General features: G+C 40.6%; 3 protein-coding genes across 4 annotated transcripts; 2 read left to right on the forward strand and 1 right to left on the reverse strand.

The window, feature by feature from the left end:
- Positions 1-8,217: 8,217 nt before the first annotated feature.
- On the reverse strand, positions 8,218-14,944 carry rnaset2 (ribonuclease T2). Of its 2 annotated transcripts, XR_013198273.1 has the most exons (11): positions 14,690-14,933; positions 14,400-14,497; positions 13,453-13,507; positions 13,300-13,349; positions 12,705-12,762; positions 12,554-12,618; positions 12,338-12,451; positions 11,666-11,711; positions 11,088-11,162; positions 9,239-9,838; positions 8,218-9,161 (listed from the first exon to the last, which is right to left on the reverse strand). XR_013198273.1 is itself a non-coding variant. In XM_077218128.1 (10 exons), exons 2-10 carry the CDS (start codon positions 14,495-14,497, stop codon positions 9,647-9,649), a joined length of 753 nt encoding a protein of 250 aa, XP_077074243.1. In that variant the 5' UTR covers positions 14,690-14,944; the 3' UTR covers positions 8,218-9,646. The 2 variants fall into 2 exon arrangements, 1 of the variants encoding a protein (XP_077074243.1); XM_077218128.1 differs by having other exon boundaries at positions 8,218-9,838; positions 14,690-14,944.
- Positions 14,945-23,958: 9,014 nt separating this feature from the next.
- Positions 23,959-108,305, forward strand: myom2b (myomesin 2b). Its single transcript, XM_077218022.1, has 36 exons — positions 23,959-24,093; positions 25,130-25,233; positions 26,419-26,476; positions 26,726-26,880; positions 27,150-27,236; positions 29,063-29,151; positions 38,580-38,630; positions 38,725-38,889; positions 39,982-40,143; positions 40,329-40,470; positions 47,274-47,473; positions 47,562-47,615; positions 48,344-48,471; positions 49,272-49,455; positions 49,724-49,898; positions 54,911-55,032; positions 58,471-58,658; positions 58,786-58,912; positions 60,644-60,822; positions 60,959-61,073; positions 67,163-67,325; positions 67,488-67,594; positions 67,914-67,958; positions 78,621-78,757; positions 79,947-80,091; positions 80,207-80,269; positions 84,605-84,672; positions 84,769-84,882; positions 85,993-86,080; positions 86,184-86,222; positions 87,498-87,603; positions 88,359-88,522; positions 89,428-89,464; positions 89,615-89,637; positions 89,732-89,787; positions 106,192-108,305. Exons 2-36 carry the CDS (start codon positions 25,148-25,150, stop codon positions 106,621-106,623), a joined length of 4,254 nt encoding a protein of 1,417 aa, XP_077074137.1. The 5' UTR covers positions 23,959-24,093; positions 25,130-25,147; the 3' UTR covers positions 106,624-108,305.
- Positions 108,306-137,512: 29,207 nt separating this feature from the next.
- On the forward strand, positions 137,513-138,709 carry LOC143714427 (uncharacterized). Its single transcript, XM_077205613.1, has 4 exons — positions 137,513-137,924; positions 138,044-138,182; positions 138,316-138,390; positions 138,499-138,709. Exons 1-4 carry the CDS (start codon positions 137,642-137,644, stop codon positions 138,707-138,709), a joined length of 708 nt encoding a protein of 235 aa, XP_077061728.1. The 5' UTR covers positions 137,513-137,641.
- Positions 138,710-144,179: the final 5,470 nt, after the last annotated feature.

Here is a 144,179-nt window from a genome sequence, read left to right on the forward strand (position 1 = left end):
GCTCAATCTGCATATCAGACTGATCTTGTTCACTCTCATGGGAAACACCAGGATTCACAACGGACTCAACCAAATTTTCCTCAGTACCATTTTTATGTTTCCGACTCATGTGTGATGTGAATGTTGATAAAACTGTAAAGCTCTTGCTACAGTGTCTATAAGGACAAGTGACTGTTTTCCCCTCTCTAATGTGTGTTTTCAAATGAGAGTAAAATGCAGTCAAAGTCTCACACCTTGCACTGCAGATATTAACATGACATGTTAGTTCAACACCAGACAAAGTAGGCCTAACTACACGTTTGTTATGTCTGTAAGTGTGACACTTAAACGTTGAAAAGTTTTTAAAATTCTGACTGCATTCTGGCAAAACACACTTAAAAGTTAAATTAGGTGTATTTTTATGAATTCTCATGTGCCTTACGTATGTCACTATTGTGGCACAGTTATGACAACAGATCTGACAGGGGAACATTTTGTTACTGCCTGATTAGTCTTGATTACGGCTGGCTGCTTTTTAGTGACACCGTATCAGTCTTCACGGAGAAATGTTTAATCTTAACCGAGTTGCAATGTTAAGACTGTGAAAGAAAAGCCACAGATGATGCAAAACGGTTTGACAAAGCTAAAACAGTTGGGAGATGTAGTCTGTGTGGAGACACGCAGCAACAGATAAACAAAATGCATTCACAAAGAGTCCAGAAAGGCAATATTTTCACATTAATTTTCCGTTTAAACAGAAAAATGCAAAGCCTTGAGGATTCAAGTGTCTCTCTTTAACCGATCTACAATTGGCTTAATTTTCTTGTTAGATGTTTGTAAAACACACTAACGTTACATTAAAAGTCGACACAAAATAAATCTCACCAAAACCATCTCGGTTATAGCCGATGTTCCAATAATCGTATGGTCTGGTTGAAATAAATCCTTAATCACCGGGCATCAATGTAGGCTAATTATTCCAGTACAATGATATTTTCCTGCTGCCTCCATCTGCCGATTGCCTCTCTTACCGATTAACAAGTGTTGTTCCTCGGATGCAAACGTTCGGCTAATGTTACCAAAATTAAACAAAACAAAAAAAAACACCCAAAAGTATGGTCATTCAAATCTAGCCCTCACTGATAAATGACATGTTCAAATCCCTAGCTAGACAAGCTCCTGAGCATCAGTTTGATATCAAACATTCGTGGCAATATGAATACGATTTTAATTACCGTTTAATTTGTAGATCCAAGACCCGATGGATGTTGTTGATGAAGAACTCTCGAGGATGTGTTGCATGCACGTCATCTAAATTGTGCGTCCTCTTCTGGAAATGATGGTTCCTGAAGTCCCGCAGGAGTTGATGGCAAATTATTTCTGTATTTTATAAAGAAAATTTACCAAAACAAAAGTAGTAGCCTCAATGTAAAAGACTGACGTTGTATCAAACTTCTGACCGTGCTCCAAATTCCCCAGTCACTCAGTTTCTAAAAAAATACTGTAGTTTCCTGTAATTTAAAACTTCAGCATACTGTTTAGGACCTCTGTCCTGTTGCTCCAAGTTAAGCAGCCCACAATGCATTGCTAACTACAGTACTAAACTGTTTAACATGAAAACAGTATTTTAGTGTTGAAAATTGGCTGTAAATTTACAGCAATTGCTTACAGTGTATGGTATGTATCCTGGTATACAACCAACTAACGATCAATGTAACCTCACCTGTATAATGCCTCCTACCTAAATAATCCTCATTTAATGACTCACACTTTGATGTACATCACCTTCTTCTAGAATGCAGTGTGGATGTGTTATAGCTATTTTAGCATTAATGAAGGTATAATCATATTATGGGACAAAGATCCGTAAATCAACTAAGAGCCACTTTCCCTCTCAGACATGTCCCCTTTCTGATTGGTCGAGTTCAACCCTTAGGGGAGGATCTTCTCCAGGCCTTATTAGAGACAGTCCACATGTGACCTCCCTCTCTTAGTTCTTTCATCCAGCCGGAACACTGTTCTGGTGTTACTGGGGAACCCCCTTCCCCCTCCACGGGGGCCCCAGGGCCCAGCAGGCCTCAATCCAACCAGATATGGGCTCAGGCAGGAGAGAGGTGACTCTCTCACAAAGAACCAAGGACAATCTCAAGAGTTTTGGAACAAAGACTCCAACCAACAACGACTCCAATCACCCATCCTTCTGACTTCCTCACTTCTCCTGGGTGCTCGGCGTGGCCTCAACAGAGTCCCAGGCCTTGCCCAAACCAGCCATGCGGTCCTGGAGAAAGAGAACGCTCAACCAACTTCCACTTGACACTGCCGGAACCATCAACGACTTCAATTTTCAACAACTTCAAGAATTGTTCCCATTACAAATGCAAGTATTCAATTCAATGAAATGTGAAAATGAAATTCTGATGGTTCTTCTCATAGACCCTCTTCCGGTTTCCAATTTCATCCTATCACTAACCTATTTATGTATTCATGTGTGTATGTTGTTTAGTTTATTTATATTCATATAAATATCTATATTTAGTTAATAAAACTTGTACATAATATGTATTTGGTTCTGTTTTGCTTGCAATACAAGTCACTTTACGATCACGGTTTTTGCTACTGGCTCAAAGTACAAGTACAGGCGAAGAAATAATTATTCTTCGGTGGCCATGGAAGATACCCTTTTCTTAGAATAAATTAATAATCAAAAGAGTTCGTTGGAAGAACTGATTAATTGATTGTAATATTAATTCAGCCACATCAAGTTAATCCAATTAACTGACCCAAATATTTATAATTAATAATAACAAGATATTATTGATTATTAATATTTCCAAAAAGCTGAGTTCCTTACAATACTATACAGTTAAAATTACAAAAAGACCCATGTTTGCTTGACAAAAATAAGTAACTAAATAAACAAACAAACAGTGAATTTATTTATAAATAAATACTGTGAACATGTAAGTGATGGTTGTAGAGCATCAGAAACTGGTATCTAGTTACCTTACAATTCTATTTTATGTCATTTTTCTAGTTCAAGGATTTGTCTGAAAATCTTGAAAGCTCTTCGACGTTGTCTATGATTTAACGTTAAGGGATTAAGGGAGGTTAACTAGATTTCATGGAATTTGAGTGTTTAAAGGGTTTGTGGTTTTACAACAGGACAGAAACAGTGAAATCTGGAGCAAAAAGACATTGTCTATAGTGTTAATTCATAACCTAAAGTCATCCCACACAGTCAATAATACAGAGCTTTTTATGAACCCAGTTGATTTTGCAAGTAATCTGCCTAACAAAAAAAAAGAGAGACACTGAATCGGCAGGAACTCTGTGTAATGAACTTGAAGTTTTTTTATTAAAGAAATTGCCTTAATTTGGGTTCGAAGTAAATGCACTATTTATTTCACTTGTAGATCTGCTCCCATGGGTCAGAGAAATCGTATTTGTTACTAGTTAAACCAATCATTATTAATCATCTTAATTCATCAACATTTTACTCCAATGAATATTTCAGGGTGGGTTTATTGTTAAGTCAGTTTCTGTATAGGCACATAGGCACATGTCTTGACAACAGAAAAGCTATTGGGAATTTATACCAATGGTAGACTACCATTGTAAACATAGCTAAAGAGAAGTGTTTTATAAAATGTATTATTGCTATTTAACAACTAAAAAGTGTATTTCTGTACAGAGTAAAACAATTAGGAACTACAGAACAATTCATGCAACAACCCTGGTGGCATATTCGGCAGGAGGTCAGGCCGCGGCATGCTTACACACTATGTTGATATTACAAGCATATCAAGCTGACTTGCTAAGGGACCTGGATGAGAGTGAGGAAGTGTGTCACGCTACAGATCTGACTCTTCGGGCCACCAAGGAGACGGCTAAATCAGTTGGCCGAACTATGGAAGCTCTGGTGGCCAGGGAGAGACACCTTTGGTTAAATCTATCTGACCTAAAAGATATAGACAGATCTGTTCTTATGGACGCTCCTCTCTCGCCTTCTGGCCTCTTCGGGCGACTCTGTCAATTCTGTCGTTGAGAGGTTTCAGGAGGTGAAAAAACAAGCAGCGGTGTTTCAGAAGTTTCTTCCTCTACGATCTATGGTCCCCAAGACTGCTGGGCGGGAGCAGTCACGGCCGTCTATGAGCTCCTAACAGCACAGAGTGCAACAAAAACAAAGCGTCGCCACTCGGGCTCCTCCACATTCAGAGGGGTCTGGGTGGCGGAAGCCATCTAAAGATAGACAAGATCTGAGGACTGTCATTATCTCCAAGAAGGCTTCGACTAAGAAGAAGTCCTGACGCCGAGGCCGTCAGACTTCTGAGGGCAGTCCCCTCCGAGGAGAAACTGCTTCCACCTCAAAACACAGTGCCCGTTTCTCCTCGACGACTTCTGGGGGGCGACACTCTGAGGAGGGTCACAGCGCTGCCATTTCGCTGCCATGCTTCAGGGCACCGAGGTGTCAGTGTCCCCAAATGATCTTCCGAGGAGGGTTGTATAACAGTATGTTCAGTTGTTCCCAGCCGGTTTCGCCGTTACAGGGCACCGACTAATTCGACTAGCTGTTCGACTAATACCAAGTCAAGTCAAGTCACATTTATTTATATAGCGCTTTTTACAAAACAGATTGTTTCAAAGCAGCATTACAGATATAACAGGAAATGCAACAAAGTTTTTTTCCAGAAGAAAAAAGCGTCACAATCCAGCTTAAGTAAGTTCAGTGATGTTTCATTTTGTTGTGAAAAAGTTTATTAATTTAGTTAATTTATATACACTCACCTAAAGGATTATTAGGAACACCATACTAATACTGTGTTTGACGCCCTTTCACCTTCAGAACTGCCTTAATTCTACGTGGCATTGATTCAACAAGGTGCTGAAAGCATTCTTTAGAAATGTTGACCCATATTGATAGGATAGCATCTTGCAGTTGATGGAGATTTGTCGGATGCACATCCAGGGCACGAAGCTCCCGTTCCACCACATCCCAAAGATGCTCTATTGGGCTGAGATCTGGTGTTGGGGTCTGGGGTTGAGGCTGAACGCTAAAAAGAGTGTGCTCCTTCCATCTCAGAGGACCACTTTTCTAGGCGTAGTTTGGGATTTGGCGACGATGCAGGCACAACTGTCCTCTGCTCGTATAATATCAATTCTTAGCCGTGAATAAGGATAAAACTAGGCCAGTAACTCGCTGTGAAACAGTTCCAGAGACTGTTGGGTATTATGGCAGCTGCGTCCAACGTAATAACTTTTGGCCTTCTGTACATGAGACCCCTGCAATGGTGGCTCAGAACCAAGGGGTTTTCCCTGCGTCACGCTAACGACGGATGCTTCCCTCACAAGTTGGGGGGCGATCATGAGTGGTCGCTTGGCGAAAGGTCTGAGGGAGGACCCTCTACTTTCTTGGCACATAAATCGGCTAGAAATGATGGCGGTGTTTCGGGCTCTCAAACACTTTCTCCCAGACCTGAGGGGCCATCATGTGCTAGTCCGCACGGACAACACATTGGTGGTCACTTATACCAACCATTAGGGGGGTCTGAGGTCACGTCACCTATGCAAGCTGGCCACTCTGATCCTCCTCTGGGCCTAGGGGAAATTACTGTCTCTCAGGGGGGTATATATTCCGTGTTACCAAAACCAGGGAGTGGATATCCTGTTGAGACAGGGGCTAAGGCCCGGGGAATGGAGACTTCACCCTGAGGTGTTGAAGCTCCTACAGGAGAAATTCGGTCAAGCATAACTCGATCTTTTTGCGTCTTCAGAGACAACTCACTGTCCCATGTGGTTCTCCCTCACGCATCCAGCTCCACTGGGGTTGGATGCGATGGTTCAGGAATGGCCGAGGCTAAACCTCGACGCATTTCCCCCGATATGTTTGCTCCCGGGAGTTCTGGAGAGGGTTCGCTGGGACGGGGCCCGTCTGTTGTTAGTAGCCCTGTTCTGGCCAGGCCCGAGTCTGGTTCTCGGACCTGGTGTCCCTTCTAGAAGGCTCTCTAATGTAGATTCCGATCAGGAGGGACCTATTGTCCCAAGCAGGGGGCACGATTTATCACCCTCGCCCGGAGTTATGGAAACTGTGGGCTTGGCATGGGATATGGCCATTGCACTGGAAGCCCTGACTTTAGCTCCTTTTGAGCCTATTGAAGAGGTTTCAGAAAAATTCATCACTCTAAAAACTTTATTTCTCCTTGCTATTTCTTACATAAAGAGAATTGGAGATTTGCAAGCTCTGTCGGTCGCTCCTTCGTGCCTGGACTTTGCACCTGGATTGCCTTTCTTCACCCTAGGCCGGGTTATGTCCCTAAGGTCCCTACTGCTGTTGCAGGTCCCATTATTCTGCAGGCCCTTCTGTTCTCCACCGTCCTCCACCTTGTCCTGTGGCGAAAGTCAGATCAACTATTTGTCTGTTTTGGGTCACCCAGAAAAGGATACCCTAAATCTAAGCAGAGAATGAGCAAGGGGGTGGTTGAGGCAATCTCACTTGCTTATGAAGCGGCTGGTCAGCCTTCACCTATGGCTGTTCGGAACCATTCTACTAGGAGTATGGCTGCCTCTAAAGCTCTGTTATCGGGGGTGTCCCTTCTTGACATTTGTGATGTTGGTCCTCACCACACATATTTGTGAGATTTTATAACCTAGATCTAGGCTCCACTCCAGGGTCTATGGTGCTTGTATCTTAGTGTGCGCTATGATTTCACACAGACAGGCATTAGTTATTATGGCGTTGTGGGTATAGTGTTCCCACCGTGTCTAACTTCTGATTTATGGAGTGATAAAAAGAGATATCCAAAATCCCCTCAATAAACCTTTGACTCAAATAAATAAAATAAATAAACAAGAATTTTGAACCTGGCTTTATCCAATGTTCAGATTTTTGTTCAAGAAGTGCATGCAAAATAGTGCATATTTAATTAGATAATGGCTAATTTGTCAATTTAAACATACTGCAACATTTCAGGAAAATTGTAATACAAAAAATGTTTGCCATTCTTATTGTAATCAATCAACTGGAAAAGTATGTTGATTTTTTTTTTACTCTATTCACCTGTCTTTCCTTAATTTAAGCATTCTTAAAAATCAATTGTGGATCTTTGATGAACAAAAAAAGGGATGGCTAATCGAACTTCGAAATCATTCTAGTTTTGTTTTGCTGTCTATTGCCTATATTGACAATATCCTGTCGGAACCTAATGAAGCTTATTTGGAACTCTATAGGCCAGGAATAGGCAACGTCGATCCTGGAGGGCCGCTGTCCTGCAGAGTTTAGCTCCAACCCTGATATAAACTCACCTGCCTTTAGCCTTAGTGATCCTGAAGACATTGATTAGCTTGTTCAGGTGTGTTTGATTAGGGTTGGAGCTAAACTCTGCAGGACAGCGGCACTCCAGGATCGACATTGCCTATCCCTGCTATAGGCAAATCACACAGCACTCCACATATAAAACATGGGGGACTCCACTCAATACATTTCAATACAGTTTGACATCAGCATGAAAAAAAAAACCCTTTCAATTCTAAGTGCCTTTCTTTGATGGATTTATTTAAATGAACATGTCACAATGTATCATGGGATTGTCTTCTATGTAAAAATACATGCAATGCCTCCTAAATAGTTGGCCAAAAAAGTGCCTTTTAAACCCACTATGGTTTAAAATGCTAAATTTTTCATAGGCAGCTCATTAATGACAGAGTTGGGTTTATTTCTCTGCACCATGGATCTGTGCAAATAAACTACAGAACCACACATATTGTCATGATTGGTTCTCAGGCTGATTGGAAGGGTTTATGTCAACGGCTTATATAATTTAAACCTCTTAATCGCATATTCCACGTGTATTCTTCTTTTTGCAGTTCTGTCAAAATATTTCCTCTTTTCCCTTTGCTCCTTCATGTGGGAAAATAGTTAGGGTAATGTAGAATCATCTGGTTATTTACACATACCAACTGAGAGAAAATCATTAGTTAACATAGCAAGCAAACAAGTTAGTATCATCTTAAGAACCTTGCATTGCAAAAACAAGATATGGCTATGAGGAGTCATGCACAGGTTATTGAAGAAGTCCTTCTCATCACATTCCCTAATGGACTGGGCAAAGCAGCCACAACCACCAAAATGGTATTTTAAAAAGTCTACATTGTTCTTTCTATCAAGATAAGGACATAGCAGTGAGACAAACACACTGCCATCATTTGACACCATGAATTGACCTGTAAGTAATGTCATATGAAGACAGTTCAGCAGGGACATTTATTTATTTGACACTGCATTACAAAAAGCTTCAATTACTTACATGTTTATGTAAATAAGGCATGTATTGCGTACTGTAAAAGTTACAAACCTGTAAAAAGTTTTTCACCAGCAGTATATATGTCACTCTCAACAGTATAAAATCAAACTATGAACGATCAGACATATTTTACATGCCGTGTTGCAAACCAAGCAATGTATCAAAAATGCCCACATCTGATATGGCTCTTTTGAAAAGTAAACATCTGATGGATTAAAGCAGCATCTGACAAAAATCCTCTGATAATTGTTAAAAAACACTGTTTATTTACCTGAACATTTTGTGCAAATGGTAACTTAGTTAAATGCCATCGCCCATTCATTAAATGTTGTTCATTAAAAGTGAACTACATATGTAAACAACATCAATGTGCTTTATTTTTTCTTTGCCAGAATGCATGTGCTGCCCTCCAGTGGCAGGAGCTTAGGTGTGCATTATCTGCAACTGCATGCTGCCATTAGGCACAAAGCTCCGAAACAACCACACATTTTACACATTAGCATAGCATTGAAAGAGGCCATTTAGCCCTAAATTTGCAAAGCAAAGCTAATATCTGATTAAAAATATAGTGGGAAGAATGTTACAGATAACACAGAGCATATTTCAACACATTCATCTTCAACAAAGAAGATTTTTTTTTTTTTTTTTTTATCTGGTGTATTTTTTTATAAAGATGGGGTGAATATCACAAAACCTGTCAAAAACAATTTCAAAAGAAAAAAAATAAAGACTTACATTGTTTCAGAAAATATAGAAGATTTGGCTTACTTTTAGGAACAAATGTGATTCATATTTTTTGAAAAAAATAGTAATATATTATCTATATTGTCAAGTAATTTATATCATTGTAGTATTGTTGCATTGCCTTTAATACTATAATAATATCTAGTTATGTAATGAGAATATAATGAAAATGATTGAGAATAACGTGTTTAATTGTCATGAAAATAATGTTAAAATACCAAAAAAGCACTTTATTTTCTTATAACATGCTTCATTTATAATCATTCTTTTCTTGTATTTTTTCCTGACTTATTTTTCTGATATTCACCTAAAAATAAAAACATGACAACAGTTTGGCTGAGCAAACTGTAAAACCAATCAATTGTAAATATGAACCCAGCAATCATAGAATACAGCATGCAGTCTGTGATTTTGACACCTTTAAATGTTCTCTACTGTTCCAGCATCACCATTTAAAATAAAGGAATTTAATGTGCAATTAATTAAAAAGATAGTGTAAATAGAAAACCATTACATATGTTTCCAGTGTTTCAAATGCTAGACAGGAACTCTCAAATTGATTATTGAATTCTCGTCTCTTTCTCAGTGATTCCACATTCCCAAAAGAGGTCTGAATTTGCCCACCTCTATGATCTGCTCGGCACTGGAGGGTAATCGATCGGCATGGAGTGATCACATACACTGAGGTCTGATTTACCACTGACCACTACGTGTATGTCATTGCTCCAGATTTCTTCTGTTGACTTTTCGCAATTGATCAGCTGGAAATCCCGATCAACACAGATCTCTATTTGGCCCAAAGTCTGAACTTGGCCCCCCTGAGAAATACAGTAAGAAATTAGATCTCACCTCAGCAAAACTGATGGCAAATTGTGGTCCGAGTGAATTTAACTGTTGCCCAGAGCAGAAGAGGAAATCAAAATGTGCAACATTTACTTTCTTAAAGGAATATTTTGGGTTCAATAAAAGTTAGGCTCATTCCACAGCATATTTAAAAAACACTAATTAATTCTTCCTTTGAAACGTATGTATCATTTGAGCCGTAAAGTTTAATTTAATAATTTATGTTATCATGGCAACAAAGTTTAGATTTTAAACTGTTTTAAAGAAAAGGAGGGACGAGTCTTAATACATTTTTGTGGTAATCACCATTATGCCAGTCATGAGGGGCCTTCGCACTGGGTAGTTCTAGGAACTATCCACCAGGGTGGTTCCCCGAGAACTAATGGTTGCCTTAGGAACATTTTCCTGGTTGCATTCGCACTGCCAGTAGGAACTCTGAAGTGACGTAAAATTAGCTTTTTGTTGTGACTTATTTTGACGGCGCTGAGAATGCCAGAGCCTAAGCACACGATGCTAACATTCTCCGTATTCATTAGTTTAAACACATTATTAGATAGAACTGTTATACAAATAAAGTAGACAGTAATGAAAAGGTATTAGCATATGCCGTGTGGTTGATGTCCAGTTTTGCTAGCTGAGCAGAAATACATAATCATGTTTCGCTTGGTCCCCTCAAAGTTGTGTTGGATTTTCTCCTCAGCATAAAGGTTGAGAGACCCATCTATCACTGTTTTCCATGTTCGTAGAGTTAGTTTCTGGCGTAAATATATAGGCTGAAATCTGTGTGATTACCATAGACTGTTAAAAAATGTGGACGTAGTGTGCGTAGAGCATTTTTGAAGGCGAAAGTGGGCGGAGCCGAAGCCGTTCAGCCAATCAGCGTACACAAATGTCACTGGTAGTTCCTATGGTCCTGGTTTAGACCTACTTTGAATTAGGAGATAAATTAGTTCCTCCAAAAGGAGTTTCTAGAACTAAAGTCATTCCTAGTTGCAGTGGTGTGAACACGCCAACATCCGGGTACTTCTGCCAATAGTTCTAGGAACTATGAAAAGGTTCCTCTGGTGCGAAAGCCCCTATGCTGTCGACTGAGCCAGGAATATTTAACACACAGTCTTAAAGGAATATACACAATACGACAAAATAAAAAAATGCTTCAAAGACAACTTTTCTTGTCTGCTGATGGAAGGGTGGTTAGAATATTCTGCCATTCTTCATTCATACCTTTCCTGGGTGGACACACTGAATCTTTGGCTTCACTTTATAGAAGTTGATAAGGGCTGTCTCCACATCATCAAGCTAAAACAAACAGGAAATATGACACATTTACGCACGTGACCATAATCACAAGATTCTTTTTACTCTAGGCCAAAAATGTAGAAGTAGAAATGAATACAATAGAACATTGCAAGAAGTCAGGCTCTGTGTGTTGAAATGCTGATCTTGCAGCTATCACAGTGTACACTGGGCAAATTATACACGCTGCGGTTTAGGATAATGCTTTGAGGCATCTTATTAGATGGATGATACTTTCGTGAAACTTAAACCTGATCGTTATTTCCATTAAATCTTTCATGTGAGCCATTGTTGTGGTATCAGTGATAGGAAGAGAAAACACAGCAAGCTGTACATTAGAGTAAATACACTCCAACGCAACCACAGCTTCCGGATTATTAATCACAGACCACCTCTCAGGTCAAAGGTCATAGTAAAATATTTACTTGATCATCTACAGAGTACCACAGATAGTTTAGTGTCTCATAAATGATAATTACAGCAGTGAGAACTGTTCAACTACTTACAGTGTAATGCTCCTTAGAGGGCACGATGTTGTTGTTCCTTAAAACACTGAAAACACAAAAGACTCATTAGGAAATCAATGTCAACTATGGATGGGAGGCATGATGGTAGCGGCTAACATATCTGAGATAACAGAAGTCTTTTAAGCGATAGTGTTCATACAGTACCATTGTAGCTATAATTGTGAAGCCATTATGGGCAGGATTGCTTTAATATACTTTAATATAACATAACGGGACGTGCCCCAAACTTGTTATGTTAATATATATATATATACACACACATTCTCAATTGTAATACTTTTCAAAAACACACTAAAGGTTATATTATGCCATATCCTTTACAGGGTTAATTTAGAATTTAAATTTAAGTGTCATGAATTGTATATATCACCTATTTTACAAAAGCTTTGCATGAGGCTCCAATCAGAATTTTGAGTCAGAACTATAAGTTTTATAATATTAGCTTTACTGTATTGAGTATTTTAATTTAGCTGAAGTGTTACATAATGCCTGTTTATGGTGGTGACAGTTATCAATCATTTACTTTATAGATAAACATATCTTTTGCTTTGAATTCACCAACTTTACTGCTATCTCACGACTTCCTAATTTACCGAAAGCCACAAAATCAGAGTATACAGTGAGAAGAACCCCTGAAAAACAAGAACTAACCTATTAAGGTCAAACTTGTGGTACAGCTCAAGAGCTTTGCTGAAGTATTTATGCTCACTGTTCAGAGACTCTGCTTTTGCAGCACATGTTCCATGTTTCTGCCATTCATATTTCCTAAGCAAATAAATAAATATATTAATAAAATCATAGTAATGCTTAAATGTATTTTTCAAGTTTTTGACATACCATTTCAACATTTTCAAGTTTTTGACATACCAAAATTCTGGGGAAGAAGGTACTAGCAGATCTGGCCAGAATTTCTCCATTTCTGGTAATATGTCCTGCAAGACATTCACACACAACATGTCAAGGACATGGTCGTTGAATTAAAATATATGACATGCAACAGGGCAAGAGGGCAAATTACCTCAATCAAACTGGCATTAAAATGCCAGGATGCGTTGCACCTTATGCCAGTGTTGGGCCTGTAATAACAAAAATATTCTTCAAATACTTCTACTGCCATAAACCATAATCATCCAACTGTCATTGCCATCATTACTGGATGATTTTTTTGAGATCACATGACAACCATTGTTGCACTAATATAACATTTTTATCATAACTACATTTGCAGGACACAATGTCAGGTATTAAGTTTATGTTACACAAGATGGAGCAGAAGTGAAATGCAGAAAATACTTTTTTTTATTATTATTTAAATAAGAGGTGTTATATTAGCAAATGTATTTTTTTTATGCTTGGGGGTTAGTTAAAAGTTTGAGGAAAAGGCGTCTTCAGTTAATACCAAAAGCATATATTTATTACAGCTGATTAACAGCATGATGGCTGCATTTACAAACCTATACACTTTTATGTTTTTCACCTTCTTTTTTAACAGTATGTCTTCCATAAAAACAAGAAACTAATATAGTCACTGATCACGCATGTGCACCTCAAAAAAGGAAATATCTGTGAGACTTTGACAAACATTACGATGCATTTTGTCTTGATAAACCTACCATAATCCATGCAGAGTCCAATAGCTCAAATTTGTTTTGCATTGTTCCATCTATAAATGAAAAACAGCATAATTTATCCACCTGATACCCAGTGGAGGAGCAATAGATGGTGTGTCAACAATAAAATAATGTCAAGCAAAGGAAATACATTACACTGCAAAATGTCTGTGGCCAGTGTTGGGTCAGGATGAGTTTTGTCCATTCTCCCCTAAAAGAAGCAGTCAATTCACAATGTATGATTTCAGTGTGACAATTACCATCTGACATACATTTTGTAAAAAGTGGTCACAGTATCAAATACATATTAAAATAATTAATTTTTATCAACTTTTATATTAAAATCATTGTCCATGCAAATGGTTGAAACTCATGAACCAAATTTGTATTGCTGTAATGCACCTGGATATTGTTTTGTAATTTTCATTGTTCTGCGCGAGAACACATTCTTTTTCATTTCTTTAAAATGTGATTCTTATTATGAGATGTTTCATTAGTAAAACACAAACCTTTCGACCAGTGTAGACGGTTCTTTTTAGTTGATCAAAAACAACTGAATTAATCTGACTCTCTAAGTTATTAATATGATGTTCAATATTAATTAACCAAGAACTGTTAGTGTGTTTTGTTTTCATTGCTGTGAAAATTCACAGGACATCCTGTCTGAGATGTCAACAGGACAGATAACAAAATGTGAAATAAATGTAATTAATCTAGCCTAATTCTTACTAAAGTTGTTTTCACGCAAGCTTTGTAATGCCTGTGTAAAAACAACTTTAGTAAGAATTAGGCTAGATTTATTACATTTATTTGACATTTTTTATCTGTCCTGTTGACGTCTGCAAAAAAGAAAAAAAAACTCATCTGTTGGCAACAGTCTGATACGGACAGTACAGTAAGTTCAGTTGAACTATCCTTTTAAAGGTCTTAGTGGAGATGTAGTGTTTACTGTGTACTCTATGCATCTTGTTCAATAAATTCTGGAAAATACAAACAAGGCGCTTTACAGAAAGTTTTGATTTTCTGGCTGCTAATGCACCCCAACTTCAAACAGGGATCAATATGTATAAATACATTTATCTAAATGTATTTGAATGACATACCGAGGATGGGCAAAGGCCGTTGAACAGAAATATCCAGCACAAAGTACGACAGCAACTGCAATGAATCTCATTCTTCCAGATGGAGCAAGCCCGTTCATCTAAGAACAAAAGAAGGATTTATTTCCAAAGTACATTGTAAAAGGCATCTACAAGACAGTCAAAACACAGAGCATAACGCAAAGTGGCGTCCAAAAGTAACTACCGAATGTGAGATAGAAAACAAAAACAAAAACAAGCAACACCACCAAAAAAAAACACTGACCATAAACTTGCGTTAAGAAGTCAATTACCTTTTATTGTCTGATATATCGTTACCGCTTTGATTTTTTTGTGTGAAGTTTTTACGTCCTATTAGTATCAGAGAGCAGCAGCGTTTAAAAGGTTGTTATTCAGTCAACAGTATGTGATATCGGACTGCCCCAACCACTGTTTCAGAAACTGTGCGGTGGAGTCACTTCCTTTCCTGTCAGACACTCACTGCGGCCTCTCTGTGCCTTGATCATGTTTACATTGGTATGTCGTCACTGCGCGTGCGCTGTCAGGTCATGTGATAAACGGTAATGGATGTCATGTGTAGTTGGATTATGCAGATTAGGCTATATGTTTCAACCAGGGAGTTTTCTAATGTCATTGTACAGTTCCTTTAGGTTAGGCTATTTGTTTTAGGCGCGACACTACAGGCAAAAACACTGTTTTTTCATGCATCTGTCAATTTCGAGAATATGGGCTTTTTAGCTTTTGGAAAGAAAACATACAAAATACACTTTTTTAGTGTATAAATAGAAATTCATCTATTTACGTCTTTAGATTTCAAGTACAGTACATATCTTTAAAGGCTATGTTCTCAAAGATTTTTTCTCATGTCCTGAGTCAGAATCTCCACTTCAGCAGCACTTACATCACACCTGTTGTATTGCTATTCCGATCTTTCTGGTTTTACAGAGGGGTATGTCCATTTATAATTTGCCTGATTTTATAGGCTACAACATTTTGTTCCAAAATTTTTTATGGTAAATGTTGGCCTATTTTTTTCCAGGCTGTTGACAGTATTTTCTGATTTATACAAAGTGATATCAAAAATCACCAATGTAAAAACCTAGTCTATGATGAGTAGTTCATCAAAAGTCTAGTAAGTCTTTAAAAAAAAAAAAAATTAACAAGAATTTTTAACCTGGCTTTATCCAATGTTTAGATGTTTGTTCTAGGCATGTATGCAAATTAGTGGATATTTAATTAGATAATGCTGCATTTGCACATTTAAACAAAATAAAAATGTCTCCGTTCCCTAAGGGAACGGAGATGTTACGTCAGTGACTAACGAAATGGGGGTTTCACTTAGAAGCCTATCTCTCTCTCTTGAATTTATTTTAAGTTGTTGTTACCCCTGGCTCAATTTTATGTTTTTATTTTTATCTATTTATTTTTATTGCTTTTATTTTACTTCCCTTTACTGTCTTTTTGTCTTCTGAATTATTGTTGTTTATTTTTGCTCTTGATTGTGACACTGTACTTGATGTTATATTTGTTCAATAATAATAAAAAACAAAAAAAACAAAAAACTTAGAAGCCTATCATCTTCGAGTTCTACAAAACGAGCTGTAGGTTCAATATGTAGGGAAGGAAGAGGACAGGGTCGGCTTGGGAGACTGTGTATGCAATGCCAAAGCTGATTTAATTAAAAATAAATAAATAGATAAATAAATATACGAATAAATGTAAAAAAGCAAAAATACATAAATAAATACATAAAGAAATATACAAAGAAATGTAAAAAACTAAAAATAAATGAGCATTTATACTTTTATTTCCTTATTTATGTATAATTGTATTTTTTCACACATTTTTTTTATAATATAGGCCTGATAAGAGCTTGCGTTTATTGCACACCAGCGCAGAACGCGGAGAGAAACCAGCGCACATTTCAATGACTCCTACGCAAGCATATTGATAAATGAGTTTTGAAACGCGACTCAATACACGGTTTACATTCGCGTTTCATAATTTCTTATGCATAACAGGTTCAAATGCTTAAAACACAACCCATATTTCATAGATGAATAATGAATGTGATTAATCACAAGTCATCAATTTGGAATTATTCTTAAATCAAACAAAAGGGGCTCATGTAAACGCAGCTATAGTGAGCCACGCATCTCACCCCATGCAGTGGAGGACAGAAGCATCATCATGCACATTCAAACAGCACCTGTCTTGCCCATGGTCGTGGTGATATTTCCCCCTATAAATTGATTTTATATCTACCCAAAACTTATTAAATAGGTAGAAAGTAAAAGTCGTTATGAGATTAATGTCAGAAATAAATGAATATAGAAATATGAAATGATGGAATCAATTAAATTGTATGTTTAAATATGAAACTAAAACAGCCAGTAGGTGGCGGTAAGTCACTGTCGGTAATTTGTTAGTGAGAAAAATATTAGACTACCTTATTCAAAATATTAAGTTAACAGACCTGTGTGTGTGTGTGTGTGTGTGTGTGTGTGTGTGTGTGTGTGTGTGTGTGTGTGTGTGTGTGTGTGTGTGTGTGTGTGTGTGTGTCATATCATTAATCTCATAACGACTTTTAAGCAATTGTAATTGCAGTGTAAGCATTCTCCTCTGTATTAAGATTTTGACTTTTAATGACTTATAACTTTTGTTAATTTTATTTTACTGATAACAGCATAGTGCCTTATTATAATTATAACTGAGTAGTTTATCGATTAATATGAAGAACTTGACATATATGATGATGTATTGCCTACCTATTTAATAAGGTTTGGGTAGATATAAAATCAATTTATAGGGGGAAATATCATCACGACCATGGGCACGACAGGTGCTGTTTGAATGGGCATGATGATGCTTCTGTCCTCCACTGCATGGGGTGAGATGCGTGGCTCACTATAGCTGCGTTTAAATGAGCCCAATTTGTTTGATTTAAGAATAATTCCAAATTGACGACTTGTGATTAATCAGTATCTTAGAACAGCATCTCTGAAATATGGCTTGTGTTTTAAGCATTTGAATTGTCACCTGTTATGCATACGAAATTATGAAACGCATACAAAAACATATACATAAATGAATGTGGAAATAAATAAAAGTGGAAATAAATAAATGAATACATTTATAAATAAAAAAATAAATAAATGTGTGAAAAAATACAATTATACATACATAAGTAAATAAAAATATAAATACTCATTTATTTGTACTTTTTTACATTTCTTTGTATATTTATTTATGTATTTATTTATTTATTTATTTTTGCTTTTTTACATTTATTCGTATATTTATGTATTTATTTATTTTTAATTGAGTCAGCTTTGGCATTCCATAACTGTGGGGTTTATTCCAAAAACAAAATAAAAGTACAAAGAAAAGGTGCGCACACAACACTGCAACAAACAACTCAGTCCATAAAGGTTTAATTTCCTCAAGCTGTCTTCTGCTCCCGCACTCGGCACGCTCTCTCTCTCTCTCTCTCTCTCTCTCTCTTCACAGTCATTTCCCTGTGCTGCTTCACACGTGTTCGCTCACCCACAGGTCTTCCAGTTGTCTCTCTCTCGAACAATGTTTCCCCATCGCTTATATGCGGTCTCTCCACGCCAATCATTGAAACAAGACACAGGTGTTTGTCATTTGCACTTGACCAACTTACGCCGCACCTGTCTCCCGATCCTCTCTCCTGTCACAGACTTCGCTAGACCAAGCCCCCCTTGCCACACGAGCCAATGGCAAAACAATGCAATGGGTCTGCGGAATTTGCATAGTGCAACTCTGTCCCATCGCATGGGTATAAAAGTTGGAGTGCGGCGATCTCGCATTATGTGATGCTGAGGAGCCGACACTGAACTCCAGGCGGTTCCAGCGGTACATCGGTGGTGGCAGGGGGACGTAACGTCTCCGTTCCCTCCTTAGGGAGTGAGGGTTACATATACATACATACATAACCAAGACGTTCCCTTTCGTTCAGTCACTCCGAGTTACGTCAGTGACTGACGAAATGGGTCCCAATTTAATCATGCCACAGCAGCTGTCTACCCGTAGGAAGGACTTAGAATACACATATGACCCAAGTACGGGATGCATATGGAGAACTCAGAGGTATCCAGCCCGCAGGGTGGAAAGTTTCAACCTCGAAGCAAGGGAAAGACACGTGCTCGGAGGAGACTTACCGTGGAAATACACACATGGGGGTTGCCCAACGGGGGAACCATGCACATGGAGGCACCTAGCCAATCACGAGGGCTGACCGAGCGGGCATGCGCTCTGGTGACGGTTTTAACAGTGCAGGAGGTACTCAGGGTTTAAGAAGAACTCTGAGTGAAATAGTGAACGTATCCAGTCCGTGAAAGTGAAATGGCGCAGCAAGCAATGACATCAAGCAGGTCCTACCTACTGGCTGGTGGAAGCGAGTACATGAGAGGACACTGGCTCTACCCGGAGATTATAGAACCTCGCTAATGTGTTGGGTGTCACCCAGCCTGCAGCTCTGCATATGTCTGTTAACAAAGCGCTATGCGCAAAAGCCCAGGAGGAAGCCACACACAGGAGGCATTGGTTGACCCTGCGTCTGGTAAGACCACGTTTGCTTGGAGAGAGCCTTTCTCTTGAGCTGGTCTGAGGTCCTGAAACACTGCGTTCTGTCTACGTAAGCACGGAGGGCACATACTGGACAGAGCAGTGCCAAGAATGGGTCTGCCTCCTCCAAGGGCAGCGCTTGCAGATTCACCACCTGGTCCCTGAAAGGAGTGGTGGGAATCTTGGGGACGTATCCAGGCCGGGGTCTCAGGATCACGTGAGAGTTAGCCGCTCGAATTCCAGGCACGCTTTGTCAACCGAAAATGCCTGCAAGTGCCCTACCCTCTTGATGGAGGCCAAAGCAACCAGGAGCGCTGTCTTCATAGACAGGAACTTAAGCTCCACTGATTGCAAAAGCTCTCTGCAGGGAAGATAAGACCACTGCAAGGTCCTAATAGGGTATAAGAGGAGAGCGAGGAAGATTTAGTCTCCTCGCCCCCCTAAGGAACCTGACGACCAGGTCATGCTGTCCCACAGTTTTCGACTCCACAAGGTCGTGGTACGTGGAGATCACAGCCACGTAAACCTTCAGGGTGGAAGGAGACAGCCTTCGTTCCAACCCTTCTAAGAGGAAGGAGAGCACCGACCTGATCGGCATTTTCTGGGGTCTTCTCGGCAACAAGAACACCAGGTGACAAACAGGTTCCACTTTAGAGCATAGGCGTGTCTCGTGGACAAGGCCCTAGCAGAAGTGATGGTAGCCATCACCTGAGGTGGTAGGGTATTCAAACCTGCCGCGTCCCGTCCAGAACCCACACATGCAGGTTCCACAGATCGGGATGTGGGTGCCAGAGGGTGCCCCATCTCTGAGAAAGGAGGTCCTTCCTCGGTTCACGCATGCAAACAAAGTCCTTCCTCTCCTTCCCGCTGAACAACAGTGATTAGAAATGCGTGAAATGCACTCACGGTGATTGAGCACGGTAAAGTTAGTTTTAGGTTTAATATTCGCCGGACATTTGTTTTCCCTTGCCACTGTTCTATAAGGGTCAGTCTTACAAAGATATCAATAGCAGTATTAGTTTTAACATTATTTAACCATGCCGACATGAAATATTAATTCAAAATCACCTACTAGCGTTAATGCTGCATATTTATACCTGAGAATGCTTTGACACTGCAAAATGATAGGGAATGTCTGCCAATTCCACCAACTGCGGTAAACGTAGCCTATAATTTGTATTATGTAATATTATTAACATTTAAAAACAGACGCCTTCAAATTCCAAACCTTGTAGAAGGTTCCTATTGGCAATACTGATAGGCTACAGCTTTCCTGGTAGCCTAGAGTAAATTAAATGTTCTCAGAAAATGATTTATAAAACATATAAATATCAATTGAGCCTATGTTTACTTTCTTCACTGACACAGATGAAAATATCAGTCAAAATTCAGCTTTAGGAGAGGAAGAAATAGGGCAGGATAAGGAGACTGAGAGAAAAAGAAAGATGGAGATGAGTTGACAAATAATCTAATGCCCACTTACATGGTTTTAAAGCTACTTGTCCATTTTTTTTGGCCTTCAAAAGTCTTAAAATGCACATATGTAGGTCAGAGAAATCGACATTTTCAATTTTTGGAATTTACATTGTGAAAAACATGCTTGTGTTTCATATTGTGGTGTTCAGCAATGTTAACATAGTATCGTCATCATATGACCAGATAATGGACCAAAATAAAACCATTACAAAATCAAGTGAATAAGTATTGTGATACTTGGTGCAACAGTGACATTTCTTATCCCAAAACGTATTGCTATACCACGATACTCAATATGTTGTCCTATGGTGAGTCATTGTTCCATGTTGCACCTACACAAAGTTTAAGTGTTCCCCCACCTGCCAAATCCCGCTTTAACCACTGCTTGCAGAGAGTGAAGAAGCTCTTGGCTCCGAAGCAAAAACATAATGCGACTGCGAGATTGCGCGCTCCTCCTTTTATACCCACGCGGTGGGGCGGAGTTGCGCTATGCAAATTTCGCAGACCCACGGCATTGTTTTGCCATTGGCTCGTTTTGTACAACTCGAAGGTGATAGGCTTTTAAGCGAAACCCCCATTTAAGGCGGGCATACACTGTGCGATGTCTGTGCGATTTCAGCAAGGTACCTACTCACACTGAACGAGTAAATCGCATGCGATGTAAAGCCAAAGCTCAGGATTTATGTGCTCACACTATACGGTCCGAACGTCGAGCTGCGACTTGACTGCTCACACTATACGTGTGAAATATGTGCGATAACCCCCCGTGTTGGGTTGGTAGACGATATCATATAGCCTATCCAGAGATATTGTCAAAACAAGTATCAGCTATCAAGATGATTTAGCACTTCCAATTTATGTATTAAATTGTTATTAGTATTATTGTATTAGGGAAGGCTAATTTTATTATTAAATTGATCTGCTATTATAATTAATTTGCCACGCAATAATTTCACAGCACATCACCGCAATGCGCGCTGAGGATAATAAAATATTAAATAGAAGCCTACTCCTCGAGGAATAATAAAATAATAATAATATAATTATATGCCTATAATTCATTGTAATCTACCTAAATGTTTTAGACAATTTTCAATGAGGATCCTAATTGAAAATTGTCTTAACATTTAGGCCGATTACAATGAATTATAGGCATATCATTATGTTAACAGTCTATAATATGTCCGAACACTGGAATAATTAGTCATCAATGAAAATTAAAAACAGGTTTATTTCAAAAACATTTTTTGACAAATTAATAAAAGAGGCACGGTGCTACATCGCAGCTTGGAAGACGTGGGTAATAACTGGACAAACTGTAGATAAGCAACAGTAATTTGTAGCTAGTTTGAACTACAGAACTTAAAGACTTCCCTCTGTTCGTTTTTTTTTTTTTTTCAGATTGAAATGCTTAAACTTCTGTTTTCGCGCAGGCGCAGTGAGGGAAAAAACACTGAGTTTAGGGCGATCGGTTCGTAGCTCTGCTTCAACTGTGCAATATAGTCACGAGGAGCGACCAAAATTTCTGACATGCCAGAAATTCATCCGACCATCCGATTGCCGATCGGGAGAGGTTAATCGCCTCTCGTTTCCCCTTGTACACTGCACGAACACTGCACGACAAACGACGCACGACAAAGCTGAAAATCGTCCCGACCCGAAAAAGAGTCGCACGAGTCAGAATTCGGCTCAAAATCGGACGAAATTCGCACAGTGTATGCCCGCCTTTAATCAGTCACTGGGACGATTTTCAGCTTTGTCGTGCGTCGTTTGTTGTGCAGTGTTCGTGCAGTATACAAGGGGAAACGAGAGGCGATTAACCTCTCCCGATCGGCAATCGGATGGTCGGATGAATTTCTGGCATGTCAGAAATTTTGGTCGCTCCTCGTGACTATATCGCACAGTTGAAGCAGAGCTACGAACCGATTACCCTAAACTCAGTGTTTTATCCCTCACTGCGCCTGCGCGAAAACAGATTTCAACCCTTTCAATCTGCAGAAAAAAAAACGAAAAGAGGGAACTCTTTAAGTTCTGTAGTTCAAACTAGCTACAAATTACTGTTGCTTACCTCCAGTTTGTCAGTTATTACCCACGTCTTTCAAGCTGCGATGTAGCACCGTGCCTCTTTTATTAATTTGTTAAACAATGTTTTTGAAATAAACCTGTTTTTAATTTTCATTGATGACTAATTATTGCAGGTTTCGGACAAATTATAGACTGTTAATATAATTATATGCCTATAATTCATTGTAGCCTAATTGATCTAAATGATCAATTGATCTAAAAAGAGGATCCTCATTGAAAATTGTCTAAAACATTTAGGTCGATTATAATGAATTATAGGCATATAATTATATTATTATTATTCCTCGAGGAGTAAGCTTCTATGTAATATTTTATTATCCTCACAGCGCATTGCAGCGATGTGCTGTGAAATTATTGCGTGGCAAATAATAGCAGATCAATTTAATAATACAATTAGCCTTCCCTAATACAATAATACTAATAATAATTTAATACATTAATTGGAAGTGCTAAATCATGTTGATATTGATAACTGATGCTTGTTTTGACAATATCTCTGGATACATGATATCGTCTACCAACCCAGCACGGGGGTTTATCGCACATATTTCACACGTATAGTGTGAGCAGTAGGCTAAAGTCGCAGCTCGATGATCAGACCGTATAGTGTGAGCACATAAATCCTGAGCTTTGGCTTTATATCGCATGCGATCTACTCGTTCAGTGTGAGTAGATACCTTGCTGAAATCGCACAGACATCGCACAGTGTAGGCTGCCCGCCTTAAACTCGGAGTGACTGAACGAAAGGGAACTTGTAATCATTTTTTTATTGTTGCAATACTTAATATAATCAATCAACTGGGGGAAGTATGGGGATATCATTTTTTTTAACCCTATTCACCTGGGGGCATCTTACCTTAAAAGGTATTCTGAATCCCCCCTTTTGATTAACTTACAAATTAAATAGATCAAATTTGACATTAGGACTTTAGGAGGCATATGTTTGCCGTACAACAAAGTATTTATGTAAATTGCACTATTTATGTATCTTATTTTGTGTTTTTCATTTTGAGCTCCATTTCATTAATATTAAAAACTTGGGCCTATATTTGTGTAATACCGTTTGATGCCGCTAGTAGATTAGTAGGCCTACTAGGTAGGCTATTATGCAGCATGCTAGATTTAGATCACACATCATCATACAGACAAAATTGTTGCTGAGCAATCAAAAACACATAAATTAAGAAGCTTTAAAATTATGGCTTCGAGTACATTTCGTCTTTTTAGCAATTGTGCTAATTCAGAGCAATTTTGTGTCTACTTTAATATATTATGATTTTTGTTCGACTCACCTTTAACTGAACTCTTGTTTTTTAAAACCCATTCAGTAGTGTCAATTTAAAACGTCTGTCTGGTATCTTAATATCTGAACGAAATTATGTGGGAAGTTTGAGTAAATGCTATATATAGTCTATTGCCTACCCATAAATGGGACGAGGGAGAGGCAACATTCCGCATGGGTAATATTTTGCTTTTCATCAGCTGCTTTCATACAGGCGGGTAGAGGCTCATCTACCTCCGCGTCGCGCTCTTGTATTCTCCTGGGGTGAGTATGTCTGCCCCCATTATTTACACACTTATTAAATTATAAAGCAAAATTTACAGAAACAGAAACATGTACAAAAACGCTGAGGCTGGAGAAGACGTTTGAACTTTACCTTGGTTGGATATTGATCTATCGCATGATGTTGCTTGAGTGATAACTGCACTTGACTTTGAAATGATTCATAAAACGTTGCCAGTTAAAACATTTTCAGTGCTTTGTGAATATGGGTGAACTAATAGCTGGTCAAACTTTGACATTGTTTTGTTTGTTTTTTGAAACAGTGTGTTGGTTGAAATTACCTTTAGAATTGACCCCCTCCCCATGAATAATTGTAGATTAATCATGATCCATAAATTTTAACGCTCCAAATATAGCTATATTATTGAAAATTATGCATATATATTTTTTTAATGTTTGATATGCACAGTAGATGCTATTGTATGTGGGGTTTATTTGTGAATGTGAGGATGTAATGCTGCATTTGAGTATGCATGATTGTTTGTTTATTTGTTTAATTATTTTTCTAAAGAAGTGTGAGGAATTTGTTCTTGTTCTTTTTGGTTTTCTTGTTGAGATTGTCTTGCAGTGTCGTTTATTTGTCCTTGTTAGAAGATAAACGTTTATGAGAAGTGGTTATCTTTCCATATTTCAGTACATGTATGCAACAATAGCATGTGTCTTCAGTATACACTATACAGTAGAAACTACCCTGAAATACTGTACCCATCTCCTTGGACTGTCCGATATCCCAACCCCCAAACTCTAATTTTAAACTGCCATGAAGTTTGTCTTCCCAGTGGCCCAAAGCTCCAGAACCCCCTCCTCATCATCTCCACAAACAGTTACACTTTCCTAACACCTAAGTCTAATCAGGAGTGTGACACAATTTGTGTTTACTACTGCAACGCCGTGTCCCAAATAACTTTAAACACTGAAATCGGAAATTGAGGATAGGAATTTGTGCATATATAAATGCATTTTGTTTTGTCTTGTGTGCAAAGATGGTGCATGTTTTTGTTCCCGTTTTGATTCATAGGTCCTTTGAGGTTGCAATATGGCTGCAGTTGTAACCAGACACAAGCATTTCAGTCAAGAATACCTCAATACTGAGTCTAAATGTGTTGTTCGAGAATACTCCAGGTAAGGTGAAAAATTACAACAGCTGAATCTTTCTTAGGACATATATTTTGCCACACATTGGCTAGACTTTTTATGATCCAACAGGCCATGGAATTGTTTCAAGCAAGTCACAGCTAATCATGATGCTCACAGCAATACTAAAACTAATTGTAATAAAATAGCAACATCATTTATAACATATTATTAAATTTTCTGTTGAAGCTTTTCTAATAAACCATATTACCAACAGTAGCTGAGCTATAGGCTAATTGATACCGTCATGTCACTTATTTCCTCTGGGTAGTTCACACGATATTTTTTCGGGAAGTTGACATGGCCTGCAGTGTGACATGCTATACTCCATGTAAAACTATTTTCTAATTATGCGTGCAGCTTTTATGACCTCATATTGGTGAGAGGGACTACAGTCTACATTTGTCACACTGCAGGACCATGTAATATTAACTAAAAAATGAAAGCAGATTAAAATGAAGGTGATTAAAACTAGTGAAGTACTGAAAAGAGAGGAGGATTATAGGGCCTGATGTATGTACTTTCACTTGACCGCTCATATCAGTTTCAGAACATGCACTAAATACCCTGTACTGTCTGGAAACTCTTTGCTTTCAATAGTACATTTTATAGAGACATGTTTTAAGTTTGGCAAGCTTTCCATTTTGTCGTTAAAATCTGATGTTTTAGGATAAGAAAAAAAATCTTTAATTAAATTATCAAAATTATTTATCAAAATTATTTATATTTTAATATATCAGGACAAAAGCAAATGCTGGTTTAAAGAACATTTTATGTTATAGAGAAGAGAATTGTGATGATGGCTTGCTTGCCCCTTTTGACCCCCTCTGATGGGTCAAAAGGTCAGTATTCAGTTTCAAAACCATCGTGTAAACCATGGGTAAAGATAATAAATGTCACATTTTGTATTTTATCAGATTTAACACAATTCTGAAACTTTTTTTTTTTTAAGCGCATGTTTATTTCCACTGTAGACTGCCCTAAAATGTCTCGGTTGAAATGCATGAAATATGTATGTTTGAATGCATATCAAGATCAGTAAACTGATTAACCTAGGATGACATGAAGCATTACTGACCCACAGTGATATAATGAATTCTCTGATGAATCTTCTGTTTCTTTCATGCTGTTTGTACCGTTAACTTTTTAATATACGAAAATGTGTGTTTTTAGCTCTGCAGCTGAAGAGGTGAAATATCAATACCAAACACAGAAGAGAATCCAGGGAGTGGTAAAGCCCTTTAAATAATCATTCCTTTCCTTTAAACAAACTTTTTTTTTTTTTTACACGCAGCTGTTATAATACTTTCATTAGTCAATATGCATTGTAATGTGTGTTAAAGACATTTGCTGTTAGCTTTAGTCGGCCGAGTAAATCAGAGGTTAAATAGAACTGAATCTTTCTTAGGACATACATTTTGTCACACATAGACTTTTTATGATCCAACAGGCCGTGGAACTTTTTGTCTCTTTTCAATAGGTGGATAGGAAGATGCCTGAAAAATACATCCGTGAAGAGTCCATGATCAGGGGCCCCAAGTTTTTGGTTAGACTGAGGTCCCACACAGTGTTTGAAAACAGTGCCATTAAACTTTTCTGCTCAGTGGAGGGATATCCCACCCCACACATCAAATGGTGAGTTTTCTTTTCACAAACAGGCCTGCCGTGCTTCCTGGACTAGGGTTCAGTGCGTTTGCTCTCACATATCGTCTGTGGTCATGTAACTTTGAGTTACAGGTCTGGCATTATATGTGGCCAGCCACAAGAAAGCATTTCTTTAAAAAATTAAAATCTAATTTTAATTGCATCAAACACTTAATCATATTTTCATCATATATAAAAACAGGCCAAAAAAAAAACCGCTAAGTACATTCGTTGTTTTTAAATCATAAACATTCTTACAGGTTCAAGGATGATGTCATCTTGGACATTTCCTCTGGAAAATACTTTGTGGAGAACAACTCTGGATTTCATGCCCTCACCATCCTGAAGTAATTAAAACTCTACTGTGTTCTTTTTTGGATAGGGATGCAAAGACAGAATGTGTTTTACTGATGATCTCTATTGAACAGAATAAGTGACAAACTTGGGGGACAAACTGAGTGACAAGACTAAGGTTGAGTGCTCATTACATTCTCACTTCTTAGTTATTGGATGGCCACAGAAAGCAGGAAACTTTTAAGAGATTTCCAAGTTATTAAACTTTCAAAAAACTTTTGTATGAATCTCAGGAAAAACATGTCCAGGTTGCATTTCTCCCGAAATAAATAAATGAATTTGCATAGAAGATTTTAAATCCAGTAGGATGTTGCATTGTGACATTACTATCATGACCATTAAGTAAAATAAAAAAAAAGTCGTAACACTTTACAATAAGGTTCATTAGTTAACATTAGTTAATGTATTAACTAACATGAACTAACAATGAGCAATACATTTGTTACAGAATCTATTAATCTTTGTAAATGTTAAATGTAATGTTAAAAAATACAAATGTTCATTGTCTGTTCATGTTAGTTCACAGTGCATTAACTAATGTTAACAAATACAACCTTTGATTTTAATAATTTATTAGTAAATGTTGAAATTTATATTACCTACTATTAATAAATGCTGAAGAAGGATTGTTCATTCTTAGTTCATGTTAACCAATGTATTTAACTAATGAACCTTATTGTAAAGTGTTACCAAAAAAGTAAATTCCACACAAATTTGCAATGTGATATAGTATTTATTTTGTGCAATTCCCAGTGGTTTATTCAAATTTATTTTGCCTTTGTGTAAATAATTATTGTAATAACAGTTTATAATAATTAAATTAACGGTGGTACAAGAAATACATAAATAATTTGAAAATAATTAATAATTTTTTACAATAATAAAATATGTGAAATATGCATAATTTTCCTAATATTCAAAAACATTTGAATAATTCTGAAATATTCCAATTTTTTTAAGTTCAAATAAATATTTCTTTATAAAATATTTTGTGGTGCAATTTGACCTGAAAGGATATGCTCTTAGATAGTTCATGAGATTCACCGACATTTAAATGTTACTAACAAGTGAATTTCCACAAAAGGAAGTCATGTCAATGGGATTGCATGTGAACTTTTCCAATTTAGTCCAGGGCTGGTCGCCCACGTCTTGAGCTGCTGTCAGCTGTTCATGTCAAAGTGCTGAGTCTGGTGTCATCTGACACTCCAGCGCCTTACAGAGAGATGACTTTCACTGCTGTCACCCTGTCAGTCCCACAAAAACTCACCCTGTCCCTTATGTCACTTTCCTGATGGCTTCTTGCATTCAGAGGCCAAATCTCACAGGTTAATCTTGGTGTTCCGCATTTCCTCTAAAATGACCAAACCTTTCACTTTTTGACAAACAGCCATGCTTCTCAAGACCACAGGGGCTAAGAGAACGTCTCTAATATAGTACGGTCACGACGAAGGTCACATTACAGTCCTCTCATTTTCCTTTCCCTTGCGTCTCGTGTTTGCCATTCAAGCCTTAGAGGCTCCCGTGTTGAACATTTTTCGAAAGCAGGCGCTAGTCTACATTAGTATTTAGTTTGGAGCAATTATCCTCTTGACATTAGAGCATTAGTTAACTGCCAATTTATCCATCATGATGGGGAAGCACTTTATGTGCTTTCCAAATGTCAATTAGGAAATGACTGTGGCATATATCCAATCAAATAGCAATCATGTTGATTATTTATTGACTGATTAATTAGTGGAGTGAAGACAGTATTGCGGTCCAGTCGTGTATTGACTGAAGTTGTTGACACCTGTGAATGAGTTATACATGTTTTCTGTAGGTGTGCAACTGATGACACTGCAATGTACACGGCTGTAGCCTCAAACTTGCATGGACAGGCTTCCTCCCAGGCCTCCGTCATTGTGAAGAGTAAGCTTTTTTCTCCTGTTTTCTGATATCTAAGCACCCTTACAATAAGATAAAATTGGCAGCAGAACCAAAAAGTCTACAAAGTACAAATGTATTTTTTACCCAGATGTAGACTATGATCTCTTTCTTTAAAAAGTCAATATATATTCTGGTAATACTTTACTGTTCCTTCATTAATGTATAACTAAGCAGGAACAAATGAGTAACATGCTATTAACACTCTAGTAACTACTATAATCTAACAATAAACTCTGATTAATGAATTAGTAAGTAATAGCGCTCAGTCGAATGTGGTAGTTCACTATTAGCTAATCAGTAACAAATTTTTTTCATACCTCCCAGTGAACTACTATATACAGGTTCATAATTAACATGAATAATGCATAATTTATAATAAAAGGTAATGGTAACCCAATAGTAATGACTCAAGTGTTACTACATCCTTCTTAAGAAACTACTAATTATTTGGTCAGTATTCTAAAGTGAAAAAATTGATAACTACCTTATATTAACTGAAGTCATTGTAAGCTTTTGAATTTTTTGTAAGATTTTGAATAGTAATTCCTTCCGATGTGTTCCCATGATCTTCACTTTAGAATACTGCTCCAAATAATCAGTAGTTCCTTTAGAAAGATGTAGGAACAGTTGAGTCATTACTATCCAAAACCTTACAAAAACCTATTTGATAGTTCCTTTAGAAGATTGTAGTAACACTTGATTCCTTACTGGTCACCATTACCTTATTTTATATATTATGCATTATTAATATTAATTATGAACCTGTTAATAGTAGTTCCCTTTCGTTGTCACTACGAGTTCCGTCGTGACGACGAATGGGGTTTCGCTTAGAAAGCCTATCAACTTCGAGTATACAAAACGAGCCAGTGGCAAAGAAATGCCATGGGTCTGCGGAATTTACATGGCGCAACTCCGGAGAGGACGGATATGTTTTCAGATATGAGATATGTGCAGATATGTTTTCGCTTCAGAGCATCTCTTCAGTCCACAAGCCATCTTTGATCAACTGTCAGCTACGAGACGAGCGACTCTCCGGTGTTGGTGTGACGGCGATCTCCAGCGAGTGCACACTGCCTGCTGATCTGTGCAGTGGTCTGCCAGTGAGTGTGTTTCTCCCTGGGCGCTTCAACATCCGTGGAGTTTTCCTCTCACAAAAGAGCTTTGCACGCAGCACGTCTTTTTAAAGATGCCTCGCCCGTGCACTTCTGGTTGCGGTAGACTCATGTCTGACTCTGATGGGCACGATCACTTTTCTGCGTGTTTGGGCATTGATCACGCTAGAGCAGCGCTCGGATGACTCTCTGTGGAAACATGACCATTGCGTCATTACAGTCGAGACTCAGTGATCTTGCAAGAGTGAGAGTCCCTTCATCCACACCCCGATCTACTCCCTCCACAAGGGATAGTACTTCGGCTGGTGGCCAGGGTGACCTGAGGTTGACGGTGTGGAACAAGGTGCCGACTATCTGACCGCGGCCCACACCCCCCGCTTCAGTGACACAACCCGCGAGTGTTCAGGGGATTCCCGCCGGTCTATCTAAGGATGCCCCACGGGTTTTCTTTTGCGTTCCAGAGAAAGATGCAATGTCTATCTCAGCATCACAGGGCGGGCCAGATTCGTCAGGAAGTGAAGACTCGTCAGTGCTGCCACCTTCGGGTGTGCATACGGCATTGGTTGAGTCGGATCCTGAGATGATGGCCATGCTTTCCTGGGCCACCGCCAGCATTGGGTTAGAGTGGAACCCTCCACCCTGTCCCGAGCACTCGTGGCTGGATGATTGGTTTTTGAGTGCGGTCGCCGACCCCCGTCGGCATCCAACCCCAATACCTTTCTTCCTGGACGTGCATGAGGAGATCTCTAAATCCTGGAAGACCCCCATGTCTTCCCACAATTGCTCGCTGATCTCCTCCGCCTTTTCTCCCCTTGATGGGGCCGCTGCCCATGGGTACACTGGGGTCCCCCCGGTTGAATGCTCCTTTGCGATGCAACTGTGTCCTCAGAGTGTTTCTTCTCACAGTGATCCTAAGCAGCCGTCCAAAGCCTGTAAGTTTCCGTCTACACTTGTGGCGAAATCCTATGGAGCCGCAGGACAGGCAGCCGCCTCTCTGCATGCCATGGCCATTCTGCAGGTGTACCAGGCCCAGATGCTCAAAGACATGCACGAGGGTAGGACAGACCCAGGGCTCTTTAATGAGCTGCGCGCCGCCCCCGACCTCACTCTCCGAGTGAATAAGGTGACCGCACGCTCCCTGGGTCTGGTGATGTCCAATGCTTTGGTCCAGGAGCGACAACTTTGGCTTAACCTGGCCGATATGCGGGACACCCCTATATCCCAGGCCGGCCTCTTTGGCGCTCGGTTGAGGACTTCGCCCAACCGTTCTCAACTGCTCAGAAACAGACTGAGGCTATTAAGCTTATTTTGCCCTGACGAACTGCTGCTGCCTCCACCCAGCCGCCGGCACAGAATCCTCAATCTGTTTGCCACCGAGGGCGCCCTGCTGCGGCTCCCGGCCCTTCCGCTCGGCCCAAGAAGCAGCCTTCACCCAGTCGTGGAGGAAGCCGCAGGAAGGCGCCACCGCCCTCTCCAGCCCCCGGGTGGGCAGCAACCTACTGTGGTTAAAGAAAGAACTGACTGCCCCATCCCTGAGCACACAGAGTTCTCTGATGAAAGTGCACGCCGCCCACGGGCCTCGCCACTCTCGTCCCCCTCTGTCTCAGTGTTCTCGGATGACAGTGTGTGCTATCCCCGGCTGCACCACTCTCATCCCCCTTATGTCGCCAAACCCCTGGCAGAGCAGGCCCCCGTGGAACGCTGGCCCTTCCCTGACCTCCTGGTCAGGTCGCGTTTGATGACCGTGCCCCCACACCGGGCCGCTATTCCAATCCTGGACCTGCGCATCCTCAACCACTCCCTTCACTGGCTGCCGTTCAAAATGCTCATGGCCAAACGCATCTACGAGTGTGTGCGGCCGCAGGATTGGTTTGCAGCGAACGACCTGAAGGAGGCCTACTTCCATGTCTCCATTCTCCCTCGGCACAGACCGTTCCTGCGGTTTGCTTTCGAGGGGCAGGCATACCAGTACGCGGTTCTCCCATTCGGGCTAGCCCTGTCTCCTTGCGTCTTCACGAAGGTCGTCGAGGCAGCCCTTGTTCCTCAATGGGAACACGGGGTTCGAATCCTGAACTATAACGACGACTAGCTGATACTAGCTCACTCTCGAGACCAGGTTTGCGAACACAGGGACCTAGTGCTTTGGCACCTAGCTCACCTGGGCCTTCGGGTCAACTGGGAGAAGAGCAAACTCTGCCCCGTGCAGAGGATCTCTTTTCTCGGTATGGAAATCGACTCGGGCGCCATGTCCGCGCAGCTTACGAGCGCGCGCGCGCAGTCACTGCTGACTTTCCTGAAACAATTCGAGGGCAAGAGTGCGGCTCCACTGAAGATATTTCAGAGGCTCCTGGGGCATATGGCATCTGGAGCCACGGCAACGCCGCTCGGATTGCTTCATATGAGACCGCTTCAGCTCTGGCTTCGTGACCGAGTCCCGAGGTGGGCATGGCAACACGACACGCTCCGAGTACCAGTTACTCCGACCTGCCGTCAGACCTTCACCCCGTGGTCGAACCTCATCTTTCTACGGGCCGGAATGCCCTTGGAACGAGTTTCCAGACATGTTGTTGTTTACATTTACATTTAGTCATTTAGCAGACGCTTTTATCCAAAGCGACTTACATCTGAGGACTAAAGCAAGCGAGTCATCGTGAAGAGGGAAGAACGACGCAAGAAGTGCTCAAAATACAAAGTTCAAGCATTGCTCAGAGTAGCAAAAGCCAGACAAGGGAATATTTAAAAGGGAACGAAAGATTTAAAAGAGAAGAATTATTATTATTTTTTTATTTTTTATTTATGTTAAGTACTCACGGAAGAGATGAGTTTTCAGTTGTCTTTTGAATGCTGTCAGGGATTCTGCATTACGGACGAGGGTGGGGAGATCATTCCACCAGCATGGAACCGTGAATGAGAATGTTCTGGAGAGTGATTTAGTGCCTCGGTGTGATGGCACCATGAGCCGTCGCTCCTTGGCCGATCGTAGGCTTCTGGTAAGGACGTAGACTTGTAGTAGGGAGTGAAAGTAGGACGGAGCTGAGTCTGTGGTAGATCTGTAAGCAAGCGTCAAAGCTTTGAATTTGATGCGAGCAGCGAGTGGTAGCCAATGCAGTGAGATGAACAGAGGAGTGACGTGAGCCCTTTTGGGCTCGTTGAAGACAAGGCGGGCTGCAGCATTCTGGATCATTTGTAGAGGTTTAGTTACACATGATGGAAGTCCAGCTAGAAGAGCATTGCAGTAATCAAGCCTAGAAATAACCAGGGCCTGGACGAGAAGTTGTTTTGCATGCTCAGTTAGGAAAGGGCTGATCTTCCTGATGTTATACATTGCAAACCTGCATGATCGACCTGTCTTTGTAATGTGGTCTGTGAAGGTCAGCTGGTCATCAAATATTACTCCAAGATTTCTGACCGACCTTGATGGGGTGATTGAGGATGATTCTAGCTGGATAGTGAAGTCGTGCTGCAGAGACGGCTTGGCAGGGAGGACGAGAAGCTCAGTCTTTGCCAGGTAGAGCTGCAGGTGATGTTCCTTCATCCATGCCGAGATGTCCGCCAGACAGCTTGAGATACGTGCAGCTACTGTGGGATCATCTGGTTGAAATGAGAGGTAGAGCTGGGTGTCATCAGCATAGCAATGGTAAGAGAAACCATGTGCCTGTATGATGGGTCCAAATGATGTGGTGTAGATGGAGAAGAGGAGCGGTCCAAGAACTGAACCCTGAGGAACCCCTGTGTTCAGTTGATGTGCTTTGTATACCTCGCCTCTCCACGCGACCCTGAAGGACCTACCTGTGAGATTGGACTCAAACCAGTGGAGGGAAGTTCCTTTGATGCCCAGTGATGAGAGGGTGGACAGAAGGATCTGATGATTCACAGTGTCGAAGGCAGCAGAAAGATCCAGCAGAATGAGAACTGAAGATTTGGAAGCAGCTTTTGCGATCCGCAGGGCTTCTGTGACCGACAGTAGTGCAGTCTCGGTTGAATGGCCTTTCTTGAAGCCAGATTGGTTGACATCTAGCTGGTTGGTCAGAGACAGGAAAGATGACACTTGGTTGAAAGCAACTCGTTCAAGTGTTTTCGCAATGAATGGTAGTAGAAAGACAGGTCTGTCATTCTCTAAAAGTGATGTGTCTAACGTTGTTTTTTTAAACAGTGGAGTTACCCGAGCCTGCTTGAATGATGTAGGGAAAATGCCAGTGTGAGGATGAGTTGATGATGTGTGTGAGTGCTGGTAGAAGTGTGGGAGAGATGGCTTGTAGAAGGTGTGAGGGGATGGGGTCTAGAGGGCAGGTGGTAGGATGACAGGAGAGGAGAAGTTTAGATACTTCTTCCTCGATTAGCGGAGAGAAGGTAAAGAGAAGGTTTCTGGTAGTGGGAGAGGATGGTTTGGGCTCCTGTGTGTGTGGAGTTGAGAACTGACTGCTGATAGAGGTTGTTTTGTTGGTGAAGAAGTTAGCAAAGTCATCATCAGTTAAAGAGGAGGTGGGTGATGGTGGAGGTGGACAGAGGAGAGAGTTAAATGTCTTGAAAAGTGTTCGTGTGTTAGAGGCGCTGTTGATCTTGCTGTGGAAATATGCAGATTTTGCAGCGTGAACATCAACAGAAAAGGAAGAGAGCAGAGATTGTCTCTGCTCTGTTGTCTCAACAGATGCCTCCACCACGGGGTGTCATGCGCAATGGACATTCTTCCGCAGGCTCCTGGACAGGACCCCAGCGCCTTTGGCATGTCAGTTGCCTCGAGTTGCTGGCAGTACACCTTGCTCTGCACCGCTTTCTTGCGCTGCTCAACACGTATTAGTCCGATCAGACAATACCGCAACAGTAGTGTACATCAACCGTCAAGGTGGTCTACGCTCCCGCCGTATGTCGCAACTCGCCTGCCACCTCCTCCTATGGAGTCGGAAGCATCTCAGGTCGCTTAGAGTCATTTATATCCCCGGAGCTCTGAACTGTGCAGCCGACAAGCTCTCACGGCTTCAGCCCCTCCCTGGAGAATGGCGACTCCATCCCCAGTCTGTTCAGCTGATTTGGGACCAGTTCGGGGACACACAGGTAGATCTGTTTGCCTCCCACGACAAGACCCATTGCACCCTGTTATACTTCCTGACCGAGGGCACGCTTGGCACGGACGCACTGGTGCACAGCTGGCTGCGGGGCCTCTGCAAATATGCGATTCCCCCAGTAAGCCTTCTTGCGCAGACCCTGTGCAAGATCCGGGAGGACGAGTATGGCTGGTGGCTACCATCACTTCTGCTAGAGCATCTTCCACGAGACATGCCTACGCGTTGAAGTGGAACTCTTCGTCAACTGGTGCTCTTCTTACCGAGAAGATCCCCGGAGATGCACCGATTAGTGTCGTGCTTTCCTTCCTCCAAGATGGGTTGGAGCAAATACTGTCTCCTTTCACCCTGCAAGTATATGTTGCCACTATCGCCACACATCATGACACAGTCGAGGGTAAGTCCGTAGGAAAGCACAACCTGATCGTTAGGTTCCGGGGAGCGAGGAGACTGAATGTTCCTTGCCCTCCTCTCGTTTCCTCTTGGGACCTCTCAGTGGTTCTAACTGCCCTGCAGAGTGCTCCCTTCGAGCCTTTGCAATCAGTGGAGCTTAAGTTCCTGTCAATGAAGACAGCGCTCCTGGTTGCATTGGCCTCCATCAAGAAGGTAGGAGACCTGCACGCATTTTCCGTTGACGAAGCGTGCCTGGAGTTCGGGTCGGCCTAGTCTCATGTGACCCTGAGACCCCTACCTGAATATGTGCCCAAGGTTCCCACCACACCCTTTCCTGATAAGGTGGTGAACCTGCAAGCGCTGCCCCTGGAGGCTGACCCAGCCTTGGCACTGCTCTGTCCAGTACGCTCTCTCCACGCCTATGTAGACAGAACGCAGTGTTTCAGGACCTCAGACCAGCTCTTTGTCTGTTATGGTGGGAAGCTGAAGGTAAAGGCTCTCTCCAAGCAAAGGTTGTCTATCTCACTGGATAGTGGACGCCATTGCTTTGGCATACCAGCATAAGGTCGACCATGCCCCGTTGGTGTGACAGCCCCCTCCAACCCGAGTGTGGCTTACTCTTGGGCTCTAGCGCATGGCGCCTCGCTAACAGACATCTGCAGAGCTGCAGGCTGGGGGATACCCAACACATTCGCCAGATTCTACTATCTCCGAGTGGAGCCAGTGTCCTCTCATGTACTTGTTTCAACCAGCCATGACTAGGATCCGCTCAGGTTTCTTCGCTTGCTCGCCATTCCACTCCACCGACTGGATACGTGCGATATTTCCTCAGGTGAGCTTCCCCGACAAGCCCTGAGTTCCTCCGGCATTGCTGATGTTGACGCCAGTGTCTATTGCCTGCACGTTAGCTAGGTGCCTCCTTGTGCATGGTCCCCCCTCTGGGCGACCCCAACATGTGTATTTCCACTGTAAGCCTCTCTGAGCATGTGTCTTTCCCTTGGTAAGCCACCTTGCCACCCCTGGGGTGGAAATATTCCACCCTGCAGGCTGGAGACACCAGTGTTCTCCATATGCATCCCCCTCCGGGTCATATGTGTATTCTGAAAGTCCCCCCCCCCAACCGACCCCCCCCCCCCCCCCATCCCCCCCCCCCCCCCCTTTGGGTTGGCTTTATTTGCATATTTCCTTTGAGATATGAGATATGCTTCCCAGTGTACCTTGGTATTCCTGTGTTAAGTAGGAGTCCTTCGTCCGTGCCTGTCTCACGATAGGGAGCTCAGACTTACGCAGGGCACTGGAAGACAGCTGTGGAGGTGGCGCGATTAGACTGGAACCCCATTCGTCGTCACGACGGAACTCGTAGTGACAATGAAAGGGAACGCCTCGGTTACGTATGTAACCCTCGTTCCCTGAGTAGGGAACGGAGACGTTCCGTCTTTCTGCCACTTCCGCTGTACCGCTGGAATCGCCTGAGTTCAGTCTCGGCTCCTCAGCGAAAGAACATATCTGCATGTTGTCGGCGTCCTCCTTTTATACCCACGAGGTGGGGCGGAGTTGCGCCATGCAAATTACGCAGACCCATGGCATTTCTTTGCCATGGGCTCGTTTTGTATAGTCAAGTCACCTTTATTTATATAGCGCTTTTAAAATACAGGTTGTTTCAAAGCAGCTTTACAGAGATAACAGGAAAGTAATGTTGTAATAGTAGTGTTAGATACAAAATGAAATGTCCCCAACTAAGCAAGCCAAAAGCCAATGGCGACAAAGGCGAAGAAAGGCGAAAAGGCAACAGTGGCAAGGAACCAAAACTCCATCAGGTGACAGAATGGAGAAAAAAACCTTGGGAGAACCCAGGCTCATTCAGGGGGCCAGTTCTTCTCTGGCCAACGAACGAACAGTGTATGATTATGATTCAGGCAGCATTATAGGTCAGAAGTCAAATGGGATCAGAACTATTACAATATTTATCCAGTTCCATCTGGTTGGGGGTCGGAGTTATCACGCCGGCATGGAGACGAGTTTGTTGAGGTGTCCATGAGGCATCCACAGTGTTGATGAGCACTTCAGAGATGCGTTGTCGTCGTGTCCATGCAAGGGTCCTTCATCAGATCTGGATATGGCCTGGATCCGGCGGTTTGCGGTAAACGTTGGGATAAACAGAGAGACTAATATTAGCGTAGACGCCATCCTTCTTATGATGTACAAAGTACATCAGGATTTATGGGATGTGTTCCCTGTTCCGGCTGATCTAAACTATGCAGCCTAACATTTAATTATAAAGTCTATGATGTGTTATGTGTATGCTAAGCCAAAGAGATGTGTTTTTAGTCTAGATTTAAACTGAAAGACTGTGTCTGCTTCAAGGACCATGTTAGGAAGATTGTTCCAAAGTTTTGGTGCTAAATAGGAAAAGGATCTACCGCCAGTAGTTGATTTAGATATTCTAGGTATCATCAACTGGCCAGAATTTTGAGATTGCAATAGACGTGAAGGACTATAATTCGTTAAGAGCTCGCTCAAGTTGATATAGTCGAAGTTGATAGGCTTTCTAAGCGAAACCCCATTCGTCGTCACAACGGAACGTCTCCGTTCCCTACTCAGGGAACGAGGGTTACATACATAACCAAGACAGTGAGGTATGAAAAATAGTAGTTACTGATTAGCTAATAGGCAACTACCACATTCGACTGAGCGCTATTACTTACTAATTCGTTAATCAGTTTCTTGTTAGTTAATAGCAGAATGTTAATGGTATGTTACTAATTTGTTCCTGTGTAGATATTCATTAATGAAAGAACAGTATTCTGAAGTGTTACCTATACTTCTTGTTGTGTCTGCTTTATAGGGTGCAAGGAGGAAGAGAAGTCCAGTCCTTATTCCTGGATGCCTTACCAGTGTAAGTGGGAAAGCCTCCTTTCAATAAAGAGCAAATAACTGGGATGATTTAAAAACAGGTCTTGAAAGAAAATAACTGTTTTGTTGTTTCTCAGATGCCATTTTACCTGAAATCAAGTACACAAAGATTAACATCACCTTCACTGAAACGTTTGACGTGACTTTTGGAAAAGAAGGTGAAAAGGCCACCTTGACCTGCAAGATGACCATTAACCCCAACCTTGCTAACCTGCAACCTGAGGCACTGTGGTACAGAGATGGTAGGAAGTGGCCACCAAAGTCACACCAGTTTTTTAACATATCTACGCAGTTATTGTTAAGAATAATTCATAGGTCCCTTTTTAAGCATGCAATTTTTGTGCTCTGCAAAAATAATGACTTTTTAATCCCCTATTGTTTACTGACTGACAAACACATGCCATTGGTTGAGCCCATCTTTTATGTTGGGCTGCTTAAACAATTACGTTTTTTGTGCTGCTAGTGGCACAGAAATTACACACATCGCCTATGGGCAACAGTGTGAATATTACAATAAAGTTAACATGCTTTTTATTTGGACATAATGTTTCCTATAAAGAAACAGAATTTTTCATGCATTAACATTTTTTAATGATAGTAAAAAGCATGAAAGCCTTCACATAATGTCTTTAGTCTGTGTATTCAGGAGCCAATAGAATACGGAAGTGTTCAGTGCATTCCAAAACTGTTCACAGTTGGATTGTGCACTTTTTGGTTTGCAAAAAAATTAAAATAAAAAGGATTTGTATTTTTATGATTTAACGTTTTGGACCTAAGCAACAGAGAAATGTGAGAGCATACTGTACATCTCACATTTCTGGTGCGGTTGTTGACATGGCTTTTAAAATATTATAATAAAATGTGTATTATATAAAAGTAATTATTGCTATTTATTGTTATACTGATGCATATTCATTCCTGCTTTTAATTATAGTTTTTTAATGATAGTTGATGATAGTGAAAACTATTTTTTATTTATTTTTTATTCTAGATACTATGTTACTTTTTCAAATGCATAAATAATTAGATATATATTTTGTTGAAAGGCTAAAACATTTTTCTTTTTTTTTGCTGAATTTTATATAGCTATTTAACTGTTCTAATGACAACTGCAACTGGTTCGTTTTTGTGTCATTCACCCCTAGACAGATATTCATTTTCAAGTTGTTGTGTAGGTATTTGTTTTGCAGTTGAGTCATGTACTGAAGAAATAGCTTTTTATGCCTAGTTGTAGTTTATGACTCATTTCACTCCAATCTCATTATATTCTACAAAAGTAATAGTTTCATTTTCTCTCCTCTGATACCCCATGTTGTTGTTTTTTGGCCCTACAGAGCATCTCCTGAAAGAGTCGAAGTGGGTGAAAATGGAGTCTGGGGGAGGTGTTGCCAAGCTCACGCTTACTCAACTCGCTAAGGATGATGAGGGTCTTTACACCCTCCGCATGGTGACAAAGGGAGGTGATGCGGTCCACAGGGCTTACGTCTACGTTGATGGTAAAGAGTTGTGAACTTTTACAAGGCCTGATGGAAAATCTTATGTGATTCTTTTGATGGCCTTTAAAGGTCCAGATTAGCATAATTCATCTCTGACAATCTCATATAGAACATACATCTGTTTCAGAGTGATTCCCCTTAGTGCATCAGTGATGTGTAGGAGTCATCATGTTTTGCCTTGACAGATTGTCCACCTCCAGTTCCTCAAGCTCCTGGAGCCCCAATGGACATTAAGATCCATGACGCTAATAGAGATTATGTCATCGTGTCCTGGAAACCTCCTAACACCACCACTGAAGGACCCATCATTGGATACTTTGTTGACAGGTAACTGCGCTGACTAAGGTGTCTGCCCAATGGGAGTTATTTTATGGAATACATTTATTTAAATAGTCTTGAACAGCACAACATGGATCCACTAAACACTAGCTCAGTCAATGCAAAACTACTCCCTGAGAAGGGAACGAGACGCTGTATCTGACAATGTTAGTTTCTGATTGTCTGAAGTAAGTCGCTCACAGGCATGGAGGAGGAATGGCAAGGGGACACATTGTCTCATTCCCTTCTCAGGGGTTACAGTCGTAATCGTGACGTTTCCTTTAGAGGCAATTCTACGCTGCGTCTGAGGATGATGCTATTGGAATGTTAATACCCACTACACCATACTGACAAGTAGGGTTGGGTATCGTTTGAATATTAACGATTCGGATTTTGATTTTGATTCTGCTTATCGATTCCGATTCTTATCGATTCCTAATTTTGTTTCCAATAAGGTAAAAAAAACATTGCAAAACATTTAATTGTAGCTGACAATCATAAACAAAATTTAACAGGCTGAAGAACGCTGACACAAGGAACTTTTGAATACTATAGAAAAAACAACTAGCCTAACTAATATAAATTTCAAGCATTATTAAAGACAAATAAACACTCAGTAATTGAAAAAGAACAAATAAAAAATTAGCAATCGCAACAAATAGATATAACTGAACAAAGATACGATTGAAATAAACAGTGTTTTAAGATTTTCGGGTATTCAGGTACAGAAACTGTAATCAAATATAAAATAACACTGCACTTAATAAATAAATTATACATTACAAATGTAATTACAAAAGTTATTCAGTCAAGAAAGAGTGAATTTTCTCTTTGTCTTTTGTTGTTTGATTAGTGTTATTATAGAGACGGCAGCTGCTGTCACTTTAAGAGTTGCCCAATATAGTTACACATGCCTGCAGCACAGAAAAGGCTTGAATTGTTTAAAGTTATATTAAAATGCTCACGAAGGAATCGAGGAATCGATTTTAATTCTATAACAAGTATCCGATTCCTGACCTCAAATATTCGATTCCAGAATTGAGAATCCAGAATCCTACTAACAAGTGCCTGTCCTAGTGTGAATCATGGCGAGCACAAGCTTAGCACATCAGCACTTGAGAACCCGGTGTGGAGTCCAAGTCTAGTCAAGTTAAGTCAAGTCACGTCACTTTCATTTATATAGCGCTTTATCCAATGCAGATTGTTTCAAAGCAACTTTACAGTGATAATAGGAATTAATGCAAAAAGATTGTTTTGGCTGTACAGCAGCTCTAGAAGAGAGTCACTGTCCAGCTTAACCCTCCTGTTGCCCTTAACCTGTTACCAACTTTTTTCCCCCACTGGTGTCAATTTGACCCCAGCAATTTAAACCCCAGAATATGATTTCTTTTTCAAAGGTTTGAGTCAGGTACTTTGTTTCTTTGTTGACCACTTAAATAGCCTTTTGAATACCCTTATACATCCAGAATACCTATTGTAAGACTATGGACAAATTAGCAAATCTCCATACAATCTCACAAATTGACAAAAAAAAAGAAAAAAAAAGAAATATATATATATATATATATATATTTTTTTTTTTTTGTGTGTTTTATAGCTTATGTTTGGGGTAAATTTGACACTCCCATGGATGGTCTCAGGATGCCTCACTGTTGGCACGACACCAGACTTATGGTAGCGTTCACCTTTTCTACTCTGGACAATCGATTTTCCATCATAAGGGTGCTTCATCAGATACAATAACTTTGCGCCAGCCTTCTGCTGTCCAATCCTTCTACTTCCTTCAGAATTTCAGTCCATTTTTCATGTTTTTATTGGAGAGAAGTGGCTTCTTTGCTTCTTGAAAACAGGTCGTTGTTCAAAAGTCTTGGCCTCGCTGAGTGTGCAGATGCACTTACCCACCTGCTGCCAATATCGAGCAGTTCTGCACTGGTGGTGACACAATTCTGTAGCTGATTCCTCAGGAAGAGATGGTCCTGGTGCTTACGGAACACATCCTAAAGCCTTCTTTACTGCAGCTGAACCTCTCTCCTTGAAGTTCTTGATGATTTTGTAAATGGTTCTTTCAGGTGCAAAATTCTTTGCAGCTATTTCCTTACATGTGAGGCCATTTTGATGCAAATATAATGGCAGCAGATCTTTCTTTGGAGGAAACCATCGCTAACACAAGAACAAAATGATTGGAAGCATTTCTTCCCTCCTTCTATAGCAATCATTTGATGACGATATGATTAGTAAAATGATGTTATCTGGTAATTTTGTGCCAGGGCCAAAAACAGTGAAATTTGGGTTTTTGTGATAAAGTTTATTGGCCAATAAAACTTTTTGCAAATATGTAAAATGCATCTGAACATAATAACGTTCCATTTTTGGAAGTTAATTTGTCTGTTTGTGGTTTAGAGACAACATGAGGGTCAACACTAGGAGTCTCATGCTCATCTGATGAGGATGCCTCATAATCAGGGTCCTCCTCAACATTATCTGTCTCACACATCACTGTCACTGTCAAAGAACTGAGACAAAATCTAAAAGACAGAAAACCTTTGCTTAGAGGTCATTTTCAATTGAGAGAGTGCATGAAGAGAGAGAGAGATCAAAGAGCACAAAGAGAAATGGTTCAGAAGGCTTCTGTGGAAGCTTTCATATGTTTGCTCCTCCCCTACGTTTGCTCCTCCCTATTGTTATGTTTTCCCTTCCCCCATGGCACAAAATATCACAGTTCTTGCAAGAATTATGTTTTTCCGTCCCTGGAAATATATAATTGGCACTGGAAATATCTAATTTCTTGTGAGAATTATGATACCCCACTCCACCATGTTGTGTGAACTATCAGTGGTCCTCGAAATACTACAGGTAGGCCTATGGTTATGTTAAGTCATAAGCGTTCTGCGACAAGAATCAAGGCTTCCACATAACATAGGTACAAAGATATCTGCACATAACCCTGCTGATGCAAAATGGGTAGCCCCTCGGGGAATACCCCTTGGTCTTGAGCCACTACTGAAATGGTTAAATGTACAGAAGGCCAAAAGGAATCACGTTGGACGCAGCTGCCATGAGTCCCAATGGTCTCTGAAACTGATTCACAATGATACTTTGGCCTAGCTTGATCCTGCCTATGAATGAAAGGATCAATTCTATACTAGCAGGAGACAGATGTGCCTGTATCATAGTCATATCCCACACAACCCCTAGAAAAGTGGTTCTCTGTAATGGAGAAAGCACATTTTTGCACACATAAGCACAAATTTGTTTAAGGTGCATTGACAACGCGCAACACGTGCATGCATAATATTGCATATTTGGCTACATGTGGCTGGCAGCGCAACGATGGAAGACGTTAAAAAGAAGTTGGCCTCAGGAGATTTTAAAACCACCGAAAATGAAGGAAAGTCTACTGTGTGGAAGTTTTTCTAAATAGTTGTCAAGGCCGATAGCAATGAACATGTTGGTTATGTTCAATGTAAGGGTTGTGGATTTCTCATTAAATATGACAGCAAGAGGACCGGGAATTCCGCCCTGCAGCATCATGTGGATATAGTTTGTAAGTCACCTGGGCTACTGGAGGCGAGCATCACTGCTTTTGCTAGTTCCTCAAGAAAAATTCCTCAGCGGGCCAAACAAAAACTGACTGAAAAATGCGTTGAGTAATGCTGTAAAGACATAAGGCCATTTCGTTCCATTGAAGGAGGGGGTTTCATTGAGCTGGCCCAGCAGCTTATTAACATCGATGGTACATATGGTTCAGTGGCAGCGCAGGATGTACTGCCTGATCCCACCGCTGTGTCAAAACGGTGCCGTGAGCTGGCAATAGAGAAACGCACAAAGCTGGTTGAGCAGCTAAATTACACTATGACTGAGGTGAATTCGATCGGAATGACAACGGATATCTGGACGGAGGACTACCACAAATTAAGCTACTTGAACATCACTTGCCATTTCGTGACACGATCATTTAAAATGATAAGCACCGTATTGACAACAGTCGCATTCCCACTGGAAGAGGCTAAGACAGGGGAGAATATAAGGAAATCATCAGACTTCTAACGGAGTATGGCCTGGATATGAGTCTGCTGAACAAAGTGGTGTGGGTGACAGACCAAGGCTCAAACATCATCAGTGCCCTCAGACCATATTGAAGACTTGACTGCCAAGATCATGTTTATAATACGGTGATGAGACACTCCCTAGACCTCACACAACTGGCCCAAGATGCTCCAACTGTTGCAGACACTCTGCAAGCTACCAAGGCACTTGTCAAATATGTCAAAAAGTCGGGCATGGCAGCTTTGCTGTCAAAAACAGTCATCCAAATGGCAGACACAAGGATTAGCACGGTATATCTGACCTTAAATTCTGTCCGCTTGGTTTATCAAGAACTACGCGAAAAACTAAATGATTGCACAGAGGGCTGGCGGATCGATGCCATATCTCCAGATGTCCTTGACTTTCTTGTCGAGTTCCTGCAACCATTTTATGATGCCCTGCGTGAACTTGAAGGGGACCAGTACCCAACCATAAACCTGGTGTTTCTGTGGTTTGAGCGACTGAAGCGTGACTGCAACAAAAAAAACGACTGACAGCCCCTATCAAGCCATCATCCGCGAGCGGCATCTCAGTTGGATTTTGCGTTAAGTGGAGATCCAGGAACTCCAAAAAATTGCAACTTTCCTTTGGGCTAAATATAGCCAGCTCCGAATGTTTCCTCCTCAGAGAGAGACAACCTTCTCCAGGATGTTCAGAGACAGCTCAGTGACCTCTGCACCCAGGAGACCGCCACTGAAGGACCTTCGCCCAAGAAAGCCGCAGTTGACTTTGAGGAGTGGGAAAATGTACCTGTGGCAGATGCCACAGACGAAGTCAAGATGTACTCGACTCAAAATCATACAATGCAGGATGACAGAGATGTTTTGGGCTGGTGGATCATCAACTCAACTACCCAAAGCTTAGTGTCCTTGCCCGCGGCATCCTTGCTATTCCAGCCAGCAGCAGTAGCAGTGAGCGCAACTTCAGCGCTGCTGGCAGGAGCCTTGAAGCCTTAAAGCCATCCACCGTTGATGCAATCCTTTTTCTGCATAAGAACCTGGATTAGCCTAAACATTAATGGATGGATTATGTGAATAGATCCCAGTTTTATTAGCCACACAGTTTTCGAGAAAAATGGTAAGAGTGATTTTCAGAGAAAATTGAGAGAAATTCAGAGAAATTGAGAAACAAAACAATTTTCAAGTGTGTTGGAGTTTAGACGATTCCTCTTCTTGGACAAAACCTCTCCAGCCTTGGAAAATATCCTTTCACAAGGAACAGAGGATGCGGGAACATAAAAATGCCAGTGCCAGCTGGTATAAATGAGGATACTGATGCTTCTATTGAGGCCAGACGGGGAGGATCTCCTCTTTCTTGCTGGCTCCATTACCAGGAAAAAGTAAGAGTCGCAAAAAGCAAACAAATCCAAAAGGGCAATCCAAAACAAAACGCAGTCCAGTCCAGATCCAAAAATCCGAAGCAATCAAAATAATCTTATCTAATTAAGATAACAAGATTATAATATAGCTACTATAATTAATAATAACAATATACTATAAGTATTCTAACTTGATATAATGTAATAATATACAGCCCTAACAAGACATATGACACAATAACGACAACGACAATGAGAGTTCTCTAACTCTCTGACTCTGACACTACTACAACTGTGTCTACTACTCCTGACAACACCCACAAGGTGGCGCGAGTTTCGAACCCCCTTTATCCGGAAGCGACACTCAAACCGAACCGATGACGTTTCCACACAAACCGAGGCCTCGTTTGTCATTAGTCACGTGATTTTCACGATTAACAACACAAGGCTCGAATCGCGGTTTTACGTCCTCGGCCTTAGTGGTCAGACCGGGCTCCCACAGAATGGCCATGAAGGCCGATCCGCCATGGGCGCCCGAAGGGTCGTCTCCGCCCTTCTGTTCAGTCAGTCTTTGTCCATTCTAAGTTGTATGTTGTATCTAGTGTGTGTGTACCTTGCCCGTCTGTTCCTGTGTGAGTTATATTATTGTTAGTAAACGCAACTGTTTCGGAACTTATGACTCCTCTTCTACTTCTGCCTGCACCACACTCGTGACAAAAACAGATTAGATGAATAAAATGGACTAAAATGACAAAGACAACATATAAACCTATTAAAACTCTAACATACATAAACTCATTATAATATATACGTAGAGTGGTTAAAACATGTCATATGACACAGTGTCACAAGGGAGACATCAACATCATTCTGGGACGTGGGTCCTAGTTAAGAAACACTGTCAGTGTGCTCATAGTTTCTTTCAAATACATTTACCTTGGTTTGATATTCTGTTGTCTAAGACAAAGACATTAATACATTTTAAAGTGTGCTTTAAGTGTTATATTGAATTGAAGTAGCTTATTTGTAGGTTCTCTGTGTAATACAAAAGACAGTCCCTTCCAATAAAGGCTACTTTCAAAGTTGCTTATACAAACACATATTTTTGCCTGGAACATAGGTTACTTTGCCTATGCTATTACAGACTGTGATTAGGTTGTTCCCTATCACTTTGAGCTAAACTAGTATCGAGCTGAAATTTACTCTTGTCGGACGGTAATCAGACTAAGTGATGCATGGATCGGCAATTATGTATGAATGCTCTTCAGCTCAAATCATCTACTCAGAACGTAAAATTATGCTGTAATTTTCAGTCTTTCAAAGTAATGTGGAAGTAATGATAGGAAAATCTTGTTTACTGTCCATATTTGTTGTTTTTTATGTTTTTCCTTTCACTCTTGTTGGGCAGATGTGAAGTTGGAACAGAGAACTGGGTGCAGTGTAACGACTCCCCTATTAAGATCTGCAAATATCCAGTGCAGGGCCTGTTTGAGGGACACTCTTATTACTTTCGTGTGCGTGCCATCAACTCGCGTGGCATTGGCAGACCCTCCAGAGTATCTGAGCCCATTGCCGCTCTGGACCCCACAGAGTTTGAGAGACTTCATAGTAAGCAAAAAAGTCCTCATGCGGTTATGTTTATTTACTCGATTTTGTGTTAATAATGTTCCTTATGTACTGGTGTTTGTTTCAACAGCCACAAAACTTGGTGGGAGACTTGACGTTGTGACTTACTATGATGACCTTGAAGGTACTGTATAATTCTGGTTTATTTACTGAGAAATTTATAAAATTTAAAAGCGTGATTATTACGCCTATTAAAGTCATGGAAATGTTTTTTTTTTTAATTAATGGAAACAACATGGAAATTTCAATAATATTTCAATAAAAGTCCATTCTTTCATTTGCAACGACCTAACTAAGAAAATGTCTCTGTACCTTAGTGTCCTTCAAGTGCTTATAATTGACATCCATACTGCATCCTTAAATATTGTGTGACGGAACTGCCTTAAGATATCGTTCCGTTTGTTCACTCAGTCACTCTGCCTTTGCATATGTAATCTGTAATAGATGACAACAGCTGTCACTTTGTGCTTTTCCCCCTTATTCTTTTCATGGTTTTCGCTTTCAAAATTAGCAATAATTATCCAGCCCATAATTGGTTCTCTTCTGAGAGATACTGATTAGTTTTTGATGAGAATTCCATCAGGAAGGGAACGCACAAACATCTGTGGTTCTTTTTCAAGTTGAAATGAACACATCAACCAGTGTTACCCATGTGCATAGATAAGTGTAGTTTGTACAGATAACAGTGGCAGCAGCAGCAAAAAAGATATTCATATCAGTCCATAATATTAAAGTTGCTTTTAAAGCTAGTGAAAATGGTGGGATATTTCCTAGTGTGTGTGTGTGTGTATTGGTGTGTGTCTATGTGTTCAGGGTAGAACAGTAATTCTGTTTGATGTGGTTTCCCTGCAGCTGAGGGAAAAGCTCCAGGACCTCCCTCTAAAGTCTGCACTTCAGAGACGGACCGAACATATGTTGTGCTCAGTTGGGTCCCTCCAGTCTACCATAGCAAAGCCCCCATGTGGTATTACATTGAGAAGGTTAGTTTCAGCTCACTGCCAGACGTTAACCCAGCCGAATAGTCACAAACTTTATTGCAGCAGTTTGGTTGGTTTTCTTCTTACATCACATTTAATCAATTAAGAAATATCTAACCAATTAAAATAAGAATATGGAGTTCTCAGTTATCCTAGTTCTCAGTTTACATTCTCTTCCTTCAAAAAATAAAAACAAAAAATAAATGAGTCAATTTATTGAGCTCAACTCTAAGAGCAGAGTGTCACTGTCATGGACTATTATTGTGATATTCCTTCAGTTCATGTTTCCCCACTCTGTTTAGTTTCAGTTTTCTTGGTTACTGATTATGTCTTCATTTGTTCCTATGGTTATGTTTGTTTTTCTCCTGTCTGTCATTATGTTTGTCTGGTATTTATACTTCCTGTAATGTTCAGTTCAGTGTCGGCTCTCGTTGATCATTTAAGTGGTTTGCGTTTATTCCTTGCGTTTATTTAGGTCCTGTGTTTGTTGGTTTAAACTTGTATCTTCGTGTGTGCTTACCATAACACATAACACACAAATCTACAAAAATGACTCGATGAGAAATGTTGAGTTCATATTGGGACCTCTGACTTGTGGTTGTAGACTTAGATATCATGGCAAGTCCATTGTCAATCATTTGCTCTATTGCTCTATTTAATCTCATTACTGTCTAGGAGTATTTGTGATTTTAAAAAAATGCTTAAAACTTTCACAGTAAGGAACACAGCAGTCATTTTGCCATCTCATTTTACAATACCTATTCGTATAATAGTGTGTTTTTATTGGCTGTGGTCTCATACAGCTTCAAGTTGGAGCAGGATCGTGGCAGAGAGTGAACACTAAAGTACCCATCAGATCACCTCGCTATGCCGTCTTCGACCTGTCTGAGGGAAAGGACTATCTCTTCCGTGTGCTATCCGCTAATATGTACGGCATCAGCGATGCTTCCGAGCCTACCGATACCATAACAACACTTCAACTGAAGGGTAAATGCTCTAAATCCAGCATGTCAAAGGCCACCACATCACTGATGTATTTAGTAAAGATATTGTAATGTTGAAACTGTTGCATATGAAATGGAATATAGATCTTTGAAGTTTGGTCAGGCTGTGACTTTGATGTTGGTTTTAAGGCAGTAATGAACTTTTATCTGCCTTTCTGTAGTGGAACTAATTCATGCATGATAGGTCATTAAGGGATTGATTAGGCTGGTTGGTGAAGTCACCCCTGAAATGAAGCTCTGTGTTCATACAGGTGTGCCCTCAGCTCCTGGACAAGTCGTTGCAACCAGGGAGACAGACACCTCTGTTCTAATTCAGTGGGCACCTCCAAAGGATCCCAATAACCTGATTGGATATTACATTGATTCTTGCGTGAAAGGATCTAAGGACTGGACCTCAGCCAATCACAAGCCCCATAAGCAGACCAGGTGTGTGCTCAGTCAAGGTGAAATTATTTGAGGCAAATTAGCCTCAAAAGGGTAGAGACAAGAGGGTCTGAAACTCAGGTCAGAAAAACTCAGAAAAAATGTTTAACATTTAATGAACGTAAATAAAATACAACAAAATATAAAAGAAAATTAGGCTGGGTAAACCCGATCTGCTGGTGATTTGATTTTGCTGTGCAGCTCAAAACTAACTATCGTTAGTTGGAACGATAGTTTCGGGAAACACCGACTCGTTGAACTATGCTGATAACGACGGAACTTGCGAACACAGTTGGATAACAATGCTTTCGGGAAACGCACCCCTGATTGGTTGAAGGTCTATCCAATTGCGTAAAGAGTCATTTGAACTATGCCCGTTGATCACGCCTCTTGTGCTGTAGAAAATACAGAGCAGACTCCCCAGACAATCTTAAAAGACTAAAAGAAAATATTAAAATAAATTAAATTAGGGAAAACACTTTATACGTTCACTATAGTCCACTTTAGACATTCTACTAACTATAAGTAACTTTGCAACTACATTTCAACTAACTGTCATTAGATTATTAGTAGACTGTCTGCTTAATATCTGCTAACATTTTATTTTGTTGGTCCTCCAACAGACATTCTACTGACTATAAGTAACTTGGCAACTACAAGTCAGCTTATTCTACAAACCCGAACCCTCTAACACATAACCATAACATAACAGTCTAATGACAGTCTTCTACACTCTACTAATACTCTTATAGTTAGTTGACATGTAGTTGCAAAGTTACTTAGAATGTCTAAAGTGGACTATCGAAATAAAGTGGAACCCTAAATTAGTTACCTTAAGTTATATAATCTCATTACCTCAGCCTATCACAAGGCATGACAAATAAAGCATATACTGGTCAAACACTTGATGAACTAGGAACTTCATTGGTTTTAATAACTTGCTTTAGTGGAATGTTTGTCAGAATGTCCAAATAATGTTTCTCTTATATGGTCATTCAGCAAACTTGAATTGAAACAAAAAACATTGAGCCGTTCAAATATTTAAAGTGCAACATTTACTATTTAGCTCACAGGAACATTCATCTCTGTGACGGTAACTTTCAATATTATCCTATAACCTTTTTTACATACATATTTAATTAATTAATGCATATATTACACAAAACAGAAATTTAAACATGATTATATTTATGAATGACAATTAAAAACATCCCAAAAGAGCAGCCAAACCTTGTATAGACCTACCTTGTTAAATATTAAAATACAACAGCTAATAGCAAGTCTCCAGCAGCAGACCTTTCAATATGTATATATTTGTGTTAGAGAAGTAGTTATGTTTATTAGATATGCAATGTGCAATTTGGGTATAGCATGATGAATAGAATATAAATCATACAAGGCATGCGGTAAGCAAAAAGTGTGTCCATGAAAGCAAAATGCCCTCCCATTTCTAAAATGTTTTCACCATGTCTTGGTGATGGTCCTGGGCAGGGGTCAGGTTGGGTGCTCAAAATTTAAACAGTGTAATGTAACTAAAATTATTATCGTTCTTCAAATTTAAATTCATACCAAAAAATACATGTCATAATAATACAATTATACCCTAACATAATTTCATGACAACAACATTCCCATTCCTTATCTGCGTTTTTATACCAAATATTTATTTTTTAAAGCAATGGAGTTCCTAGTTTGTCAATATATCAATGCCTAGTGTAGGGTTGTAATCAACCGAAGAAAATCTTGGTCGACTGAAGTCCTGAAATTTCGAATAATTAGTCGACTTGGGGGAGGGGGGAGATAAAAAAAACCGTTAGATTAATTAGCTGCGCAGTACTTGGTAGCCTTGTCCGCCTAAATTAATTATAAATAAACATAAAAAACTAGTAGGCTATTTGCAGTACGTATATTAAATTGGTTTTTGACCTAATCATTTTACACTGAAAGGACATACTCGAGTCTGTCGACTCTGACAGCGTTGCATCACGTGCACCTGCTCAATATAGCCTATGATTTCCGAAAATAGTACTATGTCAACTAGTGATATCAGCACAAGATCTCTTGAGGAATATGCAACATAATTTAGACAACTGTTTTTGTCATATGTTATAATAACTGACAGACACTATCATTTCAGCCGTTCTGTTCATATCCTCGCACAGAGCGAGGCTGAACATAGGAGCTCAGCTTCGCGGCTGAAACACGAATAGACTATTCATTTGAAGCTTTTACTCTTAAACACACAGTGCACGTCCACTTTAGTAAAAAAATAATATTTATTACACAAACCAGATAACGACGAGAGAAGAAACGAAATAAAGTGCATAACTGAAAAATAAAGCATAGGCTCAAAACAAACACAAACGGTGGGCACAGCGCAATTGCGCATTAGGCTCCACAAAAAATAAAAAATAATAAAGTGCCCAAATCCAATAAATAATACTAGAAATAAATGGTCTCAATAATAAAAGTGAACCATAACATGTTTCCAGCGTGGTCTGGGTGTGTCTGGGGGATGCTACCGTCGTTGCGTGCGGGTGCGCCTGCAGTTATAATACGATTACTAATTGCCATATTTCAATGTTGTATGCCAATTCTGATATGTTCATTCATATAGCCTACTCAAAACAGACGGGGCAACTAAACGCAGACAAGTTAGCTTACCGTTTTTAGGTGATATGCCATGTTTGATGACGAGCTGTGATATGCAAACTGTTGTTTGGTAGATTACTCTGGCAGTGAATTAAACACTAAATTCAGCAAACCACCATGGATTATGCAGACCAATACCTTAGTTCTTTCTTCAATCTGTCTCCAGTGGGTTGGGCTAATCCAAAAAAGTGAAAACAAGTTTTTTTTTTTTGAAGACAGACTGTTACCTGTGAAACAGAGGTGCTCTGAAAACACCCCCATTAGCAATTAGTGATGAAATTAATGTAATGAAATTAACGCGGCAAAAAGTCGACCAATATGAATTTTAGTCGAGCCAGAATGTATCGACCAATAAATCGACTAGTCTATTGGGAAATTACAGCCCTAGCCTAGGGATAGCTTTAGCATATTAATAGTTATGGGCCTGGTGTCCGATCATCCTCCAGTTTTTGAGATAGGATTGTGATGAAATTATTTGAGGCTCTTCACACAAATACAGTACAAAAGCATCTGAAACCCAGGTCGGAAAAAACTCTCAAAACAATTTTTAGCTTTTCATAATTAACGTAACCAAGCAGCTCTGGAAAAAACAGACCACTTTGAACATTTTTGTTTTATTCTTTAAACTACTAACAACAGTTCTTCCAAATTTCATTAGAGCATTTATTTGCAGAAAATGACAACTGGTCAAAATAACAAAACAGATGCAATGTTTTCAAACCTTGAATAATGCAAAGAAAACAAGTTTACAGTATATTCATTTAAAAAAAAACACGATACAGTTGTTTTAACTTCAGAAGTTCAAAAATCAATATTTGGTGTAATAACCCTCGTTTCCTATCACAGATTTCATGTGTCTTGGCATGCTCTCTACCAATAAGACACATTCCTGTTTAGTGAGTTTATGCCACTCCTGGCACAGTTCACTTTGATACTATTTCATTACATTCTTTTGTGTTTTTAAGAAGAAAGCGCACCTATCCTTACCCTGGAGTTGGTTCACCTTCTGTCTATGATTGTGTTGTTTAACAATGAATATATAATTGTTTTCTTTGCATTATTCGAGGTCGAAAACATGGCATCTGTTTTGTTATTTCGAACAGTTGTTTTTAGTTCAAATTTGGAAGACATATACATAAATATAAAAAGTAAATCCAGAGAAACTGCTAATATTGCAGTGATCTCTTATTTTTTCCAGCTATTTGCTTAAATTGACAGAGTACATAAAAACAAGCTATATCATATGCAATCATATGCACATGTAAAATAATGTGTTCATCAACATTAAACTCTATAAATCAAAACTGCCTAATGATATTGAATGAAATGTCGACTGAGGATGAGCTATAGGACTGTGAAGCTTTGGGGGTGTTGATGCTATCTACTCCATCAATGTTTTGATCATCATTCTGAATATGATCCAGAAGTAGTCTTTTACAAAACCATGATTTTCTCAGCTTTTTCCTTAAAATGTTGCTTTTTTATGAGGTTTATCAAGTGTTAATAAAAAAAGAATGTTAATTTCAACATTTACTAATACATTATTAAAATCAAATGTTGTATCTGTTAACATTAGTTAATGCACTGTGAACTAACATGAACAAACAATGAACAGCTGGATTTTTATTAACTAACATTAACAAAGTTGATACATACTCTAACAAATGTATTGCTAATTGTCTACAAATGAGACCTTATTGTAAAGTGTTACCAATTAGTTTAGTTTATTCTGTCCTTTTCATTTTTAGGAAATTTTAATTATCATGAAATGTTGAAATTTGTTTTGAGAGTACGAATTGGATTTCAGATGTATTTGTACCCTATTTGTGTGAAGAGCTTCAGATTTAATCACAATCCTTTCAATTCCTGATCGGACAACATGTCCACCACTAATAAGCTGAAGGTATCCCTAGGAATTGCTAAATTGTCAAACTATGAACTCTATATCCAAAGGTTCTGAGATCAGCACAAAATGTGCCACACAGATACAAAATTTAACGTTGATATTTATTAAAATATACTTTTATATTTTACATGCATTTTATTTTTTGCTTTTACTAACATTTGTAGAGTTTTAACTAACTTAACATTTGTACCTCTTATGCTTTTAAATAAGTCATGGGACACCAGGGAAAATCCGATTCATGGAAAGTGCTCTAAAGTGCATGACTGTGTATATGGTAATTTAAACCAAATCAAAATGTGATTGCACATTACAACATAAAAACAAGTGAAATGCCTGAAAGCTTGTATCAGGATTTTGTGTTGCTGACATTTTTCCTTTGATGATTTTGTTCCCTGCAAAGGATAAATAACGGAATAGAAACTTCCTCTTTCACTACCTCATTACTGTGCTCTTGCAGGTTTGTTGTGCATGGACTGACCACCGGTGAGACGTATGTCTTCCGTGTACAAGCCATCAACGAGCTGGGCCTCAGCGATGAATCGCAGGAATCGGCTCCTCTTTCTGTGAGAGCTGCTCTCAGTAAGTTTGGCTCTCATGACCCAATCTCCTTTACATTCCATCAAGAAGCCAACTACAATTTATTTTGAACCTTTTCCAAACACACTCAAAAGCTGTTTCTCAGCAGTAGGTGTTTGTTATTGATAGCCCATGGTGTAGTAAATTACAAAAGGTACATAAGGTACCCACCAGAAATGGCCCACCAGACTTAATGACTACATGAGGTTTGGAAAGGTGTATATTTATCTTTATTCATAGGCAGTGCTTAGGAAAGTTTCCACACATTAACAAAAGAAAACATTAATTTTACACGTCAAATGTTTTTTAATATACAGTAGAGTTCAGCGGTGAAATGTATCAGCCAGTAGATTCTGCTACAGTGTTTGTTAAAGCAATAAACCATAAGAGAATGTGTTACAGTGATTTTCACCATGATTAATGCACTGTAGACAACATTGTTAATTATAATGGAAGTGATTTAGTTTTTACAAATCACATCATGTGTAAACAAAGTGTAACTGTAGATTGCTTATTATTGCCGGCTATTTTACAATTTGAGACTTATGATTCATTAGTTATGCATAATCTTTTCTTTTGGGTTGGATCCGTCAAGTTACAAATAAAAATAAAATAATCAGATGAATTATTTAATCAAGTCATACCTTTCCTTTGTAAATTATGCTTGATTTGCTAAATAAGATATGGAAAAGCATTTTATATTACTATATACAGTATTAGTACATATATTATGTGTGTTATATACAGTCTCCGTGATATACAATTGTTCATAATGTGAAATATATAGCCATCACACTATAAATAGTACACCCAGTACACAGTTGTATGCAAAAGGTTTTACAAATATTTTTATTCCCCTCAAACCTCGCACCATTTTCTAAATTGGTTTAATAATTTATACCAAATAAGTCAGAATGTGTTTTTTTTCCCTTCTCTATCTCTGTGGGACATTTAGTCAACAAGTAGAAATGATTACAGCCAGCAGACCATAAAATTTTTACAGATCTGGATGATTTGTTGAGCTGTTTGCTTTGTAACTCTTTAGCTTTAGCTAACAGAAATCCTCTGTTTGGACTCAGGGGGACCCATCCACACTCTGAGACTTCAAAAGATGAAAATAAAGATAAAACTTTTTGTCCTAAGAGTGCAGGCCTCTCTGTAGTAAACAGCCAGTCAAAACAGTGGTTCAAAAATTAAAATAGAGTTCTTTTGATGAAATTATTAGATGAAAGTATTTCTCAAAGTGTTTCAAACAAGCATCTATGAAGTAGTATATCTTGTCTCATACCATTTTTGTTATGGACAATATTGATAACTTGAGGAGAGTATATCATCTATCTGGCGGTTAAAAAAAAAAAAAAAACAGGCGAAACAACCCACCTAGTGTCACGATCAGGTTCAGATGAAGACGATGAAAAAGGTTCAAACTAGTTTCCACAAACAAAATAACCCACCTAGTGTCACGATCAGGTTCAGATGAAGACGATGAAAAAGGTTCAAACTAGTTTCCACAAACAAAATGTTAATAAAAAATGTAATCCAATAGCAAGAAAGCAACATAACAACATGTGATGCACAAACAATACCAGACAACAACTGATTGTAAAGGAGGAACTTAAATACACAGGGTGATGGAACCCAAAAGTTGAACAGGTGTACTTTAATTAGGAATACTGCATCACCATGACAACTGATTAATGACGTGCAAACAGGAACATGGGCAGACGGCAACAAAGAGGAACATAATAAGAGTCCATGAAAATGAAACTAAAGCTAAACAGAACATAATGGTGACAACTAGCAACAACTCAGAACATCATAGCAAACCACACAAAGTGCTGAAATCCTCTCAGAACTCCCTTCTGTAGCATTTTGATAGCACACAATTATTTTCAAAAAGTGTAAAGGCTCTGTTCTAAAGCCTAGTGAGCTTACTTTATAGAAAACATTTTAAAGCATCCCATGTTGATTATGATTATTCTGCTTTCAAAGTTATGTTGGTCAGTTGTAAGGCAGCATGGAATCTTTTGTGTAGAATGCAATCCCATAATGCTTTGAGATAAATCAATTTGATGGTGGACAAAAAATAGAAATAATCATTAAATTATCAAAAACAATACTGATAAAAATACTTCAGTCTAATAAAAATAAAACATTTTTTAATTAATATACTCTCTATTTGCACCATTGTTCAAGTTTGTGGTCGGTAAGATTTAAAAAATGTTTTTGAAAGAAGACCACAGTTTACAACTGTGGTTTTTCTGTGCACACAGAAACAGAAGCACAGAAACTAGTTGACAATGCTGCTTCGCGACGTAGGCAGAAAATGTAGGGTAGGGCGAAAAACTCATCTCATTTTCTCCTCCAACTTCAGAAACGTCCAACATCGTTGTTTTACCTTTTATTTTATTTTTAATTTTTTTTTACTTAGTCTTTGCACGCTCGCTTTCACCTACGTCACGCTTGACCTTTCAACGTGATTACATAATGTGTGGTGCATTACAGCTAGAGCAAGACGAGCATTTGTGGTTAAAAAGTACACAAATATATATATATATATGCCTTGGCTGGGATTGTGTAGAACCTTTTGAAGCTGCATTGAAACTGCAACCCGTTGGTTCTCGTTAAAGTTTAGGAATGTTTTCCTAAAAAACCTTAATTTCTTTTCGACTGAAGAAATAAAGAAATTAAAATCTTTGATGACGTGGAGGTGAGTAAATTATCAGGAAATTTTAATTCTGAAGCGAACTAATCCTTTTAAGCTTCTTGTTGTGCCATTCTTTGCCTCCACGTCGTGCATTAAAATTGTTTTAAGCACAGCTAGCGGTGGATTATCCCTTACTTATTATCAACAGTTGGGCTGCTGAATATTTTTGTGGACTCTTTCAGAATATATATATATATATACAGTATATATATATATATATATATATATATATATATATATATATACATATATATATATATATATATATATATATATATATACAGTATATATTATTATTATTATTATTATTATTTATATATATATATATATTTTTTTTTTTTTGAAGTAGATATCACTTTACATCAAAAAGCAATAAAAGTATTAATTTCTTAAAAAAAAAACCTTACTGTCCCCAAACTTTTGAATGGTTCACATTTTGATGCCTTTGAACGTTGTTCTTGTGTTCCAAATCGAATATAACTGAAATGCTGTTTGTTTTAGATGGACAAAGCCCGACATTATCTTATGGAAACGCATTTCCATAGTTTGATGCTAACACTAATGTTTAACAAAATGCATTTCACCATTTTATATTACATCTCCGGACACATCTTTTCCTCTGAAATTTGCATATTACAAGCCAGAGATGCGGCCTGCACGTCAGCGCATGTTCCTCTTTGTTGAAGACACTGAGTAATGTGAACGTCGGCTACAGCAATCTGTCTTCTCCACAGAGTTGCCCTCTTCCCCTTACGACATCTCTCTTCTGTATTGTGACGGGGAATCCATGGTTCTCAACTGGAAGCAGCCCATCCATTCTGGAGGAGCAGAGGTCACTGATTATTACATTGACAAATTCAATGTGGCCAAGAAGACTTGGAAGGAGGTCAACATCCCACCCATTAAGGAAAGCCTGCACAAGGTGTCTATTTATTGCAGCATCCTGTGCATGTTGTTACATCAGCTTATACTGATGGATTTCTAATAATATTATGTAATATAATATTACCTTGTAAAATAATTACTAAGATTAACTGTTTCTTCTGAAGGTTGGAGGTCTGACAGCTGGGTCAGTGTATCAGTTTAGGATCTATGGAGCTAATTTGGTTGGATTGGGTGGTGCCTCAACCCCAAGCAGGTCCTTCAAATGTGAGGCTTGGACCATGCCTGAGCCAGGTAATGTGAAGTGTGTACATAGTTTTGAATTGTACTGTTCAAATTTTGTCATTATTTATTCACCCTCATGTCGTTCAAAACCTGTATGCTGCTATTTGTTCTGTGCAACACAAAAGGAGAAATTAACAAATATTTTAGAATTTTCATGATCTAATATCAGAAAATATGAATAAATACTGTAACAAATATTTTGCTAATTATTAGTTAATGTTAGTTAGAGCATTAAGTAAGGTCAACTAATGAGACCTTATTGTAAAATGTTACCGCAGAATCAGCTGAATTTGAAACTTTGAAACCAAGGCATAACAAAGGCTGTACAAGATCAATAAATTGACCAAAAAAGCAATTGACAGTTCTGCAAAGTGGTCCGAAACTCTCTCACATTGGTTCTGGACCAGCGGGTCATCCTTTTTGTTGAGTTCTGTCCCTGAAAATCTTTCCTCCACTGCAACTCTGGAATCTTATTGTCCATTCACCATATTTTAAGTAGCACACTCAAGAATTAATGCCCTTTTGACAACACACTGATGCACCAAATAGAATCTGAATGCAAATATGATCAGTGGACAACAATTATTTGGTCTGTTCTTCACACAAACTGTCGTATGGCAGTCAAAGTCACATGGCCTTTTTATAGGGATTTTTTTTTTTTTTTTTGCCATCTTTGGAGTTTGAGAGTCATGGTAACGTTGAACAGATGGTGGTCTGTGTATGTGAAGATTCTCCAAAAGTCTTGTTTTCCACAGAAGAAAGAAAGTCATACATGTTTGGAACATTATGAATATGGTGAATTAATTATGGCAATTTTTATCTTTGTGTGAACTGTTCCTTTAACAAACTAAAACAAATCTCCATTAAGCTCATTTTGTTTTATGTGTTGCCCTAAGACACTTTAGAGGAAGTAAAAGTCTTATGTGTGCAAAACACTCATTCTTGAGACCAAGCCACAAATCTTGGCAAACATTACTTGAGTCCTTTTTTTTTTTCAGAAGATTTACAGTATTTTTATTGGAGATATAGATCCTCTAGAGTAAGATGTCTTGTTTAGGTGGTTAAAAACCATTGTTTAAGGCTACACAGGGAATAGGAGGTCTCTATAGCTCTCTGTTTGTTTCTGCCTGTCACCTCTAGACTACATCACCATCATTAAAAATGAAGGATTAATAGTATTAATAGTACATGTCTCAATCCTTGTTACTGTGTTTCAAGTGAACCAAGTAAGGTGATTAATAGCTGTTTTCACACAAAAAAGCTGTTTTTATCAAAGTGACACATGTTCAAATCCAGCCTGCATTATGTAATGCTCCAATTCCGACATTAGTGTATTGGACAGTCAAGACCAGCAAGAAACTCAAAAGACGTGTGCAATCGTCACATAAGCTTTTTGAGAACATAATCAAAATATAACATGTTATATTTTACCCTAAGAATATAATTTTTTTATAGTATTTATACATCACACTATTTTAATGTACTGTATAAAATGAGAATCAGTGTACAAAAATACATAATAATAATAACCTCAGAAGAAAATCGCCCATTATTTACTACAGTGATTAGAATTTGGTAGACAGATTTGCATGAAAATTTACATAATTAATTTCACATTCCACAGTTTTGTTGGATTTTAAGGTGAAATGTCATGTGCACATGTTTTCATGAGATTCACCCAAACATGTTTGAAAGCATGAAAAATCTGAGCTTTAATTGCCTTGTGTTTGGCTTTGGTAGGTCCAGCCTATGACCTGACCTTCACTGAAGTAAGGGATGATTCTTTGGTGTTGGAGTGGAAGGCTCCTGTCTACAATGGGGTCAGTACCATCACTGGATACTTCATTGAGAAATCCAGGAAAGGCTCTGATACCTGGAGCAAAGTCAACGAAAGTTCAGTCAACCACTGCTATCTCAAGGTATTGATTTTTGAGTGCCGACAAGCTCATATTCTCATATTTTCTGTACTATTCTTTTAGAATGCCAGACATAGAAATATGAAAATCTGTGCACTTCTCTGTTCCTTGATCAAATGTACGGTTTCAATGTTTACAGGTCAAGGGTCTAGAGACAGGCGAATCTTATGTGTTCCGCGTACTGGCCGAGAATATCAAGGGCATCGGCATGGCTTCAACCCCCTCTGACCCTGTGTGTGTCAAGGCACTGCCAGGTAAACATGTAATGTAGAGCAGACACTGTTTAAGGCATAGACATACATATCTGAATGGGGGGAAAAAAATCAATGTGGTTCTGCCTTACAGAGCCAGTTGCTTCTTTGATTGATGCATTGTGATGCTGTATGTGTCTGCTGAAAGAATAAATGTCCCATTTTCAATTTAAAGGGACAAATCATTTAGTTTGTTTACTCTAGAACTTGTATGCGAAAAAAAAACTAGCATGCATTTTTTTTGCAGTTATTCTGAGCTTAAGAATCACAATATATGAGACAATAAATGTAATTTGTAAATTAAATATAATTTCGAAAAACAATTACATAAATTGTTTGTCAAAATAGTAGATAGGAAATCCTGGATTTATGCTGGATTTAGCTGCCCATTACGCAAACGGACACTGAAAAATGTCTTGCCTTTTTAATTTTGGTTAATTCACCCAAAAATAAAAATTCTTTCATCATTTACTTACCTTCATGGGATTCCAAAGTCTTAAATTGCTCAATTCTTAACGAATTGTTTAATGACTCCTTTATTACTATTGTTAATAGTCTTCTAATTTTTGGTTACATGCAGTTTGTAACTTTTGGCGCTCTATAGTGGTTAAAAAACAGAACTGCACTCGTCTTGTTGAAGAACATTGTAGACAGAGCTACTTCTCTCTGTTTATGTCCATGACGACTCACGCAGGTACTGGGCTACTCCGCAGTGGTACGACCCGAACCAGTCTAAAATAGTACAAGTATAAAGACGTATTATAGGTGTACTGTATTGATTCAGGATAAGACAAAAACACGGCTTGGAAAATGGATTCATGTTGTACTCACTTATTATATAAATTTTGTACATTTTGAACACAAAAAAAGTTACGACCCCTACGACTGCAGCTTTAACCAAAGTCTTATGTCTAAATAATATCAGGGTGAGTAAATTATGACATAATTAGAATTGTTGGGTGAACTGTCCCTTTAAGGCAGCATTTCTCAATGAGAGAACATTTTGGGTGCTGGAAGCAATATTTGTGAAAGGGGTTTTGTTTAAGGCGAGTGACCGTTTACAGTGACTACTTGCAAAAGAATGTGGTCTGCAACATTCTAAAACCTACCAATTTACACCAGTGCGACTAGACGAGAGGAGGTATTGTTGCCATAGCAACTACTCTTTTCCTTCAGTTTTTCTGTCATCTTTCTTTAGCACAGCTGTTGGACCTGTGAAAGCAACTTAGTGTTTAGCATCCAAAAACACTCTTAACAGACGTAATAATAATATTAATAACAATAATGATTCTTGTTTGATGATTGGCTACTGTTTGTGATAAGCTACCTAAATAAAGTTGGAATATTTTAATATATTTGTTCAACACTCATTTTTTTTATTCTATTCACGTGGCTCACATCACATTTCCCTGGGAAACTAATGAAAATGATATTCCAGCTGTTAAATAGGGTGAACCACTGCCTTAAGGGGACTTTGTCAACATGAAATGCTTGCAACCCATTTTACTTCCATAATGTGATGAATTTACATATGAAACAGGATCTTTAACAAGAAAAAAATATAGATTGGTTGTGATTTATTGATATCACCGGGTGGTTGGAAGGGGTCAAGATTTTAACTGCATGGCCCAACAAGTTTTTCTACTGTTTTTCTCCATTGACGGCTTTTGAAAAGTTAAAAGTGTATTCTGACAAAATTATAGTAGTAACAAAACGTCTCAGGTTACGTATGTAACCCTGGTTCCCTGATAGGGAACGAGACGCTGCGTTTGAGACGCGATGGGAACGCGTCTCAAACGCAGCTCGAGTTCCCTTGAAAGGGAACGTCTCAGTTTACGTATGTAACCCTGGATCCCTGATAGTGAACGAGACGCTGCGTTTGAGACGCGTTCCCATCGCGTCTCAAACGCAGCTCGAGTTCCCTTGAAAGGGAACTTATATATTATATATTTTTTATTTTATTTATTTATATTTTTTTCAGGATTCATTGATGAATAAAAAGTTAAAAAAAGAACAGCATTTATTCAAAATAGAAATCTTTTCTAACAATATAATTTTTTATAATCACTTTTTATCAGTTTAATACATCCTTGCAAGTTGGTGAATAAAAGTATTAATTTCTTTCAAAAACAGAAAGAAAAAAATGACCCCAAACTTTTGAACTGTAGTGTATATTGTTACAAAGGATTTCTATTTTAAATAAATTATGTTCTTTTTTAAAAACTTTTTATTCATCAAAGAATCCTGAAAAAAGTATCACAGGTATAAAAAAATATCAAACAGCACAACTTTTTCCAACCTTGATAATAAATCAGTATATTAGAATGATTTTTAAAGGATCATGTGACACTGAAGACTGGAGTGATGGCTGATAAAAAAAAAAAATCAGCTTTGCATCACAGAAATAAATTGAAATATAAATATATATTAAAATAGTTCAATACAATACAATAATAATAATAATACCCTGTACAATACTTTTATTCATTAAAACTCATCTTTGATCACCAAAATGACATTTTTAAGCATTTTTCCATGAAAGAAAAACATTTATTCATGCCTTAAGATAGCTTGAATGTAACTCTACAACCTTGACCATTTAGTATTTGCGGTGCTATGAATATGCAAATTAGCCCCGCCTCCACTCCCTCGCACCAGCTCAGAGATCCACTTGTTGACGATCACACGTTGACGTGATTGGTTACAAGGAAGTTTGTGACTTCAGAAACACCAGCGATTTCAAACCGCGTTTTTGAGACTGTCTTAAATTCACTGGAGTTTTAAAGAGAAAATAGTCAGCAATGGTGTTGACTTAGAAATGTACACATGGTTTGTCTTAAAGCATATTAAAAACACCACATCGACATTTAAACAACATTAAAAGGGGACTTTAAATTGTAATAATATTTAACAATATTGCTGTTTTTTCCTGTATTTTTGATCAAATAAATGCAGGCTTGATGATCATAAGAGATTTCTTTCAAAAATATTAAAAATAGTTATGTAGTTATAGTTATAGTAATAGTTATGCTTCACACACACACACACACACACAGACACACACACACACACACACACACACACACACACACACACACACACACACACACACACACACACACACACTGAATAGGACATTAATTTATGTTATCAGAGTTATCAGGGATTAGTTATGATGACTCAGGTGATTGGCTCAGAATGTCTATTTCCCAGAACTAAGTGTCTATGAGAAAAGATGGCAGATTTCAGTTCACACACTTCTGAGGGTTTTGCGTCAGTTGATGAACGGATAGCCTTCCTCAGAAACTCTATAGACCTCATTGGCTTGGCGACATCAGAAAAAAAAGAGGAAAGTCATTTTTAGAGGAGGTCATCCATCCAGGGTGTTTTGCTGCCTTTGGCCCGAGATGCTGAGATAAGCTCCAGCATCCCTGCTATCCTACATAAGACAAGCAGTTTCGAGGATGGATGGATGGATTTGAGAAGTTGTTATTACAGTGATGGTATTGGTATTTATTTTCATGATTTTTGTTTTATTTTGTGCACTGATGAATTGTGCACAGTAAGACCAGGAAGTCGCATTCAGTTGTCAGTTTGACATTTTAAACCTAAACAACTTACACAGCCATCCAGAATAGCAGACTATCTGTGAATTCTAAAGAAGATTTATTTTTTATTTTTGAAGAAATGGGAGGAGTTCACAGTGGGGCTGAGAGAGAGCTGTTCAGGGCAGTGTGGATTGCACCATGGGAGGTGTTCTCGAGTGTCTTGGGGAGCAGCTGCCTGCACATTCACAGATAAGCAGAAAGCTGCCACGGGATGATCCAAGATGATTCATTCAGAGTAGCCCGAAAGGTTTGTGGCTGATAAAAATGGCATCAGCCAGTAGAGGGCACTGTGGATTCGTGTGTCTATAGAAAGTATGTGTGTGATGTTGTGTGAGATGTTCTACAGTACAACTAAGAAGGAAAGCCCTGCTTGGGCTGATTGGTCATAATCAATCTCCACAGATTTCTGCACTTGAACACCCATCATTGACAAACTTCTGCACACCTGTTACATGTTCATTAATTACTATTATTATTTTTTACAAATTTTATTATGCTTTTAGATACCACTACACTGAGAAAAATGATAAAATGATACCTAAAAATGGTAGCATCTAAAGGAACTGCTTTTGTTCGAGTCAAAAATATAATTTTACTTCACTGAATCCACATAAGGGATCTGAATCAACACTAAACTGACTTTAGCTGAACAACAGCCGAAATGCATCATTTTCTAGTTACCACTGTAAAGCTGCTTTGAAACAATCTGTAATAAAATAAATAAAGGTGACTTGATGACCTAAATACATTTATTTAGACAAAGAAAAAAAAAACGATTTTTTGATGCAATAAATTAGGTATAAATAGCTATTTAAGGTAATATTAATTAACTTTTTTGGGTTAAAAATTATCCAAAATATATTTTTTTAGCAAGTACATAACCAGCCAGTGTTCAAAACTATCTGCTTGCCTAAGATCGAATCAAAATGGTAAGCTTGTAATAATGTTTTTTGGTACTGTTGGATTTCCGCGGGAAATTCGAGCATGTCTTTGCATCATTACGTCACATCTGTACACATAAAGAAGGTGTCTCGGCTAGTAGGCTATATTGCGTGTGATGGTGTTGGAGGTGGAGATTTATAGCCTTTTCTCACAGCACTTGATATAATTAATCTTATTAATTTGATGGCGGATCCAGAAAGGTTCAAACGACAATCACTAGTGACAACTGTAGATTCACCTGTTGTAAAACGCAAAAGACTTCGGACTCCTGAGTGGCTACAGAAAAAAAGAGACTGCGACCGGGCCCATGCCAAAACAAGGATAAATATTGCAAGGGCATTAAATGTAGTCACTCAATGCTGATGTTGTTAACATTAACAATTTGAGAACAAAGTATAATTTGCACGGTTTGACGTGATATGATAAGAGATCATTAGATTTAATCAGCGCGATTTCTTGCAATGCCTTTTTCCTCTTAGTTGGTCAGAACAAAAGTGGATGTTACTTGTTCAGATGACATTTTCTATTGAAAATTCTTATGTTGGTCATACTTCCAAAAGTATCCTCACCGGCGCGGTGACTGACAGCCTCACATTCTCCTCAAAACATTGGATTCATCCGCGCTGTGCCGTGCCGAGGCACAACCCACGTAAAGTTGATAATTCCATGAATAACGGCAATTGCAGATTTCGAACAGAGATGGCGAAAAAGAGGAAAAATACAGACTGCAACTTTAAACTTATTCTTTAAAAAAAAAAAAATTTTAATGTGGAAAATTTTAAATTCCCTGAATATGAATGAAAGTGAATTAGAACTGGTTTGTAAAACCACAAAATGACAAAAACACCAGTAACATATCATTAAAATGTTACATACGACCTGTGCACAATATTTTATATATATATATATATATATATATGAGGCTTTGTGTACTTGAGTACACAAAGTCTCATATATACATAAAATATTTTGCTGTAAATATTGTGCTGTCATAAGTACCATTTTAATGATACTGTACATTGTATATATATATATATATATATATATATATATATCTTCTTCTGAATCCACACTATACCTCTGTGTGACAAACAGACCAAAATGTAAGCTGGTTTTTACTGAAAATCAAATATATGGTGCTGCATCAGGTTTAACATTTGGTTTCGAGACACATTGGAGCAAATGGCATTTGACGTCAGTGATGTGAAATGCCATCAGCGGATGTGTTTTATATGTGACATTTGTTGTCCATTTTAAAGCTTCAGAGGAGCAAAATAGCATTAAATTACGTTTAGATTATATTATTATTATTAATACATAAATATATTAATAAATGTATTAATTTAATATCAAAGTTTACTTATTATTAGAAAACTGATCAATTTAATATTGTGTCCTCGACGTTTCAAATCATTCCTATGGAACAGCATTGATAATAATCACACTGTGTTCCAACCATAACTTCAGCATATCCTACGGTATTTGTTTAGTAGTACTTGTCTACTTGTGTGCAAATTCTTCTGTGCTTTTGTTATTTTGAAGGCACCCAGGAAATCAAGTGTGGCGTCGATGAGGAATCAGGTGACATTTATCTCTCTTTTGAGAGCTGCCAAATGACAGAGACATCAAAGTTTGTATGGAAGAAGTCCTACCAAGAAATAACTGACTTCTCTAAGGGCATCATCATCAAGACATCAGGCAGCAAGTAAGCACAACACACGCTCAATGTGTCCTAACTTGATCTGGTCTAGATACATATTAGCTCAAAGCATATGCAATGCCACAGTCTGTGCATATTTAATTCTATTTTGTTTTCCTTGTGTTGTCCCAATGAACAGACACTAATGTTTCCTCATTGTTTCTTTAGCTCAACTTTGTTTTTTAAGAACCCAGACAAAGAGGATTTGGGCACATTCTCTGTTTCTGTTACACATACTGATGGTGCCTCGGCCAGCTACAAGATCTCAGCAGAAGGTGAGGCTTCTTAATATATAATGACCATGAGCTTCATTATTAATACCCTCCCTCAAAGGTATATAGAGTACAAGACACTATCAAAACATTCCATTGACAGATTTGAATCATATTTGATTCAGATGTCGCCGGTATACTATATATGTTGGTGTGTGACATGGATGTTACATCATCTGCAGTAAAATAGTTACCATGATATTAGATATTTCAAAGATATTTAATTAAATAATAATAATTTTAATAATAATACATATTTGTGTTTTCTGTAATGTACTTGAAAAGTTTTAAATGATAAATGATAGTTACCTCTATCCTTTAGAGCTGGAGAAGATGTTGGCCCTCAGCTATGACATACGCAACCCAGGTAAGTGGCCCCAGATTGAAGAGTAGAGTATGGAGCCCCTAAAGGGACATGGTGAAGAAGAAAAAAATGAGATGGGACGAAAAATTATTTGGCAATGCCTTTGCGTTCTCTCACAAAAAGTTTGCGTTCCACTGATAAACTTTGCGTTCGCCTGCAAAATGTTTTGCGTTCCCCTGAACGCAAAGTTTCTCAGGGGAACACAAAATATTTGCGAGAGAACCCAAAAGCATTGATATTATTTTTCAATTTGGCTTGTTAAAAATTTATGAATCTTAGCTTTTGAAAAACTAAAACTTCAGGTCGTGTTTCCGAAATATCTGTAGTGCATATTTGTTTTCTAGTTATGCTTTGCTCTAACATATTTAATTGTCTAAAATAACTCTTTGTGAGTGCAAAAATTTAATCTCTGATCTATGATTTTAGCCCCCTGTTTCACACACAAGACTTAAGCCTAGTCCCGGACTAAAATGCAGTTTGAGCTGTTTAATTGAAAGCAATTTGCACTGACATATCTTAAAATATGTCACCGCCATTGTTTTGTCTGAAAATACACACCAGTTATGTTTACATTTATAGAAATACATTTATAGAAGCTACTTAAATATGCTAATTGAACTAAGGCCTAATACTAATCCTGTTTGTGAAACCAGGCCTAGGAGACCTTATCTAGAAAAGCCATAGATGGGAATATTCAGGTATGGGATTGTCCTGGTTGCGTATGAAACCCACCATTCCCTGAAGGAGGGAACGGAGGATGTAGTCGACGTCGACTGAAATGGGCTCGCGTCAGAGAGCCAATGTTCTTCGAGTACTACTAAATGAGGCAATGGAATTGGCGTGTGTGATTCGCATGACACACACTCTGCCCTCGCGGTGCAGGTATAAATACGGAAGTGGATGCACGCACTAGTTGCTTTTTCGCTGAGGAGCCGAGCGTAACCCGGAGTCAGTGGTGGTGGCAAGGGGACTACGTTGCATACGCAACCAGGACGTTCCCTTTCAGTCGATAACGTCAGACGTAGTCGACATTGACTGAAATGGGATCCAATCTTTGAAAACGCCACTAAAGCTGCCAACTTCCAGTGCCTAGACAAAAGCCTCCTGATACCCCCGCAATTTTAAGGCGGGGAAGGACAGGGCTTAGGCCAGGGAAGTCACTGCTGTTCCTAGAGGACCACTGGGAAAGCGTTCCCCATACATTGGAAGGAAGGGACACTGCGGAAGCCACATCCTACCCGAAGGGAGGTAACGTGGAGAATACACATATGTACTGGGCGGATGACCGGGCAGTATGACATATGGAATTTCACTGGGGTGGCTCCAGCCTAAGACGGGGGTAGACTCACCGGACAGTGACGGCAGAGAGACTCTACTGAGGGATGACACAAGCTTGCCGTAGGGAGCCGCATCGTGAAAGAATACACATATGGGATCACTATAGGGATCGCAACATATGGACCCGGCCTAACACCGGTTCCACACTGCTTACGAGTGGTAAGCCTAACACCGGACGTTCCGCACGTCCGACATCGGAGGGGTGGGGAGGAACTCAACAGGGTTCGGATTAAGGGAAATCAACTGAAGTAGAATTGCGCACGTATCCAGTCAATAGGAGGGGAATGGTGCAGCAAGCCGACACTTGAACTGGGCTCACGGTGAAACTGGCTTCATGAGAAGGGAGCCCATGGGAAGCACTGGTTCAATCTAGGTGTCGCCCAGCCCCCAACTCTAGAAAATCTGTCAGCAAAGCACTCTGTCAATGCCCAGGCGGAGCACACACTCATTATAGAGGAGCTCAACACCTAAGTGGACATGAGCATTTCAGAATTTTTCACCGAAATGAAGGCAGCTGATTTTCTAACAGATAAGAGCTAGTCTGACGTCTAAGGCTTGCGTTCTGTACACGTCTAACCGCTATGAAGCGGACGGACAGAGAAAGCCAGGACTGGGTCTGCCTCCTCCGGGGAAGCGCTTGCAAGCTCACCACCTGATCCTATTATGGGAGAGGTAGGAACCTTGGGCACAATCCAGGCCAGGGTCTCAGCTCGTGAGAGTTAGCCGGCCCGAACTCCAGGCACAATTCCTGACCGAAGCGAGCAAGTCCCTACCCTCTAGTAGAGACCATGCGAACAGGAGAACTGTTTTAACGTAATTTTTAACTCACTGCCTGCAATGGCTCAGGGGCGGTCTCTACAGTGCAGTTGCACCAGAGATAAGGCCCAAGAGGATAAAGAGGGATGCAAGCATTTACATTACCCTGCTCCCTCAGGAACCTGACGATCAGGACGTGCTTCCCACGCTTCTGCATCACGATGAGCATCAAGAACACAGAGGCAACATCATTTTGAGGGTGGAGGAAAACAGCCCATCTTGCAGCCCATCTACTCCAACCCATCTTGCAGGAAAGAGAGCACTGTTTTGATCAAAAAGATTTCAGGATCTCCTCACGGAGAGAAGACTCACACAACGACTAGGTTCCACTTCTAATGCGTAAGCACACCACCTCTTTCCAGGGCGTGCTCGCAGAAGTGATGGTAACTATCACATTTTCCTGTGATAGCCACCTGAACCTCCGTGTTCACCAGGGGTAGAACGCGGGTACCATCGTGCCCCGTCCCTGAAAATGTGTTCAGAGGAAGTCAGGAAGGCTGTCGAGGGGAGCTAGGTCTGGTTGGGCCAATAAGGGGCAACAATTAAGTCCTGCTCCACTCCTGACTTGGCACAGTAGGTGCAAGCGACAGGCGCACAAAAGACAGGAGCACTGCTCAACACTACATGTAAAGATCACTGAGCTTTAGGAGCATTTCTGCTGAACATTTGAGTGTTATAAATTCACTTTTCTGCTCAACACCTGAGTGTGAGAAGATTCACTGAGCTTCAGTAGCATTGCTGCTCAACACCTGAGTGTGATGAATTCACTGAGCTGCAGGAGCATTTCTGCTCAACACCTAAGTGTGATGGACTTCACTGAGTTTCAGGAGCATTTCTGCTCAAAATGTAAGTGTGATGAATTCACTGAACTTTGAGCAGGCGCCAGGCGATAATGAATTGCAGTCGCTTTTTTAGGAGGCTCACTGTGGAACGCATTTCTGTGGGCCCCTGGGGCAGCTGAGAGCCAGTGTCTGTCCAAGGGTTGCCCGCTCGGACAGAATAAATGCAACTGGCATGGAGACGAAAGCGGGGAGGCAACTGTGCGGCCCCGGAGTGGTCATGACCCAGCTGGACCGCCAGGGGATGGAGTCTCAACTCACCCTGGCCATAACTGTCGTGAGGCTCGTCGGTGGCACGATTGAGTAGGCCGGGAAAATAGTGGAATGAAGCATCCTCAGAAGCTTCTTTCTCCAAGGAGGAGGGGACGGGAGAGTTGTGACAAAAGAGGGAAGCTTACGCAATGGCCGCAATGTCAACACTCAAGGCACGAATGCCCGTGCAGTCGGAGGTCACCCAGGCCTCTGTTAAAGCACGCCCTTTGTACATGGCCCTTCAGTCACTGAAGGTTTGGCAGCAGACCGGGGTGAACTGTTGCCACACAGGGTGTGCTGCTCTGCCATGGTCACCTCGGGACTCGATCTGAAGCTAGCGCTGAAGTGGTCTTCATATCGAGGAAGCCTAACAGCTGCATCTGCCATATGCCCCAGGAGCCTCTGAAAGTTTCTTTCAGTGGGACCCTTTCTCACTTAAATACACACACCAGCTGAACACACTCTCGTGGAGAGAAGTGTTGAACCGAGTCCACCTCCAAACTGAAAAAGAGATACTCAACCCATGGGCGAGATTGCTCTCTCCCAGTTGACCTGAAAACCCAACTGGCTATGGAGCACCTGAAGGGAAGGACTCTGTACTGATACTTCACACCCTCACACGCATCCTTGTCACACAGGATCACCTGCGGTACGGAAGGTAGAGATCTGAAGCACATGTCATTCAGGTCAATGCTGCAAAGATGGTCACGACCCACCATCTAGTAGCATGAAGAACGATTTTACAAATGGCCTTCATACCGGCTGGAGGAGAGGCTATATCAAATCCTTCGCCAGTAGGATAAGATAAGCGCGCACAAGTCATGAGCACTGCTCAACACTAGGTGTGATGAATATCACTGGATTTTCAGGAGCACGTCTGCTCAACACATAATCTGATGATTATCACTGACTTGAGCGGGATAGCCGAGCCTGAGGTGGGGCAGCAAAGTGGAGAGTGTGGTGTTAGTGTGCTGTGCAACACTTACCTGTCTCCACTAGCGGCAGGGGGCGCGTGAGAGGGCGGATGACCGGGTCCTCGAACAAACCAAGCTGCCTGCTGGCGACCAAGGGGGGGCTGAGGAGTGTAAGGCCCAACAGGGTCACACCCGCCAGACTGGCCCTCTTGAGACCCAGGAACAGATGAATTTGCTCTTTCTTTGAAGTGTGGGTACCGCTTGCTCCGTTTTTTTTTTTTTTTTGGGAGCCGGCGGCGGAACAGACACAAACAAAGACTCCACCCGGCCCTTACCCGGGGGGAGGGAGTGTTCGTGACCAACTCCAAGAGCATCCTCATCCATCCCTGGGCGCCCGCTCTGGAATGCTCTCGCTGTCGCTTACCACCTGGCTTGGCAGCGCCCGGAGCGGGCTGGGCATCCCTACTGCGGCCGGCTCCATGCTGAAGCCTGGGTGGAGGCTGCTGCGGAGGCCCAGTGGGAGCAGCGGCCGGGGAACGCCCTCAGAGACGAGCAGGCGGGGGAACTACCACCGGCAGCGGGGTGGAGGCAGCAGCGGGACCCGGGGAAGGATGTGCCGGATGATCTCCGTCTGCGCTTAGGTGGCAGAGAACTGTTGGATGCAGTTCACTGCCACGTCGACGACCAGCCCAACCTCAGGAGGGCGAGGTCGGATGCAGTGCGGTGCTCACCTATGAGCGCACGGTCTCGGCTACCCTCGTGCATGCCATGGGTGCCCTGGCCTGACAGACCTGTAGCAGCGCCATGGCACGCAAGAGGAAGCGGCTTGCCCAGAGGCTTTGTAAACTCTGCCCGTCGGAACGGACGAGAACTCACAGGCCTTGGGGGGGACGAGGATCCCCCAAAAAGGCAGCGGCCACCAGACACAGGTGCACCTGAGCTGAGAACCAGTTCGGCATGCCCAGAGATACCAAACCTCCAACCTAGACTGAACGGGACACGGTTGAGGTTCCACTCGAGCCCGGCAGCCTCGGCGGCCCGTTTTAGCAGAGCTGACATTTCTGGATCTAGCTCGGGCAATGTTACACTCCCAGAGGGAGATAAAACAGCCGAGCGTCATCTCCAGAGGTCAGCTCACCCTCCGATGCTGCTATCGACATATTATCCTCTGGGGTAACCCCAATTGAAACAGCTGATCGGTCAATTACAGAGGGACCAGCATGCCCAACAGGAATTCCATCGGCTGCGGTGTGATAGAGGAGTGAGGAGCCCAAAGGGAATGGTTACCAGGCGAGACATTCATCACTGTGCTCCGATCACCCATCCCACATGGCAGTTGGGGGTGGGGCATGGTAATGGGGACTCGCGCTTCGCAGACAACGGCGAATCTCGATCTCAACACCGCGACAGTCATATTCCCGCAATGAAAACATGAGCTGTCCACAAAAGCTGCCCCAGCGTGCTGAACATATAAATATATATATACAGACATATTTATATACTGTATACATAAATATATCGCTCAACACGTGATGCAACAATCGTGACCGTCAGAGAGGAAAAGGGAACGACCGCATCCAGAAACGCATGGGTGGAATGACATCTTGAAAAAGACACAAACGCACCCGTGTTGCTTTTTCAGGAAATAGGACCCATCACCAGTGCCGGAGCACACGCGGGAATGACCGCGGCAACACTGAGTGATGCGAATCACGCACGCCAATTTCTTTCCCTTCAATAGTACTCGAAGAACATTAGCTCTCTGACGCGATCCCATTTCAGTCGACGTCGACTATGTAGGACGTTATGGACTTAAAGGGAACCCTGAATTGTCAAGTCAAGTCAAGTCATCCTCATTTATATAGTGCTTTTAACAATGTAGATTGTTTCAAAGCAGCTTTACAGAGAAAAATGTATAATTTAAGGTAACAGAGATTGGTTTAGTTTTATAGTGGTTCTTGAAAAAAAAAAAATTCCAGCTAAAGTTAGCTTTGATTGATTCACTTCCGTCTAAAGGATAGTTTGTTATGAAATTAGGGGCCGCTAAGACGACACCGTTCTCTCTAAACAGACTTTAAACGCGAACCTGTGATAGATGCTGATGGCGTTCACATGCGCATTAAGAATTGATTCTATAGTTATGTGCGTTTGAATATATGTGCGCAGGTTTGTAATTCCTTGTAATTACTTGTCTTGTCTATACATTTTGATGCAGAATTTTATTATATCTTATCACTTCGGGTAGGTACGGGACCAAAAGAAATCCACAAAACTTTATCTGTAGAGTGGCATAGGGATCCTCCATAGGGAGAGGCTAGTTTGCACTTCAGCACTGCATTGTCATCGGGTCCAGGCGAAAGTCCTTCGTCAGATCTGGAAACGGGCTGGATCCGGCAGGCTGCGGGAAAACCTCGGGATAAACAAAGACACTAAAATTAGCGTAGATGCCATTCTTCTTATGATGTAACGAGTACATCAGGATTTAAGGGAAGTGTTCCCAGTTCCGGCTGACCTAATCTAAGCAGCCTAATATTGAATTATAGAAGTCTATAGAGTGTTATGTGAATGCTAGGTCAAAGAGATGTGTTTTTAGTCTAGCTTTGAACTGACAGACTGTGTCTGCTTCCCGGACAATGTTAGGAAGATTGTTCCAAAGTTTTGGTGCTAAATAGGAAAAGGATCTACTGCCAGCAGTCGATTTAGATATTCTAGGTATTATCAACTGGCCAGAACTTTGAGATCGCAATAGACGTGAAGGACTATAATGCGTTATTGTCTATAGAATTGTAATCTGCCAAATTGAACTAATGCTATTCAAATGAACTATTTACATTACATGTTATTGATAACAGTGTGACTATTCATTGAACTTTAGTGTATTTTTTTTAAACTGCTATTACCGCTGTATTGTAAAACATTTGAGGCTATTACAGTGATTTTATCAAAGTTAAAGGGGTTTTAGATTCATGCTGTGCCTGACAACACCATTTAAGCATGTTAAAATCACTGGAACATGTAGCGTTGCTTATTGCTTAAAATAAACTATTACGATTTTTAAATAGAATCAGCATGTGTACTGTCACAGTGTGGGTTTTGTGTCTTGTTCCTTGTTCTTGTCTGTCATGTGATTCCCTGTTTGCCATGTGTCTTGTTAATTGTCTGATCATTGTTCCCATGTGTTTCTGATTAGCCACGCCCCCTTGTTATCTTGTTTAGCTTGTTTGCCTGTCTATTTAGATCTCTGTGTTTCAGTTGGTTTTTGTCGGTCGCTGTTTGATGTTAGTTGTGCCCAGTTCCTTGTTCCGTGTGCCTTATTCTGAGTTTACCCTGGATATTCTGTTTGTTGGAGTATTAAAGTGCTTGCGATTGGATTCACTCTCCGCTTCATCCTTGCTGCACGCAACAGAACGACCGACCCTAAAATGATTCCAGCAGCACGGACCTCGTCTGATTTCTCCAGCATGAGCCGGGAATTTGCGGGTCAGGTCGCAGCCTTGGCTCTGGATAGCCCTGATTTATTTCAGTTCACGTGGAGATTTATTCCTCTTGCTACTTCCTGCTCCCTCGGAGACGAGGCTATTAAATTGTGTTACCGGCTGGGGGCTAAGGAGGTCAACCCGAGGGAGCTTCCCAATATCTCTGGTCTGGACTGGAGAAAGGCACTCTCCCGATGTCTGGAGAGCTTCCTCCCATGGTACGCCAGGTCATCATCTGACCTCCACGCCCAGCTGGATTTTCACGTCCAGCCAGAGCTTCACGTCACCCACGTCCAGCCAGAGCTCCACGTCACCCACGTCCAGCCAGAGCCTCACGTCAGCCACGTCCAGCCAGAGCTTCACGTCAGCCACGTCCGGCCAGAGCTTCACGTCAGCCACGTCCGGCCAGAGCTTCACGTCAGCCACGTCCGGCCAGAGCTTCACGTCAGCCACGTCCGGCCAGAGCTTCACGTCAGCCACGTCCGGCCAGAGCTTCACGTCAGCCACGTCCGGCCAGAGCTTCACGTCAGCCACGTCCGGCCAGAGCTTCTCGTCAGCCACGTCCGGCCAGAGCCTTCACCGCTGGTCCCGTCCAGCACAGAGCCTTCACCGCTGGTCCCGTCCAGCACAGAGCCTTCACCGCTGGTCCCGTCCAGCACAGAGCCTTCACCGCTGGTCCCGTCCAGCACAGAGCCTTCACCGCTGGTCCCGTCCAGCACAGAGCCTTCACCGCTGGTCCCGTCCAGCACAGAGCCTTCACCGCTGGTCCCGTCCAGCACAGAGCCTTCACCGCTGGTCCCGTCCAGCACAGAGCCTTCACCGCTGGTCCCGTCCAGCACGGCGCCCTCACCGCTGGTCCCGTCCAGCACGGCGCCCTCACCGCTGGTTCCGTCCAGCACGGCGCCCTCACCGCTGGTTCCGTCCAGCACGGCGCCCTCACCGCTGGTCCCGTCCAGCACGGCGCCCTCACCGCTGGTCCCGTCCAGCACGGCGCCCTCACCGCTGGTCCCGTCCAGCACGGCGCCCTCACCGCTGGTCCCGTCCAGCACGGCGCCCTCACCGCTGGTTCCGTCGAGCACGGCGCCCTCACCGCTGGTCCCGTCCAGCACGGCGCCCTCACCGCTGGTCCCGTCCAGCACGGCGCCCTCACCGCTGGTCCCGTCCAGCACGGCGCCCTCACCGCTGGTCCCGTCCAGCACGGCGCCCTCACCGCTGGTCCCGTCCAGCACGGCGCCCTCACCGCTGGTCCCCTCCAGCACAGCGCCCTCATCGCTGGTTCCGTCCAGCCCAGCACCCTCTCGCTCTCAGAGACGGAGGAGGAAGAGGACTTCCCGCGTCCCGCAATGCCTGGAAGTCCTCCCTGTACTTCATGTCAGCCCAGAGTCCTCGCTGCTGGTCCCGTCCGATCCAGAGACTGTTCAAGTCACGTCTGCCGATCCAGAGACTGTTCAAGTCACGTCTGCCGATCCAGAGACTGTTCAAGTCACGTGTGCCGATCCAGAGACTGTACAAGTCACGTGTGCCGATCCAGAGACTGTTCAAGTCACGTCTGCCGATCCAGAGACTGTTTAAGTCACGTCTGCCGATCCAGAGACTGTTCAAGTCACGTCTGCCGATCCAGAGACTGTTCAAGTCACGTCTGCCGATCCAGAGACTGTTCAAGTCACGTCTGCCGATCCAGAGACTGTTCAAGTCACGTCTGCCGATCCGGAGACTGTTCGGGTCACGTCTGCCGATCCGGAGACTGTTCGGGTCGTGTCTGCCGATCCAGAGACTGTTCAAGTCACGTCTGCCGATCCAGAGACTGTTCCGGTCACGTCTGCCGATCCAGAGACTGTTCAAGTCACGTCTGCCGATCCAGAGACTGTTCAAGTCACGTCTGACGATCCAGGGGCTGTTCGGGTCACGTCTGCCGATCGAGAGGCTGTTCAAGTCACGTCTGCCGACCCAGAGGCTGTTCAAGTCACGTCTACCGATCCAGAGGCTGTTCAAGTCGCGTCTGCCGATCCAGAGGCTGTTCAAGTCGCGTCTGCCGATCCGGAGACTGTTCGGGTCACGTCTGCCGATCCAGAGACTGTTCAAGTCGAGTCTGCCGATCCAGAGACTGTTCAAGTCACGCCTGAACCTGATCGCTCTATGTTTGTTTCTGTGTTTACGTCTGTCCTTGTGGCTGTTTCTGTTCTGGTGTCTGTTCCAGAACCAGAGCCAGTGTCTGTTCCCGAGCCAGTGTGTGTGTTGTCTGTTCCCGAGCCAGTGCGTGTGTTGTCTGTTCCTGATTCCGAGCCAGTGTGTGTGTTGTCTGTTCCAGAGCCAGTGTGTGTGTTGTCTGTTCCCGAGCCAGTGTGTGTGTTGTCTGCTCCCGAGCCAGTGCGTGTGTTGTCTGTTCCTGAGCCCGAGCCAGTGTGTGTGTTGTTTGTTCCCGAGCCAGTGTGTGTGTGGTCTGTTCCCGAGCCCGAGTGTGTGTTGTCTGTTCCCGAGCCCGAGCCAGTGTGTGTGTTGTCTGTTCCCGAGCCAGAGCCAGTGTTTGTGTTGTTTGTTCTCAAGCCAGTGTGTGTATTGTCTGTTCCTGAGCCCGAACCATTGTGTGTGTTGTCTGTTCCTGTTCCTGCGGCTATGTCACGGTGTGGGTTTTGTGTCTTGTTCCTTGTTCTTGTCTGTCATGTGATTCCCTGATTGCCATGCGTCTTGTTAATTGTCTGATCATTGTTCCCATGTGTTTCTGATTAGCCACGCCCCCTTGTTATCTTGTTTAGCTTGTTGGCCTGTCTATTTAGATCTCTGTGTTTCAGTTGGATTTTGTCGGTCGCTGTTTGATGTGAGTTGTGCCCAGTTCCTTGTTCCGTGTGCCTTATTCTGAGTTTACCCTGTATATTCTGTTTGTTGGAGTATTAAAGTGCTTGCGATTGGATTCACTCTCCGCTTCATCCTTGCTGCACGCAACATGTACATTCACAGGTCTAAGGTCATGCGTATGAACTGTGACACAGCACACATCTCAGCTTGTCATGCGTCACCTCTTCTGTGTCGCAGTTATTCCTCTGAAGACTGAACTGGCCTATAAGATTCTAGAGAGAGGCCGTATGCGCTTTTGGCTGCAAGCTGAGGGTATCTCTTCTTCTGTGACCTACAAATTCTTTGCCAATAACAAGGAGCTTGTCAACTGTGAGGTAAATAACTGTCAAATAGAATGGTACTGACAAATACAGCCTTCAATTCATAAACAGAAATCAGGGAGTTTTATATTAAAAGGATAGTTCACCCCTAAATGACAATTCTGTCATTATTTATTCACCCTCAGGTTCATCCAAACCCCAATACTTTCTTTACTCTGTGGAACATAATATGTTTAACAATACAGTATCATAAAAGTATCATAAACATGGTCCATATGACTTTTAAACTATTTTCATACTATTTAAGTCGTTCACTGAAAATATTGCTTGGCATGACACCAATTGGTTGTTAGGGATTACGCAAAATATCAGTTATCATACTAGTTATCTGATTATTTTGTGTGTATATATATATATATATATATATATATATATATATATATATATATATATTGGCCAATATAATATAGTATAATATAATGTATTTTTTTTTTATTAAAATGATATTTGTTTACATAATATGTCTGTTTACTCTGTATAATTATTTTGTATTTGTAAATACACACACATGCATGTATTTGAGAAATATTTGCATGTATATACTGTATATATATTTATATATAATTTATATTATATATAAATATAAATATTTTATACATAAATGACAATTTTTTCTTAAATATATACATGCATGTGTGTGTATTTATATATACAAAATAATTATACACAGTACACACACATATATTATGTAAACACAAACTTTTATTTCGGGTCCAATTAATTGCGATTAATCGCTGCACAGCCCTATAATTAATATATTCTTATTTCTTTTATTATTCTTGTTTCTTTTGTTATAGTTATACATTTGTTTGCATTGTACACTACTTTACATTATAATTGTAATTGCCATTGTTTTATTTTGTTTTAGCCAGAAATTGACCATCGGAGAGTCCCCAGTTGTTCCCCATTCACTTTCATTGAACAAAAAAGGCCAGCATGGACTTCCTGCTATAAATAATTGATTTTGTGTTCTGTGGTAGAAAGAAAGTCATAATGGTTTTGCATTTGATTACAGAATTGTCATTCTGATTGAACTATACCTTTAAGTTTAGCTTCAACTGCTGTGCAAGAAAATATAGCCAATCCAAATGAATAGATTCAACTCCATCTGTTATGTTCATTTGCTTGAGCCTCGTAAGAAAAGCCCATGAGATAAATGTTTACCTCTCTGGCTTTTTCACAGCAAACTAAAATGAGTCACGATGCAGCCACGGGCATTATTGAGATGGTGATGGATCATTTCACTGAAGACAGCGAGGGCACTTTCACCGTGCAGATCCAAGATGGCAGAGCTAAGGCCCAGTCTTCTCTGGTGCTGATTGGAGATGGTGAGAGCCAGCATCGCTCTAGGGCTTGCAGAAACTCACATCTTGAGATATTGTGCTCTTCTGTTGAACTCTTTTCACTGACCTCTAATAGTTTTGCTTTATTTTCCTATTCCAGCCTTCAAGGCAGCGTTGGCTGAGGCGGACTACCAAAGGAGGGAGTACATTCGTGTGAAAGAGGGTATTGCACTCATCGAGTTGATGTAGCTGTTGAATGAACTTCGGATAGAGTGAATTAGACCCTGTGGTTTTGTAATGCCATTACTTTTTGAGGTTTACAAACAAGCTTTGCACCATCGACAAAATGTCTTATTGGTTCCCTGCTCAAAAAATCTGTGAATAGTTCACGCAGAAATTATAATTCTGTTATTATTTACTGACTTTACAGCGGAGCAAATAGATGTATCTGTATCTGTTACAATCTCAATATTATTTGTAACTGTATTTGGAAGAAAATGGAATTGGTTAGGGGAGCAATGAAGGAATGAATTTTCCTATATCTTAACCTGGAATGTTCCCATGACACCGCAGAGGGGTGTCTATTAGCTGTTCTTACAACAAGATTTTTTTATTACTGCTGTTAATATAATTGTTGCAAATAAACATACATTTAAAAATTAAGTTTCTAAAATATGCTTATATATGATATATAGAATTTAGACACATTCACTACATACACTCATTAGTATAGCTATAATATCATGCTATCCCCTGGCTCACCTGTTATCCACTAAGAACGAGGAGTGACTGTGTCTGCCAATTATTTCTGCTGTTATTCGGTAGAATTCATTATTTGTTTTGAAGCCATTATCTGTGGCTTTTCGAATAAGGTATTCGGCTTTGGGCGCATCCCTATTACTGATTCTCATGTTGTTACAAACTATCTTGCTTCTGTTGAAGAAGAAATTTTGGTAACATTTTCTATGAAGACCATCCTTATAAATAAGTATAAATGGAGCTATAACTCATTATAAGTAAGTATTACTATTTTATAAATATATTTATAAAGACTAATCAAGACCTACACTGCAATAAAAAAAACAGTTATGTCACCATTAAGTTCAGTTTAGTTTCATTATGATTTTTTTCATTGTGATGTTTTTATTCTCATCATGGGCTCCTTTGTTCAGTTTTCCCGCTCCTCTGTTCAGTTTTCCCGCTTCTCATTATTAGTTCATTTGTGTCAGCTGTGTTTTATTAATTATCCTTGTTTGTGTTTGCAATATAAGTTGGTCCCTCACATTCATTCTCCGTTTGGTCTACGTTGCTTTAGTGTGTGTTGCCCTGCCTGTTTGTTTATTCGTTGTATCTTTGTCATTAAAATTGGTTGGAACTGAATCTTCATCCTCTTCTGCCTTCCTGCACCCGCCTGTGACAAGTTATAGTTACATTTATATTATTTATATAATTACTTGTAAGTCATGCATTTGCTTTTTTCAATGTGCATGCTCATAATCCATTAAACACTAATTTATAAGTATTAATAAGTGAGTCATATGGTTCCATGAATGTATTTATAAAGATGCAGCTTGCATTGCTATAATGTTATTATATTATATTTACAATTACTTTTTTAGTAATTCAGATTTATTTTTGTCAAATAAGTGAATATGTTGTTATTAATAGCTGTGTAGTGTTCTAATAAATACTTATTGTGAGTGATATTACAGTTACTAATGCATCATTGATGGCTTTAAGTAAAGTGAAAACATAAGGCCCTATTTTAAGGGTCTATGCGCATGATCCAAAGAGTATGGCACAAGTGCACTTAGGGCATGTCCAAATCCACTTTTGCTAGTTTAATGACGGGAAAAATGGTCATATGCATTTAGATCATGTGCACCCGGAGCATGGTCTAAAAGGATTATCCCTATTCTCTTAATGAGTAATGGGTGTATTTTGTGCGTAACAGGCAAAAAAAACAGTCTCATCTCCCATTCCCTTTAAAAGCTAGTTGCGCTCACGCCATGGCGTATTCACTATTTACATGGTGGAATTTGCAAGCGGAAAAACTGAACGTTTCTCCAGAGAGGAAACGGATCTGCTCGTGCGCGAGGTTAAAGCGCTAGCATACCATCTACAGGACAAGCCGGATTCCACCATTACAAAATTACACAATTACAAAATACAAGATAATCTTTTACATTGTAGGCCTAATCCTTTCATTTTTAATATTTGGCATGTTTGTGTGCTGCGGTGTGTCCCTGTGTGTAATTAGCAGAGTGTATGCGCATTGTGGACCCCCCTATAGGGATCTCCCAGTCATGTGACCCCTAGCTGCGTGTCAGCCATTTTGACGGAATACATCCGTCAGCTACTCAGTGGCAATGGATCTATTATTAAGGATGGGCCACCACTAATAATAGATCTATTGCCGTGGGTAATATATATTATTATTATATTATTATACTAATAATATAATTACATAAAAACTTTTTGACATTGGGCTACAGTGTGTTAGGTAAACTAAAAATAGTTTTTACATTTTTTTTTTTTTTACATTTTTATTCATTTAGCTGACGCTTTTATCCAAAGCGACTTACAATTACTATGTATGTCAGAGGTCGCACGCCTCTGGAGCAACTAGGGGTTAAGTGTCTTGCTCAAGGACACATTGGTGTCTCACAGTGGATTCGAACCCGGGTCTCTCACACCAAAGGCATGTGTCTTATCCACTGCACCATCACCACCCCTAGTTCTATCATAAAGGGCGACAGCTAAACGTTTGATTAACAAATTATTTTCTGTTTAAAGCAAAAAAATATATATATACACACTCACCTAAAGGATTATTAGGAACACCATACTAATACTGTGTTTGACCCCCTTTCGCCTTCAGAACTGTCTTAATTCTACGTGGCATTGATTCAACAAGGTGCTGAAAGCATTCTTTAGTATTGTTGGCCCATATTGGTAGGATAGCATCTTGCAGTTGATGGAGATTTGTGGGATGCACATCCAGGACACGAAGCTCCCGTTCCACCACATCCCAAAGATGTTCTATTGGGTTGAGATCTTGTGACTGTGGGGGCCATTTTAGGTCCAATAAGCATCCAAGTTGGGGCAGGTAGTGATGTGTCCTCCCGTATCGAGGCTTCGAAGCGTGTGTCGAGTAATCCGGGATGATTTCTGTGCAGCGCGTATCGTCGAGGCTTGTGTCAGTGACGTATGTGGTGACGTTTGAAGCCTCGCGAGCCGCCTCTACCACGTGACTGCTTCAGGAAGTGGTTTGCGGTTGGTTTGGCGGTCTATTTGAAATGTAAGGGCCACCAAAATGCAATGGATTCCCCCTCACGTTTTGTTGACTTGGGACTTTGCGAGTTTGTTAGCGACCTATTCAAGCTTCTTTTTTTTGCGATGGAACCATGCGATGTCATTATAAGCACACTGCACGTTTTACATTTATTGTCCACTTGATGGCACAATAGAGCAAATGAAGCACCATGAAGCTTCGGCACATGAGTGAACCAATTGGATGGAACGCTTCAATGCTTTATGAAGCTTCATCTTGCCATCACTAAGGGGAGGCAGAGAACAAGCAGAAACGGGATGCACAGTCCAAGGTCAAGGTAACAATAATCCATAGGAAGAAACGCTCAGAAATGACAGCCAGGAAAGTCAAGACTTTGCACTGGTGTGGTGGGTGGAAGTGGTTTATATGTGTGTGTGTGTGTGTGTGTGTGTGTGTGTGAATGAGATACAGGGGTGTGTAGTCAGCGCAGTGCAGGTGTATGGTGTTTGGTGTAATCAGTCCAGGGAGGTGCATGATTGGAAATGTAGTCCGTGATAACCCAGGGAGTGCGTGGCTAATCGTGACGCATATGGCTGAGGAGATATAGATTTTAACAAATCAAAATTATTCATGACCTCCAATGCAAACATTAGCGATTAAAGACATAATTGATAACTAATTGGTACAGCAAACAAGGGTCTCTGGTACTGTTTTATATTTGATCATTTATAAATGATTTAAATTAAATTGATTATGAGCATGTGCATTGAAAAATCAAATGCATGACTTGTACGTAATTATAAAAATAATATAAATGTAACTATAACTGTTCATATAATGCAGTATAGGTCTATATATATATATATATATATATATATATATATATATATATATATATATATAAATTTTAATAGAATAGCATAATATTCTAATAGAATATTAAGAATTTAATAGAATGTAAATTTTATAGAATAGTAATACTTACTATACTTACGTATAAATGGGGCTGTACTTCATTATAAGCACGTACTTCATAGAAAGTGTTACCGACATTTTTTTAAATAATATTCCAGTCACTCTTTTCCCTCAGTTATATTCGATTTTGAAAATATGTAGCTTTTCGCATCCCAAATGTCCATATGTGGGCATCTTGACCAGGCCGTAAGACAAGCTAAATCACCTTAGGCTGGTTTAAGTTTTTTTGTTTCTTTAAGTAGGCATTCTATGTGATTCTTCAAGCTTCCCATGATTTCAAAATATTTGTTTAACAATTTTATTTTCCAGGCCCTCACTTTACGGAATTCCTCTCCATTCAATTTGGTGATAATGCCTCTGTCGCTCTTGTTTGCAAGGCAAGTTGAATGGGAATGATTTAGCCCAACCAAATAGAACGTCTTGGACTGACTGATGATATATTGGTGTTTTCTTGCATGTCCGACCACTTTCAGGTGGCTAATTTGAAGAAGGAGTCTGCGTTTCAGTGGTATAAAGACAGTGTAGAGGTGATTCCTGAGGTGCCTGCTGACTTGAACTCAGGAGTCTGCAAGTTCGCCATAACTCATGTGAGCACTTCACTTCATAAACACTGGAGTTAGAACTTGTTTATCTCAAAGGTTTTTAATTGGACATCAAGCGGTTGTCCGACATATAGTTCCAAAATTTCTTATTGTACAAAATTAAACCAAAAAGCCATTTAACACATTGAAATTTATATTTAAAAAATTGTTAACCCAAATATTATATCCTGTTATTTAAAATTTCCAGTGAATACATAAACAATAGTAGAAAAATTATCTAAAAGCATAACACATGGAATAAGCACTGGGCCAATATTAGTATTATCCATTAACATAAGCTAAGTGACAGAATTTACTTAAAAAAAAAAAAACTTTGATGCACAGCCGGAAGATTTTTCTACTTCTCTCTTAAAATGCATGGTATCTTAATATTGCAGTGCTATATACCTGTGTGTATATGGCTAATTATTGTGATATATTATTAGCATTTACCATTGTTTTTTCCATGCTGCCCTCAGAACGAAGAGACTAGTGACCCATTTTCGGGTCGTTTCCACTAGTTAAGTCAGTAACAGGCAGCATTTGTGTTTGTGTTTTCTGTAATCAAAGTTTAAAATATATCAGAAGTGTATTGAACCATACTCAATGTTAAGTACCATAGCTTAGGTTATTTAAGTAAACAGACAAATAATCCCTGCTGGACTGTTAAGGGTAATTGTTCTAGGGTTTTTTCCAGTCAATATTCTTCCCATTTACATAAACAGCTTGTGCAACCTCAATAAATTCAGCAAAGCTTGATGCATGACAAATTTATACTGTATTTGCTATAATCGCTCCTGACATCTTATGAAAAATAACATAAGAACATTTCACATGAGAAATAACCTTAAGAGCTTTTGACTCCCAAAGGATTGAAACCAGAGGTGTGAATCAATTGAGTGCTGTAGTAATTTTATGTAATACTGGTTATTCTTTTACATTTTTTGTCAAATGTATTTTCGCACAACAATTTGAAGTAGCTATAAATTACTCCCAAGACAATGTAGCACAGCAACTGTTCTGCCAGTAATGCTCTAAAAAAAGCATCACTCAGGTGGCCTGTTTTTGTGAGATGCTGAATTTTTTTCTTCCATTTTTTTTATCCTGGTATTCTAGTTCTCCAAGAAGGATGTGGGACTATATAAAGCAACCATCACCGATGACAGAGGCCAAGATGTGTCACAGATTGAAGTTTCTGGCAAAGGTACCGTCTCTCAGGAATGTCTTATCAAATATAGAAAAATGTAAATGTGTGCTGGAAAATGTTCCATAACATGTATTAAAAATGTATTTTTTGTCACCCACAGCTTTTGATGACATCATAAATGAGCTCAGTCGTATCTCTGGTGTGTATGACATGTATCATTGTGCTCGTCATTTGGCTCTCAAAAGCCTGTATGTCTTTCCCTCTGTTAACCCCAACTGATTTTCAGTCTTCTTTCACCCCTCTCTCACCTTCTCTGTCAATGGAGTCTAACATTTAAATGGGCTAGAAATTCAATTATGAACTTTTTATGTTTCCCCATAGTTCATTTTTAGTGTTGGTCTAGCAGTCAGGGTCTTGGTGAGGAATTATATGACTGTAACTCTAGACAGATACTCTTATGTCTAAAAAGTGTATCATGTTGATCTGCTATTTAAGTGAATGAAAATATATCTAGGTGATTTTTTTTTTTAAGTACATAATTAACCATATTAGTAAAGCCACCAAAAGAAATGCATGTATACAGTAACTACAGTAGATATAATATTAAGCTATTAATTCACAAAGTTTTAAAAATCTTAAGAAATTTTGGTTGCACTTTCTTTTTACAATATGTGCATTTACATGTACTTACACTGTACTTACCTAAGAAAATACTGGGTAATATAAGGTAACTACATGGGTAAAGGTTAGGTTTGGGGTTGGTTCAGAGTTAGTACCTAGTTATTACCTAGTTATTACCCAGTTATTGCGACTACTATAATAAGTAAATAGTATGTACATGGGGAACAGGACTGTAACTTAAAGTACTACAGAAACTTTTGACTGCTAAAATACATAAATATAATTGAAACATAATATATATCATTTTTTTCCGAACCCCGTAAGGTACTGTCTATCCATTTATGGTGTTTTCCAAGTGGTTTGGAGAATTGATGGATAGATGGATGGATATTATTTTTTAATTATAGTAATGAGAATTTGGGAGGGAAATTTGCTAAATTGACATGGACATAATGTCACAATGCAAAATATATATTTATATATACTTTTTACTGATTTTGAGGTGAAATATGTCCACGTTCTTGACCTTTTCCGCATATTTTCACATTCAGTTTTTTCTTTTATTCATAATCAATGTGAACTTACAGCGGTTGACCAACTCGATGCATTTCTACCCCCTCAGCTCAGTTTCTATTCTCAATCTTTATGATGAAATAAATTACCAACATGTTTTTACTGCAATTGTGACAAGAACAGTTGTTCATTTTAGTTGAGTGCACTTGCAAATCTATGTATACACAAAAATAGAAGCTCCACTGAAACACGTGGTGAATATCAGCGATGCAGCTTTTTGTCCAATCAACCCCTGTTGGTAAATTTTAAGATCTCTTTCCTCCTTTTTTGACCTGGACAGGATCCAGTGCCGCCGAGTTGACAATTCAGTGTACTGCGGAAGGCATTATGATTGAGTGCCATATGAAATATTACACCGAGGAGATGAAGATCCATTGGAAACAAAAGTATGCACATTTTCAACTCTTTCTTTAAAATATTTCCTATAATAAAAAAAGATACACAAATAGCCCAGAAAATTAAATGCACATGCCTCTTCATGTCCTCAGGCGTGACAACAACACTACATGTAAACATGAACTTCAGATTTTGGTCTATAATTTTGTGTTGTTTTAGTATGAGGTGTACAAAAAATAATAATTATTGAACTACAAGAAATTACAGGAATAAAAGTCTATCTTGTTCCACGCTCTGTTGTCGACACAAAACAAATCATTCTGATTGCAGTTGCCTAATGCTCTGCCCTGGAGGTGATTCAGAAGCATGTGGAATACTAACATAGAGAGAAAAGCCTTTTCCTGCTCGCATGGGCTCTGTATTAGCATTTTGAAGTGGCTATTCTGGGTCTTTCCCCCCCGTGTTGCACGTTTTGAATCTTACGCAAGGCAGGTATTAATACAGGGGTGATTTCACATTCAGTTGCAACACAAAAAAAAACACCCGCCATGGGTAATTTTACTCTAGGGACAAGCTAATTTGATGCTCCACTTTTAAAAAAGGCATGTCTAACATTTAATCTATGGAAAAATGAGCAAACAATTGAGTTTAAAAAGGGATTACACAGGCCTTCATTGAAACATTTTAAAAGCATTGATGTGCATGCGCTGCGCCTGCACATGGTCATATTGGTTTTGTAATTCTCTCATTGAGGAACAGATATTTATCAGGTCTCTGTGGATTCATTTGCTCTTTGTGCTTCAAGGGAATCTAAAATCACTGCATCAGAAAGAATGCGAATTGGTGGCAACCCAGCAATGGCAACTTTGGAGATAGTCGAACCTACTGATAAGGATAAAGGAATGTATATTATTGAGATTGTGGATCCTGAGAAGACACACACTCGTACCCTGGACCTCTCTGGACAACGTGAGTTGTTTGGATGTGTCATTCTTTAATACTGCTTTCTGATCATTTTTAAAGGCATTTAATAATAGTTGACCTAAAAACCTTCTGGACATAAAACTTCCTCCTCTTTAATCGTAATGGCTTCAGAGTGGGTCGTAAATAGTCACGGAAAACTAAATTATGCCTGTTTTAGCATAAAACAACCTTGACTAAATATTATAAGTGGACCTCAAGGGGAAAAAATTAATTCAAAATGTATGATGCCTTTAAAGGAGAGTATTTTGGAAAAGAACCCTGTTATATTTGAACTTAATTATCTAGTGAAATACTTTAAGAACAGCTCAAATAGTTTTCAAATCACCTCCAATGAAAAACGCCACATCAATACTGAAGACTCATGTTTTCAAAGTGATTTTGTCTATTTTCAGTCTTTTTCACTCCAAAATCCTACAACATATTTGTTATATTACAGCTGCACACACAGGAAATGTATTTAGGGAAATCCAGGGATGAAAAAATGCCATCATAATATCAAAGTTTATAATATATATATATATATATATATATATATATATATATATATATATATATATATATATATATATATATATATATATATATCAAAGTCATAGTTTCAGTTAGCCAATAAACTGTGTGATGACAAACATAATCAAGGGCTGGTGTCTGACAGGTCATGCAATTTGCTGAATGGTGACAGTAATGAGTAGGGGAAGAAGAGCTATTTCCAGCGAAGCAGGAAAACAATGCTATTAAAATAATGAGAGCTGAATTTCTTTTTATGCCGTGCCTCCGGGACAAGACGCGGCAAGTAGAGACACAGTGCAGTTTTTCTTTAAAAAAAAAATTGTATTCATGTTTTATATGCTCTTAACTTTTATTATTTTTTCCTGTTTTCCCCCCTTTAGTCTACGACAACGCCTACGCAGAATTCCAGAGACTCAAGTAAGATAACTGGTGCATCAGGCCACCACATGGCTTTCCACGTCCTAAATGTTTTGAGATGCAAAGCATGTGAGCTGAACGTTAGTGTTTGGATAAAATATTATGGTCTGCTAATGAACTCAACAATGCTATTCTTCTTTTGCCCTTCAGAGCTGAAGCATATGCTGAAAAGAGTGAGTATACTCAATCACTCCCTACACTCTCAGGGGTCCTGCTTTGATATGTAATTATATTCCTAAAGTTAACTTTGCAATGTTTTCTTATCAGATCGTGGCAAAGTGGTTGGTGGTCTTCCTGATGTTGTGACTATCATGGAAAAGAAGGTTTGTTCAAGCTTATTATGTGTGAGCCATAACAATATGAAAAAGGGATGCAATGCATAAAGAAATTGGAATCTGATCTGACTTTCCTTTTGAAGAAAATCATGTCAAAAACCCCACAAAATGGACACACACGCACGCACGCGCACACACAAACACGCACGCGCACACACAAACACACACACACACACACACACACACACACACACACACACACACACACACACACACACACACACACACACTCATAAATTTTGTTGTATGAATAGATGAACATGCAATATATCAAAAGAAATTAAAGACCCTAGCTTCATGCATTCTTTTTTAATCAACACGTGAATGTGGATAAGTTTCCTAAAAAAGAAAAGCAATGACCGCTAAAGGATTTTTTTCTTAGTAAAAAAATCCCTACGACTCCCCACACCCCACCCTCTGAGGAGGGTGCTGAAGCACAAGAGGTTGTTAAGCACTTACATCAGGCTCAGATACTGGACTGATAATATGTGAGGTGTGTCGCAATAGTTACGACCTGTCATCTGATAGGTTCAGTACAATGTAGAGGGCTGCATTGGGATTGGGGACCCAACACAAATCTCGCGGTAGCAGGTGAGAGTGGGTGACTTCAATGAGTTGATGACGTGTATTGCAGGTGACCTTTTATACTCACGGGTGCTCTGCTTGTGACATTATGGACTGTTGTCAACCAATAAATATTAGCGTGAACATCACGCCAGGTTTCACATAAGACACCTCTCACTCTAATGGCGTTCCCCATAGTTCAACTCCATGACGCAGCTCCTCGCTCCCATTCTCAGGGGAGACATTTTACTGAATAATTTATAGTCTTTACTAAAAATATAGACACAATATAGATTGTTTCAAATCAGCTTTACAGTGATAATAGGAAATAACAGTAACAGAGATTGTTTTGGCTTTACCTCAGCTCTAGGATAAAGTTATTGTCCAGCTAAAGTTAGTTTTGATTGATTGATTCACTTCTGTTGCAAATATCATTAGTTATTAACTTAGGGGCCGCTTACACGACACTGTTCTAACAGAGAGCACTCAACACGCTCCGACCCGCTCATCTGCACAAAACAGTGCCTGGTGGCTCGAGAACGCAAACCCTGAAATAGATTCCAAGGTGCAAGCCTTTGAAAAGTTTTGAAAAAAAGGTTATCTCTGCACAAACCTCAAAAACGCAAACCCGCTAAAACGCAGGTGGTGCGCACATGCACATCAGTTGTTGAGTCTATAGGTATGTGCTTTTGAATATATATATATATATATATATATATATATTTATATTTATATTTATATTTATATTTATATATATATATATATATATATATATATATATATATATATTTATATGTGCCCAGGCGTGTAGTCCTTCTTTACAAACCAACCCTCAACCAACTACTTGTCTGGCCTTAAAAATTTATAATAAACAATTATTTATCGCTTCCATGTAGCCATGTGAAACGAAATTATCCCGCCAAAGTTTTATCTGTACAGAGGTAAAGGGAAGGGAAAGAGGCCTTCACAGGGGAGAGACTAGTTGACACTTCAGGACCGCGTTGTCGTCGTGTCCAGGCGCAGGTCCTTCATCAGATCTGGATACGGCGGACTGTGGTAAACCTCGGGATAAACAGAGAGATTAATATTAGTGTAGACGCAATCCTCCTTATGATGTAACAAGTACATCAGGATTTATGGGATGTGTTCCTGGTTCCGGCTGACCTAATCTATGCAGCCTAACATTAAATTATAGAAGTCTATAATGTGTTATGTGTATGCTAGGTCAAAGAGATGTGTTTTTAGTCTAGATTTGAACTGACAGAGTGTGTCTGCTTCCCGGACAATGTTAGGAAGACTGTTTTGGTGCTAAATAGGAAAATAATCTACTGCCAGCAGTCGATTTAGATATTTTAGGTATTATCAACTGCCCAGAATTTTGAGATCGCAATAGACGTGAAGGACTACAATGCGTTAAGTGCTCTCTCAAGTACTGGGGAGCTAAACCATTTAGTACTTTGTAAGTAATCAGCAATATTTAAAAATGTATACAATGTTTAATAGGGAGCCAATGCAGTTTTGGCAGAACCGGGCTGATATGGTCATACTTCATGGTTCTGTTAAGAACTCTAGCTGCTGCGTTTTGGACCAGCTGTAGTTTGTTTATTAAGCGTGCAGAGCAAACACCCATAATAGCATTACAATAATCTAGCCTTGATGTCATGAACGCATGAACTAATTGTTCTGCATTTGTCATTGAGAGCATATGATGTAATTTAGATATATTTTTAAGATGGAAAAATGCGGTTTTACAGATACTAGACACGTGACTTTCAAATGAAAGATTTGTAGCAGAGAGCACACCCAGGTTCCTAACTGACGATGAAGACTTGACAGAGCAGCCATCAAGTGTGAGACAGTATTCTAGGTCATTATGTGAGGAAGTTTTGTGTCCAATAATTAGAATCTCTGTTTTTTCAGAATTAAGTAGTAGGAAATTACCAGTCATAAAGTTTTTTTATATCAGCTATGCATTCCATTAATTTTGTGAATTGATAAGTTTCATCAGGGCGTGAAGAAATCTAGAGCTGAGTATCATCATCATAACAGTGAAAACTAATGCCATACTTCCTAATGATATCTCATAAGGGTAGTATGTACAGAGTGAACAGCAAAGGTCCTAGCACTGAGCCTTGTGGTACGGTAGGCGACGCCATACTGAACTTTTGATTGATAAGACACCTCTTCGTTTACTGCTACAAACTGTTAACCATCAGATAAGTATAATTTAAACCATGCTAATGCAATTCCACTAACACCAACATAATTTTCGATTCTATTTAAAAGAATGTTGTGGTCAATAGTATCAAATACAGCACTAAGATCGAGTAACACTAATAAAAAGATACAACCACGATCGGATGATAAGAGCAAATCATTTGTGACTCTAATGAGAGCTGTCTCAGTAGGATGGTACGGTCTAAATCCTGACCGAAAATCCTCGCAGATACCATTTTAAAAAAAAAGGAACATAGTTGTGAGGATAGGTAGATTCGAGATCGACCTGTAATTGATGAATTCTGAAAAAAATGATTCTGACCCCTTGTAAATGTTACATGTTTTTATCTGGTTAATTTCACTGATTTTAATGTGTTATTTAATCCTACTTATTTTTTATTAGTAATTTCCAAATTCACTGCCCTTGTTTAAAACAAGTTAATTTTATTAAATTAAAAGTAATTAGAAAAAAATATGTTTAATTTAAAATTATGGCAAAAGATTACAAGCAATATTATTATTTAAATTTAACACATTAGAATTGAGTAATAATTAATCAAAATAATTCCTTAAAAGTTAACCATTTTCAAATGAGTAAACAGAGAGACTGATTGGTCGTCTGAATAAAATGACCCCGCCCCCTTGACACTGTGATCCAGAGCTATGTTCAATACAAAATCCCTATGCATTTTAAACAAAAATAACAGACAGACGTCAAAGAAGAAGTAATAAGTCTTTATTTTTATTGCCATCATTGAAGATACCTGATGTTAACAAGCAGAATCACTGAAGGATTTGTGTCACCATTATGGAGATTAGTGTTTGTTTTAGTGTGGCGCTTGACCCTTAACTATTCAGCTTTAGATTTTTGATTGACTGCTGTACCTGACTGAGTCATAACAGCCAGATGAACAAATAGAAAAGATAATCTGATGCCGTTGGTTGTTATTTAACAACCATTAATTCACAATAATTTAACTTGAATCACTGAATTTTATTTTAACTGCAGCATGCTTTATAATTGTCACCATTATGGAGATTCACAGGCTGATTCTTGAAAAAATTTAGTAAATTCAACTCATAATAATTTAGCTAAATGTATGAATATAATTAATTTGAAATTACTTATAAAATATAAGTAAAACCAATTTACAAAATATAAGTACACTTAACTTAAAAAATATATCTGGATTTAGATAATTTTATTTCGTGCAACCCCTTGACATAATAAAATTAAGTAAAATCAACATAACATTTTTTTCAGTGTAGGATCAATTTGGGGTTTTTTTTACAAGCGGTTTATTCATAGCCAGCTTAAAAGTTTTTGGTACGTATCCCAATGACAAAGAAGAATTAATGATATTAAGAAGAGGATCTATGATCTCTGGAAGTATCTCTTTCAATACTTTAGTCGGTATAGGGTCTAACATACATGTTGTCAAATTAGAGGATTTAACAAGTTTAGAAAATTATTTCTCTCCTATACCAATGAATTAATCAAAATTTTCCTCAAAGAGACTACAATGCACTGCCTGATGCGATACTGTAGTAGATGGTTGCATAAATTGGGTGTGTCACATTTATTGTCAAATTAATGTGCAAAAAAACTCGGACCAATTATCACTAACTTTACAGAATAAAGTTAGTGATAATTGTGTTACGCCAGTGTTGCATAGGTATAATTTTCTCCCTGATAGTATCAATCTTGTAATTAAAGAAGTTCATAAAGTCATTACTGCTGTGCTGCTTGGAAACGTCTGGGCTTGAAGCTTTATTTTTCGTTAATTCAGCCACTGTTTCAAATAAATTCCTAGTGTTTTGTTTACGAGATACGAGATTAGATAATGATCTGAGATGTCATCGCTCTGCTGTAGCATTTCAACGGCATCAACATTGATTCCATGTGATAATATTAGATATTAGAGTATGATTACGACAATGAATAGGTCCTGACACGTGTTGTCTAACTCCAATAGAGTTCAGAATGTCTATAAATGACAATCCCAATGCATCTTTTCTGTTATCTACATTAGGGCTGGACGATATGGCCAAATTTTATATCACAATATATTTCTTAATTTCGGTCGATACGAAATAATTCCGATATCATATGAACAATATAAAAGCCTCAGAAAAACTGCCGAGAACGCCCACAACAGATGTCTGTACCTATCTTCTGAAAGATGAATTGGCCAAGTCTATGAAACCTGCTGGAGTCATTTGGTACTGCACCATTACAAACTACATGAAACAATGAAATAACCCATCATAACAATAATATTCTCTTCTCAATACCTGCTACAAGACTATGGAAGCATTTGGGTAGCAATATTCAATTTGAAATGTTATATGCAAAATGACAATGCAATATGTAAAATGGCAATGCATTTCTGTTTTTAAATTTACATTTGCCATTACATTTGTGCAACGTTTGGTGCAAAATTAAAATTCAATTATATAATTTACATTTGCCATTTTATACACTAGTTTTAATATGTAAATTGAATACATATTTTAACGCTTTATAAGTTGCAAAATTAAAATATATTACAGATATGATTAGATATGTTTAACATTTTCAAGCAAAAACTATAGCAAAATGATCATTTAAAAGTTATTTTTCTTAATTGCATTTACACTCACAGTTAAGACACTTGCGATTGCATTTTCGTTAAATGTCCCGTAATGAATGTAGCAAAATTCAATGTGCAAATTGAAAATGCATTCCGAGCCGATCACGCCACCTCCCGCCCTGTCAATCACTGCGTGAAGTTTCGCTTTCTTAGATATTAAAATCATATGTATTGGTTATTCTGAGGTCACTCAGCATCCCCACATGCTCCAAATTCACGCAAGTGTTGTTTGTGCTGCTTCTATCGGGTGAAACTGCTTCAGATGCTGGAACAGATTTTATGTTTTCCCGCTGCTAGTCGGCACCACTCTCCGGCACATGTTGTAGCGCGCTGAAACCTGAAGTTTTGAGATCTCAGCCGAAACACCACTGAATTATTCTTTCCTCTCTTATCAACTAGTTCGTCTGCTTTCTCCTCACTTATGGAAGCTCGTTAAGTCACATTTGTATTGCGGTCAGGGGCGCTCATTCTGTAGCTGGAACTTGCCACGTTGGAGATCAGCCTACTCCTGCTGAGCACTGGCACGAAAGTAGGCAATTGTGTTCTGCTCTTTCTGACGCCTGCGCGCCTAACGTCAGTCAGTGACAAATGCTGTATATCGAAATATCAAAAATGTGTTTAAAAATCATATCACCGTTATCGAAAAAAAAATATTGCGATATATATTGATATTGAATTATTGTCCAGCCCTAATCTACATGTATATTAAAATCACCAACAATTAGAACTTTATCTGCAGCCAGTACTAACTCAGAAAATCAGCAAATTCTTTGATAAAGTCTGTATGGTGCCCAGGTGGCCTGTATACAGTAGCAGTATCTCAAACGTGATTTATCATTTATACTAGATAGTGTTACATTAAGCACCAACACTTCAAAATAATTATATTTAAAACAAGACTTCTCAGTAATTCTGAAGATATTACTATAAATTACAGCAACACCTGCCCCTTTGCCTTTCAGACAAGGCTCATAACAATAATCTTGGGGGGTGGACTAATTTAGAGTAATCGTCTGGTTTTAGCCAGGTTTCTGTCAAACACAGCACATCTAGGTTAATTAAAATCTGTAATCATATCATTCAAGTGCTTTTGAAGTAAGGGATTGAATACTAAGCAACTCAAGCTTTATCATTTGTTCATCTGTATTATATCTGTTTTTTATTTGTTGAACATTAATTTAATTTTTACCCTTAAATGGATTTGTGTTTTTTTTTTGTATTTACTGACAACGTAAAGCATGCTCAATTATTGTAAATGAGTTTTTTATGAATGAATGGCTTGCTCTAACTGTTGCTCTTTCTTCGTCAACAACACGCTCTTGCACCCCCTGCTGGTGAGGTTGACTAACAGCAGATGGAGATTATGCTCAGTAATCTACTGCTTTTCCTGCAGTTCCTGGATGTCAACGTTGAATTTACTGTCGAATTTGAACCACTGAGTTTGTGGAAGCGAATTTGCAAAGCGAAATAAAATGGACAGAAAACCGCCTGTTGAATATTATATGTTGTATTTTTAATCAGTTTGAATATTTTGGAAGTGAAATATGAAAGGTGAATATGGATTATTGAAATTTTACTAATGAAAATGTGTTTGACATGTTTTGAATTTAAATATTCACAGCTTAAATATTCAACCATGCTAAATTTCAGCCCATAAAAATGCAAGCCCTAAAAATACAATGCATTAAAATACAAGCAGGGTTAATGCAATGCACTTTTTTTTTAAGTAGTACAATTCAACATGATTTTTGTTTCAAAAACATTTGGCATTATTTTACTTCCATAACAGAGTCTCTATATGATGATATCTAGGCGAAAGAGTCTCTATGTAATGGGATTTATCTGACCTCAGTGACGTGAGACAGCAGACGGTCGGTTTAGCCAGTCTGTCTGATTAACTGACCTGAGCCCCAATTCATGTTTGGGCTCTTAGACTATGTGCCATACAGGTGCTGGTCATATAATTAGAATATCATCAAAAATTTGATTTATTTCAGTAATTCCATTAAAAAAGTGGAACTTGGATATTATATTCATTCATTACACACAGACTGATATATTTCAAGTGTTCATTCCTTTTAATTTTGATGATTATAACTGGCAACTAATGAAAACCCCAAAATCAGTATCTTAGAAAATTTGAATATTGTGAAAAGGTTCAATTTTGAAGACACCTGGTGCCACACTCTAATCAGCTAATTAACTCAAAACTCATGCAAAGGCCTTTAAATGGTCTCTCAGTCTAGTTCTGTAGGCTACACAATCATGGGGGAGACTGCTGACTTGACAGCTGTCCAAAAGAAAACCATTTACATCTTGCACAAGGAGGGCAAGACACAAAAGGTCATTGCTAAAGAGGTTGGCTGTTCACAGAGCTCTGTGTCCAATCACATTAATAGAGAGGCGAAGGGAAGGAAAAGATGTGGTAGAAAAAAAGTGTACAAGCAATAGGGATAACCGCACCCGGGAGAGGATTGTGAAACAAAACCCATTCAAAAATGTGGGGGAGATTCACAAAGGGTGGACTGCAGCTGGAGTCAGTGCTTCAAGAACGCACAGACGTATGCAAGACATGGGTTTCATCTTTCAGCACTCTTGAACAAAACACAGCGTCAGAAGCGTCTCGCCTGGGCTAAAGACAAAAGGGACTGGACTGCTGCTGAGTGGGCCAAAGTTATGTTCTCTGATGAAAGTAAATTTAGAATTTCCTTTGGAAATCAAGGTCCCAGATTCTGGGGGAAGAGAGGAGAGGCACAGAATCCACGTTGCTTGAAGTCCAGTGTAAAGTATCCACAGTCAGTGATGGTTTGGGGTGCCATGTCATCTGCTGGTGTTGGTCCACTGTGTTTTCTGAGGTCCAAGGTCAACGCAGCCGTCTACCAGGAAGTTTTAGAGCACTTCATGCTTCCTGCTGCTGACCAATTTTATGGAGATGCATATTTCATTTTCCAACAGGACTTGGCACCTGCACACAGTGCCAAAGCTACCAGTACCTGGTTTAAGGACCATGGTATCCCTGTTCTTAATTGGCCAGCAAACTCACCTGGCCGTAACCCTATAGAAAATCTATGGGGTATTGTGAAGAGGAAGATGCGATACGCCAGACCCAACAATGCAGAAGAGCTGAAGGCCACTATCAGAGCAACCTTGGCTCTCATAACACCTGAGCAGTGCCACAGACTGATCGAATCCATGCCACGCCGCATTGCTGCAGTAATTTAGGCAAAAGGAGCCCCAACTAAGTATTGAGTGCTGTACATGCTCATACTTTTCATGTTCATACTTTTCAGTTGGCCAACATTTCTAAAAATCTTTTTTTGTATTGGTCTTAAGTAATATTCTAATTTTCAGAGATACTGAATTTGGGATTTTCATCAGTTGTCACTTTTAATCATCACAATTAAATGAAATAAACATTTGAAATATATCAGTCTGTGTGTAATGAATGAATATAATATCCAAGTTTCACTTTTTGAATAGAATTACTGAAATAAATCAACTTTTTGATGATATTCTAATTATATGACCGGCACCTGTATAGAGAAGAGCAGCACCATCCCAGGAGGGATGAATACCGTCAGGTCTGCCCCAAAAACTTTTCCAATTTGCTATGAATTCTATATTATTTTGCAGACACCACTTAGACAGCCAGCCATTGAGTGAGGACAGTCTACTAAGTATCTCATCACTCCAGCGAACAGAAAGCGGGCCAGAGCAAATTACAGTGCCTGACATCATACTTGCGAGTTCACAGATCTCTTTAACGTTAATTTTAGTGATCTCCGACTGGCGAAGTTGAACATCATTAGTGCTGACGTGTATAATAATCTTAGAGAATTTACGATTAGCATTAGCCAGCACTTTTAAATTTGCTTTGATGTCAGGCGCTCTGGCTCCCGGCAAACATGTGACTATGGTGGCTGGTGAGTCTATTTTCACATTCCGTGTAATAGAATCACCAATAACTAGGGCACATTAAACAGGATTCACAGTGGTTGTTTCACTGAGTGGGGAGAATCTATTTGCTATGGTAATCGGAACAGAAGAGCAGTGTTTTGTCCCGCGACTACAGCGTCTCACGGTCACCCAACTGCCCTGCTGCATGGGCTCTTCTGCCGGAACCGAACAATGTACATAGTTCACTAAGCTAGTCGCATCCAAAGCAGTATCTAAAGCCCTTGCACTCTTACTATCCTCAATTAAAGTTTGGATGCATGTCTCTAGTTCTGAAATGTTCTCCGTCAGCCTGACTATCTTCCTTCATGTATCACATTTAAATCCCTCATTGCTGACAGAGAATGTTATACTATACATGTGACATGAAGTGCAAGTGACAATAACAGGAGAGGGCATTACTCACCATGTTTGTTGACTATCAAACAACTGTGGCGAGTAGGATCAGACTCGTAAAAGGCAAGACGGCAAGCACAGATGGCAGGTTAACAGGCTAGCGAGGTACTAGCATGTTGTGCTAGCAATAACGATTTATTTAAAAGCTAGCAATGTCAGATTAATGTGATTGGCAATATTAGACAATATCCAATATATGTTGATGAGTAAGTTAAATTTAGCAAATAAAACAACAATGAATGATAGTAAATAGAGATTCAAAACAGAAAGCTATACGGAGCTTACAGAGACAAACCAAGGCACGCATGGCAGACAGGAGAAATCGATCAAGTAAAAATTATTCAGGTAAACGAATCAATGATCCTTACAGTTCATTTTGCCTGTACAGCAGCTTTAAAAGAAAATTGTGTCATTGTTCAGATCCTCATTTATTAAATTAGTTAATTTCATCTACAAAGTGTATTACAGTAGTAATACAGAAATGATTCTGCCTGGAAAGGTAGTCCCACCTCAAAATAATTATTTAGACAACTTTATAGCTCCAATGATAAAAGGTTGTTACTGAATAACTAATATAAATGCTTTAGCAAAATAAGATAATTACTTTTCAGTTTGAACCCTCTGAGATGCTGATTTACTTGAAGCTATAGACCTCTATATAAACTTAATCAATCCTGCATTAACGAACTAATTCTGCAGTTCCTCTTCAGTCGGTCAGTCGACGACTAATAGGAATCTCGCTAGAGAGGCCAATCTACTTCGAGTGAAACTAAACAAGCCAATGCACAATGGCGTGGAATCATTTGCATCAGCTGCGCAGCCTCGCAGCATGGGTATATAACGATAAGCTGGTACGATTGCACTTCAGCTTTTTGCTTCGGAGCCAAGCACTTTGATGCCTCTATTGAGTTTTGAGACTTCAAACGAGCCTTTCTGAACCTCTCCTTCCCGGTGCGTGCGTGACAGCATAACAACGCGAGCAGTCTTTTTTTCTCTCTCTCTCTCTCCTCTGTCTTTTTTGTTTTAAAAAAAACAGCAAACAAAAAAGCTGTTGTAACAGCTGGTAAGGTGCGCCTCAGAGAGCCCAAAGGCTGTTTTCACAGCTGGTAAGACCTGCCAGCGAGAGAGAGACGGCGCACAGACAGGTGCACATTCCTGTCTGTGTTTGCAGTGACTGTTCCCCTGCGTGCTTCAGCACCTGTGAGAGCAGTCCCTAAAAGAGCTTGCACAGATAGTTTGCGTCTTTTTCAAGATGACGTTCTATCTGTGTGTTTCTGGATCTGGTCATTACCTGGGGTCATGGGATGGTCACAATCGCTGCCTCGTGTGTCCGGGCCTCGAACACGCTGAGGCAGTGTTCGTGGATGAGTCATGTACCCATTGTGAGAAGATGACAATCTCGGAGCTGTGGTCTAGACTCTTGTTCCTGCAAAGGGGCTGAGTCCCCGTGCCTGTGCCTCGTTCCAACCCTCCCCAGAGGGTTTCTTCGGGCAGTGGCGCCGGAGACCTGAGGATCACGGTGAGCGCGCTTCCTTCGGGGAACCAACCCCCTAGAGCCCTTACCCCTCTCACACTCCGCAGCCAGCTGAGTTACCCACCGAACATGCTGGACCATCCTCGAGGTGTGTACCAGTCGATTCCTTTGGTGCTCCCCGCGACGACCAGATGTCGATCGGTGCATCGGAGGGTGGGTCAGACATCTCCGTGGACAACGGCTCGGAGTCGCTGCCTCCTTCAGCTGTGCCAGTGGTGCCCGAGTCGGACCCAGAGATGATGGCCATGCTTTAACAGGATCGGGCTTGAGTGGAACCCTCCACCATGTCCCGAGTCCTTGAGGCTGGAAGATTGGTATCTTGGGGTGGCGAGCGCTGGTTCTCAACAGAGGGCCCCGGAGAGCAGTGGGGGGAGAGAATCCTCACCACTATCATCTGCCTCTTCTATCGCCAGAGGGCAGCAGTGTGCGGTCTGAGAATCCCACGAGCCACCTCCTGCCCCATGGAACCAGGTAAGTGTTGCACAGCATACTCAGACCCCGCTACGGGTCGCCTTCCAGAGAGAGCTCGGCTAGGCAATTCAGTTCGCCTGGCGTTCCCCTAAGTTTCGGGCCATCCACTACACTACTATGAAAGCAGCCAATGCCCATGTCTTGCGCGCGGAGATCGCAGTCCTACTGGCGAAGGACACGATAGAGCCAGTCCCTCCAGCCAATATGAGGTAAGGGCACTACAGTCCCTACTTCATTGTACCCAAGAAAGGTGGTGGTGGGTTACGACCGATCTGTGAGTTTTGAAACATAGTCTCCACAAACTACCGTTAAAAATGCTCACGCAGGGACGCATTCTCAAATGCGTTTGTCCCCGAGTTTGGTTTGCAGCAATCGACCTGAAGGACACGTACTTTCATGTCTCGATTCTTCCTCGACACAGGCCATTTCTGCGCTTTGCGTTCGAGGGTCGAGCATATCAGTACAAAGTCCTATCCTTCGGCCTGTCCCTGTCCCCTCGTGTTTTCATGAAAGTCACTAATGGGGCCATTGTTCCCATGAGAGAACAGGGCGTTCGCATCCTCAACTATCTCGACGACTGGCTCATACTAGCACACTCTCGAGATCAGCTATGCGAACACAGGGACCTCGTGCTCAGGCTCCTCAGCCAGTTGGGTCTTCAGGTCAACTGGGAAAAGAGCAAACTCTCCCCTGTGCAGAGTATCTCTTTTCTCTGTATGGAGTTGGATTCGGTCGCACAGACAGTGCACCTCACAGAGCAGCGCGCTCAGTCAGTGCTGAACTGCTTGAACACATTCAAAGGCAGGATGGCGGTCCCACTGAAATTCTTTCAGAGGCTCCTGGGTAGGGATAGGAAGGTTCTTCTTCAGAACCGGTGCCCGGTGAACCAATTCCTTGGAACCTTTAGTATGCCTGCTTAACAATTCCGCTTATCGGTTCCGCTCGTTGCAAATGTGTCATGACGTCACACACACGCTGCGTTGTTTTGGTTCAGAATGCAGCAAACATGGCATCGAGGCAGAAGCGCTCTAATGTTTGGTTATATTTCACGCGAAAAGATGACAATACGGTCACTTGCAAGTTGCAACACTTGTAAAATTTCCATTTTGTCAAAGGGGGAACTACCTCCAGTATGCAGAAACATTTGGCCACACAGCATGCAATTCATTTGACGCGAGTGTGAGTAATCAAAAATGCTCCAACTACGTTAAAAGCCTACATCTGGGCACATTTCAGCTTTTATGAACAACCTGGTAAGCACGACCTGGAGAAGACACGCGCTGTGTGCGCTCATGTCACGCACAAATAATCTGATTTAAGTATCCACACCCGATTACAAATTACAATTATTCTGTGTTGTTACGCGTGATTATAAATGGATGATCGTCACCTTCAACAGCGGACTCGGCGATAATTGATGCACGCATCTCTAGGGTAACATTAAACACTGATGAATGACCGCTTCTTTTAAATGAACATTTCTTTAAAACAAAATTGATTTGACAATTTCATTTTCTTAATGGCATAAACAGACTTTAGTCCCATGAAACTTAAACTGGAATATCACGCTTTCTGTCACTGCGATTTCCCGAACAGGCAAACACGCACACACACACACACACACACACACACACACACACACTCACACACATCACTTTTGAAGTAAAATTGAAAATTGAGGTTGCAGTGCATCGTAATGCACCAAGATATCGAATTGAACTGAATCGATGACATGATAATCGTAATTGAACCGAACCGTGAGACCAGTGTAGGTTCACACCCATAATACTCTGTGCTGTGTCTTCTGATCAGATATTAAAGCGAGTTAATACAAAAAAAAAACAAATTTGTACTTATTCCCTTACCCAATGAGAATCAATAAGAGAATTGATAAGGAATCGGATCGATAAGCAATATCGATAATGGAATCGGAATCGTTAAATTCTTATCAATTCCCATCCCTACTCCTGGGGCATATGGCAGCGGTAACCCCGCTATGCCTGCTTCATATGAGACCGCTTCAGCACTGGCTGCGGGCAACACTGTAGAGCTGCGGGCTGGGCGACACCTGATACGTTCGCTAGATATTATAGCCTACGTGTAGAGCCGGTCTCCTTCCGTGTTCTCACCCTAAACGGGTAGAAGCACCGAGGGGTCCGGCTCTGTCGGCTTGCTGCACCCCAGTGTGCACCCTTATTACTCCAGAGTGAAAAACCTGTCGAGTCCTCCAACATCCTCGGCCCAGACACGGTGGAGCATCCGGGGCCAGGCCTTTATCCGCTGAATCCTTGAGAACCGGATCTGGGCTGGGTCCCATATGTGTGACCCTACGGGGATCCCATATGTGTATATTCTCCACGGCTGCTCCTTACGGAAGCCTGTGTCTTTCCCTTGGGCTAAGTCACCCATTATTAATATGTAGTACAACCTTCGGTTGATTATCACGGAACAACAGTGACAGATTCACTCTTTGTAAGCCTCCTCCTATTGTCCTTCCAGGCAAGAAGTGGTAGAGGCTTACACAGGGTGCTGGATGGGGTGCAGCAGCTGTGGCCCTTTGGTAGGGATTCCTATTTGTCGGTCCTCGACGAGGCGCCAACTGACTGTAGAGGAATGTCTCGGTTATATACTCTACTACCTGAAGGAGGGAACGGAGACCCCTCGTCTCGTTGCCACATCTGTTGCCGCCCGCCGGGACGGCCAGCTTATCAAGCTTGGCCCTCAGCAAAAAACTGAAGTGCAATCGCAACAGCTGCTCGTTATACCCATGCTGCAAGGCTGCGCAGATGATGCAAATGATTGCACACCAATATACATTGGCTTGTTTAGTTTCACTCTAAGTAGATTGGCCTCTCTAGCGAGATTCCTATTAGTCGGTCCTCGACGAGGCGTCTCTGTTCCCTCCTTCAGGGAACGAGGGTTACCATATGTAATCGAGACGTTTTTATTTTAGATTATTTTAAGTTGTAAAGTGAGTTAGCTATATTAAAATTTAGCTTATGGCTTTGGCTGGAATTATGTTCTTCTTAGAGCTCAAAAGTGCCACATATGGTCATTACTTAGAGCTCAATAGTGCCACATAAACAAAAGTTAAATCTGTGGTGAAAAATGGAAATACAGTTTTGCCCTAATTGAGAACCATAGGATTTCTGTAGTGATACAGAAATCACTATTTTTAAGCTACCTTAGATAAATCTTCCAGACCAATCAATCCGCTTCAGCAACGTGTGTTTATCAGTATGCATTAGTTCAGTAAGTCAGATTGTGAACACGTCTGTTCTTCTAACGGCAGGCAGGGTGATTTGTGGAGCAGCATTTAAAAAATAAAATGTGTTATGTAAGAACTTGTAGCAAAAGTGCATCTTCATGTGTACAAATATAAAACAAGTTGTTAATCACAATTGTACACTCATTATATTAATTGCATATCTAAAGCTAGCACTATGAATTTGGTCCACCTAAATTTATGGTTAGGATCCACTACTATGTCCATCATAAATACCTTACTGTAACTGTCTCCGAAGTGTGCTATTATAAACTGAGCAATGAGTCAACGTTACTTTCTGTGATAATCTAAATTATGCCTTAAGTGTTGTCAATAGATCTTAACTTGTATTGCAACTGGAGCATTCCTTTCAGACGCCCATGGAGGGCTGTAGCCAACGCATTAGTGATCTGTGTTGCTGCAGGCATTCGTGCCGGTGAGTGTCGTTCTGCGGCTCTTCTCTTCAACCCTGGGAGTGCGCATTGGAGGGCGTCATACTCCTCCGCTCCCTAAGATCCATGTCCATTGTCTTCTGCCTCATAATCCATTGCTTGCTAGCAGCATGAATCCAGCTTGGGGAATATGGTGTATTCTGACTGTGAAAGGATATTGGTGGGATTATGATTCGCCTGAATAGTTGATGCCGGAAATGCCCGGCATCCTTTTCTCTTTCAGATCAAATAGACATAGCAGGTCAGTGGCTCTCAGATCCATTAAAGGAAAGATGAGGTGAACTCATGTGGGAAAAAAGACCTTTCACGTGTTGACCTGCTGAGGTCATGTACTCTGGTTTTCCAGTGAGAGCTCCCCACAGGGCTTTGGCCTTACTGTGTATTTTAGTTTTTATTGAGCCGTTTTGTTGATACCCATTACTGTGAAATATGTCATGTTAACTGGAAAAAATGCAACATAAATCTGAAAACAAAGTTAGATTTATGTGCACTTAAAAAAAAGTGGGGAATTTCTACCTATATGGGTACAAAGGCTTATCATTACCATCTTTGTAGAGGCTAGAAACTTTCTTCAGAAATATATTTCTCACCATACATGTTTCATTGAATTAATAATAATTAAAAACAAAAGGTTTCCGAAAATGTATATGGCCACTTTATTAATGATAATCTCCCTATATTCATGTGAATTAATATCATTAAAGGGATACATAAGCATTTTTAATTAGTATCTCACCATCAGAATATCGTACTATCATTCGGAATTATGTGCATCTGCTTATTGCAGTTATGATTTTTCTCATATTTATGCCGTTAGTGTGATAATGACAACATGCTTCCTCTGAGAATGTTTCGTATTAAATATACGTTTATCAAATCTTTCGTTTTGTTTTTTATTTTTTTCAGACTCTGAGTCTGACCTGCACAGTCTGCGGTGACCCCAAACCTCTGGTCAGCTGGTCTAAGAACGATCAAGAAGTAGAACCCAGCGATCAGTACGTGATTGCCATGGACTCGGGCAAATTCGCCAGCCTCACCATCAAAGGCGTGTCCCTGGAAGACTCTGGCAAGTATACCATGACGGTGCAAAACAAGTACGGTGGCGAGTCGGTTGACATCGTCGTCAGCGTGTACAAACATGGCGACAAGATTCCAGAAATCAAACCCACACCCACGCCCAAGAGGATCATGCCTCCCACAGGTCCGATTGTACTTCCCACCACCAAGGCTGCCACCCCTGCTCCTGCTGCGGCCAAGTCCCCAGCTCTTCCCCAAAATGCCAAATCCCCCACTCCGCCCCGCGGCATGAAGTCTCCCACTCCCACCAGGAAGAAGTAAAGGCCTAGCTCTTTCATCTAATTTGCTCCAACAGCACAAAGACGGCTAGATTTACATTTCCACTAAGCAATATCAGTGTTTGCAAGGCAGCAAAATAAATTTGAGTTTAGGTTTTGGTTTGATGTAAACAAAATGCCGCTATCATGACACTCAGTACACATCTTGATTTCTTTCAACTATACACATAAATTTACATAGTTGATTATATGGGTATAAATCAGTAAAGGTAATGCCATTTTTCTAATGTAATTTTTTTTTTCTGTCAGCATAATATGCACAGACATGTATAATAAATAATTCATAGTTTCGTTGCCCTAAAAAGTGTAAAAAAAATTAGCTGCATCGCATACTGTCTGTACATACTACATTTGGTTTGAAACTTACTTCATGACCATGAATAAGGGCAATCGTTTGAATAAGAGTATTAGGGTATTAACGTTTGACCCTGTGTTGCTGTTTGTTTGAGCATCCTGACCAGCCTTATTCAGCAACTTAGGCACAACCAATGGTGTGAGTTAAGGGGATGGGGGTATCTGTTCATCTTACCAATGACACAGAATTTACACACTCTTTAAATACACCAAGGAAGGCAAAACCAATTGAAATTCAGTATGCAAATAAGACTTTGTCAGAAATTTATGCAAATAAGACTTTGTCAGAAATTGGCTAAAGATGATCTACAAAACATCTGTACGATAAGCGGTTTGGGCTGAACGAATTGCAAAAGTTTAATTCTTAGGTTTTGAGGTTTAGAACAAACCCACCAATATAAAAATTCTGGCTCATACCAATAAGCTGTTCACTAATTGATGTTATAGCTGATAACCGAAAAATAGCTGAATTCTATTTTGCGTTAAAAATTATTAATCAAACACTGAAGTAAAATCAAAAGTTCTTTACAAGTGAATTTAGGCATCATATTGTATTTGAAAGTATGAAAGACTAAATTGTTAGTGTTATTAAACATTCACTTTAAGTAAGCGTTAGAAGATGGCAACATTTACATAAAAAAAATAGATGAAAATGAACATGCACAATTAGGGGTGCATTCAGGTTGACTTTTTCAATGGCTCTCTCTTCAGTGGCTTTTTGCCATTAAGATGACTGGGGAAAATATGTCCCAATCAACATGAATTCAGCCCTACAGTACATACCCAATATTGATCAAGAAAATATAAATAAAATCTGTCAAAACAACAGATATGTTGTGCATCTCTTCAACATTATGCTGCCTTGCAAGCAGTAATTTAACTATAGTGCACAAATAATAAAAGTACAATAGAAAAGTAGTATTTTCCTCCCAAAATGCTTTGTCATGTTGTAAAATGAGCAAGCATTTAGTATGAAAAGAAAGAGAGTAGGAAGTTATATTTAGTGCCACGAGAAAATGTGCAAAACAGTTTGTCATGGGTTGCCAAAGCTGAGTGGGACCCTAATGATTTTGGCTCCCTTTTGCTTGGGGAAAAAGCTTTGATGTTAATTTATTAAATCTCTGTTTAAAAGCTGTTCTTTTAGTTAGCAACTAAAATCCAGAGGCTTTTTTGCTTTCTCGTGTGGATGGATGGCCTAAGAGTGCAGGACCTCCACTTAGCCCCCAGCAGCCCATCAGCGCTCCTCTCAACCTCATCTCACATCCTTGCCTTTTTCTCCTGGTATTGTGTTAATAAAAGAGTTGGAAATCACTACCAGTGTCGTATCTGCCTTTACATTGTACACAAACACACACACACACACACACACACACACACACACACACACACACACACACACACACACACACACACACACACACACACACACACACTTATTGTAAAATATGAATGCGATTAGAAAAGCTACCGCCACATCTGAAACGCATCAGCACTTTTCTTCGGTTCTTGGGCCAGTTGTACTTCACAAATCATTTCATGTATATGGAACACCTAGCTTGAGGTGTTTTGCTGCCAAGAATGCACTGCTATACTTCCTTATTCACAATGCATGACGTGGCAATTTGTATTGCCTGGCAAATATCCAATCAGAACCACTTTTTCTTCTTTTGAAATAAATGCATTTATTTTACAGTGGCCACAAAGTATTTGGACACTTAAACCACTCTTTGTTGCATTACAGTTTTTTTCCAACTGCTTACACACGTTTTCAAAACTCACCTTTTTTCAAAACTCTACAGACAATTCCCAAAACTGCACACACAAAATCTCCTTCAAAATGTAAAACTGGATTCAAAATGCCATAAACACATGTCAGAATGAAGCATTTGCATCAAATGGTAAAACTTCTTTCATAATAGTAAATGTTTGGATTTATATACCATGTAAACACTGTTGTTCTAAATCTGAAGCTCTTTTGGTTTTTTATAGGCTTAAATATACATTTCAATACAATGTTCTACAGTGAAAGTAATGTGCTGAGAGAGGTAACAAGTACACTGTAACACCAATGCAATGTAGAAACAGAAAATATTTATTAGACAAAACATTACTGTTGGATACAGTAGCATTCAACAAAACCATAAATATATGTAAACCAAAAGTATATTTTTTAGAATACAGTAAAGAACACAATTGTGTGTATGGGGTCCCGGTGGGGCAGTCCAGGAATTGGTGGGCGGGGCAGTCACCAGTGCTAAGCTACGCTTCATCTCTTCTCCGGGCTGGGTCTGGCCACAATACTTCATCCACATTAAAAGATAAGTTTTCTCTTGCCAAACATCGAGGGAAGTATCACCTAGCATGGCGTATCCAACCATGGACAGAGGCAACCTCTATGTCCCCACATGCGTCCACCATTGCCTGGAGAAGCTGCATGCAGGCATTGGGTTGGCGATCATACACTTTCCAGCGCCAGGCTGAGAATAATTCCTCTATGGGATTTAGAAAGGTGAATATGGGGGTAGGTACAAAAACAACAAATTGTGGATGGGTGGCAAACCAGTTTTGGAACAGAACAGCCCGGTGAAAACTTACATTGTCCCATATAACCACAAATCTAGCAGGCACCTGATCTGGATCAGGAACAAGCATTGTGTAAATTGCATCCAGAAAAGTGAGCATATGGTCTGTGTTGTACTGTCCCAGTGTGGCATTGCGATGGAGGACCCCGTTTTGAGTGATGGCAGCACACATAGTTATATTACCCCCACGATGTCCAGGGCATAATTGCCCTCTGTCCTATTACATTTCTTCGCCTGGTTTTGGTGAGGTTGAAGCCAACCTCATCCACATAAATAAATTCATGGCGAATTACTATTCCAATACTCTCTGTAACAGACAAAAGGATATACAGATGAGTAAATATGGTATGTCTGAAGTACTGGAAGTAGTGTTGCATATCTCTACAAAGTCATGTCGCAGATTCTTGACTCTGTCAGAGTTTCTCTCAAATGGCACCTTGTAAAGTTGTTTCATCGTCACTTGGTGCCGTTGGAGGATGCGTTGTATGATCGACAGGCTTACAGCATTGATGTTGTTAAATATGGTGTCATTATTCAAGAAATTATTTCTTATCTCTCGAATCCTAATTGCATTGTTGGCCAAAACCATATTTATAATTGCAGTCGCTTGTACATCTGTAAACAAGCATCCTCGTCCTCATGGATGTCTTTGCCTTTCCACTCTGTACAGAATTCAAACATAGTATGTGTTCAGCATAGGAACTGTAAAGAATTTACAAAAAAATGTAGTTCGGCATGATAACCAACCTCATTCATTCAATGCAGTGCAGTAAATGGTTGGCTTAGAGCTACAAATGTTTATGCAATACTATGCAGTCATACGTATTTTACAGTACATTTCTGTAACTCTAAAATAGTCATTAGATAGTTGCATACCCGTTCTCATTTCTGAAGGTTTGAATTATGGACGTCACCGTAAATCAACTCAAGTTGGGCTGGACTCAGCCTCTCTCATGGTCAAACCGTGGTTGATCACATGATCAACATGTGTTGCCCTAATCTCATCAGAGATTGCTCTCCTTCCTTCTCTTTTTTCCCCTCATCCTCTTCTTCCTCCTACTCCTCTTGCTCTCTGTCCATTGTTGGCATCCATTGTTCAAAACAGGTAATCTGACCTTTGACCTATTGATAGGCCTATAGAGTGCCGAAGTTATGATGTCACTTTGTAGGCCAAAACGCGGAAGTGAGTTAGCATTTTAGCACTTCCGGTTCCCTCGCCCTAAAGTCTATGGGTTTTTTGAATGGGTTTTTGCTAAATTGCCTGAAATCAGGTCTGTGGTAAACAAAGCCTCTAAATATTTTCACGTTTTGATCTATGACATAAAACACACCAGTTATAACCTGCTTGTGGTTTTTTAAACTTTATTGTGTTTGCTTGTGGTTTTTTAAACTTTATATAGGCTTCAAAATGTATACATTTTGGATTAACTTGTAAAGATTATCTTGATAGACAAAATGTGTAAGGGTCACAACTCTTTGTTGAACACAGATCTTATTTTTTGCGATTTTCCAAAAGTCTATGGGGAAAATGCATAGCTTTTCGATCGAGGGTACCCATGCGCCGCTAACTTCCGAGTTGTCCTACAAAGTCTATACTACAGTAAAGTTAGTGATCAGTTAAGCAATTCGTGTTTGCACATATGATGAGTGTGTATGTGACCTGGTGAATAAGTGTAGCATTTTGATTGGTTGTATTTGGAAAAGGAAAGCAAGTCACTTCCTGTTCGGTTTTTTTGTTTTAGGTAGACAATTGTGTGTAGTGTTTTGAAAAAAAAAAGTGTTTTATGCAATTGAAAACTGAGTCAGGCTGAGAAATAGCTTATGGTTTTAGAGATTTGGTGTGTAGTTTTGCACTTTGAGTGAGAGGTTTCAAAAATCGTGTGAAATGAAAAGATTTTGTGTGTAAGCAGTTGAAAAAAACTGTAAATAACACTAAGGAAAAGAAAAATAGCAAACAAATTCATATTTTCTCTTGAGTATTCTGTTACCTTTTTTTACAATTTTGTAAGTGGTTTTTAGAGGATGTACTGCATGAAGTATGTTCACCTCACGTTCACACCTGTATACTGTAGTTCACCAAGTTATAAACATGATCCACCGTTTTACATCCACAAGATACCTTGTGTCTTAATTTTGAACAGAAAATGTATTGTTTTACAAGTGTGTGTGTGTGTGTGTGTGTGTGTGTGTGTGTGTGTGTGTGTGTGTGTGTGTGTGTGTGTGTGTGTGTGTGTGTGTGTGTGTGTGTGTGTGTGTGTGTGTGTGTGTGTGTGTGTGTGTGTGTTTGTGTGTGGTCTTTTTGGTATCTTCTTTGATTGTGTTATAGAATGTTAAGACAAAGATACATTTTTAAGTGCGCCTTAACTGTCCAAATTCTTTTTGGTCCCACTGTATCTATGTTCCTGGTGCTTCTTTTCAGAATTTGTCCTCCTATAATATTTAAATAATGAGATCATAATTTTAATAATTTAAACAAGCAGTGGCACTGTTTCAATTTTTTTTTTATGATTGAATTACTTCAGTAATCAGTTTACTTCAATAGGAATTTGATTGGAATAATTAAAATATAGGAAATTTAACTTGTTTTGATTTCAAATGTGACTTTAATTAAAATATGAAAATTTAATCAGTTGAATTATTTGCTTTGAACACAGATTTCGATGGCAACTCACAATCTCAGCAAATCCTTTCCCAGACACAAGACGCATCAGTTCATAATTTTATGCAACAGAAATCATTGACAATATCACACGCAGCTTGGAAATGTCATTCCTGCATGATAGATTATACGCAGTGAATTCTAATGGAGTGGTTGTTGCATGTCTTGTTGCTGACCCGGGCTGGAATGGCAGGCTGACCACCAAGTACAAATGTTTAAGACTGAACACCACATGGTGGCACTGGTGTCCCATTACGAAACCTCGCAAGCTGCTGTCACCCCAAAAAAAAAAAAAAAAAGAAGAGAATATCAGATTACGGGGCTCAGTTTTACACTTTAAGTTCTATCAAGAAGGCAAGTCACAAAACTTTGTAATGTTCAGGGGGCCTGATGAACCAGTATGGGGAACATCAAACACAAAGTCATATATGATACGACTGGACAATATAGCTGAGGAATTCTAATAATAAAAAAATATTACTCTAAATTCAAAATGTCTAAGCTACTGTAAGAACTAAAAACCAGCAAATGTCAAGTCAAAAATAGTATGCCATTTTTTCACACAGAATGATATTTAGTAATTTTCATTTATATGCACCTGTATGACAATGCATAGTGATAAAAAGGCAATATTTGACTATGTAAATTTTCATTGCAACATCATATGAAAAATACCACATTGGGACTGTGAACATTATGTAACTGAATACGAGTTTTGAACAGACTAATTGAAATTGAAAGTACTGGTACTGACTCAAGGTAATGAATCAAATTTACCAACTTAACACAATATTTCATTCTAGGTTTAAAGGTTACTTCTAACGCTCATACTTGTCATACTAGCGCTTACACGCAAACACTTACAAATCCATCAAAATCCATTAATTTCAAACGCTTGCAAATCCATTCTTTGTCGCTACATTATGTACAAAGAAAATGAGAAACTTGATCAGTTCAGTTGTGTATATAGCAATATGGTCACACTTTTGATTAGTGTCTAATTCTCACCCTACTAACTATTCTCACCCTATATCAACTAACTATTAATCTTCAGTTTTTCCCTCAATAAACTCCAAATTACTGCTTATTAATAGTTAGTAAGGTAGTTGTTACATTAAGATATTTGGTAGGATTAATATGTGCCTTGTACAAATAAACAGCCAATATCTTAGTAATTTGAATGCTATTGAGCAACTAGTTAGTGAGAATTGGACTCTAAACTAAAGTGTTACCAACAATATAATAAGAATCTCTCTTAAATTTGTCTCTAATAATAATAAATCATAATACTTATAATAATACCCCTGTGTAAAACACATGGCATATAATTCATGTCAGCATTCTATTTATTTTCTGCACTCTATACATTTTTTATCTAGTGGTCACACTGACGTGTTTTTACACACAAAAGCATCTTGAAATGATTTTACTTCCTGCTAAATGCATTCTGGATAATCAGCACGTAATTTGAAAAAAGTTATAACTAGTGTTTCGTTGAAGAGCCCCCTGGGAATCCCACAACAAAAATATACATAATACATAATAGATTCTGAGACTACTTTGAAGTAAAGAAAGTTTGCTATTGTTATCACTGTCGAGTGCACACAGCATTTTCACTGGCACATAATCTGAGTGTGGGTGAGCGTGCTTTGAAGATGTGTTAGCTTCCACTGCACTGAGCAAAAAAAGAAAAAGGAAAAAAAAAAGCCATTCCAACAGAAACTGTCAAGATTCTTATAAACACCAACGGGCTGCCTGAAATGAGTGTGGTAGTGCTGTGAGGCTTGTCAGCCATTCGCACTACACCACATTTCATTAACAAAAATTAAAAGTTCCTCTCAAACTTTCTCTCTTATCTTTTACGGCCTGAATTCACATGGCTGCCGTTCCCATGTACCACTTAAGCTTTCAAATGGAAGGGTCATATTTATTTGCATTCAGCATGTACATCTAAGAGAAAAAATGCATTAAAAGTACTAAAATCTGGCAGAAAACACTGTTTTATAACCAGCCTTAGTCTCTTCTGCTGTCCAGGCGTCTTACACCATTGGTGAATTTGACGTGGTGTTCTAAAGAGAGCAGAGAGAGCAGTCGTGGCTTTCATATCGCACACATGAAGGACCAGTAGGTTTAGTGCATGTTTCAAGATGTTATAGACCTATAGTTTCATGTGCTATAACTAAGAGAAGGCATTTTCTAATTTCTTCTCTGGCTTGTTGTAAGATAACTAACGCAGAAGACCCCATTAATTGATTTGAGAAGCAAAGTGTTATTTTCTTTGTTGATCGTGAAGGCGTATAATACTTGGAATTCTAAGCATTCTCATTCATCTCAAATTCTGCAATCTTCTCTCAAGGGAACTCAGTTACAGAAAAGGTTTTGTTTTTAACTAATAACCTGAGCCATAAATGTCATGTCACTAATTACACATCACGACAGCTTTGTATCGCTGATGACACCACATCACACTCCAAAAAAATGCTTAACTATTTTATTCTTTTCAATCCAAGCGCTGGGTTGAGACTGTTGAGTAAGGAAGCGGGGTTAATTCGACCAAATTTGGGTTGATGAAACACTCATAATCAGTAACTCAATGATATGGGTTAGGAATACGGACATGGAAGACTGCGCCACGTCACACAAGTGCCAACCGTTCTCTGAGTGCCGTTACCACTTCACCTATCCAAATGTGTGGAACATAGAAGAAAAATATTGAAGTGGAGAGGAGTGAGAATTTTAAAACTTACTTAAATGGGAAGTCCACCAAAATTACTTGAGTGATGACAGGTGAGTGGGATCTGAAAAAGCTGAAATGGCAGTTGAGAGAAGTGAATAAAATGCTTGAATGGCATTGATTTACAGTTTATTCCTAAATTAGTGTGTATTACAAGCTTCCAGTATACTTGTTTGTTGGCGGCACTCAAAGCGTGAGGCTTTGGTTGAATTGTGACTAAAATAAAAGTTATTCAATATTTATTCAACATTGTTCAGTGAACTTTTCAAAAAAGCAGCTTTGTAATTTAGCAATTTAATTTACTACCCATTTTGGGCTCATTTTATCAATAAATAAGTTCCTATTTGATAGTTTAGGGTTCACTTAAAGATTTTGATAGTAAAACAGAGGTAAAAAACAAACAAACAAAAAAACCTTGAGGCTAAGACATTTTAATGATGTATAGTTTGTCAAGTTAATTAAATTTGTTGCTGATCATTTTCCACTCTTGCCTGTTTTAGGGTTAAATGAAAAAAAAGCATGATTTTCACAAAAAATATAACTCAAATTTTAAAGTACATCTTGCTAGTGTCAAAAAACAGAATTCACTTCTTGAAGAACCTAATGAATCAAATCACTTGATAAACAACAAATTCACATTCATTGTATTCAGGAACCACAGATACACTGACATCCAATCTTTATTTAGCATATATAAACCTGATGGTTCTAAATTGTTTCATAAAAAGAAACACTGCAAGCATGTCTTTTGATACAATGGCAGTTTTTGATATAATGTGTCATGATTTATGTCCTCTTTGTGTTTGAAAGGAATAAAGTAATCTCACTATAGTGATTATGTGCCCTTCTGCACTAAGAACATGTAAAATGTAAAGGCGTTCTCTGTGTTGAGTGGTATTCAAGAATGAGTTTAAGGAATAAGGAAATAAGGTTGAGATTCACCCATAGTAAAAGAGAATGACACATAACAACCGCATAGCATTACAAATGACTGACTTCACAGAGTTATGCAGCATTGAGGTTTTACGCTTTCCAGCACATTTGAAATATAATGACATTTTCTTATTTGTAACACGTTGTCCTTGAAGAAATTCATACATAAGATTCCCAAATGAGAATGGCTACTACATTTACTGGAATTTTTGTTGTATTTATTTTACAAACTTGGTTGTTATCAGTCAGACCTTTTCCAGACTCCAGGTGTGTATGACAATAAACTGTCTCTATATCTCAACTACTATTATGACACACCATTAAACATTTATTAATCACCTCAAATCCCTAAATGATAGACTTTCCCTTCTTAACTACATAAAGAGAACTGATTTCAAAAGGTCCAGTCTTCCCCCAAGCAATGCTTGCCATCAAGTAAACTGAGAAAATGAGAACATAATGATGAGAATTATGAATAGATAATGAAATAAATGTACAAATGATATGCAAAATTATTATAGCATGTTATAGGGAATACTACATTCTTAAAGGTAAAGTGTGCAATTTCTGTCCCACTATAGCAGAACAGTTTTCATACTAGGTTCAAACACAATTTTCCATTGCCATTGTTTTCATTATTTTGTGGACATGAAAGAAGATCACTGGCAGAATGTTTTAGCTGGGCATTTGAAACCATACAATAGCTTTGTGCGAATCACCACACACATATATATATATATATATATATATATATATATATATATATACATATATATATATATATATATGTGTGTGTGTGTGTGTGTGTGTGTGTGTGTGTGTGTGTGTGTGTGTGTGTGTGTGTGTGTGTGTGTGTGTGTGTGTGTGTGTGTGTGTGTGTGTGTGTGTGTGTGTGTGTGGTAATTCGCACAAAGCTATTGTATGGTTTCAGAAGGCTTGGCATATAGCACATGCTTTTATGAAGTACTTTTACTTTCATAAGCAGTACTTTCAACTGTTTTTTAGAGAACAGAAACTCAGACATTCTGTCTAGCTCTCATTTTACATTTCAGAGAGGAAAGACAAGTGTGAGAATGACGTGAGAGTAGATAAATCGTTGTTTTAGGGTGAACTATTCCAATTTGAGAGCACTTTCAACATATGGGCAAATCCCTACATATGTTTATATGCTCATGTTAACCATGGGCGATCATATTACATTTATATAATATCAGTATCTTTCTTCACACAGTTTCGGTCCAGTCCACAAATCTATTTTGAGTGCAGCACAAGTAGCTTTTAAACTGCATTTCAAACCAATTGAAATGAATCAACAGTGGTTCAATGGTGCACACTACTCGCTATCCAGAGGATTTGATCCCAGAATGCTATGGAAATATGCCAGAAACTGAGTTCCACTTACACGCCTCTGGTTTCTGGTTCCCCCAAAGCTAAACCCCTGCTCAGCGCTTTAGAGAATGCTTTCAGCCGAAATAACATCGGGGGGATACTAAAACAACATACAGGAGAAACGCTTCCTCTCCTTCTGTTCTCTTATTTTAAAATAACTGAAAGTCGTAGAGGGAATAGTAATTATTTATACAGAATTTCACAAGCTTAAGAACTGTGTTTGGTCGTTTTATCAGAGTAAATATATTTGTTGAGCTCCGTACAGTAGTTATGCACAGAAAAAAGTACACCCAAATGGATTCATTATTTATTCTGCAAAAAGAAAAAAGAAAAAGAAGTTCAAGTCTGTGAAGCATTGATTAGAATAACCAGGAGGGAAGCTGAGCTGCGAATAGGCATTTAGTATTTAAAATAATTATTTCCATTTGGACCATGGTAATATGCAAATTACAGTTTCAGGTTCAGCGAACCTTTCCATTTGTAACACAGAAGCCTACAACATGACTGCATTTTGCTTATCAGTTATTTATTCAGTTTTTACCTAGAAGCAATGCCACAAAACAATTAACACTTGAAAAATAAAACATCCACTCAGGACAGAGGAAGAAAAGCCTTCATTAAATGGCAGATTGATAAGCAAACAAATAAACAGACAACTAGACCAGCACCAGTCAATTAAACAGGTTTTTAAAAGGACTCAAATTAGCATTTTTAGCTGCACGTATATGAGTGTTATTTGGGACAGGAAAGTCATTACATCAGCAGCACTGCTCAGACAATTCAAATCCTCAATTAATGTCAGGGTTTATACAATAATGAATTCACATTCATGCACAAAACTGCGTTGGGTGAAACCTGTCAAGAAAATGTCTCAGTCACTCCAAAATCAAAAGAAGAAGACGAAGAATATACTATTATTTACATCATAAATTGTATATTATATGAAAATTAAGCCTATTTTTAGGACTATTTTTTTATTATGTGACATTATTTTCATGAATGCTTTTCCCCAAAAATTTTCATTACTGTAATGTGAAACTGTGACATATTACTTTATTAAATTGTTTAGCAGTACTGGAAGCAGTGTTGAGTAAGTTAGTCTCAAAAAGTAATAAATTACTAGCTACTAGCTATCTTTACCAGTGGAGTACTGTACTAATTACTCTCTTTTTAAATTTAAAATTGCACTTATTACTAATTACTTTTTAAATCCCATGTCAACCTCGAGCAGTTGAACAATACAAAGATAGGCATGAAACTGCTCTTTTAATTATTTTAAATAAATAATTTAAAATTTCATAAATTATTCTTGAACAGAATAAAGTTTTTAAAGGCTTCTTGAGATTAACCCATGAGGCAGTAAACATGACATGACATTAATATATCATTTAGGTTCCTCTATGGAATGAACTTCACTGGACAATTCAGTGACCCAGTAATTATATCTGTAAATATAAATTACAAAACTGAGAAAATTAGGAAAACCTTGTAATAAGTAAACTTATTACTCCAAGAAAAAAATGTCAGATGAATACAATATTACAGTTCCCTTTCGAGAGGTCTCTTGTATTGCGTAAGTTAGCTTACGCTATGGAAAACTCCTTTCTCAAGAATATTGAAGCAAGCTCTGAGGATGCCTGCTTTCTGGTTTTCAACTGGACGCCACATTCAGCCCGCTGTTCTGCTGTGCCATCCGGCCCACTATATCCTTTTAAAAGCAAATAAGTGTGTTCGCCATTGCAACTCACTTATTTAAAAGAGCAATTTCTAGGCGTTGTTGCAAATGCCTCAGGTCTCTTGTGCCTTGTGCAGAGGCCCTCTCTTCGGCGGAGATCGTCACATCCTCTGCGCTTCCTGTCTGGGCCGTGACCACGTGGAAGCTGCACTTCTCCGCGTGCTAACTAAGGCCGTTGAAGACCTCGGGCTCGAGTGGTCTTTGCCCGAGGAGCCCATGCGCAGCAGGCTGGACGAATTCCTGCAGGGGCGCCGACAGGCCCCTCAGCAGAGACCCTGAGGTCTTTCCAGAAGTGCACGACGAGCTAACGAAGTCATGGAAAGCTCCGTATTCAGCTCGTCTAAAGCCTTCCTTCTCCTCAACGCACTCGACCGTCGACGGTGCTGTGGAAGAAGGGTACAAAGCAATTCCTCTCCTCGAAGAGGCGGTGGCCGCACACCTCTGCCCGCCCACCGCTATGGGATGGAAAGCTAAGGCGACCCACCCATCGTAACCTTGCCGCACCACTTCATCTCCCGCTGAGGCTCAAAAAGCGTCGCAGGCTATGCGCTTCCTAAACAATCCAGCTCTGCTTCGGGCTGCCACAAGAGAGCGCCGCCTCCTCAGCTAGCGAAGCCAGCGCTGCCGGTTTCCCAGCCCCGCCCAGCGGCTGAAGTCCGTCACTGCTCTCGCTCAACAAAATATTGCAGTAAACGAGTCTGTTAAACATGCACACCTGTAAACAAAAATGGCGACCAAAATAAAGCTCAAAAAGAGATCTTTTCTGTCTGTAATAAATGTAGGCTGTGTGCCCACTATAAAGTACGCAACCCTGCACATAAGCACTGTCCCCACAGTATCAGTTTTCCCTCCAGCTCATGCTGGAGATATAATAAATGTAGATCGTGTGCCCACTGTGAAGTATGCACGCCTACACATAAGAACTGTTCCCACAGTGTCCGTTTTCCCCCAGCTCACGCTGCAAATGTAATGAATGTAAATTGTGTGCACACTATGAAATACGCACCCCTGCACGTAAGCACTGCTCACACAGTATCACAAACACAAAACAGCTGGGCGGCCGGGTCCCTATCACAAAGTGGCCCATCCCCAGACTTCATTCAACCCCTAGCTATGCGGGCCAAAGCCTGGGAAGCCGTCCCCGGAATATCAAAATGGGTGTTGAACATAATATAACGAAGCTACTCGCTACAGTTTGCTCGCAGACCCCCGCGCTTTCTAGCTGTGGTCGCGACATGGGTGAAAGTCCAGAGTCGTCCTTAAGCCAAGGCGCGAGTATGTTCCTAAAGTGCTCTCGACTCCGTTCAGAGCGCAGGTCATTTATCTGTCAGCTCTTCCATCGGCAGAAGGCAAAAGAGACACGCACCCACTCTACCCTGTGAGGGCTCTCAGAGTCTATTTGGAGCGTTCTGCCCCCTTCAGGTAGTCAGAACAGCTCTTCGTATGCTTCGAAGGCTGCGCCAGAGGTTTTGCGGTCACTAAGCAGAGACTGTCAAGCTGGATAGTTGATGCTATCTCTCTGGCTTATGAGTCTAAGGGCATCCGTTGTCCCATAGGCATCAAAGTTCATTCCACGAGAGGCATGGAATTAATTTTCTGACTCGATCGGCTGACAATCTTCCTTCATCAATTTTGTCTTCTTTGCAGCGGCTCTACTGGAATGTAGCAAATTTATGTTGTAATGTGCCATTGATAATAAAACAAAACACTTGACTTTAAATAAATAAACAGTTAATAAACTTGCAAATAATGATTACCTATTTAAGCATCAAGAATGGTAAAACATAAACGCTGTTGGCCAAGATCGGTTAACAGCATGAAGGCTACAATGAGTTTCAATCTCGGATCGCTTGAAGCTCCGTGAGGCTCATGTTGTTGCGTTGACCACAGAGCTACCGTCTGAATGCTGTTAAGATAGCGCCATTTATGCTCTTGCAAAGCCTCATTGATGTAGCCTAATATGTTTCTATTGCAATGTTTTATGTTGAAATGTTTTCATTATTTATTCAATTTAATTTCAGTAAGTTCAGTATTGTGATTATGAATTTGTTTAACTACAATGTTTCACTTGAATTCATCTGCTACCAGCTTTCAGTCGCTCTGAATGAGCCGCGGCGCGGTGGCAGATTACGCAATAGAGAGAATAAACGGACACTTTTCAAAGTTTGTGATTGTAGCGCCTCTTAGGCGCTAATAAAAAGCAGCAAATACACACCCGCAATTTAACGCCGCGGGAACGGCGGCAGTAAAAGTATTATTCTGATTGAGTACCAACTGTATGAACAATTATGGCAAGTGATAAGCGTTTCAAGAAGTGTGTGGATCTGTGTCTCAGGTTTCTGACACCAGATGACACACACAACTTGTTTGTTTACTGTTTGGGCTCAGAGCACGCACAATCAGCTCTTGAGGGATCTGTTTGTGCAGAATGTGAAAATTTTCCTCTAAGAAAACTTCGCTCTCATCTGGCCCTCTTCTCGAGGGAAGAGGGACAGACATCTGTGCCAGGCGATTCAGTTCCCGCTCGCGCTGAGGCAGAGTAGTGACTAGAATCGTGGGGTTTCAGAGGGAGCTCGTCGAGGAGTTTGAGAGAGTTGTTTATCTCTCACGCCCCTCTGAGGCTCGCGAGATTGAGCTACCAGATGAGGATGTGTTGTCACTAACATCCTCTGATCTGACAGCGAGTGCTCTGCTGGCAGCCCAAGAAAGCAGGGGATGGCTTTCTTGGGCTGTGTTATAGGATGGCTATGTTATGAAACGCGCTCAGCGAGGCTTTTCTGCCGTAGGAGTGCGTGAGGGAAGAGACCGATCGTGACAGACTTTACGAACAGTTTCTTTCAAGCCATAACGCTCCAGCTCCCATGAGCCTTCCATTCCTGCCCTATGTATACAATATACACACGGGTATGCCAAACAGCCGATGGTGGCCAGGGAAAGGCATCTGTGGTTGAACTTGGATGACATTGGGGAGAAAGAAAGCTTTTTTTCTCGATGCATCAGTGTCGCCTTCTGAACTTTTCGGCAACTCCGTTGAACGGTGATGGTAAAGTTCAGAGAGGCGAAGGCGCACCCAGCTGTATTAAATTTTACATAACACTGCGGTCCGAATCTGCACACTTCCTACACCCCAGGCACTTCTTGCATCAGCCCTGAGGCTGGACCTGTGATGAGTGATTCCTTAAATTTGGAACCCTTCTGTGGGTTTGGAGTAGGGTTTGGTAATAAGTGCACTCTTTCGAGCTCTTTATGGTGATAGGCCTCCATTTTGTGAATGTCGTTTAGGCCATCGCTCTACGGGCAACTGGTTGAGCTCTGTAGGTCTCCTCCCTTTACGAGAGTACTTTCTTTGGTAAAAGAATACGCTGAGGAAGTCACATCCTGCCCGTAGGGAAGTAACATGTGGAGGATATGGAACATATGGAATGACACACCAGGCAGTCACAGCAGAGCGGGCTCTGCCAAGGGAAGACACGGGCTCGCCGCAGGGAGCCGTACTGTGGAAGAATACACATATGGGATCACCGTAGGAATCACAACATATGGGACCCAGCCTAACACAGGTTCCACCAGTGCATACTAGACTTAGGCCTGACATCGGATCCTCTGCCATGTCCATTGCCGAAGGTTGTGGGGGAACTCAACAGGGTTCGGCTAAAGAGGAACTCTACTGGAATAAGAATGGCGCACGTATCCAGTCCATAGAAGGGGAATGGCACAGCAAGCCAATTCTTCGAACTGGGCTTACAGTGAAACTGGCTTCATGTGAAGGGAGCCCACGGGAAGCAACCGGCTCAACACATAGGCTATTTTTCCAGCGAATGTGTTTGGTGTCGCCCAGCCCACAGCTCTAAAACATCTTTCGGTGAGGCACCCTATGTTAACGCCCAGGAAGGAGCTACACTCTCTCTTTGGAGAGGCTCACTACCCAGGCGGTGCACCTTGGGTAAACACACCAAGATGATGGCAACCACTATCCAGTGGGCCAACCTCTGCTTAGAAACATCTTTCCCTTCTGCTGGTCTCCTTAACAGACAAGAGCTGGTCTGAGGTCCTGAGGCTTTTCATTCTGTCCAGCTATAACCGCAAGGAGCAGAAAGCACAGAGAAAAGCCAGAGCTTGGTCTGCCTCCTCACGGGGCAGCGCTTGCAGGCTCACCCCCTGGTCCCGTTAAAGGGAGAGGTAGAAACCTAGGGCACATATCCAGGCCGGGGTCTCAGGTAACTGTGAAAGTTGGCAGGCTCGAATTCCAGGCACGATTTGTCGACCGAAAATGCATGCAATGCATGCATGTTTCTTCTCCTCCCTGACTTAGCACGAGGCTGTGCAAGAAGGCTCACTGGGGTGTCAGTGTCTCCTTGCAGAAGGCACTACGCTTGGTCAGGGAGTAAAACAACTGGCAATGGGACGAGTCCGGAGAGGCAAACAGATGTAACTGTGCGACCCCGTAGTGGTCCTCGAACAGCTGGCCACATGGGGATAGAGTCTCCACTTTTCCCTGGGCCCCAGGCTGTCGTGAAAACAAGTATGCGGCACGATTGAGCAGGCCAGAAAATTAAATGAGATGAAGTGACCTCAGAAGGTTCTGACTCCAAGGAGGAGGTGGCAGGCGAGTTGCGACATGCGAGGGAAGCGTAGTGCAACGGTTGCAGGGTTTGTACAGACAGTACAAGCTTCCTGAGCAGCGGTGTCTCAAAGCAAGGTTTACTGCCAGCAACTCGAGGCAGTTGATGCCAATGCATTCGGAGGCCCGCCCAGACCCCCGTTACTGCATGCCCGTTGTACATTGCCCCCCCTGAGGCGTTAAACCGAGTCCAGCTCCTTACCGGAAAAAGAGATCCTCAGCCCATGGGCGAGTTTATTCTTTTCCCATTTGACCTGAAGACCCAACTGGCTATGTACCACTCGAATGGTAGGATTTGTACTGAGACTTCAAACCCTCAAACGCAAAAACACAGGATGGCCTGCGTTGCGGAGGATAGAGATCTGAAGTACGTGTCCTTCAGGTTGAACACTGCAGACCAATCTCGGGGACGGAGCATTCGAAAATGCATCTCTGCGTTTTAAACAACTTAAACGGAGGCTTGTACAGGGCCCGAATCAAGAGTCACAGGTCCGAGATTGGCCATAACCCACCACCGTTCTTGGGTACAACGAAGTACGAGTTATAGATGCCGGTCTTTATATCGGCTGGAGGAACCGGTTCAATCGCATCCTTCACCAGTAGGAGTGAACTGAATTGTACAGCCGAGTCTGATGGTTCGGAGGGCAGACTGGAGAGGTTGGGAAGCACCTTCCAGACTTCTACGAACAGGGCCAGGGAACCAGAGGTAACACAGACGTACCCGGGGGGTCAGCGAGGTGGAGCACAGGGATCCAGCTCGGAAGGCCTGAAGGCGGCCCGAAGCGGGGTCTGAGTGTGCTGCACAACACTTACCTGTCTCCACATGACGGCAGGGTGTGCATGAGAAGGCATGACCAGGTCCTCGAACCACACCCAGCTACCGGCTGGCGATACAAGAGGGGTTTGAGGGGTGCAAGGCTTTACAGGGTTGCACACCGACAGACTGGCCCTCTTGAGGCCCCGGGAACAGAGGAATTTGCTCTTTCTTATGAGTCTGTTAGTTTCTGGCAGAGAAAGGTGCCGTCCACGACCTGGTAAGCTCCCCATGCACTTTGGGAAAGAAAGGCACTGGGGTGGCGAGCTGAGAACCAACACTGCCCACCCCGAGATACCAATCATCCAACCGAGACTGTTCGGAACACGTTGGAGGTTCCACTCGAGCCCGACAGCCTCAGCGGCCTGTTTCAGCATAGCTGACATTTATGGATCTGGCTCGGGCAACATTACACTCCCTGAGTGAGATAATGCAGCCGAGTCATCATTTCTTGAGGTCAGCTCACCCTCCAATGCTACAATCGGCATCCTGTCCTCTGAAGGGGCCCCGAATGATTGGCTGGTGGGTCCATTACAGAGGGACCAGCACGCTCAACGGGGAGCTCCACCGATTGCGGTGTGATAGAGGAGTAAGGGGCCCACAGGGATTGGCTACCGGATGGGGAAGCCTCACTATGATCCTCTGATCACCCATCCCACACGGCGCCATAGCGGGGCTTGGTAATGGGCTGCTTCAGCGTTTTTTCTTTATTTTATTTTTCAAACACATGATGCAACCATTGTGACCGTCAGAGGGGGACAGGGAACAACTGCATCCAGAACCGCACGGATGGAATGACATCTTGAAAAAGACGCAAACACACCCGTGTTTATCTTTTAGGAAATGGGACCCGTCACCAGTGCCGGAGCACACCGGGGAATGACCGCGGCAACACTGAACAGTGAACTGAAACAGTGAAGCAATCACTTCTTTGCCCTCTAACTAACCGTCAACAAACACACAGAAATAATGCTGTTAAAACAGCAGTTGAGAGCACTCGCGCTGAAGAACACAGACACACTCGCTACTACGTCAAACGTGAGCGGCTGAAAGGGAACAGAGGTTACAGTCGTAGCCTAGACGGTTTTGAACCGTGAATTAAATGTTTTGGGTGAGTTACTACATTTTTGCAGAGATATAGTTTTCTGATGTTGTGCAGTTGTGATTGAACTTACAGTTTAGAGAATTTTAAGACTGTTTCAAAAAATATGCCAAAGCAATTGAGAAAAACTGTAAAGAGAACAATAATAATGAAAAAGCTAATCAAACAAAAGGTTTTTAATAAGCCATACCATGTAGACGAGTCTAAGGAAATAGGCATGTTACATCTTGTACATACAATTTGCATTTCCTAATTTACTGGCCATATGGTTGCCAAATATAGTACAGCTATAATTTCCTCTGGTATTAAAACCCCTTTATGTTGTCCTCCCATTTCTACATCTTAGTCAAATATGCTTGGGTCTTATGTTAATTCGTACGTAAATGCCCCCAATAAAACTACGAAAGATCATTATTCACAGTAAATAACTGATATAAAACAAGGACAAATTATTTAGTAGTATTAAGGCAAGAACTATTATATTTTATATTTTGCCACGAACAAAGACAATAAGAAATGAATTTTGAATGGTGTAAATTGTTTGAATTGTTTTATTCAGAAAAAAAACTGTGAATTTGAAATTCGATTCAAATGCTTCATGTGAGAGAGTGTACATTTTATGTGAGTATGTGTGGTGGTGATGATGATGATGATGATGATGTTACAAAAAACAGCCCTAAAAGTAGTGATAGATAGATCAATGGCAATGGGGGTCTTTTATTGGCAGAAAAAGCACTCTGCTTCATGAGCCCACCACACCCATGCACTAGAGCAAAATAACAGCAGTGCCTTCCGGGGTGCGTCAATCAGCACAGCCACACTCCGAATGGCCACCTAACAGCACCTGCCAGTGGAAAAGCTGTCCTCATGTCTGGCCTGGCTAGGCGCCCATTACGACCAATCTCCCTTGGTTACGGCCCCTCCAATCTGACAGCACTCCCGCTCTAGGAACAAAGGGTCTCCACACCAGGTGCTCAGAGCTCACCATCTGCAGAGCTCCAAATGACTGCTTTTACTTTAGTTCATCAATTGGTGTTTGGTCTGTTCAGGATCCATAACTTAAAGGTGACAGACAGTTAAAAAGTAATTAGGAGTGTTATTAAGTGTTACAGACAACATGAAATCAGCATTCACCCTTTTTACTTTCTGAAAAACATATACTTGATCTTATGGACCTTAGTCTTGATAGTGCCATATTTAAGTTTTTTGACAGCAATGAAAATAAGCCTGTGAGGTACTGTGTGTACAGTGTGTTCAATGGATTGCACTGTTGTTCAAAGGTGCAGAATGTGCAAAATTTCAAAAAGAAAGAAAAAAGCATAGGCACAAAAATAATCCTCTCAATCATTGCTTTTGATCCACTAAGTGTGTGGTGATGTTTGTGTCTACAGAGACACTGTCCTATGTCTGTACTTTATTGTTGTATTGCTTTGCTCTGGACATTTCTGGGCTGCAACCATGTATTTACATAGCAATTTTCTCGGACCCCACACCACAACCAGCTTTTACTCGGCCCACAAACAGCAATGAATTACTGTCCTTGTGTGGACCAGATCTGGATTAAAGACAAAGGCCACACATGGGCAAATTTTAATTTTGGTACTGATTCACAGCCTTAAACCATATCCACACCAGTCTTTAACCAGAAACCCCAAACCTGAGCCACACCTGAGCCTTATCTAGCCCAATATGCCATTGGCAACACATAATCTTAGTATTTGGTATTGTTTTATATTTTTGTATTGTTGTATATTTCTCTTATTTTCCATTATTCGTTTGTAACGGTTCCAGTAAACTGTTACCTCTCTTCCATGTTCAATGTAAGTTGTAATTTTACTCACTAGGGAGCCTTTATCAGGGAGATTTGTATAATAATGTTTTGGCATGTAAACATAATCATGGCAAAAACATACTCATAATCATTAAATACAAAATTAAAACTCCACAAAATCCACAAATCATGTTCCTGTAGAATAAAAAAAATTCGAAATTCCCTAAAACGTGATTGGTTTTTTTTGCAGGTGACAGACAGCCTAACAATAATCACTCCTGTAAGGTCACTTGTCGTGAAGTTAAATATGTTCATTTTTGAACACTAATCAGTTTGCACAACGGAAGAAGACGGTTCCTCTGCGCATGTTGCGCACACATTGCAATGTTCCAGTTTAATGAAAAGGTTAAAGTTTCTTTTAATTTTCAACGTTTTCTTACAAGATAACTGTAACTTTTAGAGTTTTTTGTTACCTTAAATAATTACTATGGTTATGTGTAGAGATGCATGATTAATTATGATTAGATATATTATAATTAATTATGATTAGATACATATTCAAATTATGGCCTCAGAGGCCATCATGTTCTAGTACGAACAGACAATACGTCGGTGGTTTCATATATAAATCGAAAGTGGGGCCTGAGATCACGTCCTCTGTGCAGACTGGCGCATCAGGTTCTCCTGTGGTCCCAGGGAGAACTTCTTTCACTCAGAGCTATGTATATCCCGGGGGACAGCAATGTGGGGGCAGACATCCTGTCGAGGCAGGGGCTGACGCCCGGGCAGTGGAGACTCCACCCCGGTGGTGGTGGAGTTGATATGGAGGGGGTTCAGTCTGGCGGAAGTGGATCTGTTTGCCTCTCAAGAGAACACCCACTGTCCGCTCTGGTACTCCCTCACGCATCCAGCTCCACTGGGACTGGATGCTATGGTGCAGACTTGGCCGAGGCAGCATCTGTACGCATTTCCCCCGATCGCTCTGATCCCAGGGGTTCTAGAGAGAGTTCGGCGGTACGGGATCAGCTTACTCCTAGTAGCCCCCTACTGGCCGGCCCAAGTGTAGTTTTCGGACATTATGGTTCTTCTAGCAGGCCCTCTGTGGCAAATTCCGATTAGGAGGGACCTTCTGTCTCAGGCCGAGGGCACAATATTTCACCCTCGACCAGAGCTATGGAAGCTGTGGGTCTGGCCCCTGAGGGGGACCAACTTTTAAATGCCGGTCTCTCAACTGAGGTTGAGACCATTTTAAACTCTAGAGCCCCCTCCACGAGGAAACTGTATGCATTAAAATGGAATGTATTCACTTTATGGTGCAGAGAACATCAAGTGGACCCAGTTAACTGCCCTGTGGCTTCAGTGCTGGAGTTCCTCCAGAGTCGTTTCTCTGACGGGTTCTCCCCATCCACACTTAAGGTCTATGTGGCGGCCTTAGCTGCCTTCCACACACCTCTAGGGGTGGGCACCTTGGGGAGACACCCACTTATAGTACGTTTCCTTCGTGGAGTTAGGAGGATGAGGCCTGTCATCCAGTCCAGGGTCCCCACGTGGGACCTGGCATTGGTTCTTGAGGGGTTATCCCTGGCACCCTTCGAACCTTTGGATGAGGTGACTGAGAAATTTATGTCTTTCAAAGTAGAATTCCTGCTCGCCATTACGTCCCTAAAGAGAGTTGGGGACCTTCAGGCTCTATCTGTCGCTCCTTCTTGCCTCGAGTTTGCTGCCGGCAAAGTAAAGGCCATTCTCCACCCTAGACCTGGCTATGTGCCTAAGGTGCCGTCAAATGTGGCACGGTCTATAATTCTCCAGGCCTTCCATCCTTCACCGCATGCGTCGGATGAGCAAGCGAAATTACATCTACTGTGCCCGATCCGAGCCCTAGAGATCTATGTGCAAAGAACTTCGGGCTGGAGGAAATCAGACCCAAGGAAGGGGTCACCTGCTTCAAACCAAACTATTAGCAGATGGATAGTGGAAACAATTTCTTCAGCTTACGAGGTGTGTGATTTGCCTTCACCTCTGGCGCTTAAAGCCCACTCCACTAGGGGAGTGGCTTCCTTTAAGGCTCTGCAAGCAGGAGTTTCCCTCCAAGAGGTCTGTGATGCTGCAGGCTGGGCTTACCCTCACACTTTTATAAAACACTACAGTTTGGATCTGCCCTCTACACCGGGTTCACGTGTTCTCTCGTCTTGAGTGTGCCAGTTGCTTCACACCAGGGCGTACTCTCTCAGTATGGCGCAGTGGGCATTTCGTTCCCCAATGTGTCGATTCTCGATGCAGCGCGAGTTCCCTCGGAAGGGAGCGTCTCGGGTTATGACTGTAACCCTCGTTCCCTGAGAAGGATTTCTACACCTTTCTTTCCCACAAACCTCTAACTTCAGCCCATGCCAGCCATCTCGGACACCAGCCAGTAATGGGACCCTCCGATCAACATTTATCTATCCCATTATTATCCCATTATCCCATTATTTCAAAATGTTCAGTCAACAGCCTACGTCAAGTCCTCTCCAGTTCCGGAATCTCCCGCAGATCTTCAAAGGCGCAACTCTACGATCTCTTCATCAGTTCTTTCAGTTCCAGCACCCGGCGTCCTGAACCCACACAATAACCACCTCCAGTCTCAGCCCATCTCCGGTCCCTAATTCAATCAGGTGCAGATATTGATCTTCCTTCTCAACTGACTTCCGTCCACCTCAATGAATCGACTGTGGCCCATTAACCATCAATCTTAAAAATTCCATACAACCTTCAAAACGAGTTCTCACACTCGCGGAATTCTGCATCGCTTTTGCCAGATACACTGAAGTAATTTGCACTTCATTTCCAGCCAGACGCAAGGAATTAAATGACTACCTCTTGATCATAGCAGAGCTCAGTCTCTCTTTCGGAGGTAGTCATTTTTATACATATCATAAGCTTTTTTTAGCTAAATGCGCCACCCGCGTCACCCACTGGAACCAGTGTCCTTATTGGGGAGCTTTGGACCTTGAACTATGCAACAGAGTCTTCTTAGGCGTTCCCTCAGTCAAGGAATGTCCGTAACCAGATTTTTACCTCAGTTTCAGGCAGACAAGTGTGCAACAGCTTTAATTCATCAGGCTGCAACAGACAATGATGCCGCTTCCTCCATGTCTGTAATTTCTGCGGCAGAGCTCACGCCCGTTCCATTTGCCCCGTGTGCCGCTCCTCGGCTAACCTTAAAGGGCACCTATTATGCCCCTTTTTACAAGATGTAATATTGGTCTCGGGTGTCCCCAGAATGTATTTGTGAAGTTTCAGCACAAAATACCCCACAGTTAATTTATTATAACCATTTGAAAATGTCATTTTTGGGGCCTGTTTTAAAAAGAGCTGTTTTTGTGTGTACCACCTTAAATGTAAATGAGCTGCATATCCACGCCCTGCCTTTGGATGAGGGCGTAACTTGCATACCTATGGCAATAAACAGTCGGTAGAAGAATAATGGCTGAGAGTGAGTGAGAGACCAGCTGTTTTGTATGGGATTCAGCCATACATGTTTGAACCGGAATCAGACCCAGATAATGAAGAGACTCCGGCAGAAGAAACACAAATGAGAATGGACCAGGACGTCTCGGAATGGTTATTTGATACATGTATCATGTATGTACTTATAGAGTTGTAATCGCGCCCCCTTTGCAATTATGGATGTGCAACACACAGACACACACAAACTGTGATAACGTTGGCGCAATTTTTTGAAACTACAAACACAAATACTGTGATAACGTTTGCTACGTACAAGCGAAATTACATTTATGTGATGTTTCTGTCTGCACGCCAATTTCCCTCGTTCTACAGCTTCGTGTCGATGTGCTGGCCTTTGTATAAACATAGCAATTTTGATGTCTTGTCTTTACAGAAAACATGCAGTTTTTAATACAATATCTTTAAAAATATATATATATTTATAAACGTGTGGTTACACACTATACAAACAAGGTTTGAATTATATACACAGACATCCTACGAAGACGACAACAACTTTAGACGCATTTGTTGTTGAATTGGCTGACATCGACTGAAATGACTATTTGCTCAAAAATCATAAAATACACGTACTTCTACTGGAGGTGACGTTGGATCGCGAACAGTAGGCAACGATCCACACTTGAGGATTAACTTTGAAGCAAGACCTGCTTTGAATTGACCCTCGTTAACAAAACAGTCTGTCAGAAAATGATTTGCGCAAACAAACGTATTTTGGAAGTTTAAGTGGCGCCTTTCCTGCGTAAATAAAATCCATCCACTGTGTTTTCAGTGGCTCTGATGTCAGAAGTAAGTGAAAACTACTATGTACAATATTACATCCCACAACAGAACACTTATGTTTCTGAACACCGGCTGTCGTTGAAACAATGCAGGATGGCGTACAGATCACCGAGTACTTTTGGCGGGGTCTATGCCAAAACCATAGTGTCAATCAAACCACGTCGGTGGGGCTTGGTCAATTCTACGTCACACTGAGCAGAATCTTAGAACAGCTCGTTCTGAGACAGTGCTTATGATTTATTGAGATTGTAAAAAAAACACTGGGTGGATTTTTATCATTCTAGGGTGGTTTTGCTCACACACTGCCAACACACATTTATGTTCAAACACCATGTAAAAGTGAATTTTGCATAATAGGTGCCCTTTAATAAAAAAATTCAAAAGTACCTCTCTAGTCCAATCATTATTTCCTCATTAGCTAGAGAACTAGACAACCATCCAGACAAAAACTTCACCCAGTTTCTTCTTTCAGGCCTGAAAGAAGGTTTTGACCCCGGCTTGGTAAGCATACCTGATTCCAGCCTGATTTGCAACAATCTGCAATCCGCAACAGCCGAACACGATATAGTGGAAGCCCTCATCAAAAAAGAACTAGAGTCCGGATTTATGATCGGCCCTTTTGATTTTCCACCTTTTAAATTATTCCGCATAAGCCCTATCGGAGTAGCCACCAGAAAATTTTCCGCCAAAAAACAAATCATCATCGATCTCTCGGCTCCCCATGGAAATTCCCAACCCAGTAGCAATAGCCTAATTCCTCTTGATGAATTTTCACTGCACTACCACGACATAGACCAAGCAATCTCTCTCATAAAAAAAACGCTGGTTTCGGAGCCTGGCTAGCAAAGGTTGACATTACATTGGCCTTTAAAGTCATGCCAATTCACCCAGATTTCTGTCACCTTTTCGGCATCCGTTGGCAAGAAAAATACTACTTCGCAGTACGGCTAACTTTCAGCTGTAAAAGCAGTCCCAAAAATTTTGACATGCTTTCAGAAGCACTCTGCTGGATCCTACAAAACAACCACACAATACCATACCTCATCCATCTCCTCGACGACTTCCTCGTCATCTCACCAAGTAATTCCCCTCCAGCAAAACATCTAACCGTCATCCAAACAGTGTTTTCCAAACTAGGAGTTCCCCTCTCTCGAAAAAAAAACCGAAGGCCCTTCTACGTCATTGGAATTTCTCGGAATCCTCCTAGACTCGGTCAAATACCAAGCTTTACCTCAGCATCTGGTTTAGGCAAGGCAAGGCAAGGCAAGTTTATTTATATAGCACATTTCGTACACAATGGTAATTCAAAGTGCTTTACATAGAAGAAATTAAAATAATCAAAATAAATCAGAATAATTAAAACAGTTTAGAATAAAAGATAAAATACAGAAATAATCAAATGAAATCAGAGTAATTAAAACATAAAATGAAATACAGTGCAAACAGTCGGACGAACAGTGGCACAGTGCTCATTCAGTAAATGCACAGCTAAACAGATGTGTTTTGAGTCTGGATTTGAATGTGACTACTGTAGGAGCCATGTCATGGATGTCCACCCAGACTTATGGTCTCCTATACTCACATAATAACCTCTGCCTCCTAAGTATGACCTGAACCATTTTAGGACTATCCCAGAAAGCCCGACCCAGTTTTCTAGCCTGTCAAGAAGTATGTTGTGATCGACAGTGTCAAATGCAGCACTGAGGTCGAGTAGTACCAGCACTGATAATTTGCCTGTATCAGTATTTAAGCGAATATCATTTATTATCTTTATGAGCGCGGTCTCTGTACTGTGGTGCGGTCGGAAACCAGATTGAAAATTGTCAAAGTATCCATTCGAGCTTAAGAATTTGTTCAGCTGATTGAAGACAACTTTTTCAATGATCTTGCCTATGAAAGAAAGATTTGAGATCGGTCTATAGTTTTTTAATATGGTCTTATCCAGATTGTTCTTTTTCAGCAGGGGCTTGACAACAGCAGTTTTCAGGGAGGTCGGAAAACTCCCAGAGAGAAGTGAGGCATTTACCACTTCTAGGAGATCTGCTTCTAAGCTGTGTAACACATTTTTGAAAAAAGATGTGGGAAGTGCGTCAAGGGCGCAGGTTGATGTTTTTAGGTGCTGTGCGGTTTCTTCCAAAATTTTGCCATCAATTTCTTCGAAATCAGACATATTGGCTACTTTCTCAGGCTGTTGTCTGATCTGCCTGACCCCAGCGCAACTCAAGGATGAGCTGATCACCTTTCTGATATTATTGATTTTCTCAGAGAAGAAAGAAGCAAACTCACTGCACTTTCTCACTGAGAGCATTTCACTGGGAATCTGGCTTGGGGGGTTTGTCAGTCTCTCTACAGTAGCAAAAAGAGTGCGCGTGTTGTTTATATTGCTGTTTATAATATTCGAGAAGAAAGTCTGTCTAGCTTTGCCTAGTTCCTTATTGAAAACATGGATGCTGTCTTTGTAGATGTTATAATGGACTACAAGTTTTGTCTTCCGCCACATGCGCTCTGCTTTTCTGCATTGTCTTTTCATATTTTGCACTGCTGTTGAGTTTCTCCAAGGTGCTTTTTGTCTGCCACTCTTCTTCCTGACTTTCACAGGAGCAATATCATCCATTACACTCTTAACTTTTGAGTTAAAAGAATCAAGGAGAAAATCAACAGAGTCAGCAGATATGCTTGGTGTTAAAGATATAGCCTTCATAAATAGTACACTAGTGTTCTCATTTAAGCATCTCTTCTTGACAGACACAGATCTAGCTTCAATGGCAGGAGAGATCAATATATCAAAGAAAATACAAAAATGATCAGACAGTGCTACATCCTTAATGACAATTGATGAAATGTTTAGACCCTTACTGATAAGTAAATCTAGAGTGTGTCCACGATTATGTGTGGGTCCATGTACATGCTGAGTCAGATCAAAAGTTTTTAAAACAGTTTTGATTCATTTTGCCATATTAGTTTCTGCATTATCTATGTGAATGTTAAAATCTCCAGCAATGGCAAAGCAGTCAAACTCTGAGGAAATTGTTGATAACAGTTCTGTTAAGTTCTCAGCAAAAGCTGAAGAGTATTTTGGGGGCCTGTAAACAATGATAAGTAAAATGCGTGGAGCACCTTTTAACACAATACCCAGATATTCGAAAGACGTGTAATTCCCAAATGATATTTGCTTACATTGATAGACATCTTTATAAAGAGCAGCTAAACCTCCGCCTCTTCTGACAGCTCTGCAGACACTCATAAAAGTAAAGTTAGGAGAGGCTGTTTCATTGAGGACTGTTGCACTGCAGCTGATTTCTAGACAAGTTTCATTTAGCAACATAAAATCCAGGTTGTATTTGGTTATTAAGTCGTTGACTAAAAGTGATTTATTTTTAAGTGAGCGGATGTTTAAAAGTGCTAACTTAACAGTCTTACTTTTTGTCCCCACAGCAATCTTAGTATGTCGTGTAATAGGCACCAGATTAGATGGGTTTGCTGTACGGCTTTTGAAGGACTTAGACTTTCTATCATGTAATCGAACAGCAATAGAAAAAGATACAGGCACACTGGGTTCCCGCTTGTTCTGTAAACATTTGAGAAAGTTATTGTTATCATAGCGGGGACCCGACACATATCACTGAGAGCTGGTATCAGTTGTTTTTGGTTCACCTCGAGCCGCTGGAGGATTTTAGAAAACATAATTTTTAGAAAACATAATTTTAAGAAAACATAATTTCACTAAGCCAACCTTGTAGGGCAGACCTGAAATTATGGATCACATTCCTCAAACAATGGAACGGGATTACATTCTTCTACAATGACTTTTTGTCCCGACCTTGCGACATCACCCTGTTCACTGACGCTGCCCCCTCCAAAGGCTTTGGAGGTTTCTACAGAGGACGTTGGTTTGCCTCAACCTGGCCTCCTGAGCTTACTAATACACCTCAAACCGCTGTTTTGACCGCCCTGTTCGAGCTATATCCCATAGTAGTAGCAGCCTATCTATGGGGATCCGAATGGTCAACAAAAAACATCCTGTTCCACTGCGATAATTCTGCCACCGTTCACTGTATCAACAAGAGCCGTTCTAATGCTCCAAGAATCATGCCTTTTCTTAGGAACCTCATTTGGATCTCTGCCTGTCATCAATTCGTCATCAAAGCTGAACATAATTCCAGGTCACAAAAATCAAATAGCTGATGCTTTATCCCATTTTCTGTTCAAGAAATTCAGAACATTGGCTCCGGAAGCAGTCTCCGATCCAACTCCAGTTCAACCTTATTCAGAACTCATATTCCTCTAGACCATCCCCTCAGACATCTCCATACCCTATCCATGAATACCATCTTACAAGCCGTTTCTCCCAGAACACTTCAAACATACTGGACAGCTTGGGGTTCCTTCAAAAACTTCCACAGATGTCACAACATGGTTTTTCCTGAGTTTTCCCTCCTCTCAATATACTCCTTCGTTACATACCTCCATCACACCAGTTCAATTAAACCAGGATCAATCAAAGTCTACCTCAGCGGAATTCATTTCTTTATTAAGCTACTCCATGGCCAACAGTGCCCCAACATTTCAAATCCTCAGATATCCCTCCTCATCAAAGGTTTACAAAAAACCAATCCCCCTCGTCCAGACTCTAGACAACCTTTAACCATCGACATTCTTAGCATCTGCCTAACCACTCTCCGCTCAGGTATTTTTTCTCCCAACAAAGCAAGACGGCATGTTCAATTTGGCTTTGTTTGGTTTCCTCAGAATTTACCACCAACTCAAACTTCAACCCATCCATCCATCCTACGTTCTCCGACCTCCAAATAATAAACTACGACACCATACATTTCAACATCAAACAAAGCAAAACTGATCACTTGAAACATGGTCATTCAATTTTCATCTTCAATTTGCCAACCCCTATCCAACCATACCAGTCCTTAAACTTCTTTCTCCACCAGAGGAAATCCCAAATCACCTCTTCTCTCGATCCTCTCTTCATCGATGAAAAAAAAACCTCCCTGCCTCCAGACATTGGTTTCAAAAGAACCTCAAATCCATCCTCAACAGCTCCGGCATCCCAACCAAACAGTCCTTTTTACATTCCTTCCGAATAGCTGCTGCCACCACAGAAGCACAAAGGGGCCTTTCCGATCATCAAATAAAAATGTTAGGTCGATGGTCGTCCCACGGCTTCTAAAGATACGTTTGTTCAGATCTACATAACATTAGACAAGCACAACAAACACTAGCATCCTTCTGAGTACTACTATTAGTAGTACTATTAGAATCTATTAGAATCCCTACTATCGCATCTCCCCGCTTACCTAGCCCCGCAGGGCGTGTATTCATCTGGATGCAGTGAGAGATCTCCCTTTTCAGATGGGCATGACATACCAGTCCTGGAGTGGGGTCTCCCATCTGAATCGCCGTGTGGGCTCTTCCGTTCAGATACATCATAGGTTCTCCCGTTCGACTTTCGTTTTGATCGCAGAGTGAACTCCCTGATTTATTCATATGGGGGGGGGGGGGGGGGGCTCTCTCCTTCGAATTGAAGCGGGATTGCTGCATGAGCTTTCCGTTCGGGCGCCGTGGGGGCCCTCCCTTTCCGAATCGCTGTGTGATCCTTCATTTTTTTTAACCATGGAGACTCTCCCGTTCGGATCGCTGCGCGGGCCCTCCTATCCGAAAAAGGACTGGAGGTACCAAGGATCGTACGTCCCTCAGATGCGACGGGCCATCGTGTCTTCATGTGATCCAGTGCCCGGTTGCATAAAGCACCTTAAGTTTTTCCCTTAAGTGTGATACTTAAGGGGCGATTTCCCCTTACCTAAGATAATAACTTAAGGGTGTTGCATATAATCTCTTAAACGGTCTCTTAGGTAAGGGAAACATATAAGTGTTTCACGACAGCGATCCTGGATTCACGTTATAAAAGTCTGTTGTTGCCATAGATACGCAAAACACTAACACTAGCAATTACGCGTTTTCATCAAATAAAGTAGGCTAATAAAGTAGGCTAGGATATCGGAATGGATAAAGAAAACAAAAAAAGAAAGCCTAATTGGACAGAGGAGGAGAAATGCATTCTTCTTGACGAATATGATAAAAGAAAAACAATTTTGAAAAGCAAACTAAATCCCCATGTAACTGCTGCAAAAAAACAGAAACAGTGGGAAGAAATAACGGAAAAAATCAACGCAAGGAATCTTGATGTGAAGAGGACGGTTCAGGAAGTCCTTAAAAAATATGAAAACATCACTGTGGTCGCAAAAAAAGAGTTGAGCGCTTATAAGAAAGAAGCCAACAAAACAGGTAAGATTGAGCAAGACTAGCGCTACGCTTTTAAGATTGTAAGCACCGCACCTTGTAAGCAGAGTGCGCTTTATTGCTGTACAGTGTTAAGACCTAACGATTACAAAACTGACCAACAGGTGGAGGACCCCCACCGGCTGAGTTGTCGGACTGTACTATAATGGTACAAAACATCATTGGAGCTGACTCACCTGTCCTGTCTGGCATCTGTGGCGGTTTAGAGAGTGAAGCTGAACCAGTGCAACAGTGTAACATAGAGTGAGGCATTAAGTTATTTTCCTGTATCATCATATATTAACAGTGGCTTAGAGGATACATTATTATTTTGACATCATTAGAGACATAATACGTTATAACATAATGATTTAACTGACATTAATGTCACATTTAGACCCTTGCAGCACTCTGAAAAACAACTTCAGCACCATCAGATCGTCAGCAGAACGCCGATACAGGCAACCCCTAAGTAATGATTTATGTTAACTATTGCTTCAGCCTATAATTAATCCAACGAACAGCTTTAATATTATTTTTTAAGATTTTCTTAATTTTCCCCATTACTTGCGTATTTCAGAAGACCGCAAATATCACCTGCAGCCAAATCAAGAGAAGATGTGCTGGAACTGCAGAGAGAGGTTCTGCAGCTTCAAAAGGAGAAACTGCAGCTGGAGATTGAAAAACTAAAGAAGGAGACGGAAAATCAGGAGCTCTATAATTTTATTCTAAATAACAAACTTTTACAGCTAAAGGCTGAAGGCAAAATAACAATAACTACAATTGAGTAATTTTTTGACAATTGTTTTTTTAGATTTCAGATTGTGTGTGTGTGTGTGTGTGTGTGTGTGTGTGTGTGTTATAATAATAAAAACTACTACTACTACTACTACTACTTCTTATTTCTTCTTATTAAGATGACTACTATTAATACAACTATATTATCAGTTAAAGAAAGCATTTACAATGGCATCTCTAGCAGCATATCCAGCCTGTTGGAAATCGTGATTTTGAATCAGATGCAGTTCCTCATAGCCCTCTTCATTCCCGTGCTCATCCTCTTCTTCGATAGCAGAATACGTCTTGGAAAGGTTGAAGAGCACAACACACGCTACAATAATTCTGCATGCCCTTGAAGGCTCAATACGCAGTTCGCTGTGGAGACAGTGAAACCTGCGCTTCAGCTGTCCGATGGTCCTCTCAATAATCGACCTTGTGTGGGTCAGCGCATTATTGTACTTTTCCTAATCGGGTAAAAAAAATAAAGAAAAAATAATAAAGATTTTTACTAGTAGGCTATAAACAGTGCTTTAAGATAAATACTATGAAGGTAATGTATTGCATAAAAGATTTTCTTTCAGAGTGCAAAATATTTGAGGCTTTGATTATTTTAAAACATACGCAAATCAGGTAAGGTGTTACAGAATTGACAACGTGTAGCAGCAACACAATAGAAAGTGCATACCTATTTTAAATACATATTTTAATACATTTATAATTCAGTAAACTACTGCTAATATTTCTTTAATGCTCACAATTTGATTAACATTTTCCATGCAAATCTTTTAGGTACCAAATTATACCTTCATAGGAATATACGTATTAATTAATTACATGCCTGTGCAGCATTACGGGGATTCATGAAGGGCGTCATGAGCCATGGACGGCAGGGGTAACCACTGTCCCCGAGCAGGAGACCAGTGTGCACTCCAGCTTCAAAATCACTCCCTAGTTTGCTCTCCGCCAAAATCCTGGAGTCATGTGTACTCCCGGGCCATGATGCAACAACATTTGTAATTTTGCAGAGATGGTCACACACTAATTGTACATTAATTGAATGGTAGCCTTTTCGGTTTACGTACTGGTCTTCGTGTGTTTGGGGCGCCTGTATTCTGATATGTGTGCCGTCAATAACACAACATATGCGAGGAAAACCTGCTTTCCGAAAAAAACTGGTTTGAATGACCTCCTGGTCATGATGGGATGGAAACTTGACCGTTGCGTTTAAATGACGGGAAAGAGCCCCCGCAACCCGGTGAACCACTCTGCTGACAGACGATTTATGCACGTGGAAAACATCTCCCACTACCGTCTGAAAACTTCCAGTTGCAAAAAAACGCAGTGCTATAAGCAGTTGTAACACTGCAGGTAAAGAGTGGTTGCGATGTGTGACATGGTCAAGGTCGCTGTCTAGTTTGTTAGCGATGTCAAAAATTGCGCGTCGATCAAACCGGTATTCAAGCAACAATTTTTCATCGCTAAGATGGTCCAAAGGGTTCTCCCGATCTCTAAAAATTCGTCTTTGCACATAATTATCTTCAACTGGTTCCATAAATTCAGCCATGTCATCTTATTTTTGTCCGTGTTACTCTTAAGGTTACGATTTCCAAACCTTAAATTATACTTAGGGAAATGACCGTTAAGGGGTTTTATGCAACAGTTAACGCTTTTTAAGGGATTACTTAAGGGAAAAAACAGCATTTAAGGGAAATTCTAAGTGTTTATGTTACGTTTCACTTAAAAAAACCGTTAAGTAACACTTAAGGGTATTTTTCTGCAACACCCTTAGATTAAAGGGAAACATAAGGGCGAACTTAAGGGAAAATGTCACTTAAGGTGCTTTATGCAACCGGGCACAGGCCCTGCGTCAGAAGGACGGTAGTTCTGCATTCCCCACGTATACCGTAGGCTCCCTCTAGCTGCACAGGGAGCTTTCGCTTTAGATACCGGGGGCCCGTTTGCCTTTAGGGACGAGGACCTCCTCCCCTGTTTGTGACATCCAGAGGCCCTATGTTCTCTAACTCCATGGGGCTTCATTTCATGGATGCGGTTGGCCGTTCTCCAACCTCGTACTCAAACCTCCAGTCCCAAGATACTCCCGCAGGAGTAATTTCTGAAAGTCACTGCCGCAGCAATGCAGCGGTGAGATGTACCCCATTCAAATTTCCTCAAGCCCATGTCGTTTCACTCCACAACGAATGCAGGCACTCTCTTTTAAATCACAGCTCCCACCGGAGCTCCACTTTTAGCCCCACATGGTGGGCATAGTAGGGAGACTCATTCCAGCCAGGAGCCCCATTTAACATCACTTTCAGCAGCATCCATATCCATGCTCCATACAGTTTTAAATTTCCACCCTTTTTTGGGGGGTAACGTGCTCTCAGGCATCCCGTATTTCCTAAGTTCTTAATTACATTATTCTAACTTGCTGTCCCAAATATTTATTCAACACTTTTGGGGGGTATATCAGAGCTTGAGTTGAAGCTGCTTTATCGAGCCACTCTCCAGTGGACAGCAAGCCAAATAAGTTTAACCTAATATCCTAAAGATTTTATGGGCAAACAAACTCGTTAAATGAAGTTCCTAAACGTAAGTTAGGGATGAGTGAGCCAGTCTAATTTTCAATCAACAGCCAGAGTATATAAGCAGCTGCTTACCTCTCCCTAGTATCAGCTGTTCCAGTATCCCTCCAACTCCCCAAACTCCACCTTCATCTTAGGTACCTTGCCCTCCAATTTCCAGATCCTACATTTAGCCACTGGGGGGTATATCAGAGCTCGAGTTGAAGCTGCTTCATCGAGCCCCTCTCCAGTGGACAGCAAGCCAAATAATTTTAACCTAATATCCTAGAGATTTTATGGGCAAACAAACTCGTTAAGAGCGGTTAACCCTCTGAGGTCTACTATCGAGCCGGTGCGATAGTCTCGCTTTTTTTCTTATCAGTGCAAAAGAGACTCAACATACTCTGTTGATTTTGATTTTACATATTTGTGTTATACATCATTCGATCCTGTTAAGAATCCATTGTTTGTGTATACTCACAATATAAACAAAGTATTGTGCTTTTAGTCAAATAAAGAAAAATAAACATGATGCTAGTTTTGCCTTCTCTCTGTCAGTGAAGTCCATTCTGAAACACGTCCGAAAATTATCTGTAATTCCGCGAATACTTGTCATACAGGCACAAGTGTTTTTCCATAATGAAGCTTGAACTCTCTTCTTTTAAATGAATTAATTTATATAAAAAACAAATATTCTCAATTTATGTAATCTGCATGAAAAGAGAGAGATGTCAGTCTTTTTCTTTCCAGCTCATTATACCTTATTACGCGTTAATGTGCCACGCCCACGGAGAGCGCGCGGTATTCAAACGCAAATAATCTAAGGCAAGCCATGCAAACATGCCAACTCCCACCAGCTGGTTTATAAAACACATCATGTTTAATAAAAACTTGCACTTTACCTCATATTGCTACCTGTGAGGAATAATACTATCTAATAACCCTGGAAAATGTACCAGAAGTGCTGGTAGTTTCATTTCGAGGAGCAACGGATCCAGCTGATGTAGTAAGTCATTTATTCTTAAGTGCTTTGTTTTAATCGCGATATTGAATAGTGTATGTAAACCGCAAAAAGACTGTTTAAATATGAATTGTGTGTCTGTGTGTAGGCTAAATGATGAATGAACGGCACAGGCATGCGCGCTTTGTTTACTACAGTTATACAGCGCATGTCTGTGCCGTTCATTCACTCTCGCATATACATTAGTAAAACATGTTATTTTTACATGAACACATCCAAACTATATTGCTATAGCCTACTACGATGAGTAAAAATAGACTTAAATATGTTGAAATAAAATGTCTGTATAAGCAACAAACTGTAAATTAACATGTACATGCTAATATTGTTACATCCAGTCAGGAATGAAACGGAGAGTGAATCCAATCGCAAGCACATTTAATTAAACAAATACAAAAACATGAAATCCAGGGAACTCAGAACAGGACAGGAGTAACATAAAACAACAAACGACAGCCAACAACTGAAACACAGGGGTTTAAATACACAGACAAACAAGCTAAACAAGATAACAAGGGGGCGTGGTTAATAAGAAACACCTGGGGAGACTAATAAACATAGATGAGGAACACCTGTGGACACTGAGCAACAACAAACAAAAGACAAGACACATGGCAGGATTACATGACAAACAAGGGATAACGTGATATACAAGACACAACAAAAACCCACACGTAACATAGCCCCCCCCCTATGGGCGGCTCCCGACGCCCCTAGAAACAAACACACTAAAGTTCAGGAGGGTGGTGAAGTGGAGGCGGTCTTGGGGGAGGGACGGAGGGCCAGGTTCGTACAGGGGACCAGGGCAGAGACGACCCCTCGGGCGGCCACGGCGGAGAAGACAGTCCATCGGGCGGCCAGGGCGGAGAAGACAGTCCATCGGGCGGCCAGGGCGGAGAAGACAGTCCATCGGGCGGCCACGGCGGAGAAGACAGTCCATCGGGCGGCCAGGGCGGAGAAGACAGTCCATCGGGCGGCCAGGACGGAGAAGACAGTCCATCGGGCGGCCAGGGCGGAGAAGACAGTCCATCGGGCGGCCAGGGCGGAGAAGACAGTCCATCGGGCGGCCAGGGCGGAGAAGACAGTCCATCGGGCGGCCAGGGCGGAGACGACCCCTCGGGCGGCCAGGGCGGAGACGACCCCTCGGGCGGCCAGGGCGGAGACGACCCCTCGGGCGGCCAGGGCGGAGACGACCCCTCGGGCGGCCAGGGCGGAGACGACCCCTCGGGCGGCCAGGGCGGAGACGACCTCTGGGGCGGCCAGGGCGGAGACGACCCCTCGGGCGGCCAGGGCGGCAAAGACCCTTCGGGCGGCCAGGGCGGCGAAGACCCTTCGGGCGGCCAGGGCGGCGAAGACCCCTCGGGCGGCCAGGGCGCCGAAGACCCCTCGGGCGGCCAGGGCGGCGAAGACACCGGCTCAGGAACAGCAGACACAGCAGACACCGGCTCGGGAACAGCAGACACCGGCTTGGGAACAGCAGACACCGGCTCGGGAACAGACGACACCGGCTCCGGAACAGACGACACACTCACTGGTTGGGGAACAGACAACACACACACTGGTTGGGGAACAGACCACACACACACTGGTTGGGGAACAGGCAACACACACTCTGGCTCGGGAACAGGCAAGACAGACACTGGCTCCGGCTCAGGAACAGACACTGGCTCCGGCTCAGGAACAGACACTGGCTCCGGCTCAGGAACAGACACTGGCTCCGGCTCAGGAACAGACACTGGCTCCGGCTCAGGAACAGACACTGGCTCCGGCTCAGGAACAGACACCAGAACAGAAACAGCCACAAGGACAAACGTAAACACAGAAACAAACATAGAGCGATCAGGTTCAGGCGTGACTTGAACAGTCTCTGGATCGCAGACGTGACTTGAACAGTCTCTG

This window comes from Siphateles boraxobius, unplaced genomic scaffold, assembly GCF_051911475.1.
Source record: "Siphateles boraxobius isolate OS27281-9 unplaced genomic scaffold, OSU_SipBor_1 12, whole genome shotgun sequence".
NCBI lineage: Eukaryota > Metazoa > Chordata > Actinopteri > Cypriniformes > Leuciscidae > Siphateles > Siphateles boraxobius.

Coding starts and splice junctions, on each gene's coding strand:
- myom2b (XM_077218022.1), top strand. CDS start 25,148: ATGGCTGCAGTTGTAACCAGACACAAGCATTTCAGTCAAGAATACCTC. Junction 25,234..26,418: donor GTTGTTCGAGAATACTCCAG/GTAAGGTGAAAA, acceptor GTGTGTTTTTAG/CTCTGCAGCTGAAGAGGTGA. Junction 47,616..48,343: donor TTACTATGATGACCTTGAAG/GTACTGTATAAT, acceptor GTTTCCCTGCAG/CTGAGGGAAAAGCTCCAGGA.
- rnaset2 (XM_077218128.1), bottom strand. CDS start 14,497: ATGAACGGGCTTGCTCCATCTGGAAGAATGAGATTCATTGCAGTTGCT. Junction 12,763..13,299: donor TGGACTCTGCATGGATTATG/GTAGGTTTATCA, acceptor TTGTTATTACAG/GCCCAACACTGGCATAAGGT. Junction 9,839..11,087: donor AGTGTGTCCACCCAGGAAAG/GTATGAATGAAG, acceptor TGTATTTCTCAG/GGGGGCCAAGTTCAGACTTT.
- LOC143714427 (XM_077205613.1), top strand. CDS start 137,642: ATGGATAAAGAAAACAAAAAAAGAAAGCCTAATTGGACAGAGGAGGAG. Junction 138,183..138,315: donor GTGCAACAGTGTAACATAGA/GTGAGGCATTAA, acceptor TGTCACATTTAG/ACCCTTGCAGCACTCTGAAA. Junction 138,391..138,498: donor CCGATACAGGCAACCCCTAA/GTAATGATTTAT, acceptor TGCGTATTTCAG/AAGACCGCAAATATCACCTG.